The sequence below is a fragment of the Pagrus pagrus genome (genome assembly GCF_965226575.1).
Source record: "Pagrus pagrus genome assembly, chromosome: 16".
Classification (NCBI taxonomy): Eukaryota; Metazoa; Chordata; class Actinopteri; order Spariformes; family Sparidae; genus Pagrus; species Pagrus pagrus.
In genome coordinates, this window is record NC_140200.1 from 13,822,246 (window position 1) to 13,955,150 (window position 132,905).

The 132,905-nt window shown below is 42.6% G+C and overlaps 6 protein-coding genes across 11 annotated transcripts; 5 read left to right on the top strand and 1 right to left on the bottom strand.

The window, feature by feature from the left end:
- Window positions 1-301: 301 nt before the first annotated feature.
- LOC311271475 (uncharacterized protein) lies at window positions 302-27,871 on the top strand. The gene is made up of 23 exons (XM_084377168.1): window positions 302-433; window positions 623-694; window positions 987-2,383; window positions 2,843-6,308; window positions 6,577-6,747; window positions 8,459-8,497; window positions 9,205-9,323; window positions 9,870-10,056; window positions 10,647-10,786; window positions 12,266-12,392; window positions 14,050-14,085; window positions 14,842-15,002; window positions 15,199-15,322; window positions 16,463-16,608; window positions 17,888-18,014; window positions 19,477-19,506; window positions 19,595-19,707; window positions 20,184-20,316; window positions 22,553-22,692; window positions 24,488-24,611; window positions 25,180-25,338; window positions 25,867-26,029; window positions 27,257-27,871. Exons 2-23 carry the CDS (start codon window positions 647-649, stop codon window positions 27,343-27,345), a joined length of 7,239 nt encoding a protein of 2,412 aa, XP_084233294.1. The 5' UTR covers window positions 302-433; window positions 623-646; the 3' UTR covers window positions 27,346-27,871.
- Window positions 27,872-28,425: 554 nt separating this feature from the next.
- Window positions 28,426-38,263, bottom strand: LOC311271476 (reticulon-4-interacting protein 1 homolog, mitochondrial-like). The gene is made up of 9 exons (XM_084377169.1): window positions 37,668-38,263; window positions 37,422-37,573; window positions 35,980-36,048; window positions 35,066-35,190; window positions 34,577-34,625; window positions 34,326-34,462; window positions 33,602-33,785; window positions 31,047-31,142; window positions 28,426-29,127 (listed from the first exon to the last, which is right to left on the bottom strand). The coding sequence occupies exons 1-9, from the start codon at window positions 37,963-37,965 to the stop codon at window positions 28,936-28,938; spliced, it is 1,302 nt and encodes a 433-aa protein (XP_084233295.1). The 5' UTR covers window positions 37,966-38,263; the 3' UTR covers window positions 28,426-28,935.
- A 19,368-nt stretch (window positions 38,264-57,631) lies between these two features.
- On the top strand, window positions 57,632-77,326 carry LOC311271966 (sine oculis-binding protein homolog). Of its 3 annotated transcripts, none has more exons than XM_084377987.1 (9): window positions 57,632-58,276; window positions 60,005-60,360; window positions 62,336-62,716; window positions 65,599-65,728; window positions 65,981-66,175; window positions 67,343-67,494; window positions 68,718-68,813; window positions 69,341-71,269; window positions 73,523-77,326. In XM_084377987.1, exons 3-8 carry the CDS (start codon window positions 62,624-62,626, stop codon window positions 71,258-71,260), a joined length of 2,586 nt encoding a protein of 861 aa, XP_084234113.1. In that variant the 5' UTR covers window positions 57,632-58,276; window positions 60,005-60,360; window positions 62,336-62,623; the 3' UTR covers window positions 71,261-71,269; window positions 73,523-77,326. The 3 variants fall into 3 exon arrangements, with proteins under 3 accessions (XP_084234113.1, XP_084234115.1, XP_084234114.1); XM_084377989.1 differs by having other exon boundaries at window positions 69,362-71,269; XM_084377988.1 differs by lacking the exon at window positions 60,005-60,360.
- Window positions 77,327-79,222: 1,896 nt separating this feature from the next.
- On the top strand, window positions 79,223-111,960 carry LOC311271989 (rho-associated protein kinase 2-like). 4 transcript variants are annotated; one of them, XM_084378026.1, is made up of 35 exons: window positions 79,223-79,674; window positions 86,212-86,293; window positions 87,836-87,936; window positions 88,660-88,797; window positions 89,776-90,036; window positions 90,630-90,774; window positions 90,886-91,024; window positions 93,344-93,435; window positions 97,329-97,488; window positions 98,557-98,653; window positions 98,740-98,819; window positions 99,698-99,746; window positions 99,846-99,981; window positions 100,160-100,251; window positions 100,367-100,613; window positions 101,733-101,839; window positions 101,958-102,117; window positions 102,543-102,703; window positions 103,556-103,740; window positions 103,940-104,009; window positions 104,194-104,297; window positions 104,471-104,657; window positions 104,795-104,888; window positions 105,173-105,267; window positions 105,552-105,740; window positions 106,062-106,230; window positions 106,480-106,701; window positions 107,302-107,369; window positions 107,488-107,576; window positions 108,525-108,603; window positions 108,698-108,965; window positions 109,116-109,395; window positions 109,881-109,971; window positions 110,160-110,270; window positions 111,337-111,960. In XM_084378026.1, exons 1-33 carry the CDS (start codon window positions 79,579-79,581, stop codon window positions 109,912-109,914), a joined length of 4,476 nt encoding a protein of 1,491 aa, XP_084234152.1. In that variant the 5' UTR covers window positions 79,223-79,578; the 3' UTR covers window positions 109,915-109,971; window positions 110,160-110,270; window positions 111,337-111,960. The 4 variants fall into 4 exon arrangements, with proteins under 4 accessions (XP_084234152.1, XP_084234151.1, XP_084234153.1 ...); XM_084378025.1 differs by lacking the exon at window positions 110,160-110,270; XM_084378027.1 differs by lacking the exons at window positions 109,881-109,971; window positions 110,160-110,270.
- Window positions 111,961-115,905: 3,945 nt separating this feature from the next.
- On the top strand, window positions 115,906-117,126 carry LOC311272154 (uncharacterized protein; the record flags this gene model as incomplete). Its single annotated transcript, XM_084378326.1, has 2 exons — window positions 115,906-115,987; window positions 116,126-117,126. Exon 2 carries the CDS (start codon window positions 116,128-116,130, stop codon window positions 117,124-117,126), a length of 999 nt encoding a protein of 332 aa, XP_084234452.1. The 5' UTR covers window positions 115,906-115,987; window positions 116,126-116,127.
- A 1,413-nt stretch (window positions 117,127-118,539) lies between these two features.
- LOC311271359 (uncharacterized protein) lies at window positions 118,540-119,547 on the top strand (the record flags this gene model as incomplete). Its single annotated transcript, XM_084376974.1, has 1 exon — window positions 118,540-119,547. The coding sequence occupies one exon, from the start codon at window positions 118,540-118,542 to the stop codon at window positions 119,545-119,547; it is 1,008 nt and encodes a 335-aa protein (XP_084233100.1).
- Window positions 119,548-132,905: the final 13,358 nt, after the last annotated feature.

The following is a 132,905-nucleotide window of genomic DNA, read 5'->3' on the forward strand; positions in this document are numbered from 1 at the left end:
TATAGAAGAAAAATATATAAAAATGAAGACACACGAATATAACTTGAAGACATCTCTGTAGCACCACAGAGTTTTGTGTTATGGATATTAAACACGATCATAAGTCATTATCAATACGATTGGTTTGAGTAGTCTGGTATTTTAACGGCTTTCTAGCGGCACTCGTGTCAGAAGTTTACGAGCAGCACTTGAAGGCATCACTTTAGCACCGGGCTGCGTGCGCTCCGCTGGAGGGGCAGAACTTCAGCGCCCATATCTGCCACTGCCAGTCTGCCGCAGCCGCGTAGTTGCGGATGCTTTACTGGATGCGAGGAGGACTAAACACAACATGCTCATCAGTCAGAGTTGTATCTCGCTGCAGATCCTCTGCTGTACAAACTGAAGTCACGTTCTGGAGTGGGACAAAAAAGTTTTCTTCTATGTCTAATTAAGGGTGAGTTGATCTTGAAATTACTGCCAAAAAGAAATTGCTCAAAGTTAAGAGAGAGTTAAGGATGGATCTGTCACTTTGCTAAAGCAAAATATCTTCTTTTTTTTTTTAAATTATGACAATTTTCTGCTTTTTCTCTTTCTACTGTTTGTCCTGGTGGAATGATTTTGTTTGTGTTTTATTGCTCTTTAGGAGTTTTTGTTCTAAACCAAAATCATGTTCACAACCTACATAAAGAATCTGAATGATATGGTATTTTCTACGGTAAGCTTACAGGTTATAAGCACACATGCATGTCTTTGCTCTGCTCAGAGATGCATGGCCATACTAAAAAAAATGTATGAACAAACAACCACTACTTATATTGACTTTAGATCCCAAGCTTGCACTCCCTTCCTTTGTTCATGGCCAGTATTGTATTTGCACTACCACGTGTAACTACTGACAGTTCATCTAAGGTTTGCGCATATTCATTTGAAATATGCATGTTTATTAACGGCACTGCATGTCTAAAGAGATATTTATGTGATTGATTTCTCTGCTTTCTTTGCTTCAGTCTGAGAGCCCCGAGGAGCAGCCAAGTACTGGGGTCTTGGGACGCATCGGGAGCTGGTTCTCTCCGTGGAGGGGAAAGGGTCCAAACAGTCCTGTTGAAAATGCTTCTCCAACTGACGACCGGACTCTTAAATCACAGAAAGAAGAGGAGAGTGAGGAGTCTGTAAGACCCCGGGCAAGGGAACAACAGTGGGAGGAGAGCTCCAATACCAATCCACTGGGTCTCTATAGAGACTTTTTCCCCAGTGAAGAGGAGGACGCCACGCAGTCTGCCCGCAGAGACGGCTCTGTTGTGAGCAGCACTGAGACTGCAGGAGGAGGTCCAAGAGAGGAGGAGTTTGTGGGGAGCAGGAAGAAGAGAACAGGGCAGGGCCAGGAGAGGGAGGAGACCAGCAGTGGCAACGGTACTTCAGCGAGCGGGAATCCTGAGAAGAATGCCAGTCATCTGACACATCTCTCCTCTGAGCAGGGAGTGGTATGGGACTCTGACCGGGCCCACACTCAGCCTCAGGCCCAGAGACAAGCACAGGCCAGGACAGGCAAGAGGCTTCATGTGTACCTGGAGGAGACCAGTGTGTTTAGTCGTGGCAAAGACGCCAGTGCTGGACAGGAAGTGGTTCGAACCAAAGTCACGAAAAGCCTGCAAGTCATCCCCAAGGCAAAGTCATCACCAAGTTTTGACTTAACAAAGAGCTCAAGTTCAACAAGTGCAGAGAACAAAAGGGCAGATGTGAGGCCCGCTGTAGGTACAGAGAGTCATTACAGTGCCTTAGTGGGAGTGTCACTGAAATCCCGCAAAGACACACAGCCTGAAGCTGACCAAGAACAAACAGAGGCCGACAGCATGGGGCGTAAAAACGCAGCAAGAAGGAAATTCAAGAAGAACCCTCAGGGAGATGGAGCTAACAGCCCCCAGGAAAAACTGTCCCCCGGTTCTGAACCTCCTCCCGAGGGATTCCCTATATCAGATAACTCAGTGACCAGTCCTCAGGTCAAAAGTCCAAAAACTCACAAGGGAGAGTCATCTGTAAACTCCTCCTCCAAGCACAACCCCACCTCTCAGGCCTCACCTGAAGTCAAGGAGGCTAAGACTTCCTGTCCTGACACAGTCAAGCAGTTGGACAAGTTCCAGGAGTCAAACTCAGTCAGTGCAGTGGCTGTGGCATGTGTGGTTGATGGGTCCGCAGACATGGAGGACGAAGACAGTCTGTACAAAGTGGAGAGGAAGACAGAGACGCCAGAGTCCAAACGCAGGAGTGTTAAAGTTTCTCGGAGTGAGGTGAAGCTTTTCACAAAAAATGTGCCTTTGAATCCAAAGCAAAGTCCAACGGGAGGCGACCAGGATTTGAAAGCTAAAGATGAAGCAAAGGATAGGCCCAGAACAGAGACTGATGCAAGGTAAGTCTTCAGCTACATGTGACTGAATGGGAGGTCAGTTTGTGATTTGTGAATGAATGAATGACTCAACACATTTCCATAGACTGCAGTGTATAAATCAGACTTCAAATACTGTTTTCCACTTAATATATTACAATTTCTTAAGAACAAATGTTTAATTGTACAAGTAGTGTAGCTCCTACATTAGTAGGACATTTTAACTTTCCTGTCAAGCTTTTGTCTAACATGACATTGCTGTCAAAGCAGGGAATGTGTTGGGTGGATTATCCACAGTGAAACAATGGTGTGAGTCATAACACAAAGAGCAACCCCGCGCCTCAAGATTGTTACTGCAGCACAGATAAGACTCGAATATAGGTCAAATCACCCAGACACTATACTTAAGAGTCAAAATCAACTCTACAAGTTTCCGATTTTGCAGATGTTTGATATTAAACCTTTACCTCTTATCATACACAGACAACATGGCTTGAAGAAAATAGATGAGGAACCTAAACCAGTCGTTGGCCGGATTGCCGATAAAATCAGTGTCTTTGAGCGCCCTGCGGGGGCGGTCAGCAAGCAGACCTTCAAAACTCCACGGAGTGCTGATGTCTCGCCGGTCCGCAAAGCCACGGACAGGATTAAAGCAGATTTTTTGTCAGACCAGCGATCAAGATCAGCTGAGCGTGATGACAAGGCCAGGTCAAGCTCTGCGTCACCAAACAGGGAGAGGCCGATGACGATCAAGGAGCGAGCGAGGAACTTCACTGAGGCATCTAAATCAGACAGCAAGCCAGGTTTGCCTCCAAAGCCAGCAATGACAGGAACGTCTCAAACATCCACCTCGTCACCAGCTGTTGCTGCATCGAAGTCGCCAGAACTGGACAATCAGGGTAAACTGGATACTAAAGAGCAGACGCAAACAAAAGCTATCTCAGAGATAACATTAAAACCAGAAGGACGAGACGTCACTGCTGCTGCGGGAAAGATTTCCATTCCTAAAGAACCAACAACAGACTCCAATTCAAAGGACACAGCCGCCTCGAAAACAGAAGATCAGGGTACGAAACCTGACAGTGTTGAAGCAAACGATCCGGCTAAAGAGCCGGGTGATTCTGCAGAACTGACCGATAACAGCCAATTGTCCAAAGGCCCCAGCAGAACAGGCTCCCGCTCTAAAAGAAGAAAAAGTCGAGAACCAACCAGTCCCATCAGCCCGAATAGTGAAAGCAAATCAGATTGCTCAACAAGTAAGACAGAGGTCAATGCCACAAAACAAGATCAGGTGGCTGATACAGAGGAGTCTTTTTCTGCCTCCAAAAAACTCACAGAGAACGTCTCATTACCATCTGATAAAGCCAAAGAAGGTACATCAGATGAACAGTCTTTACCTGACAAACAGAAGACAGAGACAAAGTCTTCATCTAAAAAGGAGAATATTAGCAAGCCAGTCAGCAGACAGGAGCCAGAAGCATCCGTCAACAGAGATGAACCTGATACTGCTGCTCGTAGCCGTGGAACAAAGACGCCTATTGACAAGGCTCCTGTTATTTTACCCCAAAAGGAGGAAAAGGCAGGGGGACACAGCCCCTTATTGACAGAGGAGACAGAAAAGGCATCTAAGGACAGCAGAGAAACACCAGCTTCTTCCCGCTCACCTGTGGTAAAACAGCCTATTGAGAAGCAAGGGCCACCTGCTAAACATCCCAGATTAGATAAGGAACTGTCGATGCAATCTGTACTAAAAAGTAAAGGAAAAGTTAAGGAAGCCACTAAGAAAGACGCAGGGAAAACACAGCAACACCAGCATAAGGACACAGAGCTGCTAAATCAGTCTGAGAGTAAAGACGTGGGGAAAACAGACAAAGTGGAGAGCAAAAAAACAAATGGGCCTGAGCTCAAAGACAAAGAGGCAGCACAGCAGCTCCTCGGTTCACATAAAAATACCACAGAGGTCAAGATTTCAGACAGCGGACAAAGTATCTCAGGGACGGACGAGAGTGTTGCTAGGAATGATGAAAGAAAAAAGGATGAAAACAAAGAAAAAGCACAGTCAGTTAAAGACGAGAGAAAACCAGAAACCAGCCAAGCAGAACCGGCCTCCGAGTCCTCATCATCAGACCTCCCTGCTCAAACACAACGCGTCAGACAGACGACGACTACACATCCAGAACAAGCTGCTGTCTGTGCCGACACCCAGACTAATGAGGAGGCTGCTAGTGGGACCGTGAGTGATAAAGGGCTTTCAGAGGGAGAGATGGCAAAAAATGGGCCCGCTGATTTGAAAACAAAGTCTACAGAAAGCCCTAAAACGGACTCAGTGGTGATTGAAGCAGGACCACAGCCTGATTCTGTGTCTGTGGAAAAAACAGAAAACACACCAGATGACTCATGTGCACATGGAGTTAATGATGCTGAGCTCTCCATTGCAAAGCCTATTACCAAAGCAACTACAGCAGTTGGGGAAGCGACTGTAAAAGCCCGTAATGACACAACGGTGGCGACAACTGCACAGGCCGACAATATGGCAGAGAAAGACTCATCCGTTAAAGGTACTCAAATTTCTGCGTCTAAATCTGTGAACAGCGAGGGAGTGAGGCAGGGTGACGAGAAAAAAACTTCAGCTGTCAAATCAGTGCCCTCAGAAGTCACCATTTCAAGAGATATCGTGAAACCTACTCCGCAGGGTGACGCATCCAAAAATACAGAGAGCGCAAGTGATAGTGCTTCACTCAAGGGGGCAGGAAAAATGGCAAAGCTGGCCGCTGATAGCACCGCGTCCAGCTCCACAGTTACTGTGGCAGACAAGACAGCTGAGAAAACACTCCATTCAGCATTGAATGAACTTTCACCTGTTGCTAACGGAGATATCTCCCCTCAATCGCAACTCCACACAGTCAAAAAGGAGCTGGTGAATAAGAAGCCGAGTCAAACTCCAAAGGCACCCGCTTCCCTGGAGGCTAATAAGCTGCTCCCAAATTCAACCCAGCGTCCACCCATGAAGAAACTTCACTTGCCACGGGGACTAAGCAAAGACGACACTTCATCGCCGCGAGACGCCCCCTCTAGCTGGCTGGATGTGGATTTTCCCAAACAGAAACTTAAAGTCTTGAAGCCCAAACTGAGCTCCGCTGTAAGTGAGAGCGATCTGCTGGAAACTTCCGGCGAGCTAGATGATGTCGATTTCATTGAGAAAATCAAGAATCTTTGCGCCCCGTTCTCCCTCCCGCCGCGTAAACACAACCCACTCGGGCCGACTCAGCCGCCGTTTGCGTTGCCCGCCATCAAGGAGGACCGTTTTGAGAAGACGTTTGACCCTGATGAGTTTAAGTTTGGATTGAGGAGAAAGGATAAGTTCAACATAGACACGATCCCGAGCGTCTTAGCCAGGCTCCAGAGCACGGACGTAAAATCTGGCCTCAAGCCTGCCAGGGCTAGTTTGGCTGACAGGAGTGTGCTGCTCAGTAGCCTGGACACTCACTCTCGCCTCAAGGACAAGACCCCCGTCAAAGATGAGGGGGATGTCAAGGAGGAGAAAGATGATCAGATCAGAGTGAAGTCTCGCCTACAGGGGAGCTGTGTCTTCAGCAGCCTCACATCCTCTCTCAGAGGGAAGAGGAATGGAGTTCAGAAGCAGGAAGAAGGCACTGACTCTGGGGAAGTGTCAACCAGCGAGGCCCCCAAGCTGAGTCCACCTCTATCCGAGCCTCCCCCTCCAAGCCCGACTAACACGGCTCCACACAGAGACACACTGGCCAAACAGAGCTCTGCCCCGAGCGACAGGGAGGAAGCCCAGGCTGCCGAGGCTGTGGTCGGTGACTCAGGCCCTCCACTTCCCTCGTTTAACGACATCAAGCTGCCGGACTATTTGGAGAAGTACCTCCCCCGAGAAGCTGCAAAACCAGCGCAGAGCACACAAGGACAGGAACAAGTCAGAAGCGAGGTTAGTTTTCCTTTATGTTCCTTTCGGCAAACTAAAAACGAAATGAATGTCATCACACAGAGAGCTTACAGACAAAATATCTCTAATTTATTGACCAATAGCGTCAGAAACCAAAGTGTTTTAACTGTCTAATGATAAGAAACACTCATGGAACAAAGTGCTGTCTTATAACATGTCTCTAACGATACTTGTCAATGTGGTGCATGTTTTAGAAGTGGAAAGAAACACATTGTTATACTTACCTAATGACTTTCGGTTTATGCATCAGGTTATTGGAAAAATGTCAACTTCAGGAGATGAAACTGAAGCTGTGCAGCCACGTCCGCTGCTTCCTGATGCCCCGCCTCCATCTTTTCCTGGGATTCCTCCACCCACACACCCTGCACTCCATGAGCTGAAGCAGCCTCCAGCACAGCCACAGGGGATACTTAATAAACACGTAAGTGAGGGTATACACACTATTGAAGGATACTTAACACTTTAGCATTACAAATATAAGGCTGAGCTCAGACTGCTTGCTGCTCTGACAGGTGAGATAGAAACTATTAATATCCCTCATTTCCATTTGAGCTGCACCACCAGCAGTAGTTATGGAAAACCTGTTTTGTCCCCCTATTTGCATTCTGGTATCGACGTTTGTAGGGAAGCTTCACAATCCACAACAAAGCATCTTTTGTCTCACTGGTCCCTTTGATTTAATCTGGGCTGGCAAACATGCCTGAGCTGGGATAACAGCTGCAACTAGTGACTATTTTTATAATATTTTATTCTATGTGTCTGAAATTCCCAATAGTTTTCATGCAATTTCTTATGAAGTCTCCTGGATATAACTATATAATGTGGTGCTAATAATAGGAAAAAAGGAATTTCTTAACAAATCAGGCTTTCATTGTGCCAGTGGCTGTCCGGCTGGAGTGTCATAGGGCGTGAGCCGCCCAACTTCCGGTTTAGCGCCCAGCTTACTTGAATGGGGATAAAATGTAATCGGGCGGCTCTTCTAGACTTTTTTCGGAACGAGTCATTTCGCGGGGGTTGTGCAGCTTTTATTATCGCTTTACAGACGCGTCTTTCACAATGTAATTATCTGGGGCTCTTTGTGGGGGCTTGATTTCGACGATTGAGGCCAGCCGTCTTCTTTGCAGAGGAAGTTAAGGTCAAGCCAACTGTGTTAAATAGTCCTCCTCCTCTTCTTCATTGGTTTTACCAGCGGACTAAAAAAAACACACCGCCATCCACTGTATCAGAGTATATAACATTTACAATTTATTTAGATTCCTTGTCCCGAAGTTACTGAGTTTTATATCAAATAAGACTAAGAGAACAAGCAAATATTCACAATTGCAAAGCACTTGGTGCACTTTGGTCATTTCTTCTTAAAAGGAGACATATTATGCTTTTCCTTCTTCCTTTAGTGTTTTATTTATGTTCTTGTGCACGTAGAAGGTCTTTAAAAAGGCCATAGTCGACACCAACAAACACTCCGCTCTCCCACAGAAAATACTGCTCCTGAAGTGTCTGAAACACCTCGCCAGTAGCCCGCCTTTAAATCTGTGACTTTATGATATCACTATGTCACCATCTCAAACATTTGCATAAGTCCTTAAAGAGACAGGAGCTAAAACGAGCGTTTCAGACAGAGGGGGACTACAGTGCTGCAGCGTTGAACAGTATGAGAAACTGATGCCTTTCCTGAGCAGTAATGCATGTACAGTAAACTTATTCTGGTATAATCCGGAATCAAAACTATTAACCTAAAAATAAGCATATGTCTTCATTAAACTATTAATTAAATCATTAATCAATGTTACTGACTTGATGTAAGCTTTCTAGTTGCTGTAGTTTCTTGTGTCTTTTGCTGCTGTTTGAAGCTGCCTACTCGCTAGTTGCTTATTTTGCAAGAATACTGTGTTAAAAAAGCCTTTTTTTCTCCCGGCTGTGCCTTTTTGTGTGTGTGCTCGAATATAAATTCAAACCAGCTTAATCTCCACGGACCCACTGCGTCGCTGGAAGTAAACTAAAAGGTCAGGCCATTCAAAAGGCCCAGGACTGCTGCACCAACAACACATGCAGATTAGCTTCTCCGGCCTTTAATAGACTAGATGTTTGCTCATGTTTGCCACGATAATAATTCTGTGTTTTTTGCATTACAGATCAGAGTTGCCAAGGGATTTCACAAGCGCCCTGGAAAGGTACAGTAGGCACAGCTTTGCCCACATGCTGTCCAATAGAAACAAGATGGGGAGAGGAATCTGGACAGACAACTCTCTGTTCTGTGAAAACATCTGCTTTTCATATGGTGTTCTTGGGGGTAAACAAAGTATTTGAAAAAACAGTCTAGTTCAAATGCTCAGCTGGATGTGATTACAATCAGGGAGTTCAGTGCTGCCAGTGCAGTGCACAACTTGTGGCTCTTCTACTAACAGTAGTTGTTTTAAGACAGAGCGTTATTCCCCTGACTCGCTAACATTGCCTACACATCGTTTTAATTCAGTCTACCTCCAGCTTCAGGATCTGCCCGCATGACTGGCATTGACACAAAAAAAACAAAACACTGCATGAAACTTGTTGAATAAAATTACGACGGTGTTATTGACTAAAGAGCGTCCAGAACAGACAGTTTTTGTAGATCTGCATTCTGCAAGTGTCTTCTTCTGTCGGCCGATAAAACTGAAAATGAAACTTTTGAATTAAAGCAATTATATTAACGGTATGCTCTGCTGGCTCAAGTAATTGCGTCTGCACTGGCTTGTTGGGGTAGATAAATATAAATAAGTGCCATGCTAATAGTTTCCATGCCATTAGGTTCCTCTCAGCACTCGGTGAATCATGACTTAATGTGATGGAGCAGGCATGACTGTCTTCTCTTCATGACGCTGCCCTTCATGTCTCCACACAGATGGTGCTGTTTGAGAAGGCTCAGTTCAGCGGCCAGGAGTACGAGATTCACAGGGATGTAGCAGATGCAACCGCTCTGCAGCTCTCACCTCTCATATCAGTGAAGGTCGTCAGAGGATGGTGAGCAGCAATCAACTGGAACTTTGAGAAAATGTGTACGAAGCGGAGGTCTCATTAGTGTCAAGTGGTTCGGGGATGTTAGCTGTGCCTGTGAGGGCACTTGGACTCCTCACAGGATAAATATATTGAGATAGCAGCCTTGAGAGTTACATACTTGACGTCAATTATGTACCTACTCTCATAGTTTTGTTTTGTTTTCTTCTGCACAAAAACAAAATTTGAGTCCTTGAGGCTTGGCAAGCTTTTTCTTCCCTTAAAAAATGAATTGTATTGAAACCTGCATCATGTCTTTTTGCTAGCAGTCTTCTCCCTTGTCTTGCTCGGAGCATTGCTGTGGTCTTGACATATTGCAGCCACCTTCACGTCAGGGAAATAGCCATTGGAGACCATTAAGAGGAAGTTGTTTTGTGTGCTTGTGTATTGTATTGTTTTAAGATACACTTCTTATACCACAGACATTTATCCTCGGCCTTTCCCTTTTCCCCGAACGTATAATTATCTGTTTCTGCTGTGTGATTACATGTTTTTTGTTTGTTTTCACTACAGTTGGGTTCTCTATGAGAAGCCTGACTTCCAGGGACGCACCATCGCCTTGGAGGAAGGGGGCATTGAATTGACAAATGTGTGGGCAGAGCCTGAGCATGAGCCTGGTCCTGGGCCTGGGCCTGGGCCAGAGACAGAACCGCACAGCAACGCGCCAATGGTGATCGGCTCCATTCGACACGCTGTGTGGGTGAGTGCATTGGAGAAATACTCAGTATTTCAGTTCCTACACCTCACATGGGCCCCTGAAACTTAGCTATGATATTTTGCTTTATTGACATTCAGTGCAGACTCCTTAAGAACAGAATACATGTGAACTATATTGGAGAAACTAAGACTGTGAACAATGATGTTCGTCTGTTAGCTTTAAATTCTCCTGACCATACAGTTATTAAGACAGTATGTGCTCTTCTCCACCAACACAGTTTATACCGCCGACTCATCGAAGCGAAAACAATCACCTGTTTTTCTTACCCTTTAGCATGCTGCAAGCTAGCTACCCAGTGAAAAGTGGGACATCCCTTGTCAAGGATACAGGCAGTCAAACACACAGGAATAGATTGTGGAAGACTGAAATATTGAGTTTACAGTGCAGGAAACATGTTTCTGTTACACTAAAAATCCTAAATATCATCTGAACTGAGTTAAGATAGGGATTCAGACTCACCGAATTTCTCTAATGAGGCCCCAGGTCATACATGGTTACACAGCAAAGGACCATTAAGGGACTAGTCTAGGCCACTGTTGATAATTACCGTGTTTGTTTCTCCCTCTCTGCAGGATTACAGCATCCCCCATATTGATCTGTTTACTGAACCGGAGGGCCACGGCAGAGTAACACCTTACCAGGATGACACGATAGAGACGGGCTCGTTCGGTATCCCACTGAGCACTGCTTCAATCCAAGTGCACTCTGGGGTGTAAGTACGGCTGCTTCGGCACAAACCGATCATTCAGATCTTTGTGATTGACCTCTGGTAAAGCGTGTGTGACAGTAACGAACAGGCTGACAAAATCAAATCATTAGCGAGACACATGGGCTACTTATTGTGATTGATCAGCGGTAGAAAGGTAGTTATCCGGGCATTGGATTTTATTTGAAACACCATACATTTAGGTGCTGGAGAACAAAGACGCGGCGCTCTTGCTTTGTAGCAGCACAGCATAGAGTCCAGGTAATGAGACAATCCCAGGTTTTCTGCATTGATTTTTTTTTTCTTATCTCAAATGACTGGCAGACCCACTGGAAGAGCAGACTTTGCAAAAATCTTACCTGCTGTGCTCATCGAAGAGCCCTTTCTCTTTTTTATAGGCTATCCCTGTGTTTGGCTCTGAGGAATAGCTGGGAGATAATAATCATTAGGACGTTCCTCAGCGTGCGGCTTCGGTTTGACTCTCACTCATTTGCCTGTTCAGGAATGTCTCTCCTGCTGTTGCATGTTCGAGAAGCGAGAGTGTGGGTGTGGGGGCACTTGGAGAGCCGAGTGCAGAGGTGGAGACTAGATGGAGAGTGAGACGCAGACAAAGGTGTGGAGAGAATTTGGCAAAGGGGAGAATGTTTTTCCACGTGAGAGGTGTAGGCATTCAGGACATTTTGTGCCCTGCCCCTGAGGAAAGCTAATGACACTAAACCATTTTCCCACAGCCATTTGTGTAGGTTTACTTTAGCAACCCCGCATTTAGGAGATTTTTTTAAGTATTCCTCAGCATCTAGATAAAAAAACAACCGCTCAGCAGATGTAGTTTTATGCTTTACAAATTTACTGTAGCCCTGACTCATCAGCTGCTCTTGTTATATATCTTCTTTTAGAGCCATAAGGCAGGCACCGGTTCTTGGTATCACTTCCTCAGCACTGACTGAACGAGCTGGCTTTATTTCTCTGCCAGCGGCTCACATGTGGTAATTGGTATAAAACATTGTGTCGAGCTACATAATGGCTCTAAATGCCAGAGGTGGGGGCACAGCTCCAGCAGAGACTTGCTACACTCAAAACCAAATTGCAAAGGAAATGGCTTTGAACTGGAACATGCATTCCCAAGATTTTTTTTTCTTAAACAAATGGCTTTTGTTCTCGGCTGTAGCTGCGTGACTCATGTCTGAGGTAAATATAATTACTAATTAAAACGCAGCCCTGGCCTAACAATGCTTAATGTGCTGAGCAAATGTACTAATCACACCTGTAGCTGCTGATTTCTATTTGGGGGGAAAAGAGTCTGTGAGTTTGTTCTTTTTCATGGCAGTTGTGTGTTACTGCTGTTTTATAAAGCAACAAGCCCTGCAAGGTCATGACTCACAGTTAGTTTAGACCCGCCGTGAGGTGTAATTATCATGAATGTGGTTCAACCTTTTGGCTTAATCCTTAATCAACATGCAATGTCGATGTTTCTCCCTCCATTAGGTGGCTGGTGTTCAGTGACCCGGGTTTCCAGGGCATGATAGCTGTGCTGGAGACAGGAGTGTACCCTGTTCCCGAGGCCTGGGGCTTCCCGTCACCATTTGTCGGATCGCTTAGGCCACTTAAAATGGTGCGTGTTTTTGTTAACATCTGATTTACATCTCATGTATCCTGCAGAGGACATGTCTATGAATGCGATGTAGTTAATTAGCTACTGTCAGCCACCAAAAATCTCTATATGATTAAAGGACAGATTGACAGTAGAATGGGTACTCAACTACTCGGTATTCAAGGTCTCCTGAGGATATATTTTAATGACTTTGATCATCCCTTGACTTTTCATCTGGTGCCAGAAGGTCAAATATTAACTTATCCAGTAAGATATATATTGCATTTACTAAAAGGATTGACGGAAAATGTGGTACAGGCGACAATAATTCTTCAACAAGGTTAATAATTGTGCCTGGGGTGATATATCTTAAGAGCTGTTGGATGGATTTCCTTTATATCTGATACACACATTTATGTCCGGCTCAGGATGAACTGAAATGACCTCTGAGGTCTTGTGACTTTTAATCCAGCACCATCATTAAAAATTCAGGTTTGTCCAAAACTCTGGTTTATACCTACAAAGAAATACCTGCAAAACTAAGCTAATGATATTCCCATCATCCTCAGCTGTACTTTGTGCTAATAAGCAGTTGTCAGCATGCTAAAAACCAAGTGATGGGCCTTTTAGACATAACACGTTTTGCTGTACACTGACCTCTGGGCCCAAAGTTCGACCTGGTTGAATTTGAATGACAAATGAAAAAATATGAACTTCATGGTGCCCAGAGGATGAATCTTAAAATCCAGATTTTTCATATAGTATTGTCATGACGTTTACATTTTTGCCAGACATTCACGTCTCTGGGTGGATTATAATGACCTTGCAGGTCCTGTGACATTTTATCTAGCTCCATTATCAGGTCAATATTTGAGTTAGTTAAATATTTTGGTTTATGAAGACATGACTGCAAAACTACAGGTTCAGGATGTTCCCATCACCCTCAGCTGTTATTTGTGTGTAGTGCTGATTAGCAATTGTTGACATGCTTACATGTTAAACTAAGTTGGGGAACACCTTAAATCTTACCTGCTAAACATCAGCATGTTAGCATGCTAAAGTTATGGGCGATTTGCTCTACATTCACTGCTGGGCCCACAGTTGCACCTGGTTGAACTTATGGCACGAGCGTGCAGAGCAGGGCGCCCTTCAACAAAGGCGTCATGTCATGGCACATTGGAAATAATGTATTTCAGAGCACAGTGGTGTCGTTGTCGCGTTGTGTCTGAAAGCCGTTCAGGCGTTGAATTAAGCCTCATAGAGCATGACTTTGGACTTTTATACTTGTTTCAATCTCCCTTTTCCACATCAGTGAACTATGTGCTACGTCTCATATAATAGCACTACAGTACAATTTGCCTTCCTGGCCTTGTATTTCACATTTTAGTTTTAAAAATAATTCACCATAGTGTTTTCTTTCTGTCAATATCCTCGGTCTGGCACTTTGTCCACAGACAGTTAATGTTATAATCCACAGTAATTAGTTACCTGGAGGTACACAAGACCGGGTGGGCATCTTCTGTCTATTCTTTTAATTCTCTTTGCTTCCTGTCACTGCAGAAATGTCATCATTCACGTGTAAATACAGCTATTTGTGTAATCACTGACTGTCTGGCTTCTTACTGTGTACATTTAATTAGAGAGGAAATGGCTGTTTACGATCATTTCTCTGTTCCAGGGTGGATTTAAAGTGGAGAATCCCTGTGAAGTCAAGGTAAGACTCCATCGGTTTTATTTTATATCACCTGTATGTGTAATTTTAAATCTACAAATGATAAAGTAACCAAATGTTGAGATGTGATCATAAAGGCAACATGTTTTCCAAAGAGGGCCGACAGTACATTGACAGTCTTTGGCCCACTTTTCTGTTTAGTGCTATGTTTATCTTACCTCAAGCCAAAAATAGATGTGATGTCAAGGACTTTCCACTGTAACCACGGTGAGATTTGGCATTGGGCATTTTCAGACCTCAAAAAACCTTTTTGACACACACAATGTCACTGAACATTTGAGTCATCTGGTTTTAAATGAAAATCAGTGATAATGAAGCGCCCACATTCATAAAAATGTGCTCAGAAAAGGTCTCGAGGCATTCAATTCAGGTCGCTGTTTTTAAACTCATCATTCAAAGGTGCAGTAAGTTGGTTGTTGAGTCTCATTCCTAGGTACCCAAACTTAGACTCTTTGGGTTGGTGGCTCGCCAAACCAAACTAAACCGCTTGGTATTTGGTGGGTGGGGAATGAGACTTGACAATCAAATAGCTTTGTGCAGAATAGCTGACGCCCAGACAAATCATGAACACAGCAAGATAATAAGACAATAAGAAATGACGTGCAGACGGCTACAGACACAGACTCTGCCTCCGATTCCAGTTGTTCACGAGTGATGAGTCTTGTGTTGAGCTGTGCACTAAGCAAAGTAAATAATGAGTTGAACGTAACACTTGTCCTTCCTCTGTCGCTATCACAGGCTGTGGCATATGAGAAACCTGGCTTTGAGGGCTCTTGTTTGGAAATCGACAGCGACGTCTTCAGCTTTTGTGAGAGTGAAGGAGGCATTTCTGCAATGGGAGCAGACCTTGACTCAAAGAAACTGATGTCTGTCGGCTCTTTAAAGATCATCGGAGGACTGTGAGTCTTTATTCTTCAATTACCCAGATCATTTTCTGCTCTGGCGCAGGATCAAGTTAGGTGGTATTCCTTTGCTCGTAGCAAAGTTTCCTCAGATCTAATTTTACTGTCAGAGGGGTTTTGAGGTTATGTAACGCAGTCAAAATTTATAAATACACCTCTAACGAGCAACATTGCTGCTCTGCTCTCCTTCCAGCTGGGTGGGATACAGCGAGCCGGGTTTTGAAGGCCAGCAGCACATCCTAGAGGAGGGAGAGTACCTGGACTGCAGGGACTGGGGAGGCTCGGAGCAGCTGCTGTCACTGCGACCAGTACTGGCTGTGAGTACCACACCTTTTGTGTGACCAACGTTAGCTTATAATGACCGGCACGTGACCAAAAAGTGACTGTGGTGCAGTGTTTCATTCAGGGTTGGACCACCGTGGGTTTGTGAAGGTCAGAATTAGTCTCCAAACTGGAAAAGATTCTGTGTTCTTCCCTCAAAAATGTTTATTCTTGTCAGAATGGAAAATCCATGTAAAGACCAAGGGAGAGCGAGAATTTCCACATTAACTTACACTACTAACAGTGTAAAGGGTTACAGCATCAAGCAGCTATCAGTTTAGTACCAGAGAAAACTCTGAGGTTTACTAGAGTTTTTTATTGGAGAATTGATTCGAGACAAAAATGAATGAAATGCACGAAGGCAACAAGGTTCGTTTAATGAAGCTGTGGTCAGGAAATAAACTTCCCCTCTATTAGCAGAGGGCACTGCTGACTTTAGCTTGGCCAAATATTTTGTAAACCAAATCAAGTTCAGCTTGATATTTCTGGGCAAATTGATTTACTAGTCAAGTGTTTGGAGCAGCGGTTTCTTAAACTGTGGGGACGTGTCCAAATGGAAAAATGTGCAGCAGGAATGAAGAACAAGGAATCAAGACAGACATGGAGTCAGAATCTGATTCATGCTGGGAAAGCAAAGAAACAAGTTATTCCGCTTGCAAGGCTGTCAAGAAAGTGAAAGGAAATGTGCAAAAATATCAGAATCTCACAAGTGACGCTCATCAAGCAGAGATATCAGCCAAAGCTTAAGTCAAGAATATACATCAAATATATATACAAAAGCAGTCCCACAACAGGCGAGTAAAAAGCCATTAAAAACGATAGAAAATAACGTGATCAAAATGAAAACAATGTAAAATAACATTCAGTCACAAAAACTTTGCAGTTGTGCCGGATAATTTAAAAGGTTATACATAAAATAAAATAACTGAAGTGAAATTAACATACAGTCATGCAGAACATTCATGATTGAAATAACTGAATGTAAATAAAATACAGTTATTTTAATTACAATGACCTTCATTTGCAAAGCTCAGCCCTGATTAAAACAGTTTACAGTGAAAAAATGTTATGTATGTGATGTAGCTTGCCGTGATGTTCATCAGATTCTTCCCCACGTGTTTTTCCTCCTGCTGCAGGACTTCTTGACGCCGCACCTCAAAATGTTCAGCGACAGAGATTTCGGCGAGCTGGGACTCAACATTGACCTCTCGGTGCCTGTTATTAACATGGAGGCCACGGGCTACGGCATGAAGACGCAGTCGATTGATGTCATAGGTGGCGTGTAAGTGTTGTGCACTTATTCCTGTGACCTTCGCTGCTGTGCGAGCAGCGATGGGAGATAAAAGCTTGAGGCGTTCACGGGATTCATATTTCTCTCGCTGAAGTAAAGAGATCAGATCCGTCTCTGTGTATTGGGATTCTTCAGATGTCTTCCCAAGACTTAACATATATTTAAATCCATGATTCCCTACCAATCCAGCTTTAAGTTGCATTCCTACGCTTCAACCTGGTCATTACTTCAGGCTACAGTGACGTCTAATGTGGTTTACTGCCGTTCTTTGCGGCTCAGGTGTGTAGCGGCAAAGGCTGCCGCGCCCATGCTGACAGGTCGAGACAGATTGCCTAGTTCCCTAATGTTTAGTCTGCCACACCTCACTTCCTGTCAGTGTAAGTTGCTCCTGGAGCATGCTTCCTCACACCCTTTTACACTGGAAATGAACGTGAAATTAATGGAGGGTGTGGAGGAGGAGTCGGTAGACGCCTGAATGCCGTTAACAATTTGTCATTCATATTTAAGTGCTCTCTCTCATCATGCTGTTTGAACAGAAGATCCAGTGGCTGAGTTTGTGTTTCTTTGTGCTTTGATCAGTTTAAAGGAAGCATACGTAAACAAACACAGGAGCAGATAAGAAAAAACAGAATTATCTTTCAAATCAGAATATTGAAATGCGGAACATGTAGATCCCACCCAAGGGAGAGAAAATGACGGATAATGTGTAGAGGGACATTTTGTCCTGCTTTTGGAGGCGAGACTCTCACAGCATTGAGGGATTCTTCTTGCTGCGCCGCTAGCCTGTTATTAGACTGCACGGCCTCGCCCATGTCGTGCTGCCGTCCGTCTGAGCCTCCGATTGGCTGGGCGTGTTTTTTCAGGAACTGCGGGGAGAGATTTGTTTGTTGTCTTGCAAACACAGCCTCCTTTCTGTCTCAGGAGCAGAAACACCCGAGCCACCCATAGCAACACACACTCACAGGGCTGCCCAAGATATACCACATTTGCCAAGCGAGTACATACAGTGCATCACGGCTGAGATAACACCGTGTGGGAGGCAGTTATCAACTTGGACTCTGACCAAAGCATTGTTGACTTAGATGATAAATAACCACTTTGACTGAGCCACGCTGTGAATGTTTTTGATTTTCCTCGTTTGCAAGCGTAGGTGCATCAGAGACAGTGTTCCTCTGTGAATTAAGATCAAATGAAATGAAACGCAATTATGAAATGTCAGTGAAAAATGAAAGCGTGATTGTACTCCTCCGCCTTCTGTTCTCTCTCTCAGCTGGGTTGTGTTTGATGAGCCAGGCTTTTGTGGCGAGCCCTACATCCTGGAGAAAGGCCTGTATGGAGGCCCGGAGGACTGGGGGGCACTACAGCCCAAAGTGGCCTCAACGATGCCTGTTGTTTTGGTAAGAAGTGACTCAGACAAAGTTATGTAATCTTTTTTTTCTTTTTGCTCTGGTGGGGAAAATTCCCGGCTTTTAGACAGACTGTCCATTAACCGCGGTGTTTTATGTTCAATCGCTGCAGCAGCCAGCGTGTCCGCTTCACAGATTCACATTTTTAGCATTCTAGGACGAATAATCGGGGCAATTTTGCAATATTAAAGTGCTGGCTGACCATTCTCACTTCCCCTGGTAGTCCAATTTTGGCTAACCAAGTGCTTTCATTACATGTGACCAGTCACAACACCAGTCATGCTTGTGACCAAAGTCAAACTTTAACATGGAGAGCAGGACTCTCTGGGGGGACAGACAATCCTTTATACGGCGGATTATCTGTGGGAGCGTGAGTCATGGGCAAAATAAGAATAATTTGATTCTACAAGAGGAAAATCGTTGTCATGAGACTAAATGGGAAAAAACATCTGAGATCACAAAGGTGAGTCATCATGTAGTTACTTCGATTTCAAACAAGATGATGGCAAACAGACACAGAAATCAAGTGTACTGTAGTGTTTCAGCCACACCCAGAAGATGTTGACATGTTTTTACATATTTCATATTTAGTACACTATTATCTGCATCTATTCAACCGACTCAATTACCAGTATCCCTATCCAGACTCGGAAATGCGGGCAAAGACAGGAAGTCAAACAAAAGTTGTTATTTTAAGCACGAGACTGATATGAGTCAAAAACTATCGTGACATATTTATATTTATAGTGAAGTGAAAGCACTTCACCATGTTTTGTCCACTGGAAGGGCACCCTAGAGGGCCAATGTCCCATGACTGGAAAATGAGCAGAAAGAGGAAAAAACTTGTAAACTGTAGATGCAGATGATTTACAAATTCAATAATATGATAATGATAATAACAATAATAGTCATGTTAACATTGATATTGCTCAGTAAAGTCATAATGTCACATTATTTGTTCTTCTCTGAAATTGAGTAATAATAAGATCTTGTCATTTTAAGTCATTGTTGCTAAAACACACATTGGCTTTAATGGCGTACATGCATATGGATTTAAATTAAATTAAAATTCCTTACTAACAACAATAATAATAATAATCCTCGTTATCTGATCTTAATATAAACAACTTTAATGTGATAGTCAACTCCTTGCTTTACACTTGACGAATAAATAAACTAAATCTTTACATTTCCACTCGTGACTAGAAGTTTTGAGGCAAATCACAGTAAAATAATGTATTTTCTCAAACAAAGACCAATAATGCAGTTTGTAATTTGGCTTCAATTATAAAGCAAACATATAATTGTTGTTATTGTCTTTCCCACCTGTTCACATTTACCGCTGATGTGTTTACATGCATAGAAGTATGTAAATAGTCATCATTTCTAATTGCTTTCTGTTGCCGCTCAGCGCACGGAGATGAGTCACATTAAACGTGTTGTTTTCTTTCAGGATGATTTCGAGAATGCCGCCAAGTTTAAGGTAAGGAGAGTGAAAAGGATTAAAGAACAGGATGTGTGAGGGGCTCAGGGTGGATGACGCAGGCTTACTGTCTTGTTGTGTGCCTCAGGTGCAGCTTTTCTCTGAACCGGGTTTTCAAGGCACTGTCCTTGCTCTGGAGGACAGCGTGGCCTCCCTGGAGGACGGTTTCTCTGTGGCCTCCTGCAAGGTCTTAGCTGGCAGGTGAGTAATCCTGCACACTATGGACAAAATATCTGTGGGTGTTGTGATTTAAGTTGCAGCATAGCTATTTAAAGCAGCTCCTTGCAAATGCAGATTTTAGGAATAGGGTGTTTTTGGATTTCCCAAAAGTTATGTGTTACAACTGGAGCTGCATATTGCTCTTATTATAAACGTATCTGTGGGACTCTGATAATCTGCTGCAGGCTATCACTGCTCCACTTACCAAGCATGTCCCATGTGGCAGCAGATCTCTTATGATGCAGTATCCATATTAATTGCATTGTTCTGTACACTCTTAAGCGTGAACATTCAGCCTGATGAGCATAATGTAACTCATCCCTTGCATATTAAAATTAGAAACCTACATTATGCAAGTAGCTTTAAATGGTCGTCATCTTGGTTCATCAATCCAGTTTCATTTTGTGCTCCTCTCGTGTGTGTTAATGTGTTTGTATATCTGTGTATGTGTGTTTCAGCTGGCTTGCATTCGAAGGCCAGGACTTCGCTGGCAGGATGTATGTGTTAGAAGTCGGGAGCTACTCAGACCTGAGAGCAATGGGCTTTGTCGACGAGAGCTCCTCCATCCTGTCACTACAGACTGTCGGCTTTGTAAGTCTTTTTTTTGAAGAACAGCTCACCCCTAAATGAAAATTCAGTCATTATCTGCTCACCCTGAAGCCGGTGGAGAGTCAGATGTTTTGTAGTCAACAAAACATTTCTGGAACTTCACAGCCAAACAGAGTTACAGCATTCAACTGAAGTGGATGGGCACCTGTTTTAAAACATAAAAAAAAAAAAGAAAATATGAAATGGCTCCATACAGCTCCTCTGGCGTTTTCCAAACCAAGTCTCTGGAAGCCCAGAGATCCCAAATTGATATTAAGAGACACTCTGAGGCACTCGAGACGGTAATGAGTTAAAAAACCTTCATCAGTGCAACAATAAAATCGTCACCGTTGGGCTCTTACATTTGTAGGTTAGCAGACAGTCACATGATCTGTAAGGAAAGGGAAGAAGTAACATGACTGGACTAAATATAGTATGTTCAACATGCAGGTAGAAAAATTGTCACATGATCAGTATGAATAGGTGGGTAGTTACATATTTAGGCCATTAAAATCACATGAAAAACCATGTTAAGCAGAGAAAATCACATAATAAATATTTACATATATGTACACAACAATCTGAGAACATCTTGATCTACTTCCTGTTCTGCTGTGAAGCTACAAAAATGTTTTGCGGACTACAAATCTTCACCCAACTTTCCATCAGCATGGGGGAGAGTAGATAATGATTCCTTTAAAAGGTTAGGATGACAATATATTTAAAGCTGCTCTGATACATATTATTATATTAATGTGGTACTCATTAACTTAACCTACATTACCCACAATGCAACATGAGCACAGACAGTTAGTCTGAGATTTGCGTGTGTTTTGCTAGTAGCAGCTAAGCCTCGAGCTCGCCTCAAGCAGAGACGAGCAGCAGGCTACAGAGCTCTGGTATGCTCAGCCTCTTTCTCACCTTCACAACACCTTTCATTTTAATACTTGGAGTCTTCAGCTCCAGCTGACGCTGACCCAGGTGACATTGCCTGAGGACATTTGTCAGACTTCACATAGCTCTCTTTGGAGCCACAAAAAGCTTTGTTACAACTACTTTACCTATGCAGCGGTTCTACCCAAGACCTGTCAACACACTCCCCTTTAATGGATCAAATAATTGTGTATAATATGAAAAGGTGTCAGCAGACTCTGCAGTTCACCTCACCCCAACACAGCTTTTCAGTGTCCTTCGGCTTATGTTTTCTGGCCCACAGCGTTACCGGTTTCGGTTCACTTTTATCGCTTTCATCGTTGTTGTTTCCAGCTGCAGCAGGCTGGTGTTTTCAACGAACAAAGCTCTGATGAACCTAAAGTATGCTAGCTCCCCAACATCAAACAGGAGAGAGATAAAGTTGGCGTTTAGCCCGTAAACACTGGAGCATTTAGTAACTAAAGACTTGAATATTTCCCTCAGAAGTTGGCAGACAACAAAACCGAGCTCAAAAGTGGAGTTAAATTTTCAGCGTGGCGAGAAACAAGACAAATGAATGATTATCTTGCTCCATGTCTGAATGAGTAGATGGGGAACTGTTTGCTTTATGTGTAAAGCTGTTGTTAGTCTTTTTTTATTGGAATAAGTGTTAAATAGCTCTAAATTACAACAAATCACTGTTATAGAGTGTTTGGTCAGTAATCCATTGGATTTTGACAACTGCAAAACAGAGAGGAAGAAACAACGACAACATTAGGGTCTTTAAATGTCCCTTAAATTTGTATCAATCCACATATTACATGTTCATTTTAATAAAACCTACCATAGTACCATGTGGTGCGACTTTCCTCACATGGCACCATTCAAACGCGGGGCAGTTTCAGAGTGCTTCACATACTTTTAAACTAATTAAAACAAACATTTAAAGAATGAAATTTAATTAGATAACTTCAAAGGGTTTTCTGGCTGGAGCTGTATACGCCACTTGATTACTGACAAATATGTAATACTAGAAAAAATAGTACCTGCGTCATGTTGAAGGTGCCGAATGTGAAGATCGGCACAGATTATCTTATCTGCCTCTACATAAAATCAGCCGATAAATGAGTCGCTGCTGCTGACCTGCAACGCGACTGTCGATCCAGAAAACAACCCATCTGTTGCACAGAGGGAAATGTCACCGGGTGCACAGGTGTGAGTGGGGTCTGTTTCCAGGGTAACCTCAAAATAATTTTAACCTGTTCCACCAGCTCCCTCCACCCTCTCCGGTCCTTAATGCACTTTCTCTTTCTCCGTCAATCAAAAGGAGTTCTCGCTGCCATCCATTACACTGTTTGAGCGGCGTGATCTGCGGGGGAAGAGGGTGATTCTGACAGACGGATCAGTCAACCTTCAGCTGGCTGGAGGTTGCAGCAGAGTCCAGTCTGTGCTGGTGGAAGGAGGCATGTGAGTACATTACAGCTCGCTCTGTGAGCAGCCGCCCGTCCAAGTTCACCCTTTTGGTGTCGGTGTAACAGGTTCATGCATAACACAACGTGTGTGTGTTTTGACTAGGGAGGGAACGCACTCAGTCGAAGCCATTTTGTCTGCCACGAACATGTGAAACAGAATAATTATGTTTATTTTGTACATACGTGTCGTTGAGTGGCGCCTGTTGGTTCTCAGCAGCTGCACTTCTAAATGCCTTTTGTTTCTTAATCTCTTTTGAATCTCTCTCTAATTCAGAGGTTTTCAACTGCCAAGTCCATGTGTCAAATATTTTGTTTAGCTTTCTGGCATCCAGTGCATAGTTCGTTGCTTGTGGCAAACCACACCCATGTAATGTTCCACTAATGTAACAGTACACCACAGAGTGACGGGATAAAGAAGATAAATCTGAACAAGCGAGGTAATTAAACTTAAAGATTAAGGATCTAGAGACAATAAAAGATGGAAAGTCAAGGGTGTGTGTCAAATGTCAAGCAAGCAAGATCTGTAAAGTCACTCGCTGCCAAGTATTTTGTTAATCAATAAACTGTTTCAGACATTTTCAGACAAACGAAATAAACAAATCCTCTTCGTTTTCACGACTGAATACACTGAATAAACAAACTGACCTTAAAGGCCAAGACAATTTCATACTGTTTTACTGTGTTCATATGTGGCGGACCCTGCCACCTTTCTAGCTTCAAACAGTGTTCTGGGACCTTATTTTCCTCTGAGAACAGCTCGTTTATTCAGTTATGGACAAAAAATATATATATGTGTTTGCATTATTACCTCATTACTTGAGTTTGAATTTCTTCTCCAAAATTACATAGTGCCCCTTTAATGATAGTAAGAAAAAAAAAAAAAAAGTTCATTGGACAAAAGGCGCTATTTGAAGGACATTTTTTGACGTCGTTAATCATGATAATAAATGGAAGATTGATAAATAATGAAAAATAATCACTCGTTGCAGCCCTACAAAGTTGTGACGAAGGTTTCCTGGAGTTCGATAGCACTTCAGACCTGACATCTCATTCAAATTAACTAGATGCAGGCTGCAGGTTCAGCACATCTTGTATGACAGTACTGACAGATTGAGCGATGGTGGAAACCTGATGCTGATGTGCGACATTCAGACTGTGGGTGTGAGCCCATGCGGAGGAAATAAAGGGCTCACAGTGAGCCAGAGCTGTCTCTGGAGTGGCACATTCCTACTGCAGGAGAGACGGGCAATCATCCAAAGAGCCATTGAGACCCGAGTTAAAGGCAACATTTAGTGCCACGGCGAAATTGGGCTGTCTCGAAGCTCGGCACATTTTCGTAGATTATCTTTGGCACAGTTCTGCACGGAGGTGCAACGTTGTTCCAACCAGCACTGCAAGTTAGTCCAGGTTTATAACATCAAAACCTTGAAATTGAGATTAAACAGACTATCCTCTCAGGTTGACTTTTACGTGCCATAGTGCAGCACGATGTTACAGGAGCCAACACCCACAGACGGGAGAAAAGTAATAAAAGAGAAAACTATGTGAGGCATTTTCCTACTTGTCCTAACTTTCAACTACACGCCCGTCAGTCTGTAAGAATGAAGAAATAAATCATGAACACAAAAAAGTGTTCTGTTCAGACCAAGTGCCCTTTAAAGGCAGCTATTGTGAGTTTATTTTAGGACTGTCAGAGATTAACTTAATTAAAAGTCTGAGAAGGAAGTGGTGTTGATTTCATTGTAGCTTGTGTGAAACTTGACTGTGTTTTGTCTCCTCTCTGTCACCAGCTGGGTGTTATATGAGGGAATCAACTGCCGGGGAGCTCAGATTTTGCTGAAACCTGGCGAGGTGCACGACTGGCACAAGCTCAGCCGCTGGCAGAAAATCGGATCCCTCCGCCCTCTTCTACAGGTACATCCTGACGCTCCACAGTGGGCACAAAGCTTTTAGTTTTATGCACTTAATAATGGATGGAAGTGTTTATTTGTAGACTTTTAAAGGTCTTTTCATGGCTCATGCTGATGGACAGTCAGGTGAAGTTTCGTAATCTTGTTACAAACTTGTTTAAAAACCCAAGTCTCCGAAAGCCCCGAATTGAATTGCAAAAACGTTATTCAAACCCTCGAGCCCCATCTACTTCAGTTGTTTAGGAGAACGCTGCAGCTCTGTTTGGCTGTGAAGCTCCAGAAATGTTTTGTGACTTTCTACTCATCACTGTGGGAATGACTAAATATTGACTGAATTTATTTTTAGTTCTGGGTGAACTTTGCAGCAGCTGCAGAGGCATAATCAAGGTGTAATTTTGTGGAGGAGAATTGTGATCTGCTAGCTCTGATGTGAAAATCAGTCAAATCCTCACATTTGTGTTACTGCAGGACAGAAAATGCCACTGACATGTTGTATGTTAACGTAAAACTATAAACCCTTATATTCACCGAGGCACTGATCACGTGTTTGTGTTGTGTTGTTTTCTGAGTAGAAGCAAGTGCACTTCCGTCTGAGGAACAGACAGACAGGGCTCATGATGTCGGTCACCGGAGATCTGGATGATGTCAAACTGATGCGGATCCAAGAGACAGAGGAGACTGACGGATTCGAGCAGATCTGGTTCTACCAGTATGGACATCTCCACTGCAAGGTAACGTCATTATAATACTAAAAAGAGGTGTCGGATGTGTGAGGAGAGTGACAGGAAGGAGCAGTGCTGCAGTCCAGACCATTGTAATCATGTTAGAATAAGTGTAATCAGAATCAAACAAACAAAACAATCAGTTGGTTAATGGAGAAAATAAGCAGCAGATTAATCCATAATGAGAAATTATAATTATTAGTTGCAGTTCTTTAAAATTGTTAAATGAGCTCCGCCTCAACCAACCGCTACAGTAAGATCCTGCTTTAATATGAATGTATGAGAAATACTAATGTAATGATCTAATACATAACAGTCCCACTCACAGGGGACATTTTCAATGCAGGACTTTTACTTGTAACAGAGTAGTTTTGCAGTGTTAGATTAGTTCCTTTACTTAAGTATCTGAAAACTTCCTCCATTACTGTCTATACACATGTGAAGTATCACAATTAAACTATAGACAATTTGTTTAAATATGAAACACTGGTCCACCTTCAAAAGTAAAACTATCCCCTCCTCTCCCTGTGTTTCCAGCTGCTGGAGGAGTGCTGCCTGAGCCCCAGTGGTAGTTTGACAATGGCAGGAAGCCGCGTGGGTCTCAGCCCAGAGCCAAACAACCACGTCCAGCTCTGGAGCATCACCCCTGAGGGCTTCATCCGCTACACCCCCACCTCTGATCTGGTCCTGGAAGTCAAAGGTGAGGATTGACACGTGGCCTGCTTTGTACATTTTTAGTCTTCAAAGAAAACAATTCCCCTTCGGCGTTGCCAGACACACAGTATAAATGATTTGTGTAAGAGAACTTGGACAGATACAACTACTGGCAGCAGCAGCTGGGATGAGTTAGCTAACGTTTTCATGATCACAGTGAAGTATTGTAAGGTTATATAATACTTAAGCGTCAGCCAAACTTCCATACACTTTATGTTTAGGTTTTATTATGAAATTTTAGTTAAACTCTTGAAGTTGAAAAGGACATTAAAGGAAATTTTAAAATTATTTCAAAGATAATATTTATGTCCTCAGTTTGTTTAAAACGCAAGATGCATTCCTCAGCAGCAGGGCACTGCGACTGTTACTTATGTCTGGTGGCTGCGTTTGCATCACTGTCAATCAGTGACACCTTGTGGCCTAAATAATGTAAGTGAGCAAACTATCATTCACTGCACTGCCAAGATGCACCCATTTGCAACCAAGCTTTAACTTCCTGGCTGATGTCTTGGGATGTTCCTTCAATCTACAGTTTCCCAAATGGTTCAATTTCTGTTTCATCAGACCGGATGGCATTTCTCGAAAACATTTTTGTCCCCATGTGCAGCCGCAAACCATAGTCCGGCTTTTTTATTAATGCGTATTTTGGAGCAGCGGGTTCTTTCTTTGCAGTGTCATTGTTATAGGTTATATCAGTATAGGACTCATTTTTCTGTCACAAAAGATGCTTTGTACATGTTTTCCTTCACAATCTTCACAAGGTCCTTTGCTGTAGTGTTGGGACTGAGTTTCCCTTTTTGTGCCAAGCACATTCATCTCTAAGAGACATAACGCATGTCCTTCCTGAGCTTTATGAAAGCTGTGTGTTCCCATGGTTTACTATTGTTGTACAGAGAGATAAGGAGCATTCGGAAATTTGTAAATTGAATTAGACTTGTGAAGGAGCACTTTTTTTGTAGTTCTCATGATGTAAAAAAAAAAGGACAGAGTTTAACGGTAGGTCTTAAAATACACCCACAGGTAAACCTCCAGTTGACTCATATGATGTCAATTAGCCCATCAGAAGCTTCTAAAGTCATATTTTTCTGGAATTTTTTCAGAAATGTAAAATTGTATTGTGAATTATCTTCCAAGCTGCAGTAAATAAACCAACCAAAATAAAACAGTTGGCTGTCAATAATATAATTATCGACAAAACATGTTTCTGTTTCAGGGGGGCATCACTACGACAAAAACCAAGTGATTCTAAACACAATTGATCCAAATAAACTACAACAAAGGTGGAACGTGGAGATTATATGAAAGTATACGAGCTGCTGGACTGGATCCCTGAAAATGATTGGAGGCACAGCTCCACCAGAGGCTGCGTTATGCAGCTGCGAGAGGAGCACTCGAGCTCGAGGTACGACATTGGAGATGATCGACCTTTGCTGCAGGAGAGCTTTACAAATTTCCAATGAGGAGGTCAACATGGAGGAGCTGGAGAGTGGATAAACCCGTAAGAATGTATTAATGCCCAGCCTGAACTTTAAATACTTCACATTTTACACTTCCAGTAATAAATCCTGATGTTTATTTTGTGTCCTTTTGAACAAATGTTTGCCTGATGTTAATTAACTTAAACAGTGTTAACACATCTTTTTTTATGCAATGTCCTGTTATAGATATATAATGGCTTTATTTTCCAGCTGCATGCAACATGAGAAAACAAACAATTGTTTATTGTGAAACGTATTTTCTTTCTTTGTTTAATCAAAATTATACAGCACACAACTCTTCTGTTTTCAGAATAATAAAAGTATTTTTGTCAATAAACGTCTTAAATACATTGTCCAGTAGCTTGAGCCGCACTTGATTTGCAACAATGTCCAGACTAAACGCAAACTGTTTCAGATTTCAAAAGATTCATTATTTGCATCTCCCCAGCTCACTTGCTGTATTCTGTACTCGCATAATGTGAGATGCCACACGGCGTTGAGAAAGACTCCCTGTGGTTACAACGTGCTCATACAACTCAACATGGAGATGGCGCAAATGGAAAGAAATGCGAAAAGTTATCCATCTTATCGTGCTGCTTCTGCCCCACCTGATACCGGAGGGTAAACACGTCAGTAGCTTGTTTGCATGTAATGTCACGTCATACGGTTGCTATGGCACAAACCGCAGAAGGAGGGCCAGATGGGATTTATGATAAATAGTGATACATGTAGCGATAACAAGGTTCGTGATCAGAGTCATATAAAATGACTACGGTTTGCGTTGTTTACAGTTGCCAAAACCTTCGTCTGCCATCGGGAGGAGTGGAGTCAGATAGTTTGTGTAGTAATCACCTCCTCAAATGTAACATTAAAGCTATTGCTTTATTTATTTCCTTTGCTGGAGTTTTTACCCCTGTAACTGAACAACGTACAACAATAACGAACTCTCCTCCATTTTGTGCATTCTGCTTTTCATCTCGCCCTCCATCTGACTCTCATGTCATCTGAATCACGTGACTGCAAACATTTCCAGCTGACAGTAATAAACATTTTGTGTTATGTAACTCATTGTTGGATAGATTACAGCAACCAGAGGGCTACCAGCAAGCTGCCTGGTTGTAATTACCAGCTGGATGCGGACCTTAATGGTATTTATTGGTCTGTGGTTGGTAATTATAATAACTTGACCACGACATGAACACGGCATAACTCAAGCCGCTTGTAAAAACGAAGACAGGACACAAGGGTGAAAAGCTTTAAGAAGAACACTAGACTCTCATTAGAAGCTCAGGTCACGCTTGAAGTCTGCTGCACAAAGCACCGCAGCACCTCTGATCCCTTTGAATAATACAGTCCGCTGCTGTCAAGAGCAGCCTTGAAGAAGTGAGAGGAATCACAGCACTCAGCTCACTCTCTAGTGTTGCTTGGCTGTTTCTTGCACTTCCTGCTCCAACACTGCAGTCTCCTGCACCAACTCTTCGGCCTGTCTGTCATCCTCTTCAGCCACCCTGACGACCGTCTTCCCTCTGGCGTGGCCGTCCTCCAGCTTCTGAAAAGCCTGAGGCACCTGGGTGAATGGAAACTGGGCCTCCACCACTGGCAGGATCTGTGATGAACCAGCAGAAAAATAGCATTAATATGAGCTTAGAAATCAGGAAGTAAGCCAGGAAACAATTAAGAGATCAGATTTAAACCTTCAGCAAATCAGACAAGCGGAAATTTGTTTTAATGGGGTTGGGGAAATGGACAGTGGAGTGCTTTATCAGACAGCAGTATCAGGGATGACAGTTTGACAACTGAGTCACTTACTTACATTTCTATGTGACAAACTGCTGATGTGCTACACTCCAAACATACGGGCTCTAAACCAGATAAAATGGATAACTGCATTATTTTCAGTCCTGCAGGACCCATATCTGAGGTGGAAGCAATGTTTTTTGGTCCAAAACATGACAAATACTTGAGCTGCATTGATTAATCAATCAGTTGTAAATTAATCAACAACTATTTTGATAATTGATCCTCAGATTCCAGCTTCTTAAATATGAATATCTTCTGGTTTCTCTATGAACATAAACTGAATATCTTTGGATTGAGGACAAAACAAGACTTTCAAAGAAGTCATCTTGGGCTTTGGGAAACACTAATCGAAATTTTTCACTGTTTTCTGACATTTTGTAGATCAAACAGCTAACCAATTAATTGAGAAAATCAACAATCAAAATAAACATTAGCAAAAACTTAAAAGGTACTTGTACTTTACTTGAGTATTTACATTTTCTGCTACTTGCACTTGCAGGGAAATGCTGTATGTTTTTTAACTTTTTATTATACTACATTTATTTGATTTCTTTGAACTTTAGTTAGTAGTTACTTTGCAAATAGCATGTTGCATCAGAGCCAAAGCAGCACATCTTCAAATTAGTTTATTTAATCCGTAATCTGATAAAAAAATGTATTCTGATAATCAGAAAAATGCTGAATATCAGATCTTATAACTGGCCTGGTCGATAACGCCAATGCCGAGTATACAGTTTACACGTACATGTAAATATACCTTATTTTTTTACTTTTACTTGTATCTGATACTTAACTACATTTATATTCAGAAAAATACATTTCAGGTCAGATAATTTAAGACTTTTTCTCAAGTACTATTCGCATGGGTGACTTTCAAATTTACCAAAGTGATATTTTAACACATTATCTCAACTTTTACTCAGGTATGACTTTTGGGTACTTTATACGACACTGATTAGAAATTACAGTAATCATATTTGATCAGTTTAGACGAGCAAATATCCACAAGCTCCTAATGCTCCATCATCTCTGCTTTCATAGCTGCGAATGTAAAAAAAAAAAGTGAGGGAGGGGTCCAGAATGTGATGAGGCTGGACAATCCTGTGCTAGTCCCACAACACGAGCAGCCGGGCTTGTTATTCTGGTCAGCATCTCTTGTCGGTAACAATGAATGGGGAGCGCAGTGGCGTCACACTGGAAACCATCCACACTTCTGACTGAGAATAGGACATGCGGAGAGAGTGTGCATGTGTGTGTTTTGTGCGTTGGTGGGAGTGCGTTGTGTGTCCGTAGCTTCCCGCCACTGGTCTGAGTGTGCCGCTCACTGTAAGCCCCGGGACAAAAGGACAGAGGTCCCGCACGCTTTTGCGAATGGCTGCTCAGCACTGTTTAAAAATCCATTCACCGTCTCCTGGCGCCTGACTCAATCGCCCAGCAGCCAACCGTGCACACCGCCGGCCTACCAACCAGTATAGCGGGACGTGCAATGCTCGCTCCTTCACAAAGACACCGGGGAGCCTTGAATACAGGCATGTATGGAATCCCTGGTATGCTCATATTCAATGAGGAGATCATACAGCATTTGTGATCTGCATGAGCTTCACTCTCGGGCTATGATTCATGTGCAAATGAGATGATTTCCATCTCCACATACGGTCAGCAGAACTGCTTCTGAATGACAAGTAAGTCAGCATGCATGATATCAGTAATGAGGCAGTACAGTACCTTCCCAGCATCCACCAGGCTGCTGACCTCGTCCAGGGCCGGGCCATCTGGAGCATAAAATCCCCACCTGTAGAAGACTCCACTTGATATCAGGTTCTAAGAGGCGAACAGAGAGGAGGCAACAATTAGAAGCTCAGTGGGCATCAAAGAAAACATAAGAGTGGCTATGAGGGGTATGAAACATAAGGAAGTCAGCTCATGAAAGGTCTGCAGGAGTCCGAATTTGATCTCTGTTTTCATAAATATTTCGAGGTAATACCAAAAAATACAGTGAACCCACGGAAAGGTAGAATCAGAATATTTTGAGTTAGAAAAAACAGGCAGGACACAAGAACAAAACCCACAACGCATGTAATGTATGCAGGAGACACAGCATCATTACAGGGACTTGTGTAACGCCATATTGATGGTGACCACGTGGGTTGCATGCAGGAAAAACTGATCATTACAAATTTGCTGATAGACCAGAATCAATAGGTTACTGAGTTTTAATTGAAGAAATCACCTATATAAAATAGAGGGAAACGGTGATTTTCTCAGTGTTAGTTGACAGAAGAAATTCTTCAAAATAAATAAATAAATAACACCTTATACAACAAACTGACTGTCTCTTATTACTCTGGTCATTAAAAGTCATCAAATAATTCATCTACAGTTATTTTTTATAGTAATTGTGTTGGTTGTTCCTCAGGGCTCTAGATCAACTTTTTCTACTAGTAGCACTGGTGGCGTTCCTTGCTAAAAAATTGTCGGCGCCACTTAAATGGTCAAGCAATGCAATACATTCATACTCTTTTTTAAGTTAAGTAGTAATTCCATGACTTTTTCGAGGGATCCTGCAGGAACTCAACACAGATATTGTGAAAACCATCAATTGATAACAAATAGTTTGAACTGCATTTAGTGTATATTGTATTAAAACAGTTGTGACCCCCCATCTTACTGGGATATATGCTAAGAAGAGGATTTGCTTGTTTTTTATCTGTTTATTATCGTATGTATTGATCCATTATTAGATTCATTGTGATGCTGACTCTATCACACAAAAACACCAAGGTAGAGGAAGTTTTGACTTTTGGTGAAAGTTTTGACGATTGGGTCTAGCAGGTAGTGCGTTGCACTGCACATGTACTGAGGAAGTGGATCAGACGATTAATTACGGAACGTTTTGTTTTCTTATGTGATTTATGGCCGTGCAGAAACACTCCTCCGCTTTTTCGCGTTTCACATGATATACAATGAGGGTGATGATTTAAAAAAACAAAATCATGGGGGTATATTTGCAAGTCGCACAGGTGCTCTAGTTATCAAATTTAGTTGCAGCATCTACAAAAATGGTCTAAACTGAAACTGAAAACGTGCAGTTTGTTTTAAGCAAATAAAAAAAAAACACACACATCCCAATAAGCAGCACCAGAAACCATCTAAAATGCAAAGAAAAGAACAAAAGTAAGCAAGAAGAGACAGACAGACAGACAATCAGATGTGCTAATCCTGAAATCCCCATGGCTTGATATTTGATCATAATACTGAATATTATTATGCAGCATCACTTTGCCACACCTCTTTAGCCTTTGTGAAATCTATCCCTGGAAAAACAACAAATTATGACAGATTCTTCCTGATGTGTCAGTGCTGCCAACGAGTTGAACACTAGAGGGCTCAGTTGCGCTGTGATGTCCTGGCTGTCAAAGACATGCTGTCCAGAGCCGGGCACTGAGGGTGTGACTGCTGTGGCTGAGCCCCAACAAACTGACCAGCTGGCTGCTCTCGTGGACAAAGGGGCCCAGAGGCTTGGCAAGAAACACACAAACACTGGTATTTGCCGGGGGGGAGATAGTCGGCTACAATCTGCACAAACACCAAATACTGCTGGTTCAGCAGCAAACACATGCGCGCGCGCGCACACACACACACACACACACACACACACACACACACAGTCTCATCCACACATACCCAACTCCAACACTGCCAGCCCTGCTGTCACCAATGCCTGCAACGCCCAGGACAACTTGACTCAGTCCCCAGAGCAGCTCCACCCTGTGCTCGCCTATTCACCCACTACCCTCATTACACATGCTCTTCACTGACAGAGCAGCTGGAGGCTCGCACACATGCAGGGACTCTGACTCTTAATGCTCACATTCCCTCTTCACCATCACACGCTTCAATTTATTACACCCTGCAGGGCATGTTTCTACATCTCAAGCGTAAACCATTGCAAAAGTGAGAATATGTTATGCAGCTATGAAGTCAAGTTATTACATGACTTTTCCCTACCCATGTCAACTGAACTTCATCTGATCAACTGAATGGAAATAAAACAAAAACTTCTACCAACTGGAAGAGGTGTTTACCCATTACATAACCATGTATTTCCATGCTGCTGACGATCAAGTATTCATTTCAGTTTGGGAGCACCTGTGGCCCACACCCAATGCTAATGGCGTCATGAGAAATGGCAGACTCCAAAAATAAATAAACAACAGTCTCTCACATTGGCTACGTTTGACTCAGTGTTGATTTTGAAAGTTTGTTTTGCTCTCGTGTACCTGTATGGCCTTGCTGTGCAGGGTGAATCCAGCATGAAATGTCCCGTCCAGCAGGCCCATGGAATCGGTGTTGAGCAGCAACGGTGTGACCAGTGTGACGTACTTCGCCCCAGACCAGGGCTTCAGCATGCCCATCACCAACTGCTCTGTTTCCCCTCCCACGTTGTCCAAAATCACGTCAAACCTGAGGGTGCGAACAAAGACTGTCAGACTGATACAGAGAGGTTTAACAGCATTTCATGTCTCATCATCATACGCATTGCGAGGGCCTTATTTAAAGTGTTTGCTTGGGAAAAATAAGTGTTTTGTCTTCAATCTCAAGGCAGGATTTATAACCAATTCCTGCTTTGGGGGCGAGGAGAGAGGTGAGCCAGCGTCCACCCAGGCCTTGAGCCCTGGTTTCCATGGAAACTAGAAAGCGAGTCAGTGAGCAGTTGTGCCATGCTGAAAGGAAGATGTTTACCACGTTTGAGGGTGTTTAAAAAGGGAGAAGCAGACACATTTGTCGCACTCCTGGACGCTTCCTTTTCATTAGCACCTTTATTGGACTGGCACCGACTCTAATGATGCTTCATTAGGGTCCCCGAGGCTAATAAAGAACATTCTGCTCTGATCTTTTCTTTGCTTTGCTTTAAATGAAAACAAAACAATCTCACCACTTCACACACAACGTACTGTATGATTTGATGGTTACTTCTAAAAGCACACACTGTCACACACTTACTTGTCCATCATTTCTAGCTGCTCAGCCATGTCTCCTGCTGTGTAGTCCACCACCTCATCGGCCCCCAGCCCTCTAACAAGGCCTTCTGCGTTCTGAGAGCAGGTAACGGTTACGTGGGCGCCCCAGGCCTTCAGTAACTGGCAGGAGAAAGAGGAAGAAAACAGAGGTATACACACAGACACAGCGAGTGGCCTCACATTCGCACAGAGTTGAAAAGAGTCTGGCATAAATGCCGGTACTGCTTGTCTTACCTGAATAGAGAATGTTCCAACACCTCCTGATCCTCCAGTGATCAAAACTCTAGGAAGAGAAACCCCAGCAACCAGAGGGTCACTCAATTACTGTGTGACTCATTTGAGCGAAGCTACTAAAAGAGGCGGAAGCCACAGGGGGCAAGAACGAAATTTTGCAGCATTGGAGGCTATTACATTTGAGGAGGAGTGAACATTACATTACATTACACAGCAGGTTGAATTCTCACAGTCTGTGGGTGCGAGGCATGGTTTTTAAAACCCTTTTGATGCCAATTAGGATGAAAAAGACCAATTTCACCATTGAAATGAACATAATGAAAATGATGTTTTATTAAAGTAAAGGTCTGCAAAAAGAGAACATTCAGAAACTCCAAGACCTTAAAGAAGTAATTAACGGTAGCTCGCAATAATATTCAGGAACTTCTTACTTTTTCTCCCAATATTGTGACAAGAGGGGTTTGATACAAGATCCAAGATCAGGCTTGCCTTTTATTTGAAGAGCTGTCCCTGCAAAGACCTCCCGCATTGACAAGCGCAGACAGAGCAGTGTTGGCTACGTAGGGGATGGATGCGGCTTCTGTGTGACTCAATAATTTTGGCTTGTGGGAAACCTGCGAAAAACAGCAACGCAGACAATGTCAAAAGTTAGAAATAAATCAACATGTCAACAGTCTTTTTAATTATCAATTTAAAAGCACAGTCTAATCAGCAGAGCGGCTGTGAGGGCGGCTAGCTCGGAGCTGCTGAATACATTAAGCACAATATGGCAAGAAAACAGAGGGGCAATTTGTGTTTCTATGTAATTGCTGCAACGGTGGCTCCTGTGAAGCAAACAAACTTAATCCTAATTGCTCTTTATGCTGCGGGATTACATAACAGGGTGCACTTCTTCCAAACTTTGGTTCAATGTTTTTTTGTTTTTTTTTCACAAATCAATGAAGAGCTCTAAATCAACTCTTTCCGTTTCTGTGAAAACATACTGACAGGGAAGTTACTGTGAAGTTAAAGGGATGCTTCAACCCCAAAATTATGAATACACTGCTTTGGTATGAGTTGTTGAGTTTTGAAGGTACCGGCTGTAGAAATGTCCGCTTTCTCTCAAATATAAAGGAACTCGATGACACGCTTGTGGTTGAGATAAAATGTATTTTTTTGGCACTTTAAACACCACAAGCCAACTACTTCCATTACATTTCAAGAGAGGACAACTCACATCAAAACTGTCTATCTTGATTAACAGCATAACAGGTAAGAGATCAAAATATGTATTTTTGACTTTCTCGTAAACTGTCCCTTTCAGTTAGACGAGAACTGACTGATAAACCCTCTTACAGATGATCAGATAATTGATGATGAAAGCATACTGCAGTGATGAGGCTCTTATCAGCTCCATAGCTCACCTCATACTCTGTTAGAGTAACAAATTCGGCCAGACTGCCTTGTTTCCATGGGGGAACAGCAGCCCACACCTGGAACACAAATATGACATTTAACTTGCTGAACACGACTCCTTTTAACCGCCTACTCCGAGTCCCTGAATGTGTTTAATCAGCGATAAGCTCTTAGTCAGCCGTTCCCCTCCTTATCATTAGTCATTTCCTGAGATATTTTTGCACTGATGGTACACGATTACAGGAACAAGAATTAGTATGTGGAATTTTTGGTGGTTTACGGTTCTGTTATTTAATCACATTCAAGCTGAATTTGCATAACTGCATTTTTGTCTGCAGGAGGACACTGATGTAAATCTGTGGGCAACAGCAAAATAGATACCTCAACGTATGATAATGTGCCCACGTGATGACCACAGAGACAGAGCCCAATCTTTCTATTGAGGTAACGAATTGACGTTTGCGTTGACAGTCAGTAGGCTCCTTTATGTTTATTATTGAGGTCGTTGTGGACGGTGGAGTGCATTATACTGAAAGCTGCTACTAATATTCTCCATCTCTCAGGTATGCAAATGGGGTAGACGAAATATTACAACACACCACTCAATATAATGCAGTCCAGTCCAACACCACTGCAACCTCTCTAAAAATGATGTAGTTAAATTAACACATCTCTGACAGGGTCACTCCAAACTGAACTTATTACCTATTCAAAGGCAGAATTTATGGCAGAGCAGTTGTATTGGATTGCACAGGTACTCCTAATGAAGTGGTGAGTGTATACTTGTGTGTACTGGTGGCAATTTTATTTAACATCTTTGTGCTAAAATGGTGTTTAAGCCCAACTATTTTGTCTACTTATAACCTCTCATCATTAGTTCCATTATGTCCATGGGTTTTGAACATGTTGACCAATATATTTTTTGATTTTTCCAGCTGTTTTATGCTCCAGAAGTGGCAAAATAGGGCAATTATTTATAAAAACAAAAGCAAAGATTAGAGAAACAGCTAAAAAAAAAAGTAAATAAAAAGAATTACATTAATAGTAAGTTTATTTTGTCCTGTCCTGCGGATCATCTAGCAATACCTCAAATTTTCTGTCATCCAATTGAGAGGGTCAGGACCCCCAGGTTGGGCAACACTGCGTTAGCCCATTGTAGGCTGTGTTGCAAATCAATAAGTCGGCCTGTTTTATGGCAATATTGTCTGGTCTCAATATGATGAAGAAGCTCTATTTCCCTGGAATTCAATTTGCTAGATTAACCACAGTCAAAGACATTCCTGTCTAGATATATTATAAATAAACTGTTTCTTGATTTATTTTCTAGATAATGCATACATTACAGCACTGCAAAATTAAAGTACAATACATGAATATAGGCTTTTAATGTCCACAGTAAGCAGTATTATGTTACATCTTCTTAAGCACAGGTGTGCAGTGCAGCTCCTACCTCATCTCCTGGAACAAAATGGCTAACCTCGGATCCACAGTCCACCACTACACCAGACACATCACGACCCAGAGTCAAAGGAAACTCACTATCACTGTCCACCACAGACATTGGATCCCTTCTTAATTTAAGCAGCTTGGCTCCATAACCACCTGAAAACGGAGAGAGAGAGAGCAGGTATGTTGATGCAAACTCACTGACTGTGATGTTTATTATGCCCTTAATGAATATCAGTCCAGCACTTACCCCTCATAGATATATCAAGAGGGTTGAGACTAGCAGCATGGACCTTAATCATCACCTCACTGGGAGACTTGACAGTGGGGACGTTGATTTCTTCTGAGTACCTCAAAACCTCGTTAGTGCCATACTGATCAATGACCCATGCTGACATGCAGCTCTGTAGTCTTGAAGGTGAACTGCAGACATTCCTCCTGAAGCACACACTCCAAGCTGCCCTGGCTAATGTTTTGGTCGAGCCTGCAGCTTTCGCGTTGAACAAACACAAGAGCCTGGTTGATGCCATAACTCTGACAGAGCCCATGGAAATCGTCCCTCAGAGGTCAGCTTATAATCAGATATGTCATCTAGAAGAACACTTGTCTGAAGTTAGCTAGCTCAGCTAGCTAGGTGGCTACCGAGCTAGCATGTGCAGGTCGTCAGCGTTCAAAGCATTCGCACAAGTGTCCATAACGGGTCGAAAACATAAGCGACGGCGCATTTGTCCACGTTAAGTTAATTATCGACAGTCACCTTAGGGTGAAATAACAACCACTGTAAGAAAAATGAGCAGATAACACACCTCTCTCCTGGCTACATGGCTACATAACAAGCTAACCTCTGAACTCACGACCAGAGCCAATCAGAATCCGGTAGCTAAATATTCTGACCAATAGCGTAAGAGATTGACTCTGACGTGTACTATTGACAAGACAGTCTTACTTAAGGGAGCAATTAAGACATTTGTTTTTGTTTTCTTATTATTATGCATTCATAAAAATGAATAGTAACTTTTTACTTTTCCTCTTATGATGTTAAAGTTTACCATAGAGATTTTCTGATATATTTATTTAATTATTGGCATTTGTTTTTCATATTATCTATCTATCTGTCTGTCTGTCTGTCTGTCTGTCCTTCTATTTATTTATCTATCTTTTTGTCTGTCTGTCTACTACTTGTAAACTAAAAGGACATAACTTTTTTATATTTTGTTGATTTGTCTTGTGTGCAAACCAAAGAAATATTGATTGTTAAGCCTTCATAAGCCCTTACTTTTTTATGATGATGATAATGATGATAATGATGATGATGATGATGATGATGATTCTTCTTCTTATTATTATTATTATTATTATTATCATTATTATTATTATTATCATCATTATTATTATTTATTTATTTATTTATCTAGTTTCTATTAATGGGATAGAAATCTGGTGCAATGCTATACTGAACTAAAATGATAACACTTGTCTCTGTATATTAGTGTTAAAGAGGCACTCTGTAGTTTGGTAAAAGAAAATTTAATCAGATGAAAACATCTTCATTGACTGACTTTTTATGCCTAAACAAACTTAATAAACAAACTCAGACTTCAAACTGTTTTACTTTGTTTACATTTGGCGGACCCTGCCACCTTTCTAGCTTCAAACAGTATTCTGGGGACCTTATTTTCCTCTGAAAACAGCTTGTTTATTCAGTTATGGAAAAAAATACATATTTTTGTATTATTACCTCATTAATATTGTAAATATTAAAATTCTGGGTTTGAATTTCTCCTCCAGAACTACACAGTGCCCCTTTAAAGTTTGTTCATCGATCAAACACAGTAATGATAATAACAAATTTGGATATGATAAATATATATATATATATAATATATAATATATAATATATATATATATATATAATATAATAATATAATAAATGTATAACAAACAAAAAGCACCCACAAACCAAAACCTTAATAGAGGAGAAAGAACAGAATTGCACTGGCTCCATTAAGACTCAAACACAAAAATCCATTATGTAGCAATAAAAGTCTATTATAATAGAAATGCAACATGAAAAAATTATAAACTAATATGCTTGAGAGGCCCACTCAACAGTAAAGTGACTGCTGAGTGCTCCATCAGCTGTAGACAACCGGCTGGAACACATGCCTGTGTAGCAAAGACTAATGGACGGGGCATGGATGGGCAAAGAAAACCAAAGGGAAATGGGTAGAAAACATTATCTGTTTATGGTTAGCAATACACAGGGGGTTCATTGGGGTTTGTTTTCATGTTTAAATGATGTTTTACAGTTTATCCTGAAATTGCATTAGCAAATAATGTGTTAATGATTTATGTGGGATATGGGATCACAGACAAGAAGCCCCGTCGATGCACAAACCACAGCTTACCCCTGTTGACCCTTCTCATTCTTAAACTCAGAGTAACTTCACGTCAAGTGGGCTTATAGTAAAGTATCTGACCTGCTGTTGACCATCATACGTAGATCACTGCTGGCAGGACTGCTGCTACAAGAGCTTTGTGGCCTCCCATCAGGAGATCTCAAAGACGCAGCTCACGTCATACAAATAGTAAAATAATTAAATAAAACAAATCACACTTGTCTCATGCAAATGATATAATCTGCGAGCGGAACTGATGTTCTCTTCTTCCACAGACCGAAGGGAGAGGGGTGAGAACAGGGGGCCTTGTTGTGTGATCATGATTCAGCATGAAACCAGGCAACAAACAGCACTGTCATTATGATCACAGCTCCCAGGGGAAAAGAGGACACAGTGGAAATTGGGTGCTTTGTCTATGCTGGCTCATTACAGAGGGTCTGTCTAATGAATTATCCCCCTGGCTGCTGCTCAAATAAACTTCAATTCTATGTTACAGAGAGCAGAGGGTGTCATTTTTCCGACAGCGCTCTGCAAAAATAACCACTTTTTGTTGACCAGCTACCCAAGACAAGATTGGGTCAGACTATGCGAGCTGCATCTGACTTGAATGTTTTTAACTAGGGTCATTCTTTCCCAGAAACACCATATGTGGCTTTTCTAGGCCTCCTTTCCATCTTGGGACCTGTGGCCCAAATCACATGGTTGCTCTAAAAAATATAAGACTTTGATCTAATTTCATTTAGCGGTTTGTAGAAAGTGCTGTCAATAAGGAGGCATTAACCCTCCCTCATATATAACGTCTGACAGCAAAGCTCCTCATCTGACTCACGATGGTTCCCCATACATTCAACCTCCTGCATATAAGTTACTCCCAGAGTCAAACAAACCAATTAGCAGAGAAATCTCCAGACGCTGGGCACACCACGGCTGAACAGTGAGCCTGCGGTGAGGTCGGGCATGAATGGCCACTCTGGATAATGATTGCACAGGCCTTGTTTGTTGTATGCAGCTCCTTCTGAGCCACAACACGCAGAAAGAAAGGAGGGCTGCACACCACCACCTCTCTCCAGCTGGTCTCTGAGATTATATTTTTAGAATGAATGATTGGTTTCTCTCCTTGGTTACTGCCCTATTTTTTCTCGAGTGGGTCAGACACAAGTGCAGTGCATACTGACCATGATGGAGGGGAAGCAAAAGGAAACCCAAAGGTTTCTGTATCCGTCTTTATGTATGTCACCCTTCTTGGTTAATTAAATTACGACCTGCCAGGGGACAGCAGATGTAAAGAGCTCTAAGCTAACTCTGGTACGATGCAGCAAATGGCAACGTTGTTGTTTAATATTGTGCATGGTCCATCTACAAAAAAAGATGAATTTTAAAAAAGATTCAAATTAACTTTTCATTTTAGCAGAAGAAAATGTGATCTAACAATAATAATAATAATTATGATAATACAATTGTATAATATAATATAAATACACTGCACATTACATTATTATTATTATCATCATCATCAGTAAGAAGAAAAACAAAGGGAAGAAGAAAAGGAAGAAGAAGAAGATTCAGGATTCAAGATTCCAAAACTTTATGGTCCATCAATGAGGGCAATAATGGAAATGTGTCTTTTGCTGGTACAAAAATACATAAAGTACATAGAAGAACATCAAATGCACATAAAATACACATAAAACACATTGTGTTTGGTAAGTAGAAGAAGAAGAAGAAGGCATGGATGTACTAGGCTACTAAGTTTATGTGTACTCATACATAATTGATCATATGACTTTGCAAGCTTGAATTATTTATTTTATAACATAGGTTTATGACCTTATATTTTCAAAATGTGCTCTCAGACATAACAGGTTGTAAAGGTCCATGTCAAATGTTTTTATTTGCCAATGCCCTGAGCTAAAGCGGTCACTCACCTGGCTGGAGGGATTTAAAGGTACTGGAAAGCAGGAAATACAGTCTTGTGCGCCATGCTTATATGTTCGTGACTTTTATTTAATTTTTTTAACGTATTGTTAAAACAAACATAATTCAAGATTTTAGCATGCATGTCAGTCCTAAAGATTTCAATATTAAAGGGGCTCTGTGGAACTTGAAGCTGGTCGTTAGTTCATGTTGGCGGACTCCATTTCTGAACTACTGTTGCTCTGTTATCGCCCTCGAGGCCCTCGAGAACGTGCATAAAGTCACATCCTTTTTGCTGTTGCAGAAAAAAACAACCTTAACACTCCTTCACAAAGAAATCCACAGTCCAGCGGCTTTAAACAACTTAAGCAAATCGTCCGTGGGCTTGTAAAGGGAACTGAGAGAGACGGAGAAGGTGTTATACTTCACGTCATGTTACAATCTGCTCACATGTGGCCAATAAAAAAGTGATCACAACATTTAAATATCGTTGATACTTATGGATCTTGACTCTGATGCTCACAATCCTGCTTGTCAGTGGCTAGGTATGTAGCATGTGAGGCCTTGTAAAGCTAAATAAAATGAGAGTTTAGTCACTGTGAACTATGTATGTCCTACTGTTTTATTCCTAGGACGTCTACACACACACACACACACACACACACACACAGACCACAGTATTACGGCGGTGAAACAGGACATGCAGTGTGCTCTGCAGTTCATCTCACAGATAGCATCTTATCTATACAGGCTTCCTCCACACTGCAATGACAGCAGAGAAAATATAATGCATTGTCAGTCTCTGTTTATCTTAGGGATTAGAAAGAACTATACTGTAAATGCTGACGTCAGAGTAATTGCAATCACACAGACACACACACAGGCATGCGCACACACAATAGGCATTTTGTCCAAAAGAAGATTTATTTCTATATGGTATGAACCACATTTCTCTAGTTTGCAATTATTTAATTTTTATTATTCCTTCTTCTTTTTTTATTTGAAATTTGTGACAACTTTGTGGGCACACATCCTGACCCAGCTGATGTCATGGTTGGAGTGAAAAGACAGAAACTGGAACAAATCCAAAGAAATATATAATAACACAAACTTTTTCTGACAATTTCCTCTTGGAAGATGTTTTTCTTGTGTGTCTAATGGCTGTAATTGCACTTTAGCATGACTTTCAACTCAAACAAACTACATCAGCTTCATTTCTTGTCAAAAAATGCTTAATCATTTTGATATTTGATATATTTAGAGTTTAAAAACACCAACAGAAGAGTAATTTACAATAGAGGCTGTATGTAATGTCAACTCATGTCTGTGTAAACTAAAGGAATTTTCAAGACAGACTGACTATATCAGCGCAATGATTTGCATTTATATAAGCGAATGTAAATGTACTCTCTCTTCTGCATTTTGTTTATACATGCACACAGACACACATTTAGACACAAATACACACACATTTGTACTGTAGATGACCCCAAACCTTGCACTAATCTAAACCTGATTCTTACCTTAGCTTTTCAATCCTATTAACCTATAAAAACACCTTTGAACAAGGGAAGGTCAGCTACACACACACACACACATTTTATATTTACGCTCACATAATTAATAACTGCCAGAACATAAACAATAACTGATACAAACTTCCACTGTAAACTGTCTGATTTATTTTGTTTCCACTATTGTTTCAACTGAGAATTCAAACTGCAGCGAGTCCCATAAATACAGCACATGCCAATAAATGCAGCCATAACAGCTCCTTTGAAGAGTCCTGCTCGTTGGCATCTCTGCCATATGCAAACCCCCCATTTAACAACATAACCCAGACAGCCAAAGTTAAACACAGGTAGTCTGGGTTCATTCACAAACAGTGAGAAAGGATTAATTTACAAGAGGTTGATACTTCATTACCTTAGCAAGGAATGTTTCCACCGGATCTTCAGTGCAGCCAAGGTTTTTGTTGTAATTACCAAGAGCAATGTCCAAAGTATTAGCTGCAGCACTTAAAGCGATAGTTTGACACTTTGGGAACTACACTTATTTGTTAGATGAGAAGATTACATCAGTACCAGTGGTGAACCCAGGATGTTTGAGAGGCAGGGGTGAAAAAATAAAAAGGGCACCACTGTAAGTCGTGATATATTTTTAGTGAAGAGAGGGTGTTGTCCACCACTGATCTATACATTAAACATTAAGCTAAAGCCAACAGCCTCTTAGTTTAGCCCCATTTAAAGCCCACAAATAGCAAGTCAGGTTCAGTCGGAAGTTACAAGATCATCCTACCAGCGCCTCTGAAGCTCACTAATTAACATGTTATCGCTTGTTGGCTTAATTCATTCATACAGATAAAAAAAAAATTAGATACAACATGTTGATCAGTGAGCTTTAGAGGTTAAAAGCTAGCTGTTTCCCCCTGTTTCATAGTCTTTATGCTAAGCTATGCTGATCAGCTGCAGGAGGTAGTTTCATATGTGTAGGGGGGGAAACAAAGTATACATGAAATGTTTTATAGTTGTTGTTAAAGGATGACATGTAACAAAAATTATTTACATATATATATTCTAAGCATTACTGTTTACATCAGCAATTGTGATAAATCAACTGATTGCACCTTGTTACGATTTAAATAAACTGTCACATTTACTCAGCGTTGGTCGCAAATGATTTGATTATCATTCTGACTTTACACCTGCAGAGATGAAACATCCACCACACGGCGAGAATGTTGCACTTACACGGATACGACCAAACTGTCTCGGCAGTCCACAGTGTCTCACACTTAATTGGGCAGCCGTCTGATAAATGAACCACATTCATTATACAAATGTCAGTGCCTGCTGGTGGAGTGTAGGACGAAGAGAGTGCTCGGAGGAGGTGTGGAGGGGCTGTGAGTCGAGCTGACAGGCTGCTAATGAGATATCATCAAGGAAAGACTCTACTCCGTCCATTCTAGAGGCACAGTTTCTAGCATACAGTAGTCGATGGGCGTATGATATAATGAGGCACGCTGTGGGATAATGTTGTGTTATTTGTAGTTTTTGGTAACGGTGAACCCTTCCCATCTCAAACATTGCATATCCTCACCAGGTTTTCATAGCCCACTGAAATCCCATTTGCTATTCAAAGTCACTCATCACATATGTTGTTTACCAGGAAGCATGCAGTGGGTGTGATGTGTAGCTGTCAACAGAGAGCAAAGCCGTATTTGATATCCATTTTAAACGGAAAAAGTTGGTCATTGTGAGATAAGAATTGGAAATGTTTTTTCTGCGTAACAGTATTTATACAGTATTTTTATGGAAATATGATGTACAACTCAATAGTGACATTTAAACTGAGGTGGACAACATTTGCTAAAACCACAGCAGATTAACCGCATGTCACAGTCAGCATGAGTTGCATAAGGATTAGATACACAGACAAAATACATCCAAAGGTGGTGACATGCCGAGAGTTAAATCAGAAGACTGATACCACTCTGACATATGGACACTCAGTTTAAGGCTACCACCACAAGCCAGTTAACGTAGCTTAGCATACAGACTGTAGAGTGGGCAGCTAGCCCGACTCAGTCCAAAATCTACCCACGAGCACCTTTAAATTCACATGAATTAATATGTTGTTTGTTTAATCCACACAAAAAATATAAAAATAAAAATGCCAATCAGCGTTTGTACGGAGGGTTATGTGCCAAACTATTTCTTAGACAGGTGCAGTGACTTCCTGGAGAGACCATCGGTTGCCTGGTAATCTTACAGAGAAAACAAGACTACTGAACAAATTAGATACACAGTGCGGTCAGAGGATTGTGTTACCTTTGGTCAGAGACTGGCTGTTTTTTAGATTTGTTCAGAATAACAAATGTTAAAATTTCAGATGGTACATAAGCTTATGAATAAATTAACCCTAGGTCTCACTTGATTTATGACCTCAGTAAACAGTGTCCTTATGAGTTTATGGACTTAATTACTAGTTTCAGTGCTTTTTCAATGCAGCGTGATGTTTGTTTTTTATATTATCTTCCCATTGAGAGTGAAATAGGTAATCAAACATGCCGTGTTAGCAGGTTCTCAGTCAGAGTATGGTCATTTGTGGCCAATAATAGCAAATAGCAAATAAACAAGGTTTGTGGGAAGTGGAAATCCTCACTTCATTCAACAGCAGCAGAGTCAGCATGTCATCTGGCCAAACTTTCCTATTGGCCTCTGCTTTGGAAATTGTGGTTGATTCTTTTTGCTTCCGGTATGAGCGATGTGACTCACAGTTCACCTCAGACATCACACAGCAGGTGACAACCAGCAATGATGTTAAAAGACAGACAATGGACTCTTTCTGTCTCTGGCACACATAGATTGAGGTGGTTTGACATATAGAGTATATCAGAAATAAGAGAGATCTCCACAAATAATCATCCACTGGTGTGACTTTCAAAAACATTTGGTGGCTCTGGCTCTTTCATCATTTAGAGGTTGTTGCGACAATGACGAATAAAACAGCTCTAATTTCTGACACAAAATGGTTACATTTAACAACACAAGCATCTGTGGTGTTCAACATCTGCTTTGAATGATAAGACTTTAATTCACAGTAGGTTTAAAATACTTTAGCCAGACACAACATCCATCTGTTTCTTGGCTGCACAAAGTTGAAATTGAAGGGCTTTATATTGGACCAGATAACAGCCTGAATTTCAGTTACTTCTAATGAGATCCTCTCTGAGAATCTTGGCAGGAAAAAAACACTTTTGAGTGTGTGAAATTTCTCCGTCCAGCTTTCAATCTGTCAGATGTTTCTGACAGGCGAGTGCAGCTCAAAGATAAAGCATTGATTCTCTGTCGCCTCACAGACCAGATGGTGCTGAGACACGCTGACTCTCTCTCTCTCTCTGTCTCTCTCTCGCTCTCTCTCATGCATCCATGTATTCAACAGTCATTGTGTGCAGGATTAGTTGATGTACATTGCAGGTTTCTGGCTGGGGCGTCTCGTATGCCCGTCTTTCGACACACAGTGGGTGGAAGCTATTCCCAGCAAACAGGTGCCATCATGTGGCATCAGGTGTCCTTCCAAAAGGTTAGACAGCGAGGGGAGGATGGTCTGTCCTAGATATGTAGTTAGTTAGATCAGAGCCGCTCTCGGAGGACACTCTGAGTTTGGTAGCCACCGACAGCGGGGACAGTGGTGCTGTACATCTGGGATACAGCCTGATTTGCTTAAGAAATCAGGTTAGCTCAATGGGCTCTTACTCCTTTCATGTTAAACAGGTCACGCAAGGCACACAAAAGGATGAGACCATGCATGACAGCACAATAAATATTGATTTGTGCTATCAGATTGAATGTGAAGTGTACTCAATTAAAGCCCCACCTGTCTGATCACACAGGGGGCATTGATTCTGCTCAGCAAAGAGAATAAATAAAGCACACAAAATACTCTTCATCTGGGTGTGACTTATGGCAAGGGCACATTTGGCCAACAGGACACTTTTCCAGGATTGGTGTCAAACATCTCGGCTATTGTTTGGTTTCCATGGCGACCGCTGCCTCGAGACATGAATCAGTGAAGCTGCAGACGGGGACAGAGGATCCGTTTATGCACCTAATTGACGAGCAACATGTGATCAGTGAAATGGAGAGAAACCAAACAGCCTGGTGGAGGTTCTGCCTCCGTCTATGCCAATTGATCCACTTTATCTGTCTGTTGATACAGCGAAGGGGAGCCTCATTGTGCCTCAAAAGCAACAAGCTCCCTAACAGGGGCACGGCAGCTAGTACAGCTGACCATCTGGCAGGATGGATCTTTCAGCTGAATTTGTCTCTCCTTTTCCTTCCTCTATTTTTATGTCATTAAGGACATCATGTTACTGTAGCATTCCTGGAGCCCCTTTTACGATTGATTTTATTGTACATGTTACTGAAGAATTGCTGTTAGTGATGTATTCTGCAGTTCTGAGTTTGACATTTCTATGCTGTGTACACAGGCTGTGGCTTCCAGGCACAGCATAATCAGCTGTAATCAAATGAAAAACAACCAGCCATCAAGCATCACTTGACACGAAAACAGGGCAATGTGTAGCAACAGATCTGAAATTGTTAAAGAAACAGTTCAAACAAAAATGAAAATTCAGTCATTATCTACTCACCCTCATGTTGATGGAAAGTCTGGTGAAGTTTCATAGTCCATAAATCATTTCTGGAGCTTCACAGCAAAACAGCGTTACAGAATCCCCCTAAACAACTGAAGTAGATGGGGACGGGTTTGAAAAAGGTTAGAAAACAACTGGGGGGGAAAAAATGAGTGGCTCCATACAGCTTGTATGGTGTAATCCAAGTCTATAGAAGCCCTGAGATCCCAAATTGATTTAAAAAGACATTATTTACAGCCTTGATGCACAATCACGCTGGTGCACTCTCTTCACTTCAAGCTTTTAGCCTAGCGAAGAGATGCATTTAAAAAATGTATTAATAACTTATTTTCTAATCAGTTTGACCGAAAGAGCTGTATGGAGCCATTTAATGTCTTTTTTTGGTCATTTTTTTGAACGGCTCGATAAATAAATGAATATGCCATTAAATGTTCTGAAAATAATATTAAAAATAAATGTAGCCATTAATTTACATTTACATTTACATACATTTTAGTTTTTTATTGTTGGGTGACCTGTTCCTTTAAATGCTGTTATCAAACTAGTGTTTCTAAAAACATCTTCAATACAGATGTTATTTCTTTGAAAAATAAATCACTGTCGTCAATTGATGGCCTCGTTTTATTCCTCTGTACTTGACTCTTGTTTTGCAGCCGAATCAATCAGTAAAAAATCAGATTGAAGAAAGACAGGAGCTGTCTCATCAGAGTGAGGAACAGCAGAAACCTGCGGTGGAGGAGGTGAAGAAGGAAGCAATAGTTTATGTCATCTCTGGTCAGGGATGAGTCTGACCAACTCGCTGCAATAAATGCAATTAGTGTAAAATGATCCAGGCTCTCATTTATGCCTCAGGATGAGCCGTGTATGCAATGATGGAGATAACATCCCTATTAAATGCTCGCCTGGTCCATCAACAAATATTTGTACTGCTGAATGAAGTCTTTTTTATTGATTGATATGATAATTGTTTGCTCTTTTTTTTTTTTGCAAGATTTGGTTGAGAAATCTCTGCTGTCGATCACAGTCTAGTCAGCCAAACCTAGTAATCTGAACAGAAATAACCAAGTCATTTTGATTTAATTCAATTAATTAATTAATTTTTTATTAGTGAGGACAAGATATCCAAATTATGCAAAGTGAGTGTTCTTGCTAGCTGTATCATCTTCGACCAGAGAGACGAGGAAAATGTCCCTGCAGACAAGAAAGGCGACAGCTTGTTCCAGTCATGATAGTCAAATGCAGTCTGGAACAGACAATTTCCATAAACAGGGTAGAAAAGTGATGGAGTGAGATCGGATTAGGATGATGTCATCACCACTAAGTTTATGACTGTTACTGCTTTGAAAACCACAGAGCATTTACATTGAAAGCTTTTAGGATCAAATGAAGTGATTGATTGATGGACCTCTTCAGATGTACAGTACATGTAGAGCGATGGGTATTCACAATAAATATTTAAGTTGAATTATTTCAAGCTTTCACAGACTGCTATCAACAGCAGTGTTAGAGTGCTACGTGTTTAAACAATACATTTTAAAAAGGCAGCTTCGTTTATCATTATCATAATCTCATTTAGGAAGTGTGATGAGGACATTGTTATTAAAATTACCATCTGCTATTGAATAAGTGGTTTGGCACTAAAAGATTACCTATAATGATGATGACTTAACTTAAATGGAAATCTTGCAAATGTGAGACGGAGGATCTGCAAAAATGTAAATTTGTGTAAATCATCTTCGTCCTCAAGTAAACAAACTCAGGAGTGCTGATCACTGGTGTGTTTGGTGACAACTTATTTGGTTCCTCAGCAGCAGGACTTGGAGTGATTTGAATGACTTTGGGTCTTTTAAAAACACAAGTGTTAATGTTTTGAAGGCACCTCACCTCCTTCAGCTCTTCTTGTTGCGTGTCCATTTTGAGTGAACTATCACTTTACTCCCAGGTCATTCACACACGCTGAATAAGACCAGCGCCATTTCGGTTTGAAACTCGATGAATGTTCATTCTTGACCTGCTGGGTTTTTGAAAAGATTTCTTAATCTGCGGGCTGTCAACTCCTCAAAGTGAGATGTAAAATCTTTGTTTGGTTAAACTGGATTCATTGTTATATAGGTACCTTTTTCAAAGGGGTGTATACGTTGTAACTAAAGACTTTATCATCAATAAATGGCTTGATAACACATCATTGGTGTGTTATCAGCCATTAATAAAAATAACTTTTGGGTTACCAGGATTGTGAATAATTTATCTGGCAGATGATTATCCTCCAGCAGGAAACTTTTCCAGGCCTGCTAATAGACCACTTACCGTCTGGAAAAAAGTTGTTCTCACAAATGGCTTACTGTAACTGATCTATTAAGTGTTATTATAACCGCATAGCAGGTTGTGTTTTCACCTGTGTCTGTTTGTTGGTTTGTGAGCAGGAGTACACAATTACTGTACACCGGATTTCCACAAAACTTGGATGGAGGATGTTTCTCAGCCCAGAACAGACCCCATTAACTTTTGGGGCGGATCCGAATAAAGGAACGGGAATTCTTTCTCACTTTCTTTAACATTGCAAGATTGTTAGTTTTTCAACAATTTCATTCGTTTCTCAGGGAATAAACATGCATCTTGATGAAAAACATCAGACGTAATGAGGTGGCAGGTATCTATGAGTGAGTACGAAAGGAGACCTTCGGGCCTTAGTGGAGAAATGTGCTTTACTGATTGCCATCCTAGTTAGGAAGTGTGAAAACCACAAAATGTTATGAATTGTTTACTAGATTTTACAATGGTATTATTTCCAAATGGAAAGGTTAAACACCCTCCAGAGGAATTTGTCACAACCTGGCAACCCAGAAGTTGTTCTTACTGGAAATTATCTCTAAAATATTATTACATTCTTGAAGGTGCAATATGTAATATGTACTTTAGTTTCAAAACATTCAAAAAGGGTGAAAAATGACTAAGCTGTACCATTATATAATTCCCCAATGTAGTCTGGAATACAGTATGTCTCCTGTACAGACACTGAAGCTCCTGTGTGTACAGTACACAGCAGTATCTTCACTGAATATGTTCCCAAGAATAGGTTGTTTTGAAGCAGCTCACTGCGGCTGCTACCTGTTGTCTTGTTTACTCTCTACTGAGCAAATTAAAGGCTAGTCGAGCTGTACAGAACGTACCGGGAGAACCGTGTGTGAGCAGCTGCTGTTAGTTTCAGTCAGAGACCTAAACCTTTTTTACTTTTCATCTCCTCCCATCTATGAATCAGCTAGCGCAGAGGAGGTAATGGGCACTAGGCAACAAGCGCAGTGTTGGGCAGGTGTGACACCGAGCCTCACATTAGTCTGAGGTGTGAACTGGATAATTCATGAGACCAGAACAAACTCCTGCATAGAGCAGAAGCTAAAATCTCCCTGACAAAAGCTCAATTTGAATTTTTTGAGTAAAAATAAGACCACACAGGCTACGTTATATGCCTGTGAAATAGACAGATTAATAATTCAAAAAGCTACTTTATTGTTTCTTAGCAACCCTGTAGTGAGTTGTGTCTTACTACAGTACTGAAACTTGACACAGGTCAGAAGGGGATTAGCACTTATGGACAGAAACGTGACCACTGTATCTAACGTAACGCAAAAACACAGAAACACACACTTTTAATTATATTATTATATTCACAGAGCAACGGTGAATGTGAACACACAAACACCTCTCTCCTATTTCACAAAACAATGTATGAATAATGACCATGTGATCGGACCACTTGCTTTCACACAAAGCAAGGCATGAAAGGCCCCTGAAGACGAGGGTGTCCATGCGGGTTCGGGAGTAGAGCATTATATATGTGTGACATTGTCCATGCAACACTGGCAGCCGTCTGAATAATTCATGACGCCAATCAATGATTAAAGGTCTGTTGGGTGTCACACCTCACACCAGAAGAGAGGTGACTATATGATTCAGGGTAATGGAGATGTGGAGGTAAACTGTCAGTCAGGAGAAAGGAAGTAAAACTCACAGGAAATGGCTATTATGTACCCTTCTTCTTGTGGTGTTAAAATATAAACAATCTTCCTTTTATTGTTTGGAAGACTTGTTCCTTTCCATGACCTATTATTTGACTTTTATTGCCAGTTGACGTAACATAATAGCAACTTACCTTCAATCATGAAAGCTTATAGAACTGCTGTCGTGTCTAACAGCCTGTCTATTGAGTCTTTCCAGGAAAAAAAAAAAAAAATCTGGCACACAGGAAGTGATGCGTATGATGTTACTGGAAGCGGCAATTCTGGCTTATTGTTGATGATTACAAACCTATTACAAAACGCCATCAACTGTAAAAATGCACACACTTCTTTGAGCAATGGGAAGTGCGTTATGTGAATGTTTCCATTTGTGGTCAAAACCAATAAACTAAGAACCTCGTCAAGAAACATTTTCTCATTTTCATTCTGAGAATCAATTAAAGAGACGACAAAAGCAGCAATGGAAGAAAACGTCGTACATTTGAGACCTGAATCAGGAAACAGGATGGTGAAAACAGTGTTAACTGACTCACATTTCTGTGAATCAATAAAATGTTTGGCTATGAACCAAACTACCATTCTTGTGTGGTTTAGAGGAGAGTGGCATTAAAACCAAACCAACTCTTCTTTGGCTCATGTAAAAAGAGTTCTTGTTAAATAATTGGTCAATTGAAGATTGGCTCTGTCTGTAGGTATTTTATTGCTGCAGGCAATCTCATTAAATTTTTTTACTGATAATTCAAGGCCCTTCTCGCTTTAAAGGTTCCCTTCATTAATAGTTGAAACAAGGAAAGCCACTTGCCAAATCACGCAACTAGATTCAGGGTTCAAGACAGTGCTGCATTTACTAGTTCAGTGATTATAAATGATTTTAAAGAGGTCATATTATGGTTTTCAGGTTTTTGCCTTTCCTTTTTTATGTTATGTAGCATTTGTGTGCACTTAAACAAATTGCAAAGACTACAGCCAGCAGCCAAATACCTTGTATGCTCTGTGCTTGCGTGAGAGAAAATATCTTTCCACGCCAGTTCTCCCTCGAGAAAAGCTTTCATTGTCGTATTTTGCTCTTCTTTCAATTAAATATACTCTCCAGGTCTGATATAGCAGATACAGCAGCATTATGCTAACCTCTTTAGGAACTGCCATTGTTGCTTTCAAACGAACAGTCACTCTCGCTGGTCATCACACCTAAACCGTACCGTAACAGCTGCCAGTAGTTCCTCATAGTATAGGAAAGAAATTGGTTAAACCACTATGGTTTGGCCACAAGTGTGTCTTGCAAGGTAACAGGTTGTTGGCTTCTTTATTGAAAAACCTCTACATACGCTGACGACATAGTTATCTACTGACATAATGTTTCTGAGCATATCTATTTAAATGTAATGTTTGCTGTTCTGTGGAGTGGTGGGCCTCAGCTCCAAACATACAAGGGATGCACAGAATGTAATGATAATACAGTTTGTACAATACAATACAATTCATTACATAACACAACCCTCCACAAACACTACCTTTATATTCAGTGTTTTGCATGATAACTGAAGATTATTGCCAGGCTGTTCATGGTGTATTCCCCACCTCATGTAAAATGAAATAGGAGAATCTCTGAGCAAACATTAAATGTAAATGAACATCCTGTGTAGGAGCAACGCTCATCCGTTCTGTACACAGAGGGTTCAACAAAGAAACCGTTCCTTCTGTTGTACTGACTGTACACATGCAGCCACCTACACTCTTAAGCCCCTAGATGTCACATTGTCTGTTTGGCACAGTGAATTACTGTATTACCATTTTATAACAATGGGATGAGTTGGTCCTCTCTATTTATGGAATGATGGTATTAAGAAAGGGTTTTATTAAAGTAACTTCACAAAGAGAAAGAAGAAGGTTTAACGTGCAACAACCGCTTCACACGAAGTTGATTAGAGTAGGGTAGTATCAGGAAAAGCTTCAAGAATACAGTCAAAAGTACATATGGATTACGCCAACAAACTTTATTAAATGGCCAACATTTCAACGCTACATTGTATTATGACCTCGTTAATATTGTAAATATTAAAAGTTTGCATTTATTGTCCTAAACTACATAGAGCCCCTTTAAAGTTCTCTCTCAGGACTGGCTGGTGCTCCAGAGTCATTAGGTAATCAGTCATACAAGAAAGACTGCTTTTTTAAAATTGTTTGCTCTATATACCTGGAGTCAGTGGTTTCATATCCTGAGGTCGTTTACTACAAAATTAAACCAACTTTTCAGCAATTTTTTTTACCTCCTAGAGGTGAAATTCTCACTCTGTAAATCATGTTTTCAGGAAAAGAACACCCTGCATCATTTTTGAAAACCCACATCCACACAGTACTCTTTAGACCAGACTGGTGGAGGACAGTAAATGGATTGATCTGGAAAAAGGGATGTTAAAAGGGGGGGGGATATGGCGTTGTGCGGGGGAGAGGTTAATAGTGCAGAGAGGATCGAGAGACAATAGGCTGGGCTAATGAGTCGTGAGGCTGGATTTACTGGTGCTGAGGCATTTCCGAGCTGCACGCTACTCACTGTCCCATCACAGTGATCCCCCAAACACACATATTGTAGCTTTTTGGGGTAGTTTTACTTCTCTTGGTCAGTATTACTTGACTTCTTGTTTGATCAATGGTAAAAACACACCGTACATTTCAACCAAACACAAAAAGAAAGCAGATAAGAGCACCATGAATCAATTCCTCTATATTATTCTGCATGTAAAAATATTAGAATAACTTTTAACTTATTGTTTTTTATTACATATTGTACCTTTCTCAATAGTGTATATTCCATTTTAAAGAAAACTCTTCTCCTGAAGACATAATTTCATCTGCAATCCAATCCAAGTTTAATTGTTATTAGGGCGTGTGTGTGTGTACAGATACTTTCCCATGCTCTGCAGCACTTGGAGAATTAAACACTGCACATAGACAGGACTAGGCAGTGTCGAGCAACAGCCAAAACCTGTTTGAAGACCTAATCAAATATGACACTGCATTCCCTTAGGGGCCCTCTCTAAACTTATCTTTATTCTTCCAGTAATTGGAAGATATAAATAATGGTATTCAAACTCCTGACTGACAGGTTTCCGCATGCTAGCAGCTTCTACCAAGGCGTATTTTTTCTCCACGTGTAGCGTCAAAATGAAGAATCAAGGCGATCTAAATGTTTTGCGCAGGCTTGTTTGGACTTTGTACATCACTAGGATACCACAGAGGCCGGTGCTGTTTCTTATCCAGTTAGTGCTGCTCTGGCACTGATCCAGAGGAGATCAGTGGGGGCATCATCAGGGAATGCTGAGTCCATCTCTGGCCTGTATCGCAGCGGTTGCCTGTCTAGACTGCCTGGCAGCTCAGTACTGATGAATACAACATCGCAGCCACACCCTTTACATCAACTATCAGGATGGTTTTATGGACCGAGATCCATGCAAATTTGGAGGACGGAAAACAAGATTATCACAAATTAGAAAGTGTTCGAATGGAAAGATCAACATTTACAGCAAATGTTGGACAAAACAGGAATCAAAGAAACAATTACTGTTGTCATTTTTCATTATTTATTGTACATTTCTTCCATTATCTTATACCCAAACTAATAAACAGTACATTTCCATTTATACAAAATATAAACTATAGGGGGGGAAATATAAATCTAACATCAACCCTTCCCATATGGTTACACATACAGTCATTTCCTGGGTCTAACCCATGGATGAAGGGGGGGGAAAGGTGTCAATCAAACCCTCATTGTAAAAGACCACAACTCTTTAAAAATCACAAGGCAAAACTGACACAAGTCCTGCGGCAACTTATTTGCTACATACATCTCTTTGACATTTCTAATAAAAAGACCGGAGAGCCAAATTATGAAAAAAAACCCAACTAAAAATGTCATCTGGCTTCTTTTTTTGTGTTTTAAATCTCCTACTGAATGTGCCAAACTTCACTTAACAGACAAAAACCATTCTGATATTGATTGCCAGGTGGATGTGAAGCCACAGAAAGAACCTCTGTACACACTCAAGTGGTCCGCATTTCAATCAAGACATATGACATGACAACCGCAGCCCTGAGCATCTCCAAAATGTGATGGCGTGACTATGGAAACGCAAGCCAAAAGGGAAGCTGGGCGAACCGCTGTTCCTTTTGATTCCATGCGCGGAGGGGCTGATGGGGTCTCGGTGACGATCTCCAGTTTGAAGATTAAACCCCCTTTTATTGAAAGAAATGTCTTGAATTACATATTTTTTAATCATTACTTAAGGAGGACAAAAAGAAGGTTGTGGAGGCCATCCATGTTAGTCTCGTGGTCTCTGTGCAGTGAAGGGTAGAGGAGTGAGGCTGGACTGGGTCGGGTAATTGAAGGAGGAGGAGGAGGAGGGGGAGGCAAAGAAGAGGGGGCCGCGTGGAGGTCCGGGCTTCAACAGTAGCGCTGCAGGAGAGAGGCTGCCATGATGACGGGGATCAGGAGGGAGAAGGTGCCTGGGTGCAGCGAGACACCTGCTCCGGTGGCGGAGGTGGAGTTGGCCGAACTGCTGTAGGTGCCTGTGGCCATGGTGGTGGCGTTGGGGTTGGAGGTGGAGTTTCCCCCTGCCGTAGGGTCTGTGCTGTTCTGGGAGACCACCTGTTGGAGGGAGGAAAAGGAGGAGGGATGGAGGGATGAGGACTCTGTAACAAAGCTCCTGCTAGTTTTTTTAAATACACACAATTTTTAAAATATAATCCAAATTAACTAGTACATTTTCACAGCAAGAAATCTACTGGAACAAAACTGTATTAAGCACGTTGATCATTAAACGTGATTAAAATATGTTTAGCAAGCTTTAGATTATTCACACACTTATTTTTAACCACTCAGACAATGACACAAACTTTCTAACAACACAGGAAAGCAAAAAAACAATAAAAAGAAGTTAAGAGCGACCTAATGTTGTGTCAGGTTTCGTTTGGCAGCAGGCACCGACAAGAAACTTTAGATTCTCTCCCCACCTTTGCACAGGTAGACAATACACTCCACCTGAATCATTAATTCTGCTACAGTGTGAGCTCATCATGAGGTAAAAATAAATAAATAAATAAACGTGAAAAAACATATTGTGGCTGGGAGGGCAGGAAGTTTAATTAAAGACACACACCAATTTGGGGGAAAATCGACTGACTAGAATTCAGGATCGTGTTAATTTCCCAGGAGGGCTTCAAGTCTAGCCTGCTGTAATCCAGACCATCACATAACCAGTCCATTATAAGCGTCTACAAACATCAGTAAAAGTCAAATAACCCATCAGCACACATCCATTCCTCATCCGTGGTGCGTAAAGATGACTCTGCCGGTGCAGAATGAAATCCGACCCCATCAATTGTACAGCTAAAAATACAAGACAATACAAAAAGAAATGTCTCCTTACCTCTGTTGATAAACATATGGCGAACACAAGCACTCCGAGCTGAACGATCGTCATTTTGGACATGTTATTTGTTTTGCAGTAATTTGGCCAGATGGAGGAGGATGCCCACAGACGCTGCTTCTCTCTAATGTGGACGCTGCATCAGACGGAGCTTTTTATACCAGCTGCAGGTCTGTGACGTAGCCTATAGGGTCCTGACAGAGTGCCGGGCATGGTGGTAATACAGGCTTGTACAGAAATGTGATATAACTGTGTGGAAATTTACGGAACCGACGGCACACTTGGGACTAAATATATTGATGATTTGAGGAGCCGGCTGAGCGCGCATGCTCCATAATCCCCACTTTGCTCCTATAAATTACGTCCCGGCATGTTTAAAATGCCTTGCTCAACGGCGTGAGGATAACACACTTGTCACACTTGTCACCATGAATAACACCCACACTGTTCCCACCGTTATTTGGCCAATAATGGCTGCTTGGTTCAGGCTGTAACGTGATTGTTGAGTTGTAAACACCCCTCTCACATGATGACACTCACAATCTGATGATGCACTTGACAAAGAAAGTCGCATAAATCCAATGAAAGATGGAAAAATGACAAACTGGAAAGTTAATACGACCTGTTGAACGGGCTCTCGTGCCAGGCTTCAGCTATAAGTGTGGCAACAGCGACACCTAGTGTCCGGGAGGGGGACGCACGCACCATAATACGGATACGTGCTCCATAATATTCATCATTTCTACCTGGTGATGTGTTAAAAAGTTATTTAGTTATTTCAGCCTTTAAAGACTTCAGGTATCTGTAAAAAGGTCCCTGAAACATCTCGTTAAAGCAGCTGCCCAAGCAGAAGCAATCAGCTTTGTAAACAGGAAGTAGCTATAGCATCACAAGCTAGCTCGACTCACAAAATGAAGTAAGAGGCACAAAATGGGCTTTTTGTAAAGGTAGGTTTTGATTTGTTTTCATTCATGGCTGAATATGAGCCAACATGTGTGTTTCAGATAAGGAAAGTTCATACAGATTAGAATGAGATCTAACTTAGTGTAGTAATTAGTCCTGAAACCCGGAAATCAGTTAGCATTTATGCTCATCCGGTTCCCTCGTCTCAAAGTCAATGGGTTTTTTGAATGGGTTTTTAATTAAAAGTCTAAAAATATGGTCTGTGATCCCGACAGGCTTAAGACATTTACATGTTTTGTTCTAAGACATAAAATACATCACTAAATGTCCCACAATTTAATTAATAAAGTGCTTGTGTGTCTTACGGTGGTGGCTAAATGAGACTAAAGAGGTTGTCAGGGGCATTAAAACGTCATCACACCGAACATGGAGACTCATCTACTCATAAATACGTCTTTACATGGTGGCTTTAGTTGCAAATTATTCTAACTCTAACTTTACAACTTGTTGATCAATCAGTTTACAGAAAAAACGTTATAGTAATTGTGTAGTAGTGATGCTTGCAACCGCAATGTAGTCTGTTCATTAGCTTTTTACTTCTAGAGATTTAATTTATGCTTCGAAATTCACAAAAGTGGTGCTCATCTGTGAAGATCATCTTGTTTAACAAAATGCGTGTCATCGCTACAGCACTCTATTTAGCCTACTCATGGGATGGCGGCCGACCCGACCCCCGGTCCCAAGGCGCTGGTATTTGAGAGTTGGGAATGAGACTCAAAAGTCTATTTTCTTACAAACTGGACCTTTAAAATTAAGTCAGACGTTATTAGTAGTCATGATTTGTAGCCTATGTTGTATTGTTTTTGTAAAAATTATTAACATTATTATTAAAGATAATTTGTCAAGTTTCAGTTCGCTCTATTCCTGGGCTGCTCAAAGTGAGGTCTATGGCTCAAATTTACCATAAAGCTCATCAGTTAGTAGACCATAACATTCAAGAACAACCTACATGTTAGAAGAAAGATAAGATAAGAAACAAATATACATAAATAAACAGATAAGCCCAACATGAGGGAGGGGGCTGCAGGCTGGTGGTGGTGGTGGTGGGGGATAAATGCCACAAAGTGCCCTCTTGGATACCTGGATGATACATAAAAGACAATAAAGTGCCCTCTACTGTGACCAAGTGTGCAAGAAAATGTGATTAAGTGCCCTCTGGGGTGCCCTTTTCATTTTTTGCACCTTTAACTTGCAACAGAGTTTTTTGTGGTTATATTCTGATTTAAGTTTATGTAGTTTATTTCTGGTGTTTTATGGGCTGAAGTGTCAAAGATATTGTTGTAAAATGTAAATGCATTTGCAGTTAAAATTGTTGTTTTACGCTCCGGCTCAATTCATTTAATCACTGGACCAGAAACACAGCTGCCTTCATCATGACTGTATCTGCATGTAATTTGATACAGGGAAAACACCGGCTATATTCATTGGCACAACTATTCAAAACCGATGGGTGGACATTGCCCCCTAATGGAGAAAACACATAACTGTAAACCACAGGAGATCATACTGTTTGCTCAGACTACAACATATTCAGTCATCGTTTAAATTGACAGGGTATGTTCACTGTGGACAATAATGCAAATAATGATCGACAAAGTGGCCAATTTTATCATTCGGTCCAGATGTTGGGGGATTGTAACTTTAGACCTATAAATAGTCAATCATTTGTGTAAGTGGATTTCTGAGTCTTATCCCCACTCTCACCCCCCCAGAGGAACCCAAAGCAGGGACAGTGCTCCCTGCAGAGGCACCAGATGTGCGCTGTTATGGAGAGCCGGAGAGAGGGGCCTTTTGTGAGGCATCAGATAAGCCCTGTTCCCAAAGCTGGGCCGGATCAGGTATCATCAGCGGGTGTACGAGGGGCCGAAACCCAAGCCCTGCGCACTGGATCAGGTTTCTGTTTACACGAGCGCTGTCCCTGGATTCCTCCAACCAGAGCAGACCGAGGACGGCTGGAGACAGGGAGGAGAGAGGTTCTGAAACAGGCCTCCTGTTCCCGCCTGTCTGTCTACCTGACTGTCTGTCTGCGTGTGGTTTAGTGAAAGTCCTACGAAAGCGACATTTAAAGGTGCGTTACATCAGAGTTTTAGTTTAAAACACACAAAAATTAACAAAAATTATCAACATAATGTGAAGAAACACAAATTCAAATAACTACAACTCTCCCCTGGTGTTCCAAGTTCACTGTCCAGATTGCTAGCTGCATTGCTACATGAGCTAAGTAACGGGAGCTACAGTTAGCAGCAGTTAGCAGCCTTCATTTATATGGAGTTTGAATTCGATGGGTGGCCAATTCTTACATATTGTACCTTTAAGGATGCAGTAGAGACAAGTCCAGCTTCCCTCCATATTTATTTAACTTTATATCCTAAATTCCACACAGTGGGATTATGAACCTGATGCTAGTTAAAACTTATATAAAAACTATATATACTTAGCAGTTAAAAGTAAAATAGTAGTAAACTAAAGTTGTCCAACTTGTCTGAAATAACATTGAGGTTTGTTTATGTTGCTCGATGCAACTGGATCGTCTCCATCCTTCCATTACCAGCGTGGAAACATGATACTGTAATAAGGCCTCCGGCCTTTACCATCAAGAATAACATGGGACGAATGTTTATGTTCAAACACATCACCCACACATGTGAATCCCCGCAGGCATGTGGTACTTTTCCTCAGGCAAAGAGAAGCTCAGGGGCCAAACGTGGACATTTCAGGTGTTTCTGTGTGCAGTACACACACATAATGTGACACACACACAGACAGACACACAGGCACTGATCAAACAGATGCCATTTGAGAAAGCCCCATGCATTCTGCCATGGTATCATTTAACTCACCGCGCTCTTTTCATCTCTTTATTTTAGGACAAGAGTATTTGTACAGTGTTTGTACTGTGTCCCCGCAGATAAAACACAGTCTTTGCATTCCTTATGAAATGTATCTGTTGAGATTTGGGAGGGGTGGGCGCCAGGTGTTGGGTTACATCAACTGAGAGGGCCCTCCCTTCCCTTCCCTTCCCCTCCCTAACTGGAGAGGGCACTGTCAAGCTGCACAGGAAGAGCACGAATGAGACAGGAAGCGAGAGGACCTTGCTTTCATAATAAAAGCGGAAATGTTAGGCATTACAGAGCAGAGAGGTTTAGCTACATTTGCCCTCTTTTACTTTTTTTAACGTGTAGATTACAGTATTAATGTGGCTAAAGGGATTGTTTTTAAGCAACAGGCCTTCTTGTTTGTTTCACTCTCTTTCATTACTGCGTTAACATTCGTCTAAAATGAGTAAATTCAGTTAAGTTGTGATCAGGGACGTGTTAGTGGAAAGTTTTTCTCAGGTTTGTGGCAACAGAGAATGCTATTTATATCAAAGTGGAGTTCACTTGGGATTGTTGAAAGGAAAAAAAATGTCACACCGACAAATGTATCATTTCGAAAGGTTTTAAGATATAAATTGAGCACAAATCTTCAAATCATTAAAGCATTTCTATTTGGTTTTAAAAGTGATATTTATAAGAAAAGTTGATTTTTGAGTCTCATTCCCAACTCCAGGACAGGACGGGTAGGCTGCCATCCCAAAGCAAATAAATATCAGCTTTAGAATCAAACTTACAGCCAAGGGGCCACTGCCCCTCCATGGCTTTGTAATGAATGCAGGCAAAACCCATGTAAAGTGTCAAAGTTTCTTATGTTTAGTTCTTCAAATTCAAGCAAGCAAACACAAGAACAAAGGAATCATGAATTCCTGCATCCTTCTCATGCTCTGGTAAACAGAAAATGGAGCCGGCCCTGTGTATGAACTCAGGTGCCCACAACAACAAACAAAATACTAGTCTCACAAAATATATACATAATTAAATAAGCAGATAATTAAACTTATCAAATATGTAGAACAAACGGAAATACTTTAAAAATATAATCTAGATAAGGCAAATATCAAGAATAGTCAGTAAAACAACAAATAAACACAAACAACAACTACAGAAGTTGTTGATTATTGGTTTTGCGAAGTTTGTATTCTAAAAACACGTTACTTTACTTTGAAGGTCCCCACCGGAAGCTGTGTTGTCGTCGCCGCCAGGTGTTGACGGTGTCGGAGGGGAGAGAGCGGTGATTGTTCGGCGGCGGAGCCTCCAGCCTGGAGCGCACGCGTGTTCAGTGGACTCGTATGGTGTGAAGCCCCAGATGAGGGACTCAGGCGGCCGGGAATGACAGCCGCTGTCACCGGGAGTGACAGCTTTCACTCGGAGCGACTCCGCTAATAAAAACACAAACACCTCCAGCTTGACGCGCGGCGACACTGATCCGGATCGGATCCAGCCAGAACCAGGACTATGCCAGAGATGGAGAAAGGGAGACCACCGGAAAATAAACGCAGCAGGAAACCTGCGCACCCCGTAAAGAGGGAGATCAACCAGGAGATGAAGGTGAGAGTTTGTCTCTTTTTATTATTGACCGAGTGAACTTCTTTACGCACGCGAAGTTTCACTGCTGTGAGTCAACTGCGCACAAATCAATGCTGCGAATAATCACACACAGTTTGTTGTGAATGAATGCTCTGCTTGTGTCTTTTATACAAACAATTACACACTTTTGTTTAACATTTATTAAGTTTTAGATTTTTTTAAAAAAAACCTTCAAAGTTTTTCACAACAAATCAAAATGTAAAAGTTTTTTTTTTTTTTTTTTTAAAGATATAAATATAAACTCAAAATGTGACGCACATTGTCACAGGACGTTTTAATTATAGGCTACATGTTTGCAGTGAGGAAGAGTAGGTTGGCCTTCGCCTTCTTGTGACGCCATGTCAGGCCAGCTGTGGCCGGACGCTAATGTCCAGCGGAGATCCAGATGTGCGTCACTTCTTCCCCGCTCTCTCTCGGTGCGCACACTTGCTCCGCCACAGAGGCTTGCCCTCACGCCTTCCAAAAGAAGAAGAGAGGGTATTTATATCCTGTAAATAGCCCACCTCAGCCTCACACTCAAACACTAAAGCTCTATCACAGGATTTTAATTAAAGGATGAAAAAGAAAAACTCCCCTCCGTTGCTCGATTTTTAACAGGCAATACTAAGTGAAATCACAGTAACAGACGTGACTCCCTCCCACCATTACGAGCCCGTTACTGCATGGAAACTAATCCATGGATTGTCTGCTTTGTTTGGGTTTGGACACAGGCTATCTGAGAGCGTTGACTGCGGTCGTAAGGGATATCTGAACCTCCTTCAAGCAGCAGCTCAGAAATCTAAAAAGACAAGCAGTTTTTACGGGGGAGGAGGAGATTCTGGCCTTTTCGTGAGAGAGAGGAAATGTGGTCTTTTTTGTGTAAGTGGTTTGGATTGTGAGCGCTTGATATCCAGGGGAGGTGTAGTGTTACAACTTAACTAATTTTAATCAAAACATGTGAAACGCAATCCCCGCTTGATGTGAGCCCGGCCTGGGCTGGATCTCAGGGTCGGCCCCGGTTTGTTGCCTTTGGCTGCAACTCTCTCTGCGGTTTGGGATATGGCTTGTCACTCTCACAAAGCAGATGTTTGTCTGAACTGCCAAAAGGAAACAAAAACAACATTGTGGGAAGTGGAGGGGTGGGTGAAATAAAAAAAAAAAGCTGCACGTCTTTCGCTAACAAGAAAACAGAAAGACTAAACGAGACAGGAGGGTTGCCATGAGTGTAGCCCTCCTGCAAAGTTAGACGTGATGTGAAGCGGTCCTGGGGATGTGCACGTTTAAAGCAGAGCAGCGGGGAAGAAAACTTACATGACTGAATAAACTGAACAAACAAACTGACCATAAAGGACAACACAATTTTGCTTTGTTTACCTGTGGCGGACCCTGCCACCTTTCTAGCTTCAAACAGTGTTCTGCGGACTATTTTCCCCTGAGAACAGCTTGTTTATTCACTTGTGGAAAAAAATACACATTTTTTGGTCGTTAATGTCGTTAATATTAAAATTCAGAGTTTTAATTTCCTCTTCAAAACTACATAATGCCCCTTTAATGTTGAAATCCTTTATGGCCCGTTTTGGGTGAAGGTTGCACCTTCAAAATGAGTCAAATGATGAAAGGGCAAAAGAAAGACACCGAGAGAAAAAAAGACAGACAGGAAGGCAGGCAGGCAGGGGAACAGATTTTCTAGCTCAGCTGAGGTCCAGCCGAGTGTTGTCTCTGTAATACATCTGTTTCAACACCACATTTGGACCTACTCCCTCCACGTCAGCCCCGAGCGCAGCACCAGACACCGGATACTTAACTTTAATCATCGTTAGGCATATTTAGCTGGATATGATACCACTCACCCACACACTCTCCCAGACGCACACACATACACAGCAGAAAGTGAGCAAGCAAGGGAGAGATCCATTTCTTGGAGGCCCTAGTGCAGAGCAGAGGTCGGAGTGAGGAAAGCAGGGGAAAGAATGTGCAGTCAGTACTACAGCACTACAACACCACCACAGCAGGCTGGCTATGCTGGAAAAGGGTGAAACCTGAGAGGCAGCGCTGTGTCGGGTGTCAGGCCTAGAAGGTGCTGGAGTGGAGGGGAGGATGGTGAAGATGGGAGGTGAGGGAGGGCAGAGGAGAGGAAGAGAGACAAGGGGAGGGACAGGGGGGAAAGAGAGCGAGCGAGAGGGAGAGTGGTGGACAGTGGAGAGAGAAGAGGGGAGAGGAGTGGGGCATTTCCGAGAACCGTGGGACCTCGCTGTGGTGTAGGGTGTCCCGCTCTGATTTCTGCCCGTTCCGGATCAGGTTTCTCCTCCAATCCGGTTCTCCCAAAGCCACAGAGAGAGAGAGAGAGGGAGAGAGAGAGAGAGAGAGAGAGGTGGGTGGATAAAGAGAGAGACCTTTGTGCTTTTTTTTTTTTTTTTTTTTTCATCTGGTCGTAATAAAAAAAAAAGAAGGGACCACACATCCCATCTGTGGAGAACAGTTTTCTTTTCTCCCTCTTTTTTCCAATTAAAAGAGATAAACAAAGGATGATTCATAGATTTCACACTGGTGTTAGGTTTTAAACCTTTCCGTCTCAGATTTAGCAAGGGTAAACAACTTGAACACATCATGGAAAAAGCGTCATACTGTACTCCACTGTGCCCGTATTCATTTCTCCGACTGGGGCTGGGGCTGAGAAAGAATCCCTCGCATTGATTCAGAGTAGGGAGGTCTGATTATGTTTAACATAGGATAAAAAGTTCCACTAACAACCCCGAACATGTACGCTCACAATTTCCCATTTGCAGGCAGGCCGTGGCTCAGTTACCCTATCCCTTTACATGGAAGGTTAATTAGTGATTTGCTTTCCGCCTTTTCTCGTGCAGACGTTCGCAGAGAGCACCATGAACGAGCTGCTGGGATGGTACGGCTACGACAAGGTGGATCTCAGAGAGTCGGAGGCCAACGAGATCAGAAACTACAGAGAGCGGCGTCAGCATGTGTCGGTGCTAAAAGGTGAGGGGAAGTGTCGGAGCTCTTGAGTTGACACTAACAGGTTCTGCAGGTTGTTGTGCAGACATTGAGTCACTGATCGAATGTGCTAGACAGACTCTTCTCACGTTTCACTCATTCAGATACATCTATTGTTTCTGAGTACGTTTGGCATTGATGCAAGAGTTATAACAGTGTCGGTGCTGACACTGCTATGCTATTGTGTTACGTGAAAACTCCGGGTCATTTGCATCATAGTTTGTTTGTGTCTTTCAGAAAACTCATTGCCAAAACCCAAGAGCCTGGACGCCAAAGTCAGTCACTCGGTCCTCGCCATGAAGAGCGGAGAGAGAGAGTCCTCCGGTGTCCCCTCCTCCTCACCCTCCTCTTCCTCAACAAGTTTATCCCTGACCACCCCGAAAGAGCACAAGGGTGCCCCGGTCATTGTCCCCCTGATAAAGCCATCAGCAGGTAGTGGGTCACGGGACTGCACGTGAAGAGATTTTAGCTTATGGCAGCGCTGCCCCCAGATTCACACATGCACACATAATGCATGACTTGTGTTGTGTTTATATGGGAGAAGTCAGAGTGCAGGGTCAGCCATGTGGATGGAGCAATTATAGGTTTCAGAAGTTTCGTCATGGCCCCTAAACATTCAGAATAGACATGTAAACAGTCTTTTTTGTTTGGTTTATTGTCCTTCTAGTGCTTCATGCTGCTAAAGCAATAGTTCATTCAACAAGTTTACGTTGATGCTCTATAACATTAGCTTGATATACTGTGCAGTCCATGAGTATTTGTAAAGTAACTTATTTTCTCCTGTTTAGACTCTGTAGTCCTGTATATGGGTCTGCTGGTTTGCAGGTGGAACCAAAAAATAGTTGGTTTAGTTTGACCTGAAGTTTGAACCGAGGTGGTCGTATCATGTTCTCCAGGATGGTGCTCATTGTGTAACTAATGACTAACAGCTATATTTAGTATGTCAAGGAAAAGCCCCACAGATTTTTTTCTGTCGGATGTAGAAACACTAAACTTGCTGTGAAAACTGCCAAAACATGTGGCTACACATGTTAAAATCAAAACTTTTGAGTTTAAATATTTATCTTAATGACACATCCATGGTTATAATGGTTGCACTCAAAACTGGTGGGAGTTTGGGCTGGTTTGCTAGATAGCACCAAGGATCCAAAAATCTTGAAACCAGAGCTAATTTTGTGGGAAAGTGCACAAAGTAGTGGTGCTGATAACCCTAACCCTAGAACCAGCAGGCTCTGTAGACCGTGTGAAAGAGAAAATTGCCCTAAGACTTCTTTTATTAATTCACACTAAGGTACATACTAAGATACTGACATAGATAATTGGCTAAAGGATCAGTTCTGATTCAAAAAGAGCACAACTCGATTGTGTCACCTGAGTTCCAGTGAGATTGAATAACTATTGGTCCACTGAACTTAGCTTTAGCTCTTCACAGATATTGAGAGGTAAAGACTTCTAATATCACTGTTGAAATCCTCCCAAATCAACACCAACACTCTTCAAACGATCCTCTAAACCCCACAGCCACACAAACATCTTTAGAAACTGAGTTGTTTTAGCAAAGCTGCACTCTTTAACTTTTTTTCTGCTTTTCTCCCACAGTGGAAGATGTACAGAATGTGCAGATAGTGTGTGTTTGGTGCCAGAAGGAAGGGGTGAAACGCTACTCCCTGTGTATGGGTGCAGAGCTAAAGAGCTTCTGCAGTGAGAAGTGCTTTGCCGCCTGCAGACGGGCCTACTTCAAACGCAATAAGGTAAGTGGTAAAGGAAATATGTACACAAGGCATATCAGCATCACTGTGGGCAGTCATAAACATTTAGTTACGGCTTCTCCCTTCTTTGAAGAGCGTTCAGTAGATTGCACACACACATAGAGGCTCTGTTTATGGACAGTTTGTGCCATCTGTGTCACTGTCCATACACAGGAGAAGCAAGCATCAGGTGGTTTCTGTCAGGTAAACAGACCTTCTGAAACAGATACTTATGAGGTCATAACTGACAGATTAATTTACAGGAATTTAGAAAGGGGTGATCTCTGAGAACACGCTTTCTGGTTATTATGGAGAAGCCAGTATAGGAATGGTTGGTGGGAGGTCAAAGTTTGTAGAGGACACTTAGTATCAGTTTCTCGTTAATGGAGGAGGGGACGGCCATTAAGTGGCTTTGGTCTGGAGGACAGGAAAGCTGCGACTCCGGTGAACCGCTCCGATGCACATTGCCATGATTTTTCACCTTCCATTACGACATGGATATACCCTCTTTAGAGGTGCGGTGTGACAGGCAGCTGTATCCCCTTTCACCCTCACTGTTGTTTATACTGTGGTAGGTATATTCACAAGACAACGGAGACAAAAAGGAGGGCTGAACAGACTGTGTGCAACAAGCCCTCTAGTTTTTCGTAGGCGGGGAAGAAAGCATTGCCGTTGGCTTGTCGCTGCTTGTCTGAGAGGAAAGCCAGGAGGCCTGGGGCGAGGTGTCCACTTTCAGTGCATACCTTACCTTCAGCTGCCTCATGTTTCGTAACTCAACACGACTCAATGGGTCACAGAGAAGGGGGAGCACTCAGATCCACAGCAGATCAGCTTACATGAATCAAGAGGAATTTCCTATATTAATACTGGCAAGGCCATTAATAATATGACAATACATCACCTGCATTATCTCTCTGCTCAGTTGTAGAGTTGTATCTGTTTCACAACACTAGTGATTTCCCTTTGTTGTACTGACCTTTAGGCTTTGGTGCCACGCTTGACGTTTAAACTGCTTCTAACCTTGATGACAAGGCAATTCATTTGAAGCTATTTTTTGCACTTGTTATATGAGAAGCTCAAATTTGGTTTAATGACCACAGAATGATTCCAGTATGGCATCATGACGAATCGGAGAATGGATCCATCAAAAGTAGTGTGAACTCAGGTCTGACAAGCTGCCTCACAGGGGTTCATGTCATGTGTGTCTGTGGGTTTTCCCCTGTCAGGCCAGAGATGAAGACCTCCACGGTGAGAGATCCCCTCAGCACCCTCACACAGAGGACTCGCCCAGACTGGTGCTGAAGATAAACAGCAATGTCAGAGTAAGAGGACACTATCAATGTATCTTTTGTTTTCCAATGCAAAGTATTATCATGAATATGCTATAAAATTACAAGATTAAAACAGTTGTATGCTCATGTAGCTTGCGGTCTTCTCACCTTAAAAGGTTGGGATGAAAGTCAGCCCATCTCGCATTACTGTATATTTGTATAAAAGTCTTAAAGGAACAGTTCACCCGAAAACAAGAATTCAGTCATTATCTACTTACCCTCAGGCTACAGGGTAACTAACCCTAACCCATGAAAGTCGGGTGAAGTTTTGAGTCTACAAAACTTTTTCTGGAGCTTCACAGCAAAACACCGTTTTATCAAACATCTGATGTAAATGGGAGCTTGTTCTGCAATGCTGTTTTGCTCTGAAGCTCCTGAGATGTTTTGTGGAATTTGAAACTTAACTCGACTTTCCGTCGACATGGGGGTGAGTAGATAATGACCGAATTTTCATTTTTGGGTGAACCTCTCCTTGAAAGTTTATAGCTAAGATCCATCACTTGAATAACCCCCCACAGTCTCTCTCCCCTGTGCCACAGGTATGTGATTGGTGCAAGCATGTCCGTCACACTAAAGAATACCTGGACTTCGGGTCTGGAGAGGAGCGACTCCAGTTCTGCAGCACCAAGTGTCTGAACCAGTACAAGATGGATGTTTTCTACCGAGAAGCCCGTGCTGCTCTCACCAGCTCCAGCCCGAGCAGACCCAGTCAGGAGGGAAGGGCGGACAGCATCGTCACTGGACAGAAGCTCCTCACTCCTGAGTCCTGGAGCAGCAGCAGTGGTGCAGCAGAAGCTCGTCATAGAAACCTTTCCCCTAAAGGCCCTACGCCAACCCATGCATCAGCAGAATCCACCTCCATCTCCCCCTCAGAGGCCTCTAATTCCAGGGTGGCTGTCTCTGGGCTGAGGACACTGGAGAGACCCATTCAGCCTCCTCCACATCCCCCTGCTGTGGAAGTGTCACCTCACCCTACTCCCCTTCATCCTCCACCTCATCCTCGTCCCACTCTGGAACACCAGCCGGTACCTCAGATCCCTATGCCCTTCATCAGACCTCCTCTTCATGCTCAGGGCCTAAAAAGCCCCCTTGCCAACCCCCCCAGACACCCAGGCCCCACTTCCAGCCCTATCCACAGACCTCCTCACTCTCCTCACCTGCAGCCCCCAACCCCCTCTTCCATGAATCCGCCAGGACTGATGCATCCTTTCCCAGGAGCCTACTTCCCTGGCCTGCACTCTCCTCCCATGAACATGATGCCAAGAGGCCCTGTCCCAATGCCCCCCATGATGAACTATGGTATCCCTTCTTTTAGCCCTCTTCTGCCCCAACCTACTGTCCTGGTGCCTTATCCCATCATTGTCCCACTTCCTGTCCCCATACCCATTCCTATCCCCATTCCAGTCCCTTCTAAGTCAACCCTAGAAACTCCAAGTCACAGTGGTGTTATCCAGCCTGTGCCAGAGGGGGCAGACAGGGGTAGATCCAGGGCTACTAGGCTGTCATCTCCAGGAATCGTAGAAGGGGACAGCAGATTGGGAGCCAACAAACTGACCTTTACTCAAGGTCTCCCCTCACCAACTGACCCCAATACAAGGGACACAGATTGGGTTAAGAAGGAGAGGTTATTCCCCTCTCCAACATCCACACCCCACAGTGGATCATCCTCCCCCAGAGCACAGTACAGCGACTCCCCCTGCTCAGCCCCAGAGCCAGAGGGGCTGACAGACTATAAGCAGCAGCAGTCAGAGCGACAAGTCATCCAAAGGGTTCTTCAAAGGACTCAAGTGAAGCTGGGGCCCAGTGCCAATGGAGTGGTGGACCTATCAGGGTTGGGGGAGTCAGGAACAGGGCAGGGTACCAGATCAGGGCTCCACGACATCATCAGACCCACCCCTCCTCTACCACAGTGCCCTTCACCTGACACTGTGTACCACCACCAGGACTCCCACACTCCACCTTCAAACACCCCGCCCAGCCCCACTGAGAGCAGCCATCCATACGATGCTACGCCCTCTGCCCTGACATCTCAGGACCACAGTCCAAATGGGATGTCCCCCTCACCTGCCAGTCCGGACTCCTCCTTACCCCAGAGAATACCAGCACCACCCTCTGACCTTGCACTCAGTGAGCTGGAGTCTATCAAAGAGAACAAGTGCTCTGTTGTTGGTCCAGTGCGGGTTGAGGGCCCAGTCAGTCAGTCAGAAGAGCCCTTAGCAGTAGTTGGGGATGTAGGAGAGGACCCCCATGTTCCTGATGAGGACCATGCCTATGCCCTGCCCACAGCGCCAAAGACGGGTGGGACCACCACCCCGCTGCTCTTGCCCAAACTCAGGGACAAGGGTAGCCTCCGGAGCCCTGCTAATATGCCCAGTGCTGGAGACATGGAGCCAGCTCTGAAGAGGCGGTGCCTACGAATCCGCGATCAGAATAAGTAGAGGATGGAGGTGAGAGATTCTATTTCAAGGCGAGGCAAAGTATAGATAGCATTGGTTTCACTGACTTTCTATCTGATGTTACTGCAGAAGGGAGGGAACACCGGTACCTTGTTTCCAAAGAAGAAATTCCACAAGCAGCCAATGGGTGGGATTTACTGCATCAGAGCGTAAACTTAATAGTATACCAAGCTGACTCCAAATTTATTTGCACGTTTCTAAATCCCATTGCATTGTTCTGTGCGGCAAACCCACCCATGTGGTACTCTGTGTTGGCTAAATGAAAAAGCGGCAATTATTTTTAAATGCCATTTAACTAGGGATTGGAAAATGTGCGCACACACACATTCACACATACACAGGGCGAGCTTAATCACAGGTCTCACAGTATGCGCGTGGTCACTAAACAGCATGGCGCCAAAGAGAGAGAATCCCAGTAACCTGGCACTCCTCGGGGCTCTTAGGTTACAACAGGGAAAGGAGGTGGAGGGCACAGGCAGTGAGAGTCACTTTGAAAGGCGATCACTTCACCACAACCTGACGGTCACAATGCTTTGTTTGCATGGCAGTTCGTTTTGTAGGCTCAGTTTTGCCAACATATGTGAGTGCGTGTCTGTTTTAGTGGGATGGAAAGATTTCTACATTTTAAACAATTAGCTGATGCTTTTATCCGGAGCAATTTGCAATGTATGAAAAGGTTGTATGTTCATTATCCCGACAGGGACAGATGGCTGCTGCTAAGACAAAACCGTGACCTTGAGGTTAAGGGATGGTCTGTCCACCTGACACCGAGATAGAGAGACAGATCAAGTGAGGTTGACTAAGTGACCTGAAAGTCTTGCTCTTGCAGCATGAGCTTGGAGTCCGTGCAGACATCTTTGTGAGGTCGCTCCAGAGACAGAGGTGATTGTCAGGCAGACTACAAGGCGCTGTGAATATGAGAGCCAGGCCTCAGCTGTGATAGAGCTCTGGGGCTTCACTAGAACACACAGGGGCAGAACCAGAGCGCTCCGATTACGCATGTCATAATGACACCCTGTTCTGGCTTCGGCTCGTCTCTCCCATGTATGAGTTTAGCACTCTTCTTCTCGCCTTTCAGTCCTTTTCCTTCTCTTCACTCACCACCGCTGTCCACTGCCAACCAGATGTTGTTGTTAGAGTGCTGCAGAAAATCCCTCCTTACTTTCGACCAATCAAAGGGCCTATTGATTTCACTTGCCTGATTGGGAGTCCAAGTGGCTGTAACACCACCCGTCGTCCTCACCCGCTTGTATCTCGCCATGACGAGATCATGTTACCATTTTACTGTATGCCATGAGATTAATCCGTTGATATTAGAGAGATGGTTTGGATTTCGACTGGCCTGCTTTTCTCTCCACTTTCCTCTCCAAAGGTCAGCCCAATAATTATGTTTAAAAATGATGGCTGCTGATAGAGAAAGACAACATAAACCTTTATCTTCTACCGCAGATGTTCCCAGTTAGATTCCCTTTGACTTAATGAGTTTCCACTTTACTCTTTGGTTTTTGTTGTGGTTTCATGCGTCCCCTTAGTAACCAATACATATGAAATCACAGCGTGCTGCTTGTGTCGTGCAGACGGATTTATGGCCCTGCGTTGTGTGTAATGGGAGCTGGCTGCCGTATGCGAATGACTTTAGCTCGCCACCTCTGTGCTCCGGAGCCAAACATTGCTGTCCTGTTCTATTGTCTCCGCTGCTAAAAAGTCTTTTTTTTTTTCCAAATCTGACAGAATCAGCAGCCAACTGGAGGATTTCACCTCAGGAAACGGCCCGTTTTTGCGTCTCAGTTTTCCCTGCCTTTATTTGGGATATTTTATAGCCCCGTGTAATCCGATCCCACCACATGGGTATTCGCTGAGCGTTTGAAACTAAAACGCGTTGGGACAGAGGGAGTACAGAACCCTGGTTTTGGCCCTTAGATGCGAGTGTGTGTGTGCGTCTGTTTACGTTTAATATGTGTGCTTCAATGAAAGTCTGTGTTAGTGTGTGAGAGAGAAAGAGGCCAGATGTTCTTGGTTTGATTGTGCCCTCTGCGACAGTTATCTGAGTGTTGACATGACTAAAAGCCTCATTCTCTGTGTTTATGTAGAAAGGGCGGATTAAGGAATGAGTGTCCAGAGCAGGCGGGGTTGATATAAGATATGCTAGAAATGGAAATTACACAGAATCAGCCCAGAATCTATAACATCTCACCACTCTTTCTGTTTCTTTCTGGGCTTTTTTTCTCTCCACCTAATGAACAGACTCCCTGTTTAACACTGTATGGCGGTGCCAGAATCAGTGCCACGCCCTCTCGTGGACAACGCCAGTGCTAACACCCTCCAGCCAGTCCCTCAGCCTGTCAGCCCATCAGAGTGTCGCTCTGCCTGTAGACCAGCAGGGTGCCAACCCAGGAAGCAGCCCAGATGGCCACATTCTCACAAGTCAACGTGGGGGGAAGAACACAGCACAGTCACACATTTTGTCTTGGACCAAAGAGTATTACTGGCTGGTGTGTGATGTTGTGTTCAGTGAGCGCCTGAAATGGAGCATCTCAGCTCGTGCTTCTCTCTTCCTGTCTGACATTGCCCTAAAGTGTGTCTGTGTGTGAGTGTGTGGCTGCCCAGATGCGCTCCTCCTCCTCCTCCTCCTCCTCCTCCTCCTCTTCTCCTCCTTGCTGTACACAGCAGACAGGGCTCTGATCAGCCTTGTGTGGTCTTCTCAGATGGAGCCTGAACATGATCTCTTTCCAGGGGAAACGGTTTGTTTTCTCTGCCCGGCTTGCACAAAGAGCCACATTGTTCCTCTCCCCATATCCCACGCTGACTCCCCACTCCAGGTTTTGGGTTACCTGGCCGACGGGGGCTCAGACTTCAGGAGCTTTTTTTTTTTATTTTTTTGACCGACAGCCAGGAATATAGTATACCCTCTTCCCCTCCACCTCGCGCCCAATCTAAATACGGTACACAGAAACATACTGGTTCTGAGATTTGGTTCCTCACAACTGATTGCCTGTGATTCCCTGCTCACTTCCTTCAAGGGAGGAAATTCTGCTGAGATTAAGACTTTATCCTGTGTGCAGAGAGCCTGGCTGGGCTGTCAAGACAAATGACTGAGCAGTAAAACAGGAAAGGATGCTCCCTCTGCCTCCTCCAAAACAATATAGATGATAAGAGGGGAAACCTACTGATATACAGTAGCTGAGATGGTCTGTGGACACTTAGGTCGTCCTGATGACGCTGGTCCATAAATGTGTGATGTACAGACCCTCACCTTTCATCTGATCTGCCAAAGCTTTGATAGCAAATTAGTGCCAGCTTTCATGGCACATGATAGTTTAAAGGCACAGTTAGCCCCAAAACAAAAACAAACATATCTTTCCTCTTACCTGTAGTGCTATTCATCCATCTAGATTGATTTCGTGTGAATTGCAGAGTTTTGGAGATATCGGCTGTAGAGATGTCTGCCTTCTCTTGAATAAAGTGGAACTGAATGGCACCAAAAGCAGCAACAAATTACAGTTGATAAACTCAACAGTAGTGTTACTTTCCAGAAATCATGACACGCTTACTCAAAATAATCCACACACCGTATTGTGAGCAGTTTCAGGTGGGAACTATTTTCTCTCTGTATCACCACGCAGAAGGAAGCATGCAGTCACTCATGGTAGAGAGGCTAGCTAATCAAGCTAACCAGCGTTACAGATCAGCCAAGGAGGACGCCATTGATGTTTACATCCTGAGCTGTTACTGGCACGAGCCTCTCGTCCATGAGTAGATGGACTTTTCCCTCTGTGCGTCGATACGTTGTAGTTCAGTTGACAGAAAATAGTCCCTACAGGAAAATGCTCACAACAAGGTCTGTGGTTTATCTGAAGTAATCAGGTCATGATTTCTGGAAAGAGACATTGCTGCTGACTTGTAAACATTAATGAGATCCCCCTATGCTGAGCTATAGCATAAGTGAGCTTAGTTCTCCAGCCTCTATCAATGGCGTTACATTAAAACCCGGGCACAGTGTTGGAGACGGGGCCCACAGTGGCGCACAAAGTCTGTTGGCTATAAAAGTACCTGGATCTTCTGTGTTGTGCGGCCCAAAAAGCGTCTGAGCTGGCTAACTTCTGGTTTAGCATCCGGCTAACTTCAACAGAGGTAAAAATGATTTAATCTTGCAGCTCTTCTAGACCTCCCACATTTTTATTGGACTGAATGGCTCAAATTATGACTCATTTCGCGAGGGTTTTGATGCTCAAAAATAATTATCCACTATTTAACAGCCGCTTCTTTTGAAATGTACACTTCTGGATAAAAGTCCTTTCGGGCTCGGGTGCATCATGTGATGTGATTGTACTGTTTGGCCTCTACAGAAGTTGGCTTCAGAGCCTGGCTCTCCTCCTGGGGGCTTGGCCTCTATTCCATGAGTAATTGCACACTTTCTTCCTACATAAGGAAAATAGTTCCTACATGAAACGACTCACAACAAGGTCTGTGGATTATCTTGAGTAACTGGGTCATGATTTCTAGGGAGAGAAGTTGCTGTTGAGTTTGTAAAATGTTTTCTTTTCGGCTCTTTGAGCAACACAAGCCGAGTACCATCTAGATCCATTATATACGAGAGAAGGCCGACATCTCTACAGCTGGTGTCTCCGAAAACTCTGCAGCTCGCACCAAAGCAAACTTAGTGGATAAGTCGCGCTACAGGTGATAGGAACAATATTTTTATTTTGGGGTGAATTGTCCCTTTAACTGGTCCTGATCCTGATGTTTTAATGTCACTGTCTCTGATCAGATGATTCTTAAAAAAAGAAAAAAAGAGAGAGGCTTGTAATTTTTACCAAATGTGGTATTATACTCAACCGTCAAATGCTGTAGTATGCAGCGATCAGTATTACAGTTCCCTCTGTCGGGGGATACCTGATGAGATTTGATCACTTAGAGGCTTCGTCAACACTTTTGTCCCATTGTAAGATTTCAGTTTTTCTAGTTCACAGATACTATTTGTTGTTATATTAACTTATGGATGATGCATATGTAGATTTTCACAAAAAAGTGCTTTATTTCTTCACGTTTTTTTTTCTTCGATGATTGTATTTTGAGTGCCGAAGCTCTTAAAAGCCCCTTCTCGTCTTTATGTTTATATACTGTATGCCCACTAGAGAGCAGTGTTTGCCTTTGTAACTTTGCACCTGCCCTTTATTTTTTTTTATGACAAGAAAGCACCCAGAGGCCAATAGGCAGTCTGCTGAAACCCGTACGATCACACAGAACACTTCACTCAGTGCCAGCTGACCGATATCCAATGCCAAGTAGATAGCTGTTCCTCCACATCTCGCTGCCATTATTCTCTCATTACATCCCAATTTAGCCAACTGCTACAGCCGTGTCATACCAAGAAGACCCAGGGTGCCCTTCAAAGCCTCCTCTTAATGAAGAGTCTCACAGTCCCCCGGGATACGTAATCATCATGGCCGACTCCTAGAATAACTCCAAATGTGACCCACCCCTGCCATCATTCCAAAACTACATGCCTATGAGTTTGTGTGATTGTGCGTTTGTGTGTGTGCCTACAGCAGCGACACATGTATCCCCACTCATTCCAGCCTACATCTTCACCACAGGTCATGCCGTTGTGTTAGTGTCATCCTCGGCTGGCCAGGGGACTTTGTCAACAGCTCGTGTGAGTCAGTGATGACATCACGGCATGCATATAGCTGCGGTGTCAACAAGCGCTCCTCTGCTCTGACGCCGGAGGCCAAAAAAGACGTTGTCAAGACTGCCATCGTTGGTTTTATTGCACATTTTAATCATTGCCATTTCTGACCTGATACAGGATGTGTGTTAATCCAAATGTTTGGACAAAAAAAAAGACTTTTGTGTCAGACATTTTGTTGCTGTTTTTTTTTTTTTTGCCTGAAATTCATTGGTACTTTCTGACCGCCCCTGTCAAACATTTAGCCCACCGTCTGAATAGATTATTCACAGATTGTTTGTATTTGAATATAGTTTCAGTTACTGAGAGCTTTGGTGGAGACCTCTTTGTAAAGTAAAATAAATAAAAGTTATTCTAAGAGCAAAGGAAACGTCTGGTGTGATTTCTTCAGTGTTGTAAAAAAGTACCCAGAACTCATACTTGAGAAGATATCGTGTTTAAATATTACTTTGGTAAAAGTGAAAGTCAACCACAGGAAAAGGGCTTAAGTAGAAGTCTCAAAGTGTCTGGTATTAAATGTACTTAAGAATCAAAAGTACAAGTAAAAAAAAGAAAAATGTATTTACATATGCTTATGGGCAGACTGATTATCAGCTTTATCAGCTGTGATATTCAGCATTTTTCTCATTATTGGAGCCAGTGTAATTTTTATACAATTGCAGATAAAGTAACTAACTTTAAAAACACACTACGTTGGCTCCGATTCAGCATGAAATCTGTAGGAAACCAGTAACTAAAGTTGTGTAATAACTGAAGTGGAGTAAAAAGTACAATATTTGGCTCCAAAATGTAGTGGAGTGAAAATATAAAGTATATAAAACTGGACTTAAGTGCAGTACTTGAGTAAATGTACTCAGTTACATTCCATCACAGGATTTAGATCCTTGATTTCCTCTTTACACTTTAAATGTTTTCTCATTTTAACCTAAGATTTGATATTTTACTGTGCTGTAACCTTCTCAATCTGACTGTAGATCTATATGAACCTAACTAATCTACACACACATAAAACAATCATGTACCATAAACACAAAACAATGAGAGCTGTAGATAAGGACGCCTGACACACTGCAGTGACTCTAAACTTCTATTTTTAGTGCCAGCTCGTCTGCAAGGCAGCGCATCAGCATTCCTAAAATACTGAAAGTTGGTCGAGGCCCTGAGCTGTGACGGTAAAACAGATGAATGAGATAAGAGAGCAGGAATTCCGGCCTGGTGAGGGGCTGCTGGGAACAGTGACTGGAGGTATTTGAGGGGGAAGTGGTGTCTCCTGCGTCCGGCGACTTTCTCGGGGTAAGATAGAAACTTTAAGTGCAGGATATGAGTCCCAAATACACTTAAAAGTAAAGTACACATGGAAACAGCGAACAGATAGAAGATTAATATCTGTGAAGTCACATACAGTTAGGCAGAATGAAACCGGATGTATGGCTTTGCCTTCAAAATAAAAGCACAGAGCAATGAGCTGTATTACAGTAGCCTAGTGTTGTGTTTTGTTAGTTTATTTCTTGTTTGACAGTTTGACTTCAAATCATATCATTAAATCTGAGAATCAGAGGGTTGTGGCATAGAGCTCATTTGACCTTTATTACATATCCATGCACATGCATACATGCACCTATACCCCAATAACCCTAACTAATTTGGAGCAGTGGATGATGCAGATGAGCTACAATGTGATTTATGCACACACAAAAAGAGAAAGAATTAAATACGTTGCATTTTACATGTAGACCTAGTATATTGACCATCTACATTTCTTTTAAATCTTGTGCTAGGCCTCTATAATATTGATCTCTTTCTTAGATTGAAAGTTATTGTATTTATTTACAAACTCTACAATTGAAATATCATTGAGAATAATTCTTAATTTTTAATATGTATATATACTTTATCATAGTATTATTTGGGCCTTTATTTCTATTATAACTGTGACTTTTCTTACTACCTAAAAAATTCTATTTATTTACTTATTTGTGTATATAGTTAGTTAGTTAGATGTGTGTGTGTGTGTGTGTGTGTGTGTGTGTGTGTGAATAAAATTAAATAAATTAAATTACAAAATACTATATATCACCAATTTCGTGCAGGGAAAACAAACAAACAAAAATGTAACTTTCTTCACATTAGTTAACGTCATATAATCTATAGATAATCTCTCCTGAGGTGTTTTACTTTGACAGTTCTACCCGGAAGTCGCCCCCCTGTTACTCCGTGCAGCCTGACGCTGCTCCGTCCTGCAGGTTGGGCACGCTGTGGTCGGATCAGATTTGGTTGTAGCTACCTGCGAGCAGACGGGACTCACCTGAAAGTGAAGTGCGGCCTCTGTCCGGGTCGTTACAGTCCGCCCGGGTCTCACTCTCCTCTGGGACATTGATTCAAAAAGACGGAGAGACACTTTGGCAGCGGGTTAATAATTAAAGTGAGCGCGGAAGCCGCAGTTTACAGAGGAGCTGACATGAGGATCTGATCCAGCAGGAGGAAGGAGGAGGAGGAGGAGGAGGAGGAGGGGTGCTCCTGTGTCCCGACACAAAAACACCTACAGGCCTACAGGTGTTTCTGTGTTTTCTGCTGTTTTTCATGTGACCTGGATTCACCGTGTGCTGTGATCATGCTCGGAGCGGAGAGCAGGCTGGAGAGCCGGCTGAAGAAGCTGGAGTCCCTCATGAGGAACCCACACTCGGCACTAAACTTGGAAACGCTGCTGGTGAGTTTACCTTCACCTCCTGGGTCTGACACAGGTGGGTGTCACACAGGTAGTGAGTGACACACACGTCAGCTGGAGAGATTTAACGCATCAACAACCAGGCACACAATCAAAAGGAAATGGAGAAAACACTACTTTGTTATTGTGTGAGTGACAACTTGGACACAAGTCTTTATAGCTGAGATATCTGCATGTGAAAAGCTCTTTTATTTATTTTTTAATCATGAATTTAGCTTTTAATCAGAGGAAACCCCACCTAAACTCAACGTGTAGCCTCCTTTTCCTGTGTTTTTTCCCCCTCATTTTCCCAGTTATGATGGGAAGACATGATAGGAAGTTGAGTTAAAGGTGCACTATGTATTTTTGGAGAAGAAATTCAAACTCAGAATTATAATATTTACAATATTAATGAGGTAATATGTAATTATTTTTCCCAAAACTGAATTCTGAGAGGAAAATAAGGTCCCAGAACACAGTTTGAAGCTGGAAAGGTGTCGGGGTCCGCCACATATAAACAAAGTATACGTCCTTTAATGTCCGTTTGCCTCTTTCTTCCCCCAAACTACATAGTGCTCCTTTAAAGTTGCACCAAACTGACCCACATTAAAAGCCACAGACACGAACACAATCAGCGCCCTGCATCTTGCCCTGCCACTCCATCGCTGCTGGCTCTCTTGGCCCGGCCTCTAATTGACATGCCCTCTCTCTGACCTGTCCTAAGAATGTACTCAGCCCACTTCTGATAAAACAAATGCCACTGCTAAGCTCCCCTCGCCCCATCCTCTAGCAACAGATACACACTCCTGAGCTGATATGGAGCAGCTTTGTTTGTCAGTGCACGAGCATTTGTCAGCGCTGTGCTCGCACTACTTTGAAGAGGAAAGTAAACGCCTTTCAGACATACCTGAGGAAGTGTCAGGGAGACTGGATGAACATGCTTTTCTACATGTTCTCGCCATCGCTCGGCAAATAACAAAGATCTGAAGGCATAAAGTCCAGAAGCATGCTTTTTGATATTAACAAAACCAGCTGTGGCTGTCAGTCGGGTTATTTTGGTGACATCACGGGTCATCACTGGGGTCAGTATGTACACCTGAAGAACAGACGAGGCAGCTGAAGCAGATTTGATCTGGTTCTGTCTGCAGTAGTTCCTGCTAAAGGGGGCCACGTCTATTTTCAGTGTTGATGAGTCACAAGTCCGGTGTGAAACCGCTGCTCTCAGCTTCACCCAACTTATGTCACCCAGTGATAAAAATGGGGCGTCTGAGAGAAATGAATTCATCCGAGCCCACATGGACTGTCCATCCAGACCTCAGCGGTCATTATTCACAGTTTTATCACATTAGTCAGCTGGTTGCAAGCAGCTCTGTATAGTGGGCATAACAATGGCCACCGTGCTGCCTAATGCAGGGAGCTACCACACAGGAAGCTGAAGTCACTTCCTGGAATTGAGATAGTGTTATCCTGCCGTGACCTCACAACACTATTTCCTGTTTGTCCACAGTCATTTTTGTTGTGTGCTCACAAAAGATGTTTGTTTGACGCGTCTTTTATCTGTAGAACAAAGGATGACGCCTTTTAAAAGATAAGCTGTGTGTGTACCGTCTGGCTGGATTGGTTGGTTGTTCCCTTTAATTCAGTCAAGTCAAGTTCCTTTTATCTGCACCAGAAGTTAACGGGTTCTATTCTGGGTCGAGACCCGTCCTCCATCCAAGTTTCACTGAAATCTGTTCAGTTGTTTTTGTGTAATTCTGCTGACAAACCAACAAACAAACAAACAAACAAACAAACAAACAAACAAACAGACACGTGTGAAAACAGGTGAAAGTGTAATCATTGTTATTCCACCGCACATTGTTGTTAATGATTTTCAGTCTGTGTATTAATACTTGATTTGTTTTGTTTATTTGTGGTTATGAGCGATGCTGTAAGATGTTTTCATCAGAATATGAGTCACTGGTGCATTTGGCAACTGATTAATCGTTTGAAGTAGAAGTGCCAAACATTTGCTGGCTCTGGTTTCTTAAATGTGACTTGATTTGCTTGTCAGACAAAGTCTAAACTTTCAAGGCATCAATTTAGGCTTTTGTGTTGTGATGGGACTTTTTTTTGACATTTTACAGACTTACTCTAAATCTAGTAATTTAAAAAAATAATTATCTAGTGGTGTTTTTGGGGGTGTTTTGTCAACTAGAGCTGAGCACAAGAATGGGGTGCAGCAGATTAGCAAAACCCACGGTTTTGAGATTGGATCATTTTTCAGAGCAGTTTTTTAAAAAAGGGAGAGAAATATGACTTAAAAAGAAATATAAACCTCCCTGGGCAGAGTCAGCTAATGAGACCGCTAGCTGCACTGCTAACTGAGCTCATTAGCGAAATGCAGCTACAATTAGCAGCAGCTAGCGGTTACGATAGCAACAAGTAAAGCTACCTGTCTGTAGAAGCACACATCTGTCTCGTCTTTCTTCTCATTGCAACTCTGATTCAGGATTTAGGGAATTATTACTCTTAAAAGTAACAGCAGTAAATCACAATGGGAATCCATTTGTTTGTTTGTTTGTTTGTTTGTTTGTTTGTTCTTGTCTCTGTATATGTTCTCTCCTTTTTTTTCTCTTTTCTGAAATGTATTTTAGTCGTACTGGGATGTACCCCTTTGATCATAAGTAATAAATAAATAAAAACACACACACTCATGGTAATACATGAGTAGAAACAGTAGAATTAGCCAAAAGGCTGTTTTCCATCAGTAGTCCCCTCGCCAACACCTTAAAGAGGCTTCCAACAAAACAAGCAGAACAAAAGTTGGCACAAAACAACACAAGGCACATGAGGGAACACCAGTAATAATCCCCACGTATCAATAACGTGAAGCGTTTGCAGAATTATCTTATCATTGGCCAGTTCATAGCATAATCACCGGACGTGCAGGTACCGTCAGAGTTAAATGATTATGCCCTCAGATGCACCTATTATCCTCAGTGTAGCCGGCAATCACACAGAACAAACATGCCGAGGAGGCATCGTGTGTTTCTTTTTCCGTCGCTCTGTTGTACTGTTAGAATCCAAACATCTAATGATTAATAGAGGGAACTAACATGCAAATATGTGCCAGAGGTATGTGAAACCTCCTTTGTAGAAACATGTGCAGATCAGATGCTGTGCACACGAATGAATAAGTGAATTCAGGCCTATTTTGTATCGGCGGAGGCGCCTTTCTTCAAATCCCTTTTCGATCGGTGGAGGCAGGACGCGGTTTACAATCTGAGAACCCTCTCCATTGTTGCTGGATGTGCTCAGGCAGTATCAGCTCGCACGGCGGAGTAGGTGGGAGGCGTTGTCTGAGGCAGCGAGGACGCACAAACCAAGCCCGAACTGCAGGATCATGTTCAGATTTGTCCAGACTCCAGGAATGAAAGTTAAACGAGTGTCAGTTCAGTTGTCTCTGGCTCTGACTGGTCTGAGGCTGAATCGGGAGGCGAGAGATTTAAACCCTCCACACCGCAAGATAATGTGTACTGTCTGTATGTTGTAAATAAAGAGTGGTGTTGAATCACACCGCAACTCATGGAAACTCATGTATTATCACAAGAATCATAATAGTTGACCATTGTTTGAGTTTTAACGTGAACTACACAGAGAAAAAAAGGAATACATGTAATTACAGCTAAAACCAGATGATCATTACAGCTTCGTAGATGTTCTCGACAGCCGAGGGACTCAGATATTTCATCAACTAGTTTGAACCGTCACAGATGAAGAGGCTCGACCTTAGATAGCCAGATTTGATTAACACCTAATCGGACAAAACTCTTATTAAGTCTTTTATCTTTTTTATTAGCGAGGAGAACCGCAGCAAACTCAGTTAGCCATTTGACAAGTCAGCAAAAAAGTGCCCGGTGGAGATTTCCTCTGTGAGGTCGAGCGAACCTTTTGAATGCTTTAATTTTAAACTCTGCGTTGTTTACATTCATGTTAACTCGCTAGCACAATACAGTACGAACCAAACGACTTCTGATAATGTTCTGCAGTGGTTTGCGTTACTTTTCCTCTTTGCTTTTTCTGTGAACTGTTTTGTTCCTTTTACTTATAATGACTCTTTGTGTTTTTGTGTTCTTACATGTTGTGTTCTGCCTTCTTGTTTTAACTCCACCTCAGACTAGACTTCCTGCTGTTTGGAGTGTTTATTCTGTAATATTGTCGTCCTGAGTTTCCTGCTTTTGCTTGGTTGTCAACGCACTTTGTAAACTCTGTTTTTAAAGGTGCTCTATAAATAAAATGTATTATTATTATTATTATTATTATTAACACCATTATGCATGAGTACTATTGGACATGAATTGGCAAATAAATGAAAAATCACCAAAGTACAGGAAATGATGCGCTGAACACTTTACATGTGTCCCACTGCAATGTTGAAATGAAACCTTTCATTCTGAACCACAACCTGAGTCACAGATGTCATTTTTAACTCTTTGTACACTACCACAATTTTCTGTTCCTGATTATTAGTTAGTTGGTTCGTCAGCAGGATTACACAAAAACGTATGAACAGATTTCCAAGAAACTCGGATGGAGGATGTGTCTCGGCCCAGAATAGACCCCATTAACGTTTGGTGCAGATCCAGATAAAGGGACGGATCCAGGAATCTTTTTCTCACTTTCTTTAACATTGTAAGATAGTGGGGTACATTTTCGTTAGTTTCTCAGGGAAAAATGCTTGGATCTTGATGAAAAGAATCAGGTGTATTTAGGTGGCTCGTATCTATGAGCGGGCCTCGGAGGAGTTATGCGCTCTGCTGAGAGTCTGTCTAGTTGTATTATTATAGTATTACTCTTCTTTTGGCACCTCTTGGTGCATGAATCTTGGGCAAAAAAATAGATAACATTACATCAAAGACACAAGGATGTAATACAGGCAGCAGGAGCTACCACACACACACACACACACACTTCCCAAATGCTTCATTTGAATCTCCTAAAATTAGATCATATTTCCATATTATTCAAATGTTAAAATCCTCCCCATGCAGGAGTTTCCTGAAAGAAACAATGTATAGTCTCATACAAAAACAGGCCCTGTCAGTCATCACTTATGACCCACTATAAATGTGTGGCGGTGTGTATATTTGCAGACACACTCTGCCCTCTGTACGTATACTCTGATGTCCTTGGTATTTTTGGTAGTGTTAGTGATGTTTCTGGGCGTCAGCAATTCTGAAGAAATATAGTTGATTCTTGTCTCTTCGGGCTGGTGACTCGCCAACTCAAAGCCGGGAATAAGACTCAGCTGCCATCTTTCTTCAGAATTGCTTACTTCAACGTTTGAGTGATGTGCTTAGACGCAGCAATGATCAGATACCGTGTAATATCCCTTTAACATGGCTCACAGAGTTCAGTTTCTTCTGCAGTAACCCTGACCGTCACACACACACACACTGTGTAAAATGATCACAGATCCTCGAGCGTTCATCCTGAATCCAGACCCATAAGCTGTTTGTCCCACAATAGCTTCTGAGCCCTCAGGTCTATTTCCACCCGTCTGCGGTGGGGGAGATCTCTCTCCGCACCGCTGCTATTTAAAGGTGCAGAATTGTTCCACATGCCCGCTGCCCACCCACTCACATGTCCCCGAACAAACAGTCTGACAGACACTAAAGACCAGACTCCCCCAGCCGCACGAACACACACACACACACACACACACACACAGGGGATGACTCCACTTGAACCTTGTTTTTAGGGAACAGAGGGTCCCTTACCCCCCCACCCACCTGCCAACTGCCCTGCCAGCCTCGTGTGTTTGGATCAGAGAGACATTTCGGTTTCCACGTGAAACTCAACACCGCTGATTTAAGCACTGATGACACCGCTGAGGCCCCGGCTTTTAGTCCGATGCCGCCCCTGGCCTTCTGCGTTAAGCCTCAGGGAGGGGTTTATGTTTGTTTGGCTGGTGATGGTCTGTGTTTTCAGGGCAGAGGCTCGTTATTGTTGTATGATTTGTTTTGTCTTTACACCCAACCTCCATTGTCCTCCTGTCGTTGTTTCCTTAGCTGCACATTAGCCGTCTTGTTTTCTCCGCCGTTAATGTTGCATTTCGGCGCAGACGGCCCACTCAAATGTAATTCCTTCCTCTCTTCCTTCCTTGCTTCCTCCATTCATTCAGCTTTGTTATCTTTCATCAGCCAGCAGAAGGGCCAGGCTTGCCCAACTACCGAGACTTGTCCTGACAGATTAACGAGAGAAGCATAAGATCTTTCTTCCTTCCCTTCCAGCGAAAATGCTACTTGAAATCAACTTTGAAAACACGACTTTATTCTCGTGTTTCTCAATATGTTGACGAAAATTTGAGCCAAGACCCAAGCCATAATAACTCCGATGGTGGATGATATCTGTTTTTCTAACTAGAGGCATTTTTATTACAGCGGGGTGAACCAAGAAGTTACATATTTTCTGAATGAGAATCCACACGTTGTGTCCGTTTATTTGTCTGCGATTGATTTGTATCTGATTTTTTTTCTCTTCTTTTCTCTTTTTCAGGACTCCGTGAACGCGTTGGCTCATGATTTGAACTATCCTGCCCTGAGGAAAAACAAAAACATCGAGGCTTTTCTAAATCGATGTAAGAGCTGCAGTTTGGTTGAAGGTCATGGTTCTCGTGTTTGGCTTGAAAAATATCTATAAAGTAAAGCAGAGACCTCTGGTCACGAGGAACTGAGTGTGTAGCTTGTTTGTTCGGTTAAATCTTTATGTCTAGATGATGAAAAACGTGACTTTTCAGACCTTCTTTAGAAAGTTTTTATCTTTAAACAGGCCACATATTAGAGAGCGTGCACTGTTTACAGTGGTTGATGTTCCTGCTAAAGGTCACAAGAGAGATAAGAAAATACAGGCTATGTATTAAAACCTCTGTGCTCTTAAAATCAGTGACATTTTGGTTTTCAAATCAACTTCTTACAGCCAAAATATTGTGAAAAGTAAGATACGTGTCACTTTTGTACAGGCTTTCTGCTTTTGTAACTTTATCTCTGTTTAGTCTGATGAATATTAAAACTAACATCATGGGTCTTATGTAAGAGAAAATACATACACCAGCAAGTCTGTTGAATACTTATACCGCCCACCATACCAAGGCTGCAACTGTTATTTTCATAATTAAAGGTCCAGTGTGTAGGATTTAGCAGCATCTAGCAGCGTGGTTGATAATTGTCTTATGGTGGTCCAGAGTCCGTGTTTGGTTTGTCCATTCTTGGCGTTTCCGTAGTTTCTTGTGCTTGAAAGTTAAAAAGCTCAAAGTCTGCACCAGCAGCAGCTCTTTTCTTCCCACAGAAAACGCTGCTCCTGAACGCCTCGTCAGTAGCCCCGTGACTTTCTGACATCACACCACGTCACGGGGTCACACCTTTGCATTATTTATGCTAAACAGCTAGTTTGGCACATGAGAATAAATTTAGCACAGCTCCTCTGTTGTTTGTTAGCAGCGCTGGGTCGGGCATGTGTGAGCCGACCAATCAGAAGAGACTGGGAACTCTTAAAGAGACAGGGGCTAAAACAAAGCATTGTTGCTAGACAGTATGAGAAAACTGATGTGGTTTTTGAGCACCAAAGAACGTGAGCCTATTTTTTAGTAGTAACCTTAAATGAAACCTGAAAATATACATCATATGTCTCCTTTAAAAAGGATCATACTAAGGTAATGAGAACGCTCCATGTTTCAGGTGATAACAAACTAACAAACACACTGGACCCTTTTAAACTTTTAGTCTATAAAATATCCACAAAATAATGTGAAACATGCTCATCAGAATATCCCAGTACTGAGAGTGACGTCTTCAGATTGTTTCTTATGTCCAAAAAACGTCCAAAACCTAAAGACTCTACATTAACTATCACATTTAAGTAGCTCGCACCAGCAAATGTTTGACATTCTTGCATGAAAAATGACTTAAATAGTTGATGATTGTTTTTCTCTCGATTGACTGATAGATACTCCTCATCTGTCTTCCTCATCTGAAAGCTACCGTGGCTTCGATAAATATCATAAGACTGGTGTAACTTCCACTAAACTCTCACTGACCTCTCTCTGATCTGTTTCCTTTGAGCCTTAAACGATTGGAGCTTGACCTATGTGTTGGCATGGTAACGTATGCATCCCATCCTACAGATGAAAAGGCGGTGAGTCAGCTGCGGGAGCTGCAGGTGAAGCTCGAGGACTTTGAGAAAGTGAAGCTGATCGGGAGGGGAGCCTACGGAGAAGTGCAGCTGGTGAGATGTTTCTGTCTGTGATGACAGCTGAATGAGTGTGAGATTGTTGCCTGGAGATGTTTTGGGGGGGATTTTACATGAAGCAGCAGCAGCAGTGAGATTTGATAAAAGGTTGTTGGAGCAAGAGAGTTTCTCCAGAGGTCCCTGAAATTAGCAGTTTACACCAGAATACCAGACATGTTAGCCACCAGAGGGAGCAACAACCTGTGAATCCACCAAAAATATGTGTAACATCTGCAGCTTGTTTTTCAAATATAAAAGGCGTCTTCCTCCTCATCACGACCACCTTAGCTGTCTTTGCATTTAGAAAAAGTAATTAAGGCGGGCGGTAATTCCTTTCGAACGCCCTGCTTTTCCAGATGTTTGCCCTTTTGTGCTTGATGAAGCTTGAATCTGGTCTCTGCTGAGCGTCTTGTGGTAGAAGCAAGTCTGGACAGGCTCAGTGTGTGGGAGAGGAGTGTGAAGTCTGGTGTGGAGGAGGAGGAGGAGGAGGAGGAGGAGGGGATGCTTACTGTGTTTGTGCTTGAAATCTTGTGTAAGCATGTCTGTCGATGGGTGTGTGCCTGTAATTATGGGTTCCCCTTTCTGCCAACCCCCTCTGTGCTTCTCATGTTATCTCGGTCATTGTGACATTCTTACTATCTTGTTCATATTGTCCTCGCACACTTATCGATGTTTACACGCTAACGTCTCCTCTCTGTCCCTCGCCCTCCTCTGCTGTAGGTCCGCCACAAGGCCTCGCAGAAGGTTTACGCCATGAAGCAGCTCAACAAGTTTGAGATGATCAAGCGGTCAGACTCGGCATTCTTCTGGGAGGAGAGGCACATCATGGCCTTTTCCAACAGTCCCTGGGTCGTGCAGGTGTGCACAGGTTTTATTCTATTAAAAACACATGATGTGTAACCTCGTGGGAGGATTAGACGTAAACAAAGTAGCATATTCTCTGTCAGACCCAGCCTCCTTCCGGTCTGCAGGGACAGAACAAGCCTTTGTTGAATATCTCGTCCCGTTAAACACACATTTTTTTTAATACACAGAAATGCACAAATTTGGCTAAATATTAATATCAACCATGAAGCCATCATTTCCCTTTTTTCCTTATTAAAGACAGATAAAGAGCAAGAGTTAAAAACCAGTGTTTAAGCTCCCAGACAGCTGAATTGTTCAGAAAGAAATTCAGAAACGTCTGATCATTCATCCGTAAAGGCGTACTGTGCAGGATATGTTGGTTGACTCTTTGGTTGATGCCTTGTCGCCCAGTTCAATTACAATGCTTTCGTAATTAGCAGTTTAATCCATTGGATTAAATAAATGTAATCAAGTCTCAATCATTTTAGATGAAGATCTTTATGAAACGAGGCTGTAATGCCACTTTTGTCCACAGGGGCCGCCAGAAACAACAGTTAATGAAAGTTCCTTGAAGCTGCTGTGAAGACCTAATTAAAAGTTGTATCAAGTAGTTGAAAACGTAACTATAAAATTAATTTAATTTATTTTTTTAAATGTAATCTGGGCTACATTTGTTATTTTTTTAGGGAAATCCTGCATAGAAAACCTTTAAAGAGCTGGAAAGACAACATGGAAAATACTTTTTAATACCCGAAGCATAGAGGACAATTTTATGTCACAATATACAGTGTATATTGTTTCCTTTTTTCCAGCTCTACTTGGTGTGCATTGTAGTTGTAAAGAGGCGTCATGATGTTGGCATCAAGTTGGAGATAATAATCTTTGAGGTCTGTTGGTGTTGAACAGATCACCTGGTAGCCAATCCTGTATAAAAGCAATGTCTTCACGTCCTGCGAACGGCTTTCAGTGACTCAGTTTGTTGTCTCGTAGCTGTGCTGCGCTTTCCAAGACGACCGCCACCTCTACATGGTGATGGAGTTCATGGGGGGAGGCGACCTGGTCACGCTCACCATGAACTACGACATACCTGAGAAGTGGGCTCGCTTCTACACGGCCGAGGTGGTGCTGGCGCTGAACGCCATCCACTCCATGGGCTTCATCCATCGTGACGTCAAACCCGACAACATGCTGCTGGACCAAAACGGACACCTCAAACTGGCAGATTTCGGCACGTGCATGAAGATGGACTCGGTAGGTTTGTAGTTTGATGTGAGGAGAATTTTTGTTTTTAAAACTTTTAAGAGAACCCACCTCCTGAACCAACTGAACAGAGTGAATTGACTACTCCAGCTCAAGACAGGTGGCTTTTTTTCCCCCGCCCTAGTGCACCACCAAGTGTTCAGACTGTGAAGTGAAGCTCAGTGCAGCACGGTTGCATCAGGTTGTTTTGTAAGGCCTCAGAGGTTATTGTGCTAAACAACCAATCTGGAGGACGGCAGCGGTCCCGCCTCTGGTGTGGGTCAGGAAGTGTTTTTTGTTTTTCACCACAGCAATTTCTAAATAGCTCCTTCACGAGCGGTTCCACACGTTTGAGCTCTCTGAAAATCAGCGAGTTGACAGAACGTGTCATGTAAAGATGGTCGAAACGGTTGAGAAGAGAGTGAAGTCTGCTCTAAATTGGCTATCTGAGCCTGAATCAGTGAAATGATGTCCCTGCACTGCATATTTCTGTGGAAATACTGCTTATTTGCTTTCTCCTCTAACTCTACCAACCTTTTACTGTCACTGCTATTCTATTCTTGTTTTCCCTCTACAGTAAATCTTGTTTATTGTCCTGTTTGCAGACAGGCATGGTGCACTGTGACACAGCTGTCGGCACGCCAGACTACATCTCCCCCGAGGTGCTCCAGTCTCAGGGTGGTGACGGTTACTACGGCAGGGAGTGCGACTGGTGGTCTGTAGGAGTCTTTATGTACGAGTTGTTTGTCGGTAAGTGAAAGGTGACGCACTGACATGTCAACAGGATGTGATGTACTTACCCCCAGTGGATAGGTCCTGATAACTTTTTTAATTCCTTGTACAAAATTCCTCCTTTCGCAGGTGAAACTCCCTTCTATGCCGAGTCCCTGGTCGGAACGTATGGGAAGATCATGAACCACAAGAACACGCTCGTCTTCCCGGATGATGTGGAGATGTCTCGGGATGCCAAAGACCTCATTTGTGCCTTTCTTACTGACAGGTTCGCACATGGAAATGATAAAAACTAACACTTGGGCTTTTTGCTTTAATGAGAATTCAGAATATTTCACAATTTCAGGCTGCCTGTCATGAGCAGACAGCTGCAGACACACTCACATTTTCATTTTCAGCTCTGGATCACAGAAGCGAAGGCCTCCAAGTTTGTTGCTAAACTTTGGACTTTCTGCTAAAAATCTGTCTAAAAAGACTCATAAACAACGTGTTGAATCATGTGATTGAATACGATCAATACACATAGGTCACGACTCCCGTTTGAGAGGAGCAACAGCTTAAATAAACAGTGTGAGCGTTGCATCAAAGATTAGACATGACGACGTTGTTTAAATTTAGACCTGTGGCACACTCTCCCTCAGTACATGGTGCTTTATTCACCAAATGTCTTTTCTTTCTTCTCAACACATCTCATAAAGACCAAAACCAAGAATGTGTTAGTCTGTCTCTAAATACTTTACAACTTCCACAGCTTGTCTGCCCAAATCTTATTGGCTCCAACTTAAGATGTAACGCTCTAAAAACAGCTTCCAAATATACAGTTTGATTTTTCAAATTAAAACCTCGACACTAGAATGGCACTCAGAAGAGCTCCTACCTCCGCCAAAAGCCCAACAGTCCCCTTTAATTCAGTCAAGCCCAATGCAATATCGAATCACACATATTTAAATCAGCAAGATCCAGATTTTTATTGGAATCTGCATCAAATTGTAGTCACTCACACCTTTTTTTTTTTTTGCATTTGACGTATCCTCTGTCTAAGTTTTGCGGAAATCGGTTGAGTAGTTTTCGTGTAATCCTGCTGACTGGAGCAAAAACTTGCATTTGTTTGTAATTAAGTACACATGAGCTACTTGTACTTTACTTGAGTTTTTACCCTTTGTGAAACATGACACTTTTTACTCCACTACATTTGTCTGACAGCTTTTAGTACTGGTTACTTTTCATATTACAAATTTTCCTTCCTATCCAGTGAAACTCTGTAGCATTAAGCGTTTCTCCTACGTTTTAAGATAAATAAACACTAAAAAACCCTCTTGGATTAGCTGGAAAGAGCATCCAACAGTAATATTTACCCAAACAAAACTAAAAACAGTGGCGGGGACTATTTTTCTGTCGAATGAGTACTTTTACTTTTAACCCTTTAAGTACATTTTGCTGATGACACTACTTTTGAATGAAGGAACACACAACAACAGCTACCATCTAAATACAAATTAGTATTAAAGGTAACGGTTACTTGAACATGTGGGTGTGGGTCGTGTACTTGGTCAGCGGCCCGTCCCCTCTGAAGAAACCACTTCCTGTTTACATTAGTAGCCCCGCCCCCCCACCGGGCTCAAACACAGGCCCTTTCTGCTGCAGCACAGAGCAGCCTTTCATTTTCCCTCCCTCAGTTTATTTACCTTCTCGCTCACTATTCTCCCACCACAGACAGAATCTCTCATGTGTACGGCTGCCCAGCCACACACCCACACACACGCACACGCACACACACACACACACACACACACACGTATCTTGAACACTGACCAATACATTCATTCACCACACATGCTCAGTCACTTGCTGAATCATTCCTGTAAGCACCACCATCCTCTCCTTTTTTCACTTTGTTTTTCACCTCTTTCCTTCTTTTCCATCTGTAATTTTCTCTTTCTACCTTTTCTCGGTGCCACTTTCCATTCCTCCATCCTCCCCTCGCTGCTGTAACTTTCTCCTTTTTCTCCTTCGCACTCCTGCAGTTTTCTGGGCATTGAGACACGGTGTCTCGATGTAAGCCTTTGCTTGGTTGCATGTCAGATTTTTTTTTTTTTTTTTTTCTGCGGGGGTTTAAAAACTCTCCCTTCTCTGTTTCTTCCTCCCCGCCCCTGCCCTGTCTTCCTCTTGGCTGGGTCTGGAATGTCCCACACGTGGCAAGCCCAAACTGCCGCACCCCTCCGGTCCTGTACCCAGCGGTGGAGGAGGAGGTGGAGGAGGAGGAGGAGGAGGGAGGAGGAGGGAGGAACGGGGGACGAGAAAGAGAGAGTGCGTAGAGTTTTAAGTAGAGGGAAGTCAGTTGTGTTGATGTTACCTCCTGCTGCCTGATCCTGGATCCATATTATCTGGTCTGGTCAGAGGAGGTTCCAGTGTTCGCCAGTGGTCATGTGGCTCTCCATGCTGGTCAGTGTGGTCAGTGCCTAGTGGTCACTCCACTGGCCTGTGTGTTTGGGATGTTGATGACGACGGTGGGTGGAGGGGACGGGCGGGGGTGTGTTTTGTGTTCATGCTGAGGAGGCTCGGCTCACAGTCTCGGTCCTGTGTGCAGGGAGGTTCGTCTGGGCCGCACCGGAGTGGATGAGATCAAGTGCCACCCGTTCTTCAAGAACAAGCAGTGGACCTTTGACAACATCCGAGAGAGTAAGTGTGTGCATGTGCATGTGTTTGAAACTTGTGTGTCTTTTAACTCCACACAATACAGGCGCAGATTTCCCCCTTTTCCATCTGTGGTAATGTTTGTTGTAATACTTCTTATCATCTGCAGCCCATTCCTCTCCAGATCTGTTTCTTATCAGCCTGAGTTCATAGTTTATTTCCACCTCCTGAGCCAATAAGCCAGCATATATGGTTACACACATGCTCTCCATATGCTCCCCACTTGTATCTTACATTATACGACAGGATGGTGTGCAGAGCAGCAGGGCAGCAGAGCGCATGATGCACGAAACCTGCAAGAAGAAGACATGTTTTATTAGCCAGTGATATTATAGTTAACTGAGACAGTTTCATCTGTTAGCCCTACATTATTCAATGGGTTAAACACGGCATGCTACTGTAGCTACTAATAATGCACACTGATGACACTCAAAGGCTGTCTTAGTGAAAGTCTGCACCAATAGGAGCATGCTGTGTTTAAAGGGACACTATGTAGTTCTGGAGACGAAATTCAAACTCTGAATTTTAATATTTACAACATTAATGAGGTAAAAATACAAACTCAGAAATATTTATTTTTTCCATAACTGAATAAACGAGCTGTTCTCAGAGGAAAATAAGGTCCCCAGGAGACTGTTTGAAGCTAGAAAGGTGGCAGGGTCCGCCACATATAAACAAAGTAAAACAGTAGGCCAGTTAAGGTCAGGTTGTTTATTCAGATTATTCAGTCATGAAAACAAAGCGAGGCTGTTAACTTAGTTTGTTTAGGTTTGTTCTTCTGATTAACATTTCTTCTCCAAAAACTACACAGTGCACCTTTAATGTTGTGTAGCCGAAGAACTGACAAATCATGTGAGATTTCCATTAAAGTGAGTCAAAGCTGTTTTTAATTTAAATCCTTGGTGAGTTTCCTTTATGGTTTTCTTTAGCAGTGAAGAAGAAGATCAGTCAGAGTTAATGAACATAAACAGCCATATTAATGCATTCTTGGGTTTAAAAATCAGTGACTACACTGTAAATCCTTTACAAATGAATGATTTATAGGTTTATTTACTAACAAAAACAAAGATAGAAGAAATCAAAAACAAATCCTGCAGCTGTAATGATATAGATACGTTGTTAAGTGAAGCTTATAATTTGCTCCTTTAAATTTAGCACTTGATCGTTGCAACAGTCGTCTCCCAGGATACAGTTGAATCAGATCAAGCGTCTCATAGGAAGGAAGGAAATAAGGAAAGATGTATTAGGAGTGAGAACAGGACCTCTGTGTCTCGCGGCCTCTCTCTGCCTCACCTGGCTCTGGTTAAGACGACAGACAGAACTCCTGACTGAACGTCAGACTGCCGGGCCGTCTGCAGCACAAAACCACCACTGTGGCACTGCTCGCACTCAAACACACAGTCATGGAGACACGACCCCGCTCCCGTTGTGGCGTCCCGCAGAGCTGCGTGTACCACCCCAGTCCAGTCCCCCGCATGACCCAGGAGATTCTGGGCTGCTGTACACGGATGACTCTTCTACTTTATGTTTATCAAACTCATTAACGGGACGGTTCAAGGAAAAGACGCGAGCACCGTGGATGGATGAGATGGGAGGCAGCGCCCCCCGTAGCGGCGGGCGGGGCAGGCTGTGCGGCCTGCGTGGACCGGCCTAATGAGAGGGGCGCCCCAGTTTGGAGGGTTGCTCCCGCTCTCTCACTCTCACTGTGGCCACGGCTGCCTGTCATTAGCCGCCCGCTATCAGAGAGCATTCTGGGAAGTCGTGCCACAAGGGCCTCCATGGAGCGGCCCGTGTCTCTTTCTGTCTCACCGCATTTTTGGCTTTTTTTTTTTTTTTCTCCCCTCATTTGTTTCATTCCTGTGCTTGATCTCTTTGAGGCACATTTGTCACGCTGAGGGTTGTGTCTTGACCTAACAGTAATGAGCTCTTTGCTCAGAGCCAGGATTGCGCTGGTCTGAGGAACACGATCCATAATGGCTGCCCTTTTTTTTCTCAATTAGGAACTATTTATAGGTTAAAGGACTAGCTTAGTTTTATCTGATTGGCCCTTTGACACATTTTTGTCTGCCTGTTGTGCAGAGTTTTAAAAAGCACGGCTGCTCCTGTGAGGAGAGGGCAGGCGTTCGGGCTTCGGTCGTGAAAGGCACTGTGTGTGGGGCACAAAGCGAGCACTGTACGGGAAGAGGAGTGGTGTCAGCCTCACGCCAACCTGCAGAGAGCTTACTCCCCAAAGGTGGCAGAGAGTTTACTTGTGGAAAAAATGTTGAGAGTTACTTGAAGACGTGCTTTAAATTTAAAGTCCCCCTCCAGTCAAAACTGTTTTTTCATTCTTGTTCCTACAGTTGAATGTTTGAGCTTCACTGTGTAGAACGATGTATATGCAGAGTTTGACGCTAGGAGGATGTAATGTACTGAAAGTGTACATTTTCAGCCCATTCTGGTCCAATATTTAACATAAACGAGTGTGATTTGGAAACTCAGAGTGTCCATTGCACAAACACTGAGAATGGACATGACAGTGAAGTAGGAGGCAGCTTGTGTCCGACAGCTGAATTAAAAATATTTACATATTCTCCACCTGCAACTAACCAGTTAATCAAGTTAAGCCGATTGAATGTCAAGAAAATTCAGAAAAATGCTCCTCACAATTTCCCAGTGCCTAAAGTTACATCTTCATATTGCTTTTTTGGTCCAACTTAAAGTGCAAAACCCAAAGACTCTTCATATATCATCATAAATGACAAAGAACAGCACCAAATCCTTTTACATTTCAATTTAAGAAGCTGAGACCAGCAAATGTTTGACAGTTTTGCTTGAAAAATGACTATGAATTGATTATCAAAATGGTTTAAGGTGCAATGTGTGAACATTGAAAATTCAAAAATGTATTTGATCATTAAAAGAATGTGAAGAAAAAGCTTTAACATCTGTAGTTATCTCAGTGCTTTTCCACCCATAACTGAGTTCAAATACTTTTCAAACTTTGCTTTGTATCTATTGTTAATAGCTTACCATTTGTGTTTGTATATAGTGTTTTTTATAACTTTTATAACCATTGCTGACGTTAGTTATCCACATGCTGATGTTAGGTTGCTGGCTCTTTAATACGCTGTGTGCTTGGAAGAGCTGCCAAAAATGAAAGTGACCGACGTGCACCGCCTTGTCAAAGCTCCAGACCTCACTAAATCAGAGAGAACTGTTGGTTATACTATCATGTGTATATGCAGAGCTTTTTCTGACGCCAACGAGGCTAGCAGACAGCTTAGCTCGTTAAAAACACCTACAGTACGTCCCAAATGATCAAAAACATTAAAAACACTATATACAACAAACAACTAACAAGACGTATACTGTAGCGTTAGCACCGGAAGCCAAAGGATGTGCAGTTTTATAAAGCGGATACGTCACGCTACAAAGTGCAAGTGGAGATTTGTGTTGCAGAGATATCTACTGGAGTTAGCATGCTAACCAGTTAGCCGCGGCCCGTTTACACTGCCAGCTCCTGTGCTAGCAGTGCAAACACCAACTCTTCCCAGTTGCTCTGAGCTCCCAGTCCAGACAACTAGATGCAAGGCTAGCAGAGCTAACTTGCTCTAGTTAGCAGCAATGAGCAGTAATCTGAGTATGAGTTCAACAGGTGGCTGATCACAGCTGATCCTTGCACCTCTAACATATCCTGGAGTTTTAAATGAAGGTGCCATTTTAGGGATTTTAATGTGGTTATTACCATGTCAGACACATTACAGAATTTAAATACATGCGTGGAGTGGCCTCAGTTTATGTAAAACACCATCCCTCTCTTTTCTCAGCCGCTCGTAGGCTGCACCTCCTCCGCTCCCCTCTCTTGACTCTCTCTCCCTCTTGTTTCTGCCCTCCAGCTGTGGCTCCAGTTGTGCCCGAGCTGACCGGTGACATAGACACCAGTAACTTTGACGACATAGAGGATGACAAAGGAGATGCCGAGACCTTCCCTCCACCCAGAGCCTTTGTGGGCAACCAGCTACCGTTTGTCGGCTTCACTTACTTCAAGGAGGACCAGTAAGAAAGAGTTTTAACTCTGTCGTTTTCTTTAAAACTTTTGTGTGGATTAGTGTTCGCTGACCTTACACTTTTGTTACTTGTGTGAATTATAGCGGCATTTTATGGAGATTTTCACTGGAACAAAATGTAGCTCTCATGTGTGGAAGCTTTCACAAGGGCCTCAGGAAACAGGTTTAAGGACAGAAATGCAAGAGGCAGAAAAAGACAGCTTCACACCCGTACCTGTTAATGCAGTCTTACACCAGTCAGACACTGTATGCCTGTTCGAGCTCCACACTGCTGCCTTGTTCTGACAGCCCCTTTAAATGCCCTCTTTGCTGACGTTTTTGAAGCCGTGGTCTGGATTCAGTAGGAGATGTAGTGAAAAAATGACACCTTTGTGTTGGATTTGTGATCATATACACTTTTTAAACAGCAATGGTTTGACTTCAAGGTATGTTTTTAATTTCGGGGCTTATGCTCATGAAGCTGAAGGTTCAGCTACTTGTGTCTAATGTATCTTTCAGTCTGTTATATTCATCAGTATTGAGCAGGTAATAGAAACATTTTGCCTGTAGACCAGGATTATGATTTTACCTTTTCTGAAACAAAGGGCCAAAGGGCACAACTGGTTATAAAATGATCATAAAGTGTCTTCAGATTCCTCGGTCATTATGCAGTTGTGGGGCAGAGTCATGTAATGATTCCCAGAGATAACTGCCCACCATTCATGGTTAACAGTTGGCAACAGGCAGCGTGGGTTGGAGGCATCCTTTGGGTTTCTCCAGAGGTAAACCCATCCAGATGTGAGAAAGATCCTCAGACCTTATTGCTTTTCCTCCACAGCACATGGCTTCAGGTTTTAAGATTAAGGATCTAAAGTAAAAGTGATTTCTGAGAGGAAAAGATGATGCAATAAATGTGACGGGTGTCTCGATTGATGACTAAAGTGGCTTTATGGATCTGGTTTTGGGTAGAATATGTCACTTGGTTGTCGAAATGTGGGCTTGTGGACGGTGTTTGATGTTGAGAATTGCAGGCAAACTCACTTACAGACATTCATGAGTCTCCAATTCCCTCTTTCAGGCTGCTGAAGGTGGAAAACAACCACTCTGAGGAGGATTCAGAGGACATTAAAGACAAGTCTGAGGATAAAGAGTCTCGCTTGAACAGTGATAAAGAGGTAGGTGTTTTTTTGAGAAGAAATGAACCAAAGATGGAAATAGTTGTGAGATAATAGTATTATTTTATCTTTTCTGATCTGAGCAGCTGCAGAAGAAGCTTCATCAGCTGGAGGAGAAGCTCGACCATGAGATGCAGGCCAAAGATGAGCTGGAGCACAAGTGCAAGTACGACGGGACATATAACATCAATGTCACTGTCACTGAACAAAGCAGACAATCACTGACGAGATTGGCATTCACTTTGTGCCATCTGCTGGATAAAACCAGGCTCAGCCTACAGGAGTTTCAGGTTGATTTAGTCCCGATTCACCCCGTCTGACAATCAGAGGAGAAATCTGATCCTCAGCCGCTGCAGATGTTCAGCCCAGATTATCTGCTGATGTGAAGGGTTAAAGATCCGGTCTTAAACCTCCAGAACTGCTCGGAGACTCATCGGGGCCGCCCCGACAGCATCAAGCGCGTTTGAAATTAATGATTTATAATCTGGATGATTACGTCAGCACTTTACGAGCGGGACCAAAATAGCCAATGAGAGAGCAGAGCAGCTGCTGATACCGCGAGGCAACGACAAACATTCACGCTAACGTTAGCTAGCATACTGCTGTTAAAAGTTAAATTCTGACCTCCAGCTTTAAGTATTAACATTAATACACTGACAGTGTCTCCGTTTTGTTTACATCTGCTTCCCCATGAGACCTCGTGAGGTGGTGCATCGCTTCCTCTGGCATGATAATCTTAAATATATCCAGTGGTGTGTGTGACGCTCCCATATCTTCAAATCTTGTTGTGTGTGTGCATGTTTGAGACCAGAGAAGACAACATCTGTGAAGACTCTCCTTGTGTGCATGATGCAGCCTGATTTTAAAATCAGTGAGCATTTCAAAACTCCTGCTAATGCTCCTGTAGTCTGTGCCCGGCCTGAGGCAGGAAATCTGTTTGATTGCTTTACACAACATGAAGAAAAACTGAATATTTGGAAACCTGTACCTATAGTGACAATAACACAACAGAAGTCTGCAATCAAACTGTCCTCTTTTTTCTAGAAATGCCACCAACCGTTTAGACAAGCTGGTCAAAGAATTAGACAAGGAGGTAAGGATGGATGGATAAAAGGCATTTCAATCATGATATAATGAAGCAGATTAGAGATCATCCCACTCAAAGCGTTTGTGTGATTTCCTCCCCGCTTAGATGAGCAGCAGGCAGAAAGTGGAGGCCTCGCTCAGGCAGCTGGAGAGAGAGCGAGCTCTGCTGCAGCACCAGAGCACCGAGAACCTGCGCAAGGTGGAGATCGAAACGGACAGGAAACGCGGCCTGGAGAATGAATGTGAGCATCTGGGAAACATCGTATCTAAACATCCCGAATACGCTCAAAAAAGCATTTCTAACATATCAGTGCAACTCATTAAAACTGCATCTCACTGTTTAGATGTGTTTACAGGGTCCATTGAATGTGTGAGAGCAAATACTGAATTAACTCCTAATTGTTTGTATTTACTCACAAGTGAACAACCTGAGGGACCAGCTGGAGGATCTTAGGAAGAGGAACCAGAATTCCCAAATCTCCAATGAGAAGAACATCCAGCTTCAGAAACAGGTGAGGGGGGATGCTTTTTAATCTTTTACATAGCTTTCTTCACTGTTGTGTAAATCAAGCATCTCAGTATAATGATCCACATGAACTGACCCAGCCGTCCGTCTCTCACCTGCAGCTCGAGGAGACCAACGCCGTGCTGCAGGTCGAGCAGGAGGCGGCAACGCGGCTGAAGAAGAGTCAGGCAGAGGCGCAGAAACAGGCTCAGAGCCTGGAGGTTAGCCTCAGGGAGATGCAGGAAAAGTACAGCCAGCTGGAAAACGACAAGATGGAGCTGGAGAAGCAGCTGATGGGGCTGCAGGCCGAGCTGGAGGAGGAGAAAGGAGCCCGCAACCTCGGGACAGAAACTATTACTGACCTGCAGGGTGAGACACGGCCGTCCGGTTCACTTTGATTTGAAGGACTGAAATGCACTAAATAAGCAGCCTTTCTTCATCTTACACATGAAACGTTGAATGTATAAGCAATAAAACACACTGTTGTATGAGTCGTAGTTTATGGTGGCTAATGTTAGCAACTGTAGCACTACATTAAAGGAACAGTTCACCAGAAAAATCAAGTCCCCATCTACTTCAGTTGTTTAGAAGATAATGACTGAATTATAATTTTTCACTAAACCGTTCCTTAAATATACAACAGACAATTAGGAGTCAATTTCTTGACTTTATAACTCTTCTCCCCCTGCTAATAGCTAAACACTGTTTATTTCACATTTTTATTTTGGGTGTTTAAACACCTCGCCTGCACACAGCGGCTAGAAATTAACAATAAGCAGATGAGAAACGCCGTTAAATGTGGTTGTTAAATTTAACTACAATAGCCACCAGCCAACCGTTGTTAGCAAGCCTATTATATTCCAAACTCTAATGTGTCTATTAAAATGTTATAAGGTTAGCAAATCTCCCAGACAAAAGGGTTAATTCACTCCCATAACTGTGATCTTTACGGGCTCATTCGAAGCTGCAGCAGTAAACATCCCGTCAGTAGCAGGAAAAAGCCGTTACACAACACAGAGCCGGAGGCTGGACGGGGTATTGGATGTGAATCGCTTTTCTGGACCGAGCCTCGGGAAATATCAGATCATAGGTGGAAACATCTGTTCAAAAGGCTGAGAGTGAAGTAAGATGCTGTAGCAGAGCCAGCACCTCTTCTGAGACGATGTTTGGAAACTTAAACGTGCTCAGAGGCGGCTCGCTGAGGTCAGAGGGGACGCAGGGAAACAACGGTGAAGCCTGTTTGCTGTGATGCCTCATGCTTTTTTCCCTCTCCATGTGGGTGGAGTTCATGAAAGGGAAAATACACATGAAGTGAGTTGTTTTTCGGATATCGGAGGCCAAACGTGACATAAAGTCCAGGAGCAGTATTTCATGTCCCCGAAAACAAGTCCGTAGTTCAGGTGCGCTACTTGTAGTCTCTAAAAGTCATCCTATATTCCTTTTCTAATTTCTTTGCTATTATCTCCTCCTCCCATTATTCCACCTCAGGACAGATCTCTGGCCTGGAAGAGGAGGTGAAAGAGGTGAAGTCATCTCTGTCCAAGGTCCAGGCCAAGAAGAAGCAGCTGCAGGAGAAGCTCAATGACCTCGAGAAGGTTGGTTGTCTGTTTGTTTTTGAGCTTTTTATATATTTGACATTTCTTAATTGCATTACGTTCTCATTCCTATGACACAAGAGTGTTAAAGAGCCTAATATCCTCTTTGATTCTTTAGGAGAAGGGCAACCAAGAGATCGACTTGACGTTCAAGCTGAGGTCGCTCCAGCAGAGCCTGGAGCAGGAGGAGGCAGAGCACAAGGCCACCAAAGCCAAGCTCGCAGATAAACACACAATCTACCAGTCCATCGAGGAGGCAAAGTCTGAGGCTCTAAAAGGTGAGCAGGTGTTAAAGATGACTACAGGAGGGATGAAAACATCAGCATATTTACAGGAGTTTAAACAGTGTTTCACTGAGCTCAATCATCACAGATACTGAGAGATTAGTATTATCATGAAAGTCGGCCTCTTTTGTTCAGGAGACGAAGAAGAAATGAGACCTCGTTTGAAAACGATGAAGTGCCGATTGATGCAGTCGACCTTGGTCAAATAATTCTGCTTTGTGTCCTGCAATATGTCAGAAAGCTGTAACAGTCTGGCCTTCAACCGCATCACTTTGCTCTGATTGTCCTTCGGTGCAGCGGGCCATTTATCTGTTGCTCCATTGAGGTTCATCCGAATTGTTTTGTCAATACTGTGAACAATTGGTCCGGCTTCGATTGCCCTCCTCACGGCTTTTCTCGGTTGTTTTGTCGGGGTCCAGAGATGGAGTGCACCCTGCACGAGGAGCGCAGCTCGAAGCTGCAGGTGGAGGGGAAGCTGCTGCAGCTGGAGAAGGACCACTCCATGCTGGACTGTGACTACAAGCAGGCGCAGCACAAACTGGACGAGCTGCAGGCGCAGAAGGAGAAACTGTCTGAAGAGGTGATGCTCCAACAATCGGTTCATTAATCAAGAAAATGTATTTTTATACGTAATTTAATTGTTTTAAATAATGGTAATGCTTTATGATAAGCATTATGATATATAACATATATATATAAGATGATAATTAACATTATATTGTGTTAATAGGACTGCATGAGTGAAGATTTACATTTATTAAGCAATAGTAAAGGTAATTAATGATATTATATTATAAAGTGTTACCAAGGCCTTATCATTATCTCGGGCCCTTTGCTGCCTGTGGTCCTCTCTCTCTCTCTCTCTCTCTCTCGTCCCATTTCCTGTCGTCCTTCAGTTCTGTCTAATGAAGCGACGAAATAATAAAATAAAGAAAATATGTTATATTTGTACTCGGCAGTGTTAGGAAGGCCGACCTCTCAGTGAACTGTTTCATTTTGAGGCAGTAATAGCTTGATTGTCCTCGGCGTGCGGTTCAGCCTTGTTCTTGCCGTGACATTTTTCTTTTCAGAGCTATTCAGGCCGGTTTTCACCAACTCTGCTGTCGGCTCTGTGGTATTAAAGAGCAAGATCTCGTGGCTGTCCTCCTCAGGATAGGGATTTGCGCTGATATGTAGTCATGTAAGGTTTTAACGCTACGTGGTTAATATAAAGCATCACCTCACATTTTCTTATATCACATATTCAGGTTTCTTAAGCAATAAGAAGATGATGCTTTGGTTCTGGGACTTTGTGGCCATGCGTTTCTTATTTTTAGACCAATGACTAATCCATAATGACAGTAAGCGTTAGCTGCAGCCCTGACTAACCCTTTGTTCTTCAGCTTGAATTGTCCCCACTGCTGCCGCTGAAAATCCTCGTGTGTTTGTGCAGGTGAAGAACCTGAACCAGCGTCTGGAGCAGGAGATCCACAAGCGGACTCTGAGCCAGAGCGAGCTGAAGATTCAGAACCAGCAGGTGTCGGTGCTCCGCTCGTCAGAGAAACAGCTCAAGCAGGAGCTCAACCACCTGCTGGACCTGAAGCAGGTCCTGGAGAAACAGAACCAGGAGCTACGCAGGTCAAACAAACACACACACACACACACTTACATAGTTACATATTGAACATAAACACACAGTGCAGCTGAGTTTGTTGTGATAGTGCCGGCAAATTGCTGTAGAGAATCTCATTCATCGTATCTGATGTGAGGAAAGTGCTTCGGCTCTGTGGGTAGTTGGCCAGGAGCGACGATTGACAGATTGTTGGTCGTCTTCCAGGGAGAAGCAGGAGGCGGGCGGCCAGCTGAAAGAACTGAAGGACCAGCTGGAGGCAGAGCAGTATTTCACGGTAATTCTCACAAACAATTGTCCTTCTTTTGTGCACCTTAGATGCTAAAATATTTGAAGCTCAGCAACAGACTAGCAACAAATATGAATCTACAGTATATGAGCGGAGAGGGAGTTTACTTTACGGCCTCCGTCTCACATCAGTGATATGAAATTAACTGAGTCTCCAACTGTCCTCCTGCAAGACCCTCTACAAGACGCAGATCCGTGAGCTGAAGGACGAGTGCAATGAGAAGAACAAACTGTGCAAAGAAGCGCGGCAGCGACTGGCAGAATATGAAGAGGAGAGGTAACTGTTCACTACTTTGTTCTCACTACTTCATTCCCAGTCTGAACACTGTTACAAGAGACACTACAGCACCAAAAGAAAAAGATTTGATCCAGTGTAAGTCAAGAACATGCAGAGAGAAAATATATTAATATGCTAATAATTGTTCCCTCCCTCCTCTCCTCCCTCCGCAGGGATTCCCTGACGACCCAGCTGGAGGCCAGTTTAACCAAGGCGGACTCTGAGCAGCTGGCTCGCTCCATCGCGGAGGAGCAATACTCCGACCTGGAGAAGGAGAAGATCATGAAGGAGCTGGAGATCAAAGACATGATGGCGAGACACAAACAGGAGCTCGGCGACAAGGAGGCCACCATCAGCTCGGTGAGAGCAGTTTGAGTCAATTAGAGACAAGAATGGATTATTATTATTATTATTATTACTTATTTACTTCTGTTTTCATATGTTGTATAAATCATGTATGTATGGATGAGACTCACCTCTGCTCTGTCACATCACAGCTGGAAGAGTCCAACCGCACTCTGACGGTGGATGTGGCCAACCTGGCCAGCGAGAAGGAGGAGCTCAACAACCAGCTGAAAGAAATGCAGCAACGTGAGTGTCATTTTTCTTTTTTAAGTTAACGAGCACCATGGAAAGAGAGCAGATTTCTACAGGGATGACATTTCCCTCAGTCCTGGAAAATGTGTTAAAAAGCTCTCACGCATCAGGATGATTTATAGGGAGACGGCTGTGAAAATCCCATGAAAAGCAGCCACGAGTCCCTCCATCAGGGGCAGAATGTCCATTTTAAATCCTGCACTATAAGTTGTGGATTACTTCTGTAAAACTTCTGTTAAGTAAAACTGAATTAATATTCTTCTCTGCTATTTATACAGAGCTACAGAAAGCCAAGGAGGAGGAGAAGCACATGAACTCACTCAAAGTGTCCTTTGAAAGGCAGCTGCAGAACGAGAGGACACTAAAAATTCAGGTGTGTGTCTGGCTGCCTACACAGGTCTGGAAACCCTGGAAATTGTTTCTATACTTTAACTTTTTTCTCCACAGACGTCTGTTATGTCACATCATCTGTTGTTAAGAATAATGTTGAGCTGCAGGCTGGCGCTGAACTCCGGGCAAAATCACTGAGATGTGAAGCAAGTTTAAAAAATCTCTGCCGCAGCAGCATTGATATTCCTGCCGCGTTCACTGAATTCGGATTTATCTCAAGTAGATCTCTGTAAAGCTCGCGTTGCGGTGTTTCTTTTCGCCTCCCAGGCTGTCAACAAGCTGGCCGAGGTGATGAACAGGAGGGAGACGGTGCGAGGAGGCCACAGAGGCACCGGCACCGAGGTGCACAGGAAGGAGAAGGAGAACAGGAAGCTGCAGCTGGAGCTGAGAGCGGAGAAGGAGAAGCTGAACAGCACCATCATCAAATACCAGAGAGAGATGACGGATATGCAGGCGGTCAGTACGCCGACACTGCACACAGGCATATCCATAAACGGCATATATATAACCACTTTCAGCTAGTAAAAAGCCATTAAAGCTGTTGTTTTACATTGAATAATTAATTAAAGCTCTACAATTCTGCAATTATGGCCAATAACTTTATAGATACATTTAGCACAGGGGATCCCAAACTTTGTTCCTTAGGGAGCCAAAATCAAACACCTGTTTTACTGTATTTTCTTCTTTAACAAAGAGAAACATAAAGAAACATTGATGTGGAATCGTAAACAGCCCAGAGTCTGCGGATGAAACTGTGTTTTAATGTCTGATACTCAGCTGATAGCAGAAGAGAACCAGGTGCGTCTGGAGCTCCAGATGGCGTTGGACAGTAAAGACAGCGACATCGAGCAGCTTCGTTGCCAGATCACCTCCCTCAGCGTTCACTCTCTGGACTCCACCAGCATCAGCAGCGGCAACGAGCTGGACATGGGTGAAGGATACCCAGGTAGACAAAGGAGGCTCACTCCCACACTTAATGTCCTATATGTTGCAGCCAGTAAGCGAATACACATCTGCATGTACGTCCTGTGTTCCTCCTTCTTCGGTCTCTTTTCCTGAGTTCTTGCTGTTTCCTCTGTTTATACTTTGAGCCTCTTTGTCTTCCAGGCCAATTGTTTTTGACCTTTTCCCTCTTTATGCTTCTTCCTTTCCCCCCCTCCTCATTTCACCTCTCTCTCTTCGGGGTCCGGCGCAGTGCGCATTACTCACTCCCACACGTCCGAATCAATGTCCTTCACCTACCAGCGCACACACAAATCCGTCTGCATCGACACCAGACCCAACCTCCGCTCGGCTCACACCCTCTTTGACTCTGACTCTGAGGATGAGGACGAGGAAGAACATGACGGGCGGGTGGAGCGGGGCCAACGCCCCCTGGCCCTCACCTATGATCAGCCCGCTGAGGCTGAACCTGCAGGTGACCCTGCATGGAGGTTCAAACCAGGGATGGGGATGAAAATACTGGTTTATAACATTTATCCATCAAAGTATTTCCAGAGTTTTTTTTACGGAAATTGAGAGAAAAAAAAGCCTCAACCCTGGTTCAACCTTGCAAGTTTCAGCTAATCCCTCTACTCTGTTGACTCTGTCCCCGCTGTGCTCTAATCCTTTTTAACGTTCACCGGACACAAGAATACTCACAGCTTGATCCCGGCCTGCTTTCTCCAGATTTATTCCACTGCAGAGAACGTGGAGCAATCTTTCACCAAGAGTGAAGTTTGTGTGTGGAGTTTGACCGCATTTTAGTTCATTTTCCTCATCAGACACCTGCCATATGTTGTGCTGTAGGCTCTTTATTATCTTTATGGTTCCTACTGAAAAATCTGTTATTGAAATCTTGTAGCTTCCTCCTGCCCTTTGGTTTAAGTGAGGAATCATTTCCTCTCCAAGTGCTGAGTGTCTTTTTCAGGAAAATGCCACCAAATGCTCAAAATGTCAATGTGTTCTTTTATAGCATGATTAAAAGCTGCTCTCCTCTTTGTGTTAACATCTTCCTGTTTTCTTCTCTGCACACTAGACTCCAGGCTGGAGGGCTGGATTTCACTTCCCACCAAGAACACAAAGCGGTTTGGCTGGGACAAAAAAGTAATGTGTCCACTGTTGTTTCTCGTATCTAAACATTTGTTTTGGTAGTAAGCACCATTACCACTGAGTCATTTCCCCCCTCTAACCTTTTCGGGCCTTGTTTCCCTTTCCTCTGCAGTACATAGTTGTGAGCAGTAAGAAGATCCTGTTCTACAACAGCGAGCTGGACCGAGAGCAGGCTAACCCTTTCATGACCCTGGACATCGAGTGAGTCATTTCGAGCTGGGTTTGAACATTTAAAAGTACTAATAATTAATAAAATATGTAGAATTAATGTATTGAGCACAATAGTTGCTAATCTTAGTAGCCTAGTTACTACAAAGAATCAACAGCCGTGTTTTTGGCTTCTGGCCCTGTGAGGCTTTGAGTTACATGCTAATGTCACCGTGCTAACAAGCTCACAATGTCAGTGCTAACATGAACTTTAGCAGGTTTAATGTTCTGCTTACCATTAGCAGATAATGTCAGCATGCTAACATTCATTTTAAGTATTTGTTACATGTTTCCAAATTTTTGTTGTCGCACAATATTAGGAACAGTTTTCAGTACATCATCATGCTAACAGCAAGTTTAGCATTTATAATGTTTACCACAGTCACATTTAAGTTTAGCAAGTTAGCACGCTGATATATTTATTTTAGTTTTCAGTATTTTCTTTATTTATGGGCCATTTTCTTTTTTCTCTTTGTGTTCGACACTGTGTTGGAGAGGTGTTGGGTCAAGTTAAGATGTGCTGGACAAAATATTGGAAACAATTTTCAGCACGTCATCATGCTAAAAAGCTGACAATGCTAACCGTTTAGTGTATATGCCCTTTACCTAGGTCACCATCTTATTTGAGCCTGTTAGCATGCTGACATTAATTTTAATTTTCAGTATTTTCATATATTTGCCTTTATCTTATTACATTTTTTGTTGTTTTTTTTCCTTTTTTGATGCTGCCAGAGAGATGTTGAGCATTTTTCAGTGTGACATCATGCTAATGTTTTTATTAGTTGTTTTATTTTTGACTTAAAGCTGCCCCTTACTGATTCTTATTTTGAGCTTCTGTCTTTAAAGCCAAGTATAGATACATAAATGACTCTATACCCAGATTAGTCATTACACTTACTACCCTTGATTTACACTGAACTCTTCCATGTCTTCCCTCTACAGTAAGCTGTTTCACGTCCGGCCTGTCACTCAAACTGATGTGTACCGTGCAGATGCCAAAGAAATTCCAAGGATATTCCAGGTAATGTATGAAGCACCTTCTCTTTTTCCGGTATGTTTTTTAAAATAATTTTTTCCTTAATAAAATTCCATTTCCTTTCTCTTCTTTTTCCCAGATCCTGTACGCCAATGAAGGGGAGCTCAAACGTGACCAGGAAGTCGTCGTGGAGCCTACACCGTATGGTGATCGTCCGTCCTACATCAGCCACAAGGGCCACGAGTTCATCCTCACTCTCTACCACTTCCCCTCCAGCTGTGAGGCCTGCACTCGACCCCTGTGGCACGTTTTCAAGCCGCCGCCGGCCCTCGAGTGCCGCCGCTGCCACACCAAGTGCCACAAAGACCACCTGGACAAAAAGGAGGAAGTCATCGTGCCCTGCAGGGGTCAGTATGCTCATTCAAGACTTGATGTAGAGCTTCACTTGCGTGGAACCAGAAGTTTGTTCCCCAGAGTGATATGTTAGATACATATGTTAAAACAAACCTTTAACTTTACTCTGTTTCTGATGTATCTTAAATATCTTTCTTCGACAGTGAACTATGACATGTCCACTGCCAAAGAGCTGCTCCTGCTGACCAACTCTCCGGAGGAGCAGCAGCGCTGGGTCAGCCACCTCCTCAAACGCATCCCGAGGAAAAACCCGACATTGAGTCCTCCCCCTGCGATACAGAACTCCCCTAAGGAAGCATCGTCACGTTCCTCTCCACGAGTCTCTCCACATCCTTCACCCAGGAGTTCGCCTCGTATGTCGACCCATCGCGGAGCCATCAAGATCCAGCCTAGCAGACAGCAGCAGTCGTCAGGGAAGCCCAGGTGAGGACGGGGAAAGTTTTGCTGGAAAATATGAGAAATGTTCACATATTTTAATGCTGAGTTTGTTTCTGTAGAGCATTACTTTTTACATCTTTCATCCATCTTGATCTCGAGGTCAAACTCACTATGATGATGCTGACATGTAGAAAAATCTGAGCTAATCCTACAAAAAATCTGATCTATTTTCCTGTTAAATGGTTTAAAGCCTCATTAATTGTTGTTAATTTGTTGATGACTCGTGATTATGTTTAGTTTAAAGGGGCCCACAGCTCGATGTCTTGCTTAAAAGAGATATCCTGATTCATCTGCATGCGCATAAGGCTGTATGCAGCTTTAATGCAGCGTCAGTAGCTGCCTACTTGAGCAGGAAATGGCACCAAACCATTACAGGAGTCACTAATTGTACCTGTCTTGTTTCCTGTGATTGATTAAGACACTCAAAGTTTGCTCTCTCAGCCCCAACCTAACTGGCTCTCATCCCTCAGTGCTGGCCCCATGCTCCGTATCATCCTCCACTGACCTTTGACCTCTTCACCTCTGACCTCTCCTTTCTAACGTCTCTCATGCTGGGAGACTGTAAGTAGCAGAGCTTGTTGTGACATGTCCGCCCTCCGTGCTGCAGTGTCCACTAACCGCCCCCCTCATTGAAACAAGCGCTCAGTTAACTGCTCACAGCTCTGTGCTGCCCCCAGGTGAACTTGGCACGTATTGCCCCTGAGGTTAATAAAGCACTAAAGGAACCAACCTCATGCTTACTGTTTCAGATTGCTTGAGTTTGGACTGAAAGACTGGAGTTGGGCGTTGGATGATGTCGATAATGATGATGATGATGATGATTTATTCTTCTGAAGAAAGTGAAAGAGGGGGGACGGAGGGTAACTGGACCTCTGCATGTGTTGGTGTGCAGTTGGTAGAAGGCCTCACTGTGGCCAGAGGCATGTTGTGTTTGTGTGACTTTGTTAAATTTACAGTCGAGTTGAAAACAAGAACTCTGTGTTTGAATCATTGTTACAATAAAAGTTTGACACTTTTGGAAATATGCTCGCTGCACATGTTTAATGCACGAAAAGCAGACAGATTTGGGATTTATCTGCATGTTTGCCAGAAGTAAAATATTAAAGTTTTAGTTTGTCGTTTATGGGAATGCTCTTATTTTGTTATTTGACTTGAAGTGTTGTTTGAGGAGATTAATAGGCCTATTCAGCTACCAGCTGTATGGTAAATATGAAGCAACAGCCAGCAGACAGTTAGCTTAGCATAATAGATGGAAGCAGAGGAAACAGCTAGCCTGACTGTGATGCCTTTTCCCCCTTTTTTCTGGTATTTATGCTAACCTAAGCTTATTGTCTGCTGGCTGTAGCTTAAAATCCCATATTAACTGTACAGGCCTTTGTTCAACATGAATGTTTAATCTTTATTTAAGCATGTTAATAAGAACAAGGACTCGATGTGCCATAGATGTGAAGCAATAAACATTCTTGCATGTCGAAAATATTGACATTTGATATAAGTCCTGCACATGTGCAACTCTCAACAGAGATGAGAGGGAAGCGGGATAACTCACGCCTTAGCTCCTTCCATCATCGGCTATGTTAAAAAGCAATGTGTTTGATTTATATTTCTTTTAGCTACATTTACTCGCCCAGCTTGGTATTTTACTTGACCCCGGCAATCCTCGCTGTTGAGCCCTGCAGCCATGAGAATCGAGTTAAGAAACCGAATAAGCATATTTTCTAAAATGTGCTTCAATATTTAAATTCAGAGCGGCATTATTCCCATATCTGTCTGCTCTTTGTGCGTGTCACTCGCGCATTGTGTGGAAAGCTTCCTTGTATAATATGTGTGTGATTTTGTGTGGGCGTGCCTTTTGAAGTCCAGCCATCCTTTTTGGTATCATCGCAGGTTTTCACATCAGTTTTCTCTCTCTCCTTCTCTTCACAGTTAACCCTGGCTGATCAAAGATGTGCGTTTTCATCTTTGCGGATTAATGACCACAGTCTGGACGCAGAGCCTACATGTGTTATTTTTTTTTTTCTGGGAAGTAGACTGAAAAAAAAAACAAAAAAAGAAGAAATGATAATCACGGAGAGAAACGATCAGAGACTGGCTGTCGTCATGAGAACTGGGGCCGTCTTTGTCGTTGTAACAAGAGGAAAAATGAGCAGTATTCATCTGAAAGCCTCAGCTGCCTTATTTTGTAACCATCATGACAAAAACATGGACATTTTATTCTGTCAGATTCAGTGACTCACAAGGATGTGTGTGTGTGAGGTGTTAGGCATGTGTGTGAACATTTGTACATAGGTTTAAGAGGTCTGTCTGTGTATTGTAGCACAGAAAGTGTAGCTCATAGTATATGATTGTTTTATTTTTATGGATATAAGTCAGCAGCACATTATACAGTATCTGCTTGTCCTGTAAATTAATACAGTTTTACTGAATCATCACGAGTCTCGATTTTTGGACATATTTTGTCTCACAATTACAACATAACACAGAATAATGTGAATTGAACAGTGTTTTCTCACCATTCATGACGAATTTCAATAAAATCTGTTACTCTGACGATGAATAATTCACTTTTCATTCATTGTTTAAAATCTGATATGTCTCGATACATATTGCTGTGAAGGATTCATGAACACAGTACTGCAAAGAGTGGTCGTAATGAGTGATTTTGTGCTTTTATCTTCATATTTGAAAGCTTTCAGACTAAATGTAGATGCTGCATCAAAAGCAGAAGACAGGCGGGGGATGAAATATGTAAGAATAGAATCAGTTTTAGTGAGTTTTTCTTGGGTTTTGACATTTTGGGGAAATTTTTCTGAATTAAATTTATTTTTAATTATACTTTAGTTAAAGGAGACGTTTTATGCTCATCTTCAAGTTCATCATTTTATGTTGGGTTACTACTAGAATACGTTTACACACTTTAATGCTCAAAAAACACATCAGTTTTCTCATACTGTCCAGTGCTGCAGCTCTGTACTCCCCCTCTGTCTGAGACGACCCGCCTCCCAAATACCCAGTCTGCTCTGATTGGTCAGCTCACACACGCCTGAGCTAGCACCGCTAACAACAACAGAGCAGCTGTGTTAAAACGATTCTTGCGTGCCAAACTAGCTGCCAGGCATAAATTATGCAAATGTATGACATGGGGATGTCGTGTGATGTCACAAAGTAACGGTATTTAAAGTGGGACTACTGATGAGGCGTTCAGGAGCAGTGTTTTCTGTGGGAGAGAGGAGCTTCTGTTGGTGTGGACTTCGACCCTTTTTTTTAACTTTCAAGATCTCGTTCATTGTTCATTCAAAGTTTCTTCGGATTATCTAAAGCTCTCAAATAAACATGTTACATCACATTTGTTTGTTTGTATGTTCACCTGAATCATCGGTGTCGTATCTGATCCTAATTATTTTTTTAAGGTAAACTCAAATCATATGCAGTGTACACTGATTAGTAACACTAAAGTGACAATACCAAAAGCAGAATGAGATTAATATAGTCATTACGTATACAGACATGTTATAGGAACATCCTTCAGAGGTGTAACATCTGACTACAGTGTATTTTAGGACACTTTGAATTACACCAGAATAGTCCGTCTCTATCTTGCAAGTGCATGTGGAGTGAGTGGGCTTGACTGAAATAAATCTTTCAGAGCAGCCTAAAGCCAACTGGCACTCATCATACATAATGCAATAGTTCATCATGTTGCCCATCTGCTAAAATCGTATTTCATACTGCTAGTCTAATCCATTCTCGCCATCAGCCGTGTGACTGTACATGCTGGTTAAATAACCATGAAACCTGCTGTACCTGCCTGCTGCGACCTCGGGTGGCTCACAGCCTTCTGCTGCTGTTTCTCCTCCTCCTCGCTGATAAACCTGCAGATTTTAACTCTAATCTTTGAAGTTACTTTTATGAAAAGGATGTTTCTTGGGTATTTATATCATGCCGAACTAAAGTGAGGTGTTTTAATTTCAGGCTACTTCATATTTATTGTGTCTTGGTTAGTTTACCGACTACAACATAAGATGAGCTTATCAAATATGATGCACTGCTTAAGATTACTACCGTCTGTATATAAAATAGTAGTAATAGTAACAGTAAAATGCTACAAAATCATGAATGCACCAGTAATGATGATATAATAATGTAATATACAGTATAATAGTATAACATTCACAGGGGAAGTTTTCTGCATTGTAAGTACAATAACGGCCTGCATGCACACCTTTACTCACTGCAGGTCATTTGCTGAAATATTTCTGTACTGCACAATTGCTACTTTTACTTTAGTAATTGAACTGTTCCTTCCTTCTCATGTGTCAACACAGTTTTATCGGTGATCATACTCGATGTACTAATAGATGTTTACTAAAGAACACGGTGCACTGAGGACCGTCACATTGTTTAACCTTTGTTCCATCTTCTCTGCTCCTTTGTGAGGCTTCAACTAGCTGGTGAGTGGATTGGTTTTTTAATCTGTTGATGTTTATTCTATTTATTTATTTAAATATTATAATTGATTTTCAACACTGACAAATAATCACTGCAACCTAACTTAAAATGGATAAAATGTCACAAGCCTTTTCTTCTCTGAGGACGTGGTGGAAAAAAGATTTGATAATTGATAAAACACCTTGACATTTTGACGTTTGCACATTTTTTGTTGGTGTAGGAAATAAATATGTGAACCTTTGCTTAAGGACAATCTACAGTTTATGAGAGTACTTCTGTTTCATGTTACCGTGTTCATCTCTACTTCATTTCAGAGGGAAATATCATTTTACAATAATTTTACTCTGCTCTATTTATTTTGACAATTGTAATTGTTAGTTACTTTGGTGAGTAAGATTTAACATACAACAGTATAATGCTATAAATACATGATTACTTAATAATTAACATCTTTAACATAAAGAATACTTTTAATACTATGAGTATGTTACCAAGACTAGAGTAAAAGTAAAGATGTGTTAAATATTACTCTGATAATATAGTGAAACGTCACCCCAGTACTTCAGTATAAAGTATCTGATATTAAATGTACTTATGTATCAAAAGTACAAGTAAAAATGAATTATGCGTGTATTTACATGTATGTTGACTGTATGCTCGGGGTCGGCTGGGTCACATTGTTCAGGGTAAAAGGAACAGGTAGACAGAATTCGACATTAAAAATACATAGTGAACACATCCAGTCTTTCACACAGCTTTGATATGATATAACTTTAATTTATTCTGCTGAGAGGAGACATGAGCAACAATGATTGGTCACTGGTGATTAAACACACATGAGCTGTAGTGCTTTTGCACATCTGTATTTCATAGTAACACAATCCTCTGTGTTTGCAACATTACAACATCATCTTCTTATCTTTCGCTCTCTCACTCTCTCTACCTTTATGTGCGTGCTTGTGTATATGTGTGCAGAATGTCAGCTAATGTCGAGGGCTGTTCACCAATTTAAATAAAACATACTGTACATTTATGTTAATTGAGCTTTACCTTTATTCTTTCAAGGCAGAGGGAAGAAATGGAAAATAGTTTTATTGTTGCATTGTAGCACAACTGTGAACACTTTCCAATTGTTGTTTGATCATTATGTCACATTTGAGAACTGTGTTTTATTGTGAATTACCCACAATACTGCTGTCTTTGTTTATGAATTCATTTGTATTGTTCAATATAGGTCGTATTCAGACATTTTATTTGCACCTTTTTATCAATTACTGTGGATTTGGGGCAGTTTTTGGGCTGAAGTTATCAGATAATGCAGTGGAGTAATATTTGCCTCCAAAATTTGGTGGTGTGGAAGCAAAAAATAGAAATATTCAAGTAAAGTAAAAATACCTCACAATCTTATTGTAGTACAGTAGTTGGGTACATGTAGTTAGTTACATCCCTTCACTGTGTATGACTTCATTTACACAAGTAAAGGGTATTAATATTTCTTCCATCATTGCTGTGACATCAACACATTTCTCCTTTGGTTTTGTTTATTGTTCATCAAAAGGTTTTAACTGGCCACATAGAGATTACTGCTGAACAACTACATATAACAACTTTAACATTTTTTACCTAGTTAGTTGGCGTTAACTAGTACATTTTTCTGACGATTCATTTAACTTCCAGCAAAATAGATAACATTTATCTAATTTTGAACTGGTGATCATGCAGTTTTACCTCTGTCTCACTGCTCTCTCCCTCCCACTCTCCTTCTGTTTCCCCACATTTGAAAAAACAAAGTATTTCATTTTTCACTCAGTGAAAAAAACCCATCACACAATCGAACCTCTTGAGTTCACATTAACACTTCAGAGTTCTTTTGGGAATCAGCGATCTTTAGCAGAACTAGTATTTTATTCAATAAAACATAAACTAAGTTTCCAGGTCTTGTACTTTCCCTGCAGGTTCGAGTCTGTTGCAACTGGCTGTCCTTGACGAATGACTGTGCTGTGACGGGTCCTTGTTTACTCAATAAGTAATGATTAGATTGGGGGATTGTGCTCCCCAAGTGACTCAGTAATTTGTGAGCGAACGCTGCTGCAAGTCTGGCTGATAGTCATCCAACTAGAAAACAACAGTAAGTTTTAATTTGTTGAACATCGTGTGCATGAACTGGAAATTATTGATTTGTGTGGGTGAAATACTATTTAAGTCCTTGCAAGCTTTCTGATGTCTCATTTTAAATTCTCCGCATCATCTTCTTCTTGTGTTCTAGTCATGAAGTCCTGGTGTGCTCTTGCTTTCCTCTGGTTGGCATATCTTTGCCATGGCACTCTGTCCTGCCCGGCACTTTGCAAATGCTACCACAGGAGGGCTGAGGTGGTCTGTAATGAGGTTCCCCTGACAGAGTTCCCCTCCGAGGGTCTCCTGAAGAACACCACCCTGCTGACCATCCAGTTCACAAACATCACCTCCATCTCAGAGCAGCAATTAAACGCCATACCCCTGCTTAAAGGGCTCCACCTGTACAGCAACCACCTGCAGAGCCTTACCTCGGATCTTCTCAGAGGTGTTCCTCATCTCGACACTTTGGATCTCACGGACAACAAACTGTCTGAGCTGCCTGCGGATGTCTTCAGCCACGCCCCGCTCGTCAACTTGGTGCTGAAGAACAATCAGATTGTGAAAGCCGATGCTGAGTGGCTTCCTGATAACAGCACTGTCACCTGGTTGGACTTATCTGGGAACCGCTTGATGAAAATCTCAGCTGCTCTGCTTCAGAAGCTGCCCCAACTGGAGAATCTGGACCTTTCCAACAACCGTCTGGAGGCGATCACTGCCGATTCTTTTAACGCACTGGCCAAACTCGAGAGGCTCAACCTGCAAAACAACAAGCTAGACACCCTGGATGCATCTCTACTCAACGGCACCCATAACCTCACCTACCTGTTCCTCTCTCGCAATAAACTCAACAAACTCCCCGAAAACCTTTTCCAGGAGCTCACTCAGCTCAAAGCCCTGAGTCTGGAAGACAACCAGCTGAGCCACATCCCTGCAGGTCTGCTGGACCCTCTGACCTCCCTGGAGGAGGAGGGGCTGGACCTGACAGGCAACCCCTGGCTGTGTGATGGGAAGGTAGAGTACCTGTGGAGGTGGCTTCAGAAGAACCAGAAGAAGGTGTTCCTGCCACAGACAATCACATGTGCCGGACCGCAGGCTCTGAGGGAGCGCTCAGTGATGTCACTGACAGAAAGTGAACTAAACCTTCAGTCTTAACTTGTTACAATCTGATATGTGCTCAGCTCTGCCTGTCAGCTGTCTTACTTTTCAATCATGAAAGTGTACAGTGTGAATGTATAATTAAATATATGAGTAAAGAGCGTTTACGAGTTTGTGGATTTTTCTTGCACTTTAATTGCAGATTAAACTTGTTCTTAAAGGAAAAGTTTGAAATTTTGGGCAATAACAAGATTTCATGTCACCATTATCCTGTGTTATTATCCTAATAAGCATCAAAATATGTTTAAAGGTGCAGTATGTAAGAATTTGCCACCTGTCAAATTCTTCCTCCAAACAAACAGGTGGCAGCACATCACCAGGGTAACCACTAACTGCTGCCACTACTAACTGGAGCTGCCATTTTGCTAGTTAGCTCACTTAGCCGTGCAGCTAGCGGTCCAGACTGGGAGCTCAGGGGCCAGGGGGTGTGTTGGAGTTTACATCGCTAACACATGAGATTTGGACTGTAGGACAGGGCTAGCTGGTTAGCGTGCTAACGTCAGTAGATATTTCTGCAACACATTAAAGAGACATCAGAAGACAAGAGGTGACAAAGTGTCAGCCGTGGTTGCTTTGAGCAAAATGGACCAAACTGACTTTTGCTTGAGGCTATAGAGCCTGTTACACGTTAAGATTTTCAGGTAGATAAAACATAAAGTGCCCTCCAGGGTGCCCTTAGTGCCCCGTTTAACTTTTTTTCACAGCTGCCCCGCAAAAATTTGGGGTCCACCACTGTATCTGGCTGTCCTCAATTAATGAGCTTTAAAAGTGCTGGAGTCAGGCTGGCAGTTTCCCCTTGTTTTCTTTATGCTAAGCTAAGCTAAGCTAAGCTAAGCTAATCGGGGTTTCATTGACAGAAACTGTAGTGGTATCGATCTTCTCATCTGACTCTCAGCAAGAAAACAAATAATCATATCCCCCAAAGTGTCAAACTATTCTTCTAACAGATTTTAAGGTGAAATCCAAACACAGGGAATCTGCGATTAAGAAAATAGATTAAAGGATTAAATCAAATACCTCATTAATTCAATTTGTAAATACTTTTTTGTACATATCATTGATTTAGAAATTAAAAAAACACACCATACCATTGCAGAATAATAAAAAAAGGAAGATATTGATTTGTGTGAAGCAACATCTGTTCTTTCAGAAAAGTACAGAACAAGTCACCACTCAGGCTGATGAGCTGGTTTGTTTGCTTTGGTTTTGTTTGCCTCTTGCAAAATTTGTCCTGATTCACTGCTGGGAACAAATATAGTCAACAGTGTATAAAACCAAGACTTTAACAAACACAGAGGGAGTTCTGCTGCGCCTTCCAGGTAGGATTATACATTGATGGTCATTTTCTTGATATCCTGCATGGATCTCTCTCTTACAATGCCTCTCTTTCCTTTGTGCAGTGCTTTAAAGATGAACTTGTGGGTCCTCCTGACTCTCACTGTGCTGGCTGAATGCCGCAACCAAAAAAGAGGCACCCACTCGTGCCCGGATCTGTGCTCCTGTTCAGGTGCAGAGGTGGTGTGCAGCCAAAGCTCCCTCACACATTTCCCTGTAGATGGTTTACCCTCCAACACCGCTCGACTGTCCATCCAATCCACCAAGCTCAGCAACATCACAGCCAGTCATTTGAGTCTCGTGCCCCTTTTGAGCAACCTCCAGCTGTATCACAACAACCTGTCGAGCCTCCCTCCAGATCTACTGCAGCACGTTCCTCACTTGAACACGTTGGATCTGACGGGAAATCGGCTGGTTCACCTTCCTCCGAACATCTTCAGCCGTGCCGCGCTTCGTAGTCTGGTGCTGAAGAACAACCTGATTGAAAAAGCAGATGCTGAGTGGTTTCCTGACAACAGCAGCCTCACCTGGCTGGACCTGTCTGGAAACCGTTTAGCAGGCGTACCTGCTGCTCTGCTTCACAAGCTGCCCAGTCTGGAGACTCTAGACTTGAGTGACAACAACCTGCAAGACCTTCAACCTGACGCCTTGAAGAACCTGCCCCACCTGGTGACACTGAATCTCAACGGGAACAAACTAACCTCCCTGAAACCTGCAACCTTCACCCACAACCTGAAACTAACCCAGCTGTTTCTCCAGCAGAATCGGCTCCGAGAGCTGCCAGCGACCGTCCTCCAGGGTCTCCAACGTCTTGAACTTCTGCTGCTGGATCAGAATCAGCTGCAGCATTTGCCCTCAGGGCTGCTGGATGGCAGGAAATCCTCTTTCAGCGTGATCTTAACAGGAAACCCCTGGGTGTGCGATGAGAGGATGGAGTACCTGTGGACGTGGCTCACGGCCCATCGTCAAAACGTCTTCTTTCTGGAGGAGGTGACATGTGAAGCGCCTGAAGCTCTCACTCTGCGACAAGTGGTCTCTTTGACCGGCAGTGAGCTCGGACTTGACACGATTAAAAATGAGTGATGAGGAGGTGGCGTGGTGGACTGGAGATCTTCCTTGTACCCTCTGAATTTCCACTAAAATCTCCTGCCAAAGTAAAATATTCACATATAATTGACTGTGTCAGAGGCTGAAATAAAACTTTATGATTCAAGTCATTCACCCGGCGCTGCTTCCTTCTGATCTCTCCATTGTTTCTGGATGTTGTCCAGCCCACTGGGTGGCGTAAGATACTCAATTCATTTCCAAAGCAATGAGCTGTGAGCAATGAGTGCAGGTCATCTAAGAGCCAATTTACTCAGAAGATCCCGACCAAAATGTTTTAAAGTGAACCTCAACGCTAACACATCTGATTAATTATGATATTGTTTCTCCTATAAGGGACATAATCTCTAGTTAAATGATAGAAATTCAAAGTACGGTCAAACTGAGGAGCACAAGCGAAGCTGTGATTAAGAAAAGAGATTGCAGCTTTCTATCCGTCCTCCCTTGATATTTTATTTTGTTAAGATTCTCACCGTGGCTGCTTACTCCGACAGCTCCGTCTCACTCGTTGTCGGGTTGCGTCACAGATTGCAGCATTGTTTCAGTCGTGCCTTCTTGTTTTTAATGATGTTGAGCGTGTGGGAGTGCGTGGGCAGTGCAATGGCTGAGTCTCACAGATGACCTCTTGTGGATGTGTTTAAATATCTCTCTGTTTCTCTTTCTTTAAGTCTCTCTGTCTCTCTTTTAGATTTAGTATGTGTGTATGTGTGTGTGTGTACACTTTCTGTCCTGAAGCCTCGATCACAGTGAGTGCATCCAAAATGTAAGTTATTACTCTACTAAATATAAAATACTGCCTCCTTTAGAGGCTGTTACTTACCAAAATTAAACCTTGTTTGCAAATGCTCCCAAAAGAGCCGCTGGGAAACTTCAGAGGGTTGATGGATGTTTCTCATTCTACCTTTTTCCAAATTGTATCCGGGAGGTTAAAGGTTCAGGAAGTGCTGGTCCGAATCCTAATCTCCTCTTATGAGAGTTCCCTCTGGGTGGAAACATCTGTTCTGGGTAGATGAACAAAGGCACTTCTCCTCCACCTAAAACAACTGCTGCTGCTCTTTGGGCAGGACTTTTAATCTCCATCTGCTCCTGAGTCCTCCGAGCCCCTGATGTTTGTAAGTGTGTGATTTATCCTCGGACAAATGAGAACGAGGCTCCCCTCCTCAGATCAGCGTGGAGGGATGGAGTCTGATCTCTGGCTCGCTGCCGTGCTGTCGGCTAACGATGACTGACTGACACTGAAATCTAAAGGTCATCTGGAGGGTTTTCACGCACTTGAAAATGACTGCAGCCGTTCTGACTCGGTGCTGTAATAATGGAGACGTGATCATGTTTGATAGCTGCTCGTTAGCACATAATAACACACTAATCAGCCGACCTTTTAGTCATGATAAGCTTGTGCAGGATGTCTCTGAATGTATACAGGTATTAAACTCAGTACAATCTTTGCCGTCTATAATTTTTTGTTTTATGCTTCATTTGAGGTGTAGTTTTTTATATATATATATCAAATACACATTTATTTCTCATTCACTTATCAATAAACTGCAAAACAGTGTAAACATTAACTCACATTTCAATTCAAAATGGGCACTAATGGACATTTGCAAGTACATTTACTCAAGTACGTACAATTTTGATTATGTTTTGAGGGAGATATTTTACTTTTGTCTATAATACTTGTATTTAACACCTTTAGATAGACCTAGAAACAAAATATTCTACGTATTAAAAACTCCATCTGAGCTTGAAATATTATAAATGATATATAAACAGTATATTGTGACCTCGACCTCATCCAGCTACATTCAAACATTCAAACCCTGCCATCGTGTTAATGCACCTGTAGTAATAATAATGGCACAGCCGAGTATAATATATGTACAATAACCCACACAAAAGGGCCATTGCACATTATAGTCTAGCACATTTGCTGATAATACTGTAAAGTAAACATTTAAAGCAAGAGTTCAAAACACCACTTTTATGTCCTTCAGCAGTCAGTTAGCTTTGCTTAAAGCAACATTATGTAACTTTTTTACCCTAAAATAACAGCTTCAGAATCACGTTGATGGTTCAGTGTCGTCTTATAGGATGAATGGTGTCTCCGTCACTGATCACCTGCATCACATCAGACCTGGGATTTGTATTTATGGGGACAGTGGTGTCGCACAAATCGCACAAAATACCAATTTCCACATAATGTTGCTTTAAAGACCAAAATAGGGGGGGACAGCGAGCCAGGAAGAATTTTACTTTCAGTGTGAAGCGTCACATTTCATGTGTCATGTCACGCAGGTCCGACCAGGAAGTGACTGTTGTTGTTAATGCACCGTCACATTGATCCGGCCATAAAACAGCATCATTGGTGTTTTTACACTTTGGTTGTTGTTCAGCGTTTTGTTATTAAGTGTTTGTGAGCTTTAGGTGTTATAGCAGTGTGATTTTGTTACCTTTGGACCGAGCGAGCCTGTTTCCCCCGTTTCTTATCTTCTGGCTGTAGTTATACATTATATAAATATTACATAAATATGAGCGAGGTAACAATCTTCTCATCTAACTCTCCACCAGAAAACGAATGTGACACTGTTTTTATATTATATACTGCTGCTTTGAATATTTGAGTTTTTCATCTGCAGTCTTCACATCTTTTCTCGATACACTCTATAACTGTCTCTGTTTTTAATAAGTGTCTACAGGACGGTCGAGGCGAACATTACAAGCTGGAGTACAATTAATCACAAAGAAAGAAAATCCCAAGATGAAGTTTCTCCTCTAACCGGAGACGCATTCATTAACAGACGCATCTGTTCACTCTGTTCTCCAGCCTTCATCCTGCAGGTCACGCTCACCTTCTTTACGCTGTACGTGTTCGAGCTCAGGTTGAAATAAGAAAACCGGTTGACTCATTAAAAGCTCACCTGCAGGTGGGTGAGAGGAGTCACACTGCAGCTGCCTTCAGGAGCTCCAGGCCATTAACCATGCAAGCACTTAAGAACAGCAAAACAGCCCCGCTGAGCCCTTTATCAACCTTCCCACGCTGTTTCACTCACAGCTGACAGGATGTTGTTTATGCCTTAAACCGGTGCATGTTTGGGACCAGCATGCATTGCAGCTTACAGCCCTCACCTTGCATGTTTAATCAATTTTACCACGAGCGTTTGGAGGTAGCGAGTGTGGAGAAACATCAGGACGCCGCGCATTAACCTGCATCTTCATTTATCATAATCCTCCGTGCATTTTATTAATCCTGTTCCCCCGCTCGTAAATCATCGCTCTGTCTGACAACATAAACACGGAGAAGGGACTGTGCTGTTGCCTTTTTGCATTATCTCATCATCGGCGAAGAGAACCGAGGAGGCTTCCCCAGCCGCGTGATTGGTTGTCGTAAATGGCCTCTTGAGCTCTCCAGGGGAATGGGCTATTAGGGGGCTCTTCCTAGATGGACGCCGTGTTTAACACCCGGCCACAAATCGAGGCTATTTTATTGCGGGGATAAACGTTTTGATGGAGGCTCCCTCCGTGTCCCCAGACATGCAGACGGTAACCGTACGGAAAACACATTAACCTCTGCTGAGAGAATCAGATATTTATCCATCAAAATCTCCAATCACGTGTGAAACCGCAGACAGAAGTGGGAGAAACTTTGATCAACATGGCAGCCACACAACCTTTAATGGTCGACAAGATTAATGGAGGACACAAAAGCAGCAGTGGTGACGCATTTTTAAGAGAGGAGGTGAGGCATCGGTTTACGGGTGTTGCTCTATATTCTCGGCCGGATGCTGCTCGTTGTTTTGGATAAAAATAACCTGATCAGACTGCGAGTGGCTGGAGATTCAGCAAAGAGGACGGACAGGTGTCAGGTTTCTGTTTAAAGGGCTGGTTCAAACAAAATACACGTTCTCACTTATTGTTTGTACGCTGGGAACCTTCACAAGTTACTTTGCAGATTCAGGTTAATAATACAAAACATAATAACAGGTTAAGATAAGGGACCTGACACATCGATGAGCATCTGTGGCCCGAGTTTTTGCTTTTGGTGCTTTTTGTCGGCCCTTTTTCGGCAGCTTTTCGGCTGATTGGACTTGTAAGATCATCGGTGGAGCCCATCGGTGAAATCACGTAGTTATTCAGCTAAATTAATCGTTGCATAAGAACATAGACAGATTAAGAAAGGGAAAGCTCCCCCACATTTAGCATGGTTTCTCCTTATTTTTCACCTCTGCCTCTTCACTGCTGCCATTTGTAACTTCTTCGCAGACATATTCTTGATAAGAAGCAGCTATGTTAGCAGGAGGAGTATGAAAATAACAATGGCAAGTAGATGGCAACATCTGCAGGCGTCTCTGCAGGAGTCGTAATGACGAACACAGACTCCAGCTTCCTGGTGGTATAGGAGTTATTTCCTCAGACGTATGAGCTCATCTTTGTAGTGTGTGTAAGTGCAGGGATTTTATGTTATTCGATGGCATTTTTGATCCTGAGGGGACAATTAACAAGCTGTCCAGCAGTTTATAAAGGAATCAAAATGAGGCCAATATTTACCTGCTGCAACATTAAAGCAACAGTATGTAAAAATCCCCCACAATTTCTGAGCACCACTGTCGTGAATACAAATCCCTTAATTTATTAATAATGATGCGACTGAAACAGAACAAGATCAAGAGTATTTAAACACTTGTTGTATCGAGTAAAGCATCTGAACATGTCTTCCGTCACTGGGATGTGTTATTCTTGAAGTGGACGACACTTTGTCCAAACAAATCTGAGGAACAATGTGTTAATAGCTGTTTTTTTAAAGGCCACGCTTAAGAGGTGAAAAGCTTTCAAACACGGCGTTAAGATGCAAAATTGTTCTAATGGGGACGACAGTGAAAGGTTGTGTTTCTGCATTTTAACCTTAATCGACAGTCAGTGTCGCGAGAAACAGGAATCATTCAGCAGAGGTCCCTGAGCTCGCGGGCCGCACCACCGCGAGGGGGATTCATTCGCCGTTGAAGCACTTAGTTTGTGACCCTTTTAGCGGCCGTGTGTTCTGGACCATCGGCAGAAACACCTCCAGGAGTCAGAACTTCTTTCTGCTGAAGAAAATCGTCGCTATGAAATATCTGACGGTGTGTTCAGTGTGTTTTCCAGGCCACTGTTGCCAGGAAGATAAACTGCTTTTGAATTTTTTTCAATAACAATAAACGTCAATTCAAATTCAACAGTCTCTAAAACAGATCAAACCTGGGCTAACCAGACCCGTATGGATAAATGCTGATCGCGTCAGCACCACGCCCATCAGTGGTCATCACACCACACCCATAGTTCAATCAGGAGCGTGAAAGAAGCAAAGAAAATGTTTATTACAGTAGATGATAAGTGATAATGAGTCCTGTCAGAAAGTCAGATGTCCTGGTCGAAGGGCGTCTGCCCTGAGCGGCAGCAGCAGCAAGAGGAACCCCTCCATGGAGTCCGGACGCTGGTGGTGGTGTTTGGTGAGCACTTATCTGTGTTTTTCATTCGCCCGCCGTTGAGGAAACCCAACAGCTCTGATCGACTAATGACATGCTTTTAGCCTCTGAAAAAAAAAACCCACCCACAGATCAGTTACTCTTCCCCCGGCTTCACCCTCATCTCTGACTCTACACATCCACTCTCTCTAATTACTATGTAAATATTCCTCTGCTGTGATGCGTGCTGCTGTGTACAGATTTGATGAGGCTGCCGTTGGAGGGAAAGCCTTTCTAGCCGATGCTCGCTTCCTTTTGTGTCTCGCTCTGTAATCTTTCTTGCCGGCGACGGCAGATTGATCTGCACATTTCCGTCCGTCTGTAATCACCCGCGGCGACCCCACGCAGGGGACAAGCGAGGCCGAGGGAGTTTAATTACCTCCGAGCGCAGAAGACAAGGACGCAGCATTTCATCACCGTTTGACGTCTAAATCTCCTCGGTGACTCCTCGCATCCTCGGCCAGGAGTTTATATGTCGGCTCGCTGACATCCTTTCACACTGAGCTCATGTAGATTATCATCTGGCTCCACCTGCCCAGAGGGGCTTTATAAAAGACCTTTCACCTGTTGTTGGGCCGGCCGGCGTTGAGCGATGCAGAACCTCCTTCACGGCATGTAGAAACAAGGCCAAGGCCGGCCTGCCGCGGGGGGAGATCATGTGTCAGGGACGAGCGCAGAGAGACGGGGTCAGGCCGACTGTTTGTGAGGGCGGCCTGCAAGAAAAACAAGAGGCATTCATTTAACCGCTTATTGATCAGTGCACCGGTTAAGCTCCTGCTAAGACCGTTGTTTGAGTGATCAATTATTCAGGAATGTCTGCGCATTAAATCCATAGCTGGAGCCAATTAGCCTAGCTTAGCATTAAGACTGGAGGCAGAGAGAAACAGCTAGCCTTGCTCTTTCCGTGTTCGAGTTTGATGTTGGATTATAGGCTCGATTCAATCAGAGGGAGCTGTTGGGAGATTCTTGACCACTGATGTTTCTGGCCCATATACATACAGGTGCTAGAAGACTATTAGTCTTCTCAACTCTCTGCCATAAAAGCAAGAATTTCCCAAAATGTGAAACTATGTCACGACTATTTAACTAAGCTTTCATGCAGAGGCGTGAGCGTGGCGTCCTCATCGAACTCTCACTAAGAAAGAAAAAGGAAATGTGCAGCTGAGTTCCTCAAAACATCTGCATTTGTGAGTATCTAAGTCATAATTCTCCACCGTTTCCAAATGAGATGAATTCATAAATGTCTTTTTGTTCTTTTATTGATAACATGCAGCCACTGAACGAGGCAGTACGTCTCCCCCCTACCATCGTATTCACGTTACAACACTAGCTAATGTTGCTAACGCTAGCTAGCAGTTGTTTGAAGCTGGAAAAATGATTAATTCACAATCATAATAAAGTTTTCTGCTTTTCTCGACAAAAAAAATCAACACAACCTTTAATCTTCAGCCCTCGACAGAGTTTTTACTCTTACGGCAACAATCAATCCTCTGTGTGTGTCTGTTTCATTTATCACAAGATGGATGTCGCATCTTTGAGTGAAACTTCACTCAAAGTGTGACATTAACCAGCGCTAGAGACCCAAAATCCATTACAATAATGCAGCGCTGTCACAGTTTGACATATGGACGGTGCATGTTTGAGTGGATCTGCGACAGAGATGAATGTGTCGTCCCAGAGGAGGTTCAAGTCTGATGACACCCTCACTACATATTGTTTTTATCACCTGCAGCCTATAAATTTATTATAATCATTTTAACAATCCACAACGGGACGACGATGCTCCAGTCCATTAAACATCATCGTCTCTGGGTGAGATAATCAGCAGCGGCGACCGGGTCAGATCCATCACTGCGAGGCTTCGGCCTCTCAAGGCCAATTTCCTTAATGAGATGTCCATACATTTATCAGCAGAAGTGACACAGGGCCGCTGCAACATGGCTGACACAGTGAAATTTGCCCTTTGTGAGCCATTTTTTGAAGCGAAAACAGCTCCGACACTCAGCAGAACGAGGTCTTTATTATGCAGGCGGCGGTACACAGGAGAGACGTTCATTGCTTTCATGTGTTGCTGTTTATAACCCTCTAATTAAATTCATTTGCTAAAAAAGCAACGGACGGATTGATTTTTACATAAACTGAGGCAGCTTCAACAAGCTTCGGCTTTGAACAAGTTATCCGAGGCTGTCGGTGGACGGCTGAAGTTCATCAGGAGGCTGCAGCGCGGCAGAAAAATGTGAAGGTCATTACTTCAGACTGATCAAAGCAGGCAGCCACAGCACCGTGTGCACGGCCGCTAAATGACGACTCACACAACACGACACAAGTCATTACAGGGTAGCAACATGAAGAAACACGCCACGATCCTGACTTTTAATCTGCATATTCAGATTTGCTGCATGTGTTTCCTCTGCACACTCACAGCCTAAAGGAAATATCGCCGCCTCACACTCGTGACCTTCACAGTTTGCTGAGTCCATAGATTTTTTTCCCCCGTTAATGTTTTTGGATTTTACTTTCACGTTCAAAGGAATATGTAAAAGGTTTGCGGAGTTACAGCTGGGAGGGTCGACGAAACGATCAGGTCTCGAGTGCCAGAGCTGGAGCAGAGGAGGTGATTAGCATAGCTTAGCATAAAGACTGACAGCAGGGGAAACAACTAGCCCGGGTCTCCCTCTCATAAACTGACAAATAAACATCTTATCTCTTTCACCTGTCTCCATTAAAGCACAGCTGATACTGGATGTTTGGGACCAATACCAGTATCAGGTACAAAAAATCCATTATCGATATATGAATAAAAAGTAAGGAAATTTGTGTTTGGTAGATGATTTCTTTGCTGTAACGATGCTTCTTGGCAATAAATCTTACACCGTTGGAAAGCCTGTTTATTTCCCTTTTAAATGGGGCCACATTTGTAAGGAACATGCATTTGTTGGATGAGCAGCAGAGCTGAGTATCTGGGTTGCGCCCATGAAAAATTTGCCAAATCTTCTCTGCCAAACAGCTTATTCTGCTGTTGACTCTTGTTTGGTGGATTGGATGATTGAAGTCTGAAGAAACAAGACATATTGGCAATTTAACAATTTATTAATTTAACAAACCGGCGCCTCAGTAGCGTGTGGAAGAACCACACACAGCCACAACAGCCCGGCACCTCCTCCTCATGCTGCTGTGGTGAGGTTCGCCCAGGGCCTCATGCAGGCCACGTGGTTGTGTTGGTCAGTCTGGCATCCCACAAGTGTTCAGTGGGGTCGAGGTCAGGACTGCTGGCGGCCATCCCATCCTCTCCACTCCCTGAAACAACAATTAGGAAAACAATCGTAGTTTAATAGTGAGTTCATAAAAAACATGTTGCTCTCCGGTGTGTAATAGATAAATAGACACTGGGTATTTCCCGGCCTAACATCCCTCTGAGCCTTAACACACCTGTCTGTAGAGCAGCTGGCCGGTCGAGGGCGGGTGAGGCACATTGAGTCGGAGCCGTCACAGATGTTTCTCCCTGAGTTAAGGCCACGTCGCCTCCTTCAAGCTCGGCATTAAACTGCGATAGCCGAGAATCACCCGACTCTATTTCACATAAAAGGGTGTCATAAACTCTCCCTCAGATAACAACCTGAAACAATGAGGCTGTAACTCGCCGGCCGGCCTGATCTCAAGACGCTGAAGCTAAAAACACCCTTCTGTAATCTTCTCAGGTGAATTCAGGATGAACATCCATCACAGTTTAATTTTACACTCACGAGCCTCGGCATAAATCTTTGTTTTTTTTTAAAAAGGGAAGATAAAAGGTAATAAACCTCTACTTTAATGCACCGTGAGGGTACTCGTTGCAGATTCATATCAGTGCAGCCGTAACTATCACTCAGTATCCTCCTGCTGCCGTCTTCAAGCAGAAACTTGCAGGAAAATGAACAATTTTCCTGGCAAATCACTCATCTCGTGTTGCAGTTGTGTTTTCACTTTCAGGTTAATGCAGCAGCAAGCAGCAGAAGGACCTCACTTAATCTTCACTGGCCAGTAATTAGGTTGCAGAGGACACACTGTTCAACACTTTATGGTGAAAAGCTATTGTTCTGATCCATGTTCTTTCAAAATCCCCACAAGGATGGACGTGAGGGTTTAGCAAGAGAACATCCTGTGAGCTGAAAGAGGCTGAAGAAGTGTTCAGGTCGGAGGAGGAGGGAAAAGAAATAGAAATCATTTCTTGCAGATGGTTCGAACGGGTTAAGTGCATCGTCCCGTTCTGCTATTTTGTAAAAGGTCGTATTTAATCTATGTAATTATTGCCGTGCAATTTTATTCAGCTCTCCACCCGAAGCAAAGTGCCCCAGGGTGCAGCTCCGCGGCGTTTTCAACATCCCTGTTTGAGAAATTAAACTCATTCAATGCACAGTAACGCTCCTGGAGTATGTTTCACCTTCTCCCCCTCCTGCAGCTGAAGATATGTCTCAAACAGCGATAGCGCTCTTAAGCCTCGCCATTATTATGCAAAGACATTTTTATTCAGATGAATGTGTTTGACCATCTTCTGCAGGATATGAATCCATTAAAATATCCCATTTGTACCATTTCAGGGTAGCTCTGCCTTTATTGTGGTCTTGAGGGCAATATGTTATCCATGATGTGTTTGAATGCCTTTTGTGTTGTTGTTGTTGTTGTTCGTAATGTGTTTTTTAATCTCTTTTCTTTCTTTACTCTTCTTTCATTCAATATTTTTATATCTCCGCCTTTGGCCTTTCCACTGTATCTGAAATGTCGGTCTGAACTTTGTGACTCAGACTGGTGGATGCTGTTGAAAGGTACGAGCCATTTCAACCTTTTTAATAGAAAATATATTTTCCTGTCACTCAGGAGGAGACGACATGGTTACATTTAACTTTTGCGCTACAGAGGTGATTCAAAAGCAGGGGTACTTGTAGGCTACTTGGCGTTAGGCTAACAGTGGTTAGCTCAACTCATTTGGGAGGAAAAAACAGAGCAATACAATATGATTTCAAGAAAATCTTAATATTTAATTTAATTTAGCTTATGTCTGAAATTGTTAGCTAAAAGCAAAACTCTTATATTTCAGTTATTTATCTATCACTTTTAGCCATTTATGCCATCGATAAATTGTTAGCTAAACATATGGTAATGCAAAACAGTTAGCTAATAAGCAGTTAACCTAGCTAATTGTTTCAGTTGCTAGGTGGCTAATTGATTTAATTGGCTGAAATGGTTAGCTAAAATTACAGTCACGGGTAAAAAAAAAAAATATTTACCATTTATGCCAACTATAAATTGTTGGCTAAAGGGTAATGGACAGGATAGCTAATAGTAAAGAGTTAGCCTAGCTACAAGTTAACAATGTCTTGTTATTAGCTAAGTAGCTAATAGATAGACTTAAATGGTTGCAATAGTTAGCTAAAATTAATGGGCAAATAAATAGTTAACATTTATACCATCCATAAATTGTTAGCTAAAAGGCAGCCTCAAGGACAATAGTTAAGTAACAGTAAATAGGTAGCTTAGCCTAGAGTTAACGATTACAGTTGTTAACTTAGTAGCTAATAGACAGACTTAAGTGGTTGCAACAGTTAGCTAAAAATTAATGGGTAAATAAATAGTTGACATTTATACCAACTATAGATTGTTAGCTAAAGGCTAATGGAGAGGTTAGCTAAGTAAATAGCCTAGCTCAAAGTTAACAGTTGCAGTTGGAAGTTAAAGCTGAACTTCCACTTGTCTGTACCGTTTGTTTTCAGGCTACCTTCAGGGATTTCCCTATTTTTAGACGGGACAGAGGGGAAGAAGATCCTCGTCCTAAAAGTGGAGGGGAGCAGAGAGGCGGGCGAGGTGAGGCCTCTGTGTGTTTATGCTGTCAACAAAATGGTTGTGTGTAACTCAATACCAATGTGCCAGCACGTCACCAGAAAACAATCGCAGCTGGGAGTCAGCTGGACGGGACACGTGAGTTTCAGGATTAGCTCTGATTACTTAAAACATGTGCAAACAGTAGTTGTACATTAAAGTATCAGACAAAATAAGTATGATGCACATTTTATCTCTAGATGTAATGGTACTGAAACAGCATGCTATAGACTCTCTCTTGATAATTATTCTTCTCGCTGCATGTTGGCCTAAAAATAAAGCAAAGTCATTTAATCGTCAGCTGGAGAATTTGGAGAACTTTCCTCAAGCACTCCTACACAGATGGTGATCCTTTGAGTCTGAGGATTTAGAAAAATATCTGTGTCGCACGTACACATGCATCAAGTCAAGTCAAGTAAACATTTCAACTATGACAGCTTGTCCACCATACCTTCAGAAAGAGATCCATCTTCCCTGTCTCACAGTTTAACTGCTATGATCACGTAGAAAAATGCATGGATGTAGAAGCAACAACCATTAGATAGATGGAAAATCAAACAATAAAAGCGACTATATATAAGTGAGGGGATAATGAGCACAATTTACAGTCAACGTGCGGGAACACCTCCTATCTTAAACGCCCACTGAATGCCACCGATGACCAACATGTGGGTGTAAAAAATTGGTGATTAGCCAGCGGAGCACAGCAGGTCACTGTGGAGTGGATCACACATGGTTGTGGGTATACGGGTGAAGGATTGTGTGTATGTGTGTGTAATTATTTGTGTGTATTTGTAGGTAGGCGGCTGAGGGGAGGGGGGCTGTTTGTATATGCCAGCGTGTGTTCTTGTAGATCTAAATTTGAACGTGACGGTGCATGTGTATTTGCATGAGCCTCTGCAGGAGGAGGATCATTGTTCCATTATACAATACACGCCTTTGACATTCCAGCTCCACCTGTCAGCCTGCACAAAGGCCTTTCTCCAGGCTTTGACATGTGTGAATCTGCTGCTGGCCAGGACCAGATAGCACAGTCCTGTATAGGACGTGTGTGGGTGGGCAGCCTGCAGAGTCCTGCTCGACCTCCTGCGTGATCTTTCCTTCAGGCTGCGTAACTGAGACTTGAGTGCAGTGGAAAACATTACAGAGGAGGTATCTGGTACTGAATCAGTGCCCTCTTACTAATCAAACAAACCGACATCTTGTCCCAGTAATTGATGCAGACACCCTCTTAGGCAGGCAGCGGTGAGATGTATCACCCGTCTTCCTTCCTTTAAGAAAATGACAGATAATCACAGCGCTTCAGGTTTTACATCTTCGACCACACCTGAGCTGAACTAACAAAACATCTGTATTTTCGAGTCCGACACAAAATTGTATGTGATGAAATGTGTGCTTGTCATTGTCACTTCTACTCTACAGCGCTGATTCCTGACTATGGCTAGACCTACTTATACCTCAGCAGTTAGCCGTAGCAATCTGAAAATTGCAGAACAGGCTAACAATTAATTTAAAGAAATTAACATTGCAATTTGAGTATTAAATCTGAATAGACTACATATTAAAACCTGAACACTGTTGCAATTGAGAGTGCATGAAAACTAGCCTAGTTAGCAAGCCGGACTCATTAGCTAAACATTAAATTACATTACATGTATTGAAGGCATTTATCCATTACTTTTAGCTACTACTGCCATTTTTACCATCTGTCAATTGTTAGCTAAAAGCAGATTAATGGATAACCTGCTGAAATAGCCTAGTTAGCTAATAGTAAAAGTAATGGATAAACAAATAGCTAAAAAGTAGGCTAAATGGTCGAAATTGTTAGCCAAGTAGCTAATGGATAAATGGTTGAAATATTAAGCTAATGCAATGGATAAATAGATAAATAGCTAAGAGTAATGGATAAACAAAAAGTTAGCTAAAGATAGGCTCATTGGTAAAACAAATAGCTAAATATAGTGGATAGCTAGCTTAATTAAATAAATA

What these genes read in the sequence shown, in the direction of transcription:
- LOC311271476 (XM_084377169.1), bottom strand. Translation starts at nt 37,965, where the DNA reads ATGGGCTCTGTCAGAGTTATGGCATCAACCAGGCTCTTGTGTTTGTTC. An exon ending in ATTTTGTTCCAGGAGATGAG is followed by an intron (nt 36,049 to 37,421) that starts GTAGGAGCTGCA and finishes TTTGTGTTCCAG; the next exon opens with GTGTGGGCTGCTGTTCCCCC. An exon ending in TGCACAGCAAGGCCATACAG is followed by an intron (nt 31,143 to 33,601) that starts GTACACGAGAGC and finishes TTCGCCTCTTAG; the next exon opens with AACCTGATATCAAGTGGAGT.
- LOC311271966 (XM_084377987.1), top strand. Translation starts at nt 62,624, where the DNA reads ATGCCAGAGATGGAGAAAGGGAGACCACCGGAAAATAAACGCAGCAGG. An exon ending in GCATGTGTCGGTGCTAAAAG is followed by an intron (nt 65,729 to 65,980) that starts GTGAGGGGAAGT and finishes TGTGTCTTTCAG; the next exon opens with AAAACTCATTGCCAAAACCC. An exon ending in AGATAAACAGCAATGTCAGA is followed by an intron (nt 68,814 to 69,340) that starts GTAAGAGGACAC and finishes AACCCCCCACAG; the next exon opens with TCTCTCTCCCCTGTGCCACA.
- LOC311271475 (XM_084377168.1), top strand. Translation starts at nt 647, where the DNA reads ATGTTCACAACCTACATAAAGAATCTGAATGATATGGTATTTTCTACG. An exon ending in AGGAACAAGTCAGAAGCGAG is followed by an intron (nt 6,309 to 6,576) that starts GTTAGTTTTCCT and finishes TTTATGCATCAG; the next exon opens with GTTATTGGAAAAATGTCAAC. An exon ending in ATCCAAGTGCACTCTGGGGT is followed by an intron (nt 10,787 to 12,265) that starts GTAAGTACGGCT and finishes TCCCTCCATTAG; the next exon opens with GTGGCTGGTGTTCAGTGACC.
- LOC311271989 (XM_084378026.1), top strand. Translation starts at nt 79,579, where the DNA reads ATGCTCGGAGCGGAGAGCAGGCTGGAGAGCCGGCTGAAGAAGCTGGAG. An exon ending in CGTGCATGAAGATGGACTCG is followed by an intron (nt 90,037 to 90,629) that starts GTAGGTTTGTAG and finishes TCCTGTTTGCAG; the next exon opens with ACAGGCATGGTGCACTGTGA. An exon ending in CAGAACCAGGAGCTACGCAG is followed by an intron (nt 103,741 to 103,939) that starts GTCAAACAAACA and finishes GTCGTCTTCCAG; the next exon opens with GGAGAAGCAGGAGGCGGGCG.